This window comes from Schistocerca serialis, chromosome 6, assembly GCF_023864345.2.
Source record: "Schistocerca serialis cubense isolate TAMUIC-IGC-003099 chromosome 6, iqSchSeri2.2, whole genome shotgun sequence".
Taxonomy (NCBI): domain Eukaryota; kingdom Metazoa; phylum Arthropoda; class Insecta; order Orthoptera; family Acrididae; genus Schistocerca; species Schistocerca serialis.
Window position 1 is genome coordinate 198,271,265 of NC_064643.1, and position 144,179 is coordinate 198,415,443.

Here is a 144,179-nt window from a genome sequence, read left to right on the forward strand (position 1 = left end):
TTTGCACTCGTTTTTGGTTTCAATAAAACCCCACATCACAGTTTTAAACATGGCTGTCTCTCAGCAACCGTATATAAGTTTCAGCATAGGATTCACACGGCCAACCGGTTGCAAAAAAATGGTTCAAATGGCTCTGAGCACTATGGGACTTAATATCTGAGGTCATCATTCCCCTAGAACTTAGAACTACTTGAACCTAACGAACCTAAAGACATCACAAACATCCATGCCCGAGGCAGGATTCGAACCTGCGACCGTAGCGGTCGCGCGGTTCCAAACTGAAGCGCCTAGAACCGCTTGGCCACATCGGCCAGCCAACTGGTTCAAAATGTTCAAATGTGTGGGCAACCTTACGGGACTTAACTGCTAAGGTCATCAGTCCCTAAGCTTACACGCTACTTAACCTAAATTATCCTAAGGATAGGACTCGAACCTCCGCCGGGACCAGCCGCACAGGGCCAACCGGTTGCAAATAACTTTGGTACATTGACCTAGGTTTCGACACCTCTAAGAATGTTTTAATCAGAGTGAAATTTTAAGAAACCCTATAAAATAATACGTAGAAAACTAAGTTTGAAAAAAATATTAACCGAGATGACAATTGTCATCAAGTTAATTACGTAAAGTTACATTGCGAGAAAACAATGGTCAAAGTTTCCAGCAGACATGCTCAAGTCAAAAATTAAAATTAAACACTTTCCGGCATTTAGCACGTATGCCTTGCTAGGAACATCATCAGATTGGTCGGCCCAGTGGCTTACATTGCTGCCACGAAAACAAGTTGCGTCGCCTGTAGGGTGCGGACAGTGACATGTGCCAATTTGAGACATTATAACAGAAATAATTGAATTAAAATACAGTTAATTATAAAAACAAAATACAAAGGAAGAGTGCTTAATGCATTTTTGAAATTACAAAAAAGTCAAGCAAATTAAGCATAATAGAGCGATCAGTTAGGCTATATAGAAATTACCATTACGTAAAGCACAAGATATTATAGAATATGTACACAAAGAACTGGACAATCCAAAAATATCTGCATTAAGCTAACTTTAGCAGTAGACATCTATGAAATTCGAAGAAAAAGATGTTCCGGAACTAGAGGCAGAAAAACGTAGTAGGAAATAAACGAATCAAAATTCCGCGAGACACTGAAAAAATTATTGTTACGTTATTGTAACTGTTCATTGAGGGTGAGGCCATCGTCCTTAGAAATATGCTTGACAATCTCCAGCTCTTCGAGTACGTCGAGCCCGTGACCTTTCTTTTCCCCACGCAAAATGGAAATTTCTTCAACACTTTTCGGTTTGTGACCGAAAGTTAACAGATGATCAGGAGAAGTGGAATTATGTACGTTAGTGCCTCGTTTTCCCGATAAATGTTCCTTGTACTGACACTGAAAGATCTTCCAGTTTGTCGTATATAATAAACGGGACACGTATCACAAGTGATTTTATAAACTTCTGAACTGTGTGTAAGAGCAACTGTGGACTTGGACTGTGAATAGCATTTCTTTGCAAGTTACTGTTACTGGAAAAGGTAACTTTGCATCTATATTTTTTAACTAGAAGACGACGAATTCTATAGGAAATAGGGCTTAAAAATAGAACAGAAAAATCTTTTCTCTACTTATTATTGCCAGAAACAAAAATGGTTCAAATGGCTCTGAGCACTATGGGACTTAACATCTACGGTCATCAGTCCCCTAGAACTTAGAACTACTTAAACCTAACTAACCTAAGGACATCACACAACACCCAGCCATCACGAGGTAGAGAAAATCCCTGACCCCGCCGGGAATCGAACCCGGGAACCCGGGCGTGGGAAGCGAGAACGGTACCGCACGACCACGAGCTGCGGGCTTGCGAGAAACAGCACATATGCCTAAAGTGGTCAGTTTAGCATCAGTATTAACTGCGAAGGTCTTTTCAACTAACAAGGAATCATAGCCGTTATTAACTGCAATAGTTTTTATTAAATTCAACTCTTCATTAAGCTTGTCAGGTGACAAAGGTATAGAATTTTATGGGACTGAGGGCACTAGCGGGCACATCTGACGTGTATTAGTGGCTCTTCGAAAAATACCGTAGGAAAGCCTGTCGTCAACAGCAATACTAAGGTCCAAGTAATGGAGCTGACGATCGTTATTTTCTAGTTCACAGTGAACCTGATTTTTTTCATGAAGACTGTTAAAAATTTCAAACAAATGTCAGTTTCTTCCAGGGAACAGCTATATACGATCAAAATGTTGTCTAAGTACCGAGAATACGACAAAATACCGAGATCAGCAGCCGAAAAATCACTGAAGAATATTTCTTCCGGCAAATTACTGAAAAAATCTGCTAAGATGCCTGCCAGTGGATTATCCATTGCCAGGCCGTCAGGCTGTGGATTATCCATTGCCAGGCCGTCAGGCTGATGGCATAGCTTGCCATTGCAAACAAAATATTTAACACTATTCTTGGCAAACGAATTAGGTCAGTCACTTGCTCATCACCAATATCTTTATTAAAAGTACCTAGATTTCAGGCACTACCTCTCTACCGACATTATTCCGTGAATTAGTTCATTATCAAATGTTAACGGAGTTTTGGGTCACCGTGTAATATAGGAATCTTTTAAAACAAAGTGTAGTTTACTTTGCTATGACGTCTTTTATCTGATCATTTCAACTGTCTTCGGTGGACTTCTGTTTATTTAGTTGCATCTTACTGACTCCAGCCGTCTGGAAGCTGTCCACGCAAATTTCGCAACTTACGCTGCACAGTTTTATTTATGATCCATGAATTCCCTCGTTCTAAGACAGTGTCGGTGTTTCCGTTACCCTGCCACGTCCGAATCCGTGAGTCACGCAATTGCAGCAACGCAATACGGACGCACAGCAACAGTTCCGGCAATTGTACAACGGCGGCGGCTGCTGGAGCCTGGAGGGGGCTGTGACGTCACGCACCACTGACAGCTCGCGCCGCGTCACAGGTGGTGGCGGGGGCAGTAGCTTTGGCAACACGGGCGTGTGATGCGAAGGCTGCCAGGACGCGCCTAGCGCGAGCGTGAAGAAGATCCTCCAGTCGCAGGCAGTGCCGTCTCGTGCCCCATTAAAGGTAAGAGTTCACTCTACTCGTCCGACAGATCCATTGGCTTAAACGCATTAATCTATCTGTTCCACTTTCAGCAACTGACATTATGTTACAATATTCATATGAGGAATTACGGGAGCATCGTCACTGTATACGTTTGTTGGAATCTCCGCCCAATTTCATTCTGGCTGCACACGACAATTAACTGAACCTTAGGAAAACTTCAAGTGAAAATAAAAAGGAAAAGCGACCACTAGCGACCTCGTTCATATTGTACTTCGTAGCTGTGAGTGTCCTTCGAATGATGAAGTGTGAAGAATTGTAAGCTCCCGGTCCTGCAGTTGCTTAATCTGCAACACATGTGCTGCATTTGTCAAAAGTTGCGTCACGTGCCCGTTCCGCGTAGTCCGGTCGAGAAAAACGTGAGAAGCGGCGCAGCCAGTGAAAACAACGTCTAGTGTAAACTGTTTTATCGCCAGCGACTTCGACGCGCGTGCGGAAGAGCTTCGCACAGGGTTTCGCAGACGAGCGATGCGCATCTCGATTCCTTGCACGCGTGAGATTATGAAATAGGTGTCAAGTACTGCAGTCCTTGGCCGTATACGTGCCGTGAGAAAGTTGGGGCATGACTGTCGTCGCATGACCGTGTACTGCCCACCAACGGTGTCTTGAAGCCGTAAGCACGATCGTGAGAGAGATAATACCGGTAAACATTCTCAACTTCATGGAAATAACTTTTTGTGCGATTGTAAGCGGAAGACGCAGACGGCTTCAATGCATCCTATACAAAGGCGACCCGCTAGTACAGTACGAGATACTGCCGTAGGAACAGGTTTCCGGCAAACCGTAGGATTCTTCGCATTCTCAGTATAAAGGTCATTGAACTGCGCGCATCATATGGTCGCCAGCTCCACGTTCAAGTGCAAGGTCAATGTCATGCGGAGACAACAACCTGAGACAATTTTCTTTTAAGCGCGTTCGCACGAAGACGGCCTCTGGTACTGCAAGAAAACTGCTTGGTGAACAGAAGATAGCGAACATTGATTGATGTAAAAACGAATTAAAGTGTATTTAGAAGGTGTCAACCAAGCACAAAGCGCAATTATATCTTTACTAGAAAACTGGCCTTTGCAGTATACAGTGTGATACTTATTTAGCGATTTCTCACTTATAGCATCTAGAGTAATTGTTTGGCAACATTATCATCAGAGATGTACAAATTATGATCTTTTTTCTTGCCTTCCTTTACTCAGTAATGTAATGGTAGTGAGCATGATCAGAGATATACAACATATTTTAAAAAAGTTTTTGGTGACAGATGCAAGAGTGCACCCAGAATATGAGCCCTGGTTCAGTATGCTTTGACAAGTAAGTGGTGTATTACATCGCCGATGTTCAGGAATCACTTGGTGTCTTGTTAATTTGGAAGTCCTGCCAACCCACAACATTACAGCATTGTGTGAGTAAACAATCATTTTGACAGTATCCAAAATGCATCTGAAGGAGTATACCATACTCACTTCATAATAGCTACACAATCAAAACTGTGCATTAGTGGAGAATTCAAAATAAAGGACTACTTCAGTCCAATTAAGAACAACCAGTGGACAGAGTGTAGTCATTAGAAATTTAACTTTTCTAATATGTAGCCAGCTGATATGGTGTCACAAATTAGAAAAGCAACATTAATGCTTAGAATGAAGTTGCAGGTGCAAGTATTCATGTGATAACTTTCTGGGCTGTATTAGTATTTTGTATACAAGGCTTACTCTTCAGCATTCAGTAATGCAGTTGATAACAACAGATACCAAAATAATGGCTAGCACTTTATGTCCACGAATATTTACACTCATGTTCAGAAAAAAAACAGAGCACCTTGAATGACTAGAGACAGGACATTCATATTGACAGGACATGTATATTAGTATGTTCTGCAGAAATGGCTAGCATATCAGTCAGCAAGGTACAGTATGTGTCCTGTTGTCTAGTAGGCACTGGGTGCACCACAGGCCCTGATAACTTGTTCCATGCATGGTGGTATCAACGTGCATAAGATGTGAATGGCATCCTGTGGTCTAGCCATCCAAACTGCACTCACCTGGTTCATGTATGGTGGTTGGAACTGGGTCACAGCAGTGCCACCATTATTTCACCATATCCCACACATTTTCAACTGGGGATAAGTCTGATCAGGTGGGCCATGGCAAAAGGCTGAAACGCAGAAAGCATGTATTGGTGTAACAAGAAGTGGCCGTGCATTGTGTTACTGAAAAATGGTATTTGGGTTGTTGTGCAGAAATAGTGTGGCTACGGGTTGCAGGATGTCATTCGCATAGGTACCACTGGTCAGTGCCCTGGACATGCACCAGCTGTGATTTGCGGCTGTACCCAATAGCACTCACACCATAAGGCCTTGAGTTGGTGCTGTATGTCTTGTGTGAATGCTGTCACTGTGATGCCGCTCTTCCTGTCAACATGTGAACCAAAATGCAGCCATCATTTTGAAACAATCAAAACTTGGATTCATCTGAAAACACTATCTGATGCCATTCCTGTCCCCAGTGACATTTACTGTGCACATTCGTCAAAGGTATGCAGAAAAGTGGATGATGCACATGTAACCCATGCCATAATAAACGGCAATGGACTGACAGATCTGTCCTACAGTGCCATTCAGATGAGGTGCAGCCTGATGCATATCATTGTGTTTTACGGCCCACTGTGAACCATTCTGTACACACCTGTTGCACTGCCGAACTGCTTTGTCCCACACAAACAGCAATTTCCTTTATGGATGCGTCACATTCTCTCATGCCAATAATATGCTCTCTCTCAAACCCACTGATTTGATGGTATGGTTTGCTTACATGTCTGTGAGGCATCCTGCACGTCTTCTCAAGTCACGCTGATCCATTACCTTAGGTTTATAGCGACAGAGAGAGCTGGAAGTAGGCGGTGTTGTGCTGCATTATTGAAGTTGATCATGAACCCATTGGCTGACATGATTCCAATGCTAATTATTTCTGCAGAACATACTAATTTACATGTCCTGTGAATATGAATGTCCTATCTCTAATTGTACAATGTGTTCATTTTATTTTTGAACATGAGTATATTTCAATTTAACACAAGCCATAATTTGTTGTTGGTATACTTTACAGATGTAGTGGGCAGTGCATGCTTCTGGTTTGGTGGAGGCTCTGGTCTTGGTCTACATCCTTGGAGGCTTCCTTTCATTATGGGAGTTATGGAACATGACATTTATTTGTCACACCACTAGTATGATCATGTGGCTCATGGGTACATCCTCTAGAAATTTATCCAGTTTAGTTTTCAATGAGTTAAACCTACTGAAACCTACTGTTCTCTGCATTCTCAATCTTCTTCTGCTCTGCTATAACAATTGTCATGCATTTCTATATCCTCCTTACGATGCCTCTCCCACTAAAAGAATAAGAACAGTGGAACACACATTTAAATTAAATGGAAAATTATATGAAAACTGTACTTGGCTCCACTGTTTGGATATTGCTGGCTGTATTAACGTGCTCTGTATTATATCAAAGCAAAATTCAATTGAGAATTCAATCCTGGTTGGCCTTTCTTTCTAACCTTCCCCACTCTGTCCCTCACCCCGACACTTGAGTAAGGAATAACAGTTCCAAAAGCTGGGATAGTGTCATGTTATATAATATAAATCTTGTAAATGGTTGGCTTATCATATTTTTGGGTCCATTTTAGGACATATTGCCATGTTAATTTGGGTCCAACTCAAGACATAAGAAATTAGTTAAAACAAATTATGGAAACATTAACTTTATACATTTATTTCTATGTTTCAGATAAAAAAATCTACTCACAAAGCAGCGGCAGAACACACACATAAAAGGAGGTTATAAATAGGCAACCTTCTTTTCTGTGTGTGTTCTGCCACTGCTTGGTGAGTAGATTTTTTTATCTATCCAATTTCATTATATTGTCCAAAATTGATTGTTTTTGCTATGTTTGTATTTTTCACTAGACATGACTTTTTCAGAACTGTATTTGTGTATAGCATTGTGGTATGAAAATGTAATATCTCTAGCAGCACAAGTCAAATGACTGTTATTTCCATCTTTAGTTTTAAAAAATCTCTGTTAGGAAGCTGTAGCATTAACAGCATTCCTGTGTTTAGCTGTTTTCACATTCTCTTTAATACCACCCTTTCCTTTATGTGCAACAGAAAAAAAGGTAGGAGGTGAGGTACTGGCAGAAGTAAATCTGTGAGTACGGAGCATGAGCCGTGCTTGGGTAGTTCAGATGATACAGCACTTGCCCGCGAAAAGCAAAGGTCCCGAGTTCGAGTCTCAGTCCGGCACACAGTTTTAATCTGCCAGGAAGTTTCAGAAAATTCTCCTGTACACAGAGTGCGATAAACATGTTCCTTGCTACTGTGATTGCACAATTTCCAAAATTTATATTCCCACTGAAGATAACATTACGTATATACTTTCTTTTAGCCACTACTAAACAATGAGATAAAAAAAAAATCAGTAAAGTTAAAGTGATCAAAAACGTGTAGATGAGTTACTACACACATGAAAACAAAGTAAACATGTTGCCTCTGTTATGATGCCAAATGACTAAGTGGAAAGTTGTGGCAGAACTGGTAGCCATGCCTACCCATTGGAGAGGGTAGGCATAGCCATAATACAATGTTTAACACTGCTATGTTGAAAATAGAGGTCTAAGGTTTAAAAAAAAGTGTCTGTGCCAGTCATAAAATTCTCAAACTCCAGACATTTTTGCAACTTTGGACATTACACCAGACAGCACTTGAAAAACTGTGACTGTCCAGGCTAATGCTGGGTGTACGGTAAGCCTAGTCATTGGCCACTGCCTGTGCTTTTGAAAGAGACATATTAAATGTAATTTAAGTCAATCTTGCACCTTTCCTAGGCCCTTTCATTAGCATTACGCAGTAATTTAACAGTTTAATATAATTTCAGTTTTAATTTTCTTATCATACATTTACCTTTCAGATCACAAAATGGCAAATTTTAGCACTGTATTTGTAACTGGAGGTGCTGGTTACATCGGAAGTCACTGTATTGTAGAACTACTTGAGGCTGGATACAGTGTCATTGCCATTGATAATTTTGCAAATTCCGTGAATGGAGAACATGGAGAAGCACCTAGTCTGAAGAGAGTAGAGCAAATAACAGGGAAACCAGTGACATTCTATCAGTGTGATCTTTTGGACAAGTCAAAACTAGAAGAGATATTTAGTAAAGTAAGTATCACTGGATTTTTTTTTACAAAAATTAAGTCAGCATGTATAACTTTTGTTCCTTGTGGTTTAAAAATTGTTGATTTAAGTGATTTATGAGATGGATAAGGAGCTTTACCTAACAACTTATTACTGTCTGTAGCTATGATACAGAATTTACTTGTTCACGTTTATTGCTAAGTCAACTACTGGTCTGTTTTATCACAAACTGCAACACACTGTAAATTTGTGTTACTTTGAGTGTTACTGTGTAAGATTAATGATTCTGGTACAATTATAAGCTGCAACTGATAGTCATGACTAACAGAAAGTGACGATGTAGAAAATTTATTGTTATTCATAAAATCTTGAACTTTTTTTACACTGTGTTTACACTGGTTGCTTCTGCCAAAGTAAACATCTCAGTTGTTATCTAATGGCAGAGCAAAGCTTCCAAATTATATTCTGATAATAAGTGTTAAGACAAATCTGTAATTGACTGTGAAATACATGGCAGAGGTCAGTTCCCACAGTAACAGAACCTCATTTATAACTTGAAAATTTTCAAGAGATTGACAGTTATTAAGTGAATCTGGTTTTATTAGTGTTCTTATACTACAGTGAAATTCAGCAGATTACATCCGTGAAGATTCCTTAGATCATTTGAAAATATTGATAGCTTCATGCTGTTAGTAAAATCTCATTGGGTTTCCAGCAATGTTACATAATCAAAGTTCATGACTTTTCACCTTAGTACTCCCCAGTCATTGTCAAGTAATAGGCCTGTGACTGACTGCTATGCGATTCATGGCACCATCATTATAGATCCACACTACTGGTCGTCATGCCACTGGTGCCAAATCTACCACATGTGGCAATATTTTAGCCCTGCATACTCTTTTACTTTACTCAGTTGCAGGTCACTACTATTACTGATGGTATTCTCTGTTTATTTATTTATTTTTTCCTGTTTCAATTTCTATAGCATCTTTTATGGTGGTATCCTGTAAACAGTTGATCTGCATGACAACTTAGGCATAATCAAATATAATTAACTATTTATTTTCTACAGCATGGAATATTTCTTGAGATATTGTAGGTTGAAAACATCTATTGTATTCAACAACTGCTATACAGTGTAACTACTTCATACAGTTTCTGGGTTAAAGTCAAGAACAGGGTCAGCAGCAGTCATGGTGGTGTTCGTCTATACGTTACCAACATATTGGCAATGTGTCTGTTTTGTGTAGCAAGTGGGATGATACTTTCACATAACCAGTGAGAGGTGAGAAAATGAATTTCTAGTGCCAAAATATAAACCATTTCTCATCATCTCTGTCGTCATAAGTATTTGACTGTTTTTTCCAAATATGTCACGAATTACAAAGTTCAGGTTAGGATGGAACCTAATAGCACAGCTTAAACTGCTGTGAGTAAAATGAGCAGCAGTTAAAATCATAATCTCCGTTGTTTCAAATATTTGACTTTTTTTTTCTTTTTTCGAGTACGTCACAAATTACAAGATTGTGGTTAAAATGAGATGTGACATTTGGGTCATGAGCTGGTGAAGCCAACTAATGTAAAAGCTAAAATACCCGGTTGAGGTGACGGTGACACTCTGATCTGTAGCGTAACCCGAGGCCTAGGTTAGGCTGGAATACAGCAATTTTACATATGAAAAAACTTAATCATCTTAGTTAGCACAATATTTTGCTGTTTCTTTAGAATGTGTTACAGGTTTGAAGGTAATGATATACTGACATGAAAATGTGACTATATTCCTTTGAAACAAGTCATCTGTTCACTGCTCTCTCATTGGCTGCACAGGCCCAGCACGTGACACACATTATACCTCACAGCAAGTGCTGACAACATTGTTGCATGAAACATTTAAGTATGTCACTAGCCCTAATGTAGACTTTTACTGTGTCTGTACTTGAATCATATATACACTGTGCACTGATACTTGTCATTCTAGTGCACATACTGATTTGTGTCTGGCAATTTTTAAACTTTTTGTTCAGGAGAAACTGTTTTACTTTTTTATTTGAGTCAGTTAAAGTGTCTAACTTTACTTCAATAACTGGGGATATGCATTTGGAAACAATTTTCTGGTGGTAGCAATATCTGTAGAAAATTCTCAGTATGTTGGATGTGTAACATTATATCCAAAAAACATTTAGTACATTTTAATCAGCCTATCTGTACAAATTGAGTCGCAAATATAGGCATAAAACTAGATAACTAAAATTTTTGTTATTTACAACTACATTTCCAATCTTGTCTTTTTTACTCTTCTCTGCATGTGGTTAAAATTTATTGCTAATATAAAACGTGGAAGACCAAAATTTCTTTTAACTGTAACAGTAAAAGTTTAATGTTGGTTTATTCTTTTCCAGGTCAGACTAGTAGTAGATGCATAGAAAGCCGAAATTTATGAAGTTGCTGAATAATTTTCATGTATGAAGCCTTAAATTTTATCTTTGCAGCACAAGATTGACTGTGTTATTCATTTTGCATCAATGAAAGCAGTTGGAGAATCGATGCAAGTTCCACTGCTGTATTACAAAAATAACATTGTCGGGACTATCAATCTACTTGAGGTAAGCACTCTTTAATTTTTGAAAAGTAGCTCCCTGTAAATATTAATGATTTGAAACATGATACACATTTTCAAATTATGGCTCCTATCTTTGACTTATGACTTACCTAAAGAACATTACTAACACTCTGGTCTGATGTTTGGATGTCTGACCTCCCCATTCAGCCTTCTAAAGGAAGGTTGTCCTCAATCCTGAAATAAAATCCAGCACTTTATCAGGGAACCTAATGTCTGCTCTGAACCATGGTGCAACTTGAGATTTTACACACATACAGAATTGTTTGAAGAGGTTAAAGAAGTGATAAGGGACAGAAAGTCCTAGGGCTCATTGATCAAACACTGTATTTATAGCCAAACATCTGCCTGGTAAGCCACGAGGCCATTTTTGTTTCTCTTATCATTCTATGTTTCTGTTAAAGGCACTGGTTAAACACTCTGTCCTTTCCCGACCCCCTTCCCCCCATGCCCTGCTCTTCTGCAACCTGTGATACTAAAAATGGTCAGTATAACACAGCTATTGCATCACAAGTCTACAGTTGACTGATTCTGCACTTGGGACTGTAGCATTTTTATTGTTTTTCTGGAAAGAACTAACTATTATGACACAAGAAATCACACATTTTTTTCCAAATCCTGTACTGCTTTCCTCAGTGCTGAAATTAACCCTTAAATTTTTTATTCACATTAAGCCAACCAACTAACAGGGATACTTTTATATTAAACAACTTCACTGTTCTGATTCCTTTATTTTGCGCCGCAATGAGATCTGCACTACCATACTTTGATGACAAGCTCTATCTCTAGCCTCTGTGTCAAAAGCTAGTGAGCTGCCTGTCAATGCACAACAGTGGCTCCTTACTGGGCAACATGTCTTTAAAGTCGGGCAAAGTCTCTCCAGTGCCTACAATTGTTGCTCGCCCTACTGTGGAGCAGCTACTTCTGAACTGCCAGAGAGCCCCAGGTATCAAGGTAAAACAGCTGAAGGTAGAGAATCACACGAACACAGTAGATATGAAGGATCTGCTGCAGCATTAGAGTGAGCAGTCATCTTGGCTGACTAAAAGTTCCAGGACAAATTTTTAAATTACCGTATTTACTCAAATCTAAGCCGCACTTTTTTTCCGGTTTTTGTTATCCAGAAAACCGCATGCGGCTTAGAATCGAGTGCAAAGTAAGAGGGCCAACTCTACGTTCTGAATTTTTTCCTACCTGTGACAAGAGATGGTTGCTAATAGGAACTTTTATGAATTGTGAATCACATGCAGTATTCTCTGCACCATAAGAATAATACGAATATAAACATTTTGCCATGTATTCTTTCGTGTGTGCTGCTATCTCATTTAAATCCTGTCTGCCTAATAAACTACGGAACTAGAGTGAGACAACAGCAAAAGCGGAAGAATATACATGCCATGTCATGTTTATATTCGTATTATTGTTATGCCGAACAGTGATACAGTCAGAAATGAAGCGTGACAACTGACTAGATTTTTAAATCTAAGATGACTCTAATTTCTGTGCAGAATGTAACGTGCCAAAGAGGCGTCTGCAAAAATTTTCAAACGGAGAAAAATTTTTGCTAAACTCTTGTTCAGAACATCTTATATCATACGCAGTCTATTATTTGATTCTTGTTGATCATTATCAAAGAAAGCAGCAGTGTAAGTAACAACAAATAGCAGTCTCTTGCCATTGTTTTGCTAATGAGACAATTCATATCTTTTTTTATTGAAAGCGGCGGTAGCGCGCTCAAAAGCAAGACATGCCACGAGCGGCGACAGGTCATAAACACTCATTATCAGAATGCGACAAACAATGCATGACACAGTACCATAATGCATTTTCAGCTTAGAGTGACGTAAACACCCATAACAAAGAGAACGGCACTTATCAGATCAAAGAAAAATAAGCAATCAATTCAAACCAGACGAAGCACGTGAAAAAGGAAGGGTACATCTATAAAAACAGATGGAGCACCTGATGCATAGCAATGGCTACCTGGTAAAGCTTAAGTTCTAAGCTTACGACTTGAACCTAACTACTGTAACTGTACCTGGCAAAGCTTAACTGCTAAGCTTAAGACTCGAACCAAACTACTGTAGCTGTATAGTCATTCATTTTCAAACTAAATTGTGTTTCATATTACAATGGACCAACTTTGTTTCGATTTGGAGGTGCGGCCTAAAACTTTTCTCTCCCTTTGAATTTCGAGTCTCAAATTTCAGGTGCGTCTTAGATTCGGGAAAATATTTTTTCCTTGATTTAGAGTCTTATTTTTCAGGTGCGGCTTAGATTCGAGTGCGGCTTAGATTCGAGTAAATACGGTACTTTCATACAAGAAACTAAACTGTATGTTAAGAGTACTATAACAGCTAATGGCACAATGATTAACACACTAAACACACTTCTAAGCATGGGAACATAATTGGAATTGGCTGTTCAGTCATCTTCCCAGACCATGTATTGTGTGTGTGTGTGTGTGTGTGTGTGTGTGTGTGTGTGTGTGTGTGTGAAATTTGTTCAAAAGTTACCAATGTTCTCAGTCTTGTTTCTATTTTTTGAGAACTTGGCACCTCTACTGTTAAGTGAGTTGTTACCTTTACTCTTCAAGTTAATTAAATTCCAACAGGACGTTGCATTACCATTTTTACAAATGTTCAAAAGAACACACGGAAGTTGAGACTCTGATGTCAAAATATCAGTTGGCTGATGAAAAATAACAATAAATAGTTGTTATGGTATGATGATGGATAAAGAAATAATTGCAGTACACCTGTGTAGAGTCTCTCACAGAAGGCAGGCAATGGGGTGGAGGTACAGTACAGGGAGGTAACAGTTACACTATAAGAACAACTATGACATACTCAAATTCTACGTCAGCCTAGCTGTCTCATGTGTACCTGGCGTGAGTCATATACCATTTTTTCTTTTTTTTTTTCCTTTTTTTTTTCTTATTACTCGTCTCCTGATTATCCAGACAATTTACTGTATCACTTCTAGTTCCACACAGTCCATGATGGAGTATTATAGCTCCAGGTGCACCTGCAGGGGGTGGGAGGTGGGGAGAGGAGGATAGGAGGGGCAGTGGGGGGCAACTGCTCCTAGTGAGGACCCATTTAGCTCATGAATATGAAAAAGTACCGAAATTTTTTATGACCTAAAGTGACCTGAAAATTGAAAAAATTATGTAAAAACAATATAAAGCATATGTAAAGTGAGTTGTAAAATGCACTAGAGTAATGTAAAACTTTAAAGGAGATTGGAACTGAAATTACAAAGAGATTGATTAATTTAAAATCACTATATTTTTCTGTAAGAAATCTCATTCAGTATGTAACCATCTTAGAGCTACTGTAGGGTATGACATCAGCATGCAGAGATTCTCGAAAGTCAGGTAACATCTTTGTTGGATAATACGTGCTTGCAGTTACAAAAGTTTGTAACATTTGCTCATACAAATGGAACATGCACTTTCCTGTTTTCGTTTAGTTTGACAAACAAATCTAAAAAATAAATGTTAAACACAAATATCTAAGAAAGAAAGTAAAATCTTAAAAAGAAATAATTGGAAACTTAAATACAGTACAGTACCTATATGACAAAAATCTAAAAACAAATTTATACTTCTGTAGCTAGGATCTTTTGGATTTTAGTGCTTGTGAACAATCCATAGTGCATAAGGAAAGAAAGATTGCATGTCAACAAACTCCGGGCATTACTAATAAGCTATAATAACATGAAATGAAGTTGCTGTTTGACTGAGTGAGGAAATTCTACATGTGCACGTGCTCCTGTTAAGGAGGATATTCATGGTGAGAGCTCTACCTTGTAAATATTGCCTTCCCAGGTAATTATAAAGTCATCCTCCCAGTTCCCATGTCACTTGGTGCACATGTCTTCATAAACCTCAACTGTCTTTTGGTGTAGCAATAGTTGCGTGACAAAACATACTCGTAAAAGCTTACTCTTTCAGAATTCAAATAATGATTAACAACTGTCAGGTGCTAATTTAAAGTAGCATAGCATGTTATTTCTTTTTATTTGCTGAAGGGGTGTTCATTTGCACTGCGTGGCGACCGAGCAATAGTTGTTGGTAGAAGCAAGAAGTCATTTTATGCGACGTAAGGTTGAGTGGCTTTCCTTGAGTAATGGTTATAAAATAGCCTTAATTTAAACCATTTCATATTCACTTCTGCAAATATGCAACACACTTGGGCAAGAATGCCTATATAATGAGATATCTGCTGCCTACCATCTACAAACACCCATCACAGAAATATTCTGTTCTGAGGACCTTAGTGATTTGCATAGAAACTGTTCCAGATGCTGACAACCTGCTGAAAGAGATGAGCCACATACGAAAAATACTTACAGAAAATGGGTACAACAACCAACAGATTTTGCAAGCTCTCTCTCTATTGATACAAAAGCAGAAGTCCCCCAAGGAGGACACAAAGAAGCGTGCTTTTTTGTCCTACTCTGGCTGTCACTGGAAAGATTAGCTGACCCCTAAAAAGGCATAACACTGATGTGGTCTTCGTGCCTCTGGCAAAAATTAGACAACTCATGAGGTCCGTGAAAGGCATGTAGGTCTTAGAATGGTTGGAGTAGAGTATATAAAATACTGTCAGTGTGGATGGTTCTCTGGCGGACACGGTGTGAGCGCTGTGTAGACAATGAGCAATATTTCTGTGTATGGTATCAAGAGAAATCGGCAGTAGCAGATCATGCTCTATAAAATGGACACCAAATTGCACTTGACGATACACCCATTATTAAATGTGCTATAGTTTTGGGATAGTACAATAATTTATTGAATACGTGGAAAATTGACAAATATTCTACTTTCAAGGACGATGTAAATGACATAAAGAGAATATGTCCATTGACTAGCTGTCAGTATGTCTTTGGCTGGTTTATTCAAAAGCAGTTACAGGCATACTTTGTAGGTTGTGGCACATTCACAAGACGTCCAATCACCAGTTTCAAAAAGTTTCACATATCTGCCAAAAATGCATATGATTTCTGAATGGCTTAAAGATGCAGTTGAAACATAAACTAATTTTGTTAATGTTATGACAAAAAAACTAAGAGTGTAGGACTACTTGTATGTGAGAATCTTGTGAAATTAGTACAAAGTAATTGCATTAAATTGAAATTAATGGCTCTTTTGAGTTGCTTTGTGCATTACATGGTTTGTCCTCAACAGGAAAAACAAGTTAAAACGATGTTTTTGATGATTTACAGAAGCTTATAGTACAGCCAGGTGACAAGACAGTATGAATGCACCTGTATTTCTCATAGACCCATAAATGATTTTGATTCTGAAACAAACTATACAGTTTTATGTTGCACATGATTTTACAGGTTGTGAGATAGGGGGAAAGAGATATAGTTTCTATGTAAATGAATTTGAAAACTAATGTTGAAGATTGTGGCAGTGGTTCAAAATATCAAAGGTTGGGAAATGTATACACATGAAATTTTTACTGGCAGGAAAAAGAATTGCTTGAGGGACTAGGGCTTACTATAGGACCAACAGAAAATAACATAAATGGCAGAAAATATAAAATCTGGAAATGTAAAAACATATTTTGCTGTAATTATGCTTATGGCTTTTTTATGGTTATAAAACTGACCAGGTACTAAAAGTGCACTTTAGAAACCAAAAGGACAAAATGATCAGATAACAATGCCCTCAAACTTTCTTAAGCAGATTTATGCAGAAAATGTTTACTGTATTTACTCAAATATAAGCTGCACTTTTTTCCGGTTTTTGTAATCCAAAAAACTGCCTGCGGCTTAGAATCGAGTGCAAAGTAAGTGGAAGTTCTGAAAAATGTTGGTAGGTGCCCCCACAACTAACTTCTGCCATCGAATATATATGTAGTGCTACACAGGCATGCTTTACAGGCACAAAGATAAATACTGGCGCCAAAACCTCTGCATCAGTATATCAATTAAAAGAAAAGGTAAAAGAATGTAAACATTATGCCATGTATTCTTTTGTGTTTGCTATCTCATTTAAATCCTGTCTGCCTAATAAACTATGAAACTAGAATGAGACAACAGCAAACGCGGAAGAAAATACATATCATGTCATGATTATATTCGTATTATTCTTATGCTGAATACTGATAGTCAGAAATGAAGCAGGGCAACTGGCTAAATTTTTAACTCCAAGTTGACTCTTAATTTCTGAGCAGAATGTAATGTACTAAAGAGGTGTCTGCAAAGATTTTCAAACAGAGAAAAATTTTTGCTAAACTCTGGTTCAGAAAATCTTCTATAATACACAGTCTATTATTTGGTTCTTGTTGATAATTATCAAAGAAAGCAGCAGTGTAAGTAACAACAAATAAGTCCCTTGCCATTGTTTCGCTTATGAGACAATTCCTCCCTTTTTTTATTGTAAGCCACGGTAGTGCGCACAAAAGCAAGCCATGCTGTGAGCGGCGACAGGTCATAAACTCTCATCATCAGAATACCACAAACAATGCATGACACAGTACAATAATGCATTTTCAGCTTTGAGTGATGTAAACACCTATAACAAAGAGAACGGCACTTATCAGATCAAAGCAAAATAAGCAATCGATTCAAGCAAGACGAAGCACGTGAAAAAGGAAGGGTACCCATATAAATATGGACAGAGTGCCTGACACATAGCAATGGCTATTTGGTAAAGCTTAACTGTTAAGCTTAAGACTCAAACCAAACTACAGTAGCTGTATCTTCATCCATTCGACCTAAATTGTCTCGTGTTGCAATGGACCAACTTTGTTTCAATTTGGAGGTGCGGTCTAAAACTTTACTCTCCCCTTTAATTTAGAGTCTCAAATTTCAGGTGTGGCTTAGATTCGGGAAAAATTTTTTTCCCTTGATTTAGTGTCTCATTTTTCAGGTGCGGCTTAGATTCGAGTGCGACTTAGATTCGAGTAAATACGGTAGCCCCTACTGACATGAAAACCTGAGACCACCCTGTATAGCTTGTTAAGGTTTCTGTCAACAACAAGGATGTAAGAACATTTGGTAGATAGGAAGACTAGGGTTTAATGTCCTGTTGATGAGAAGATCATTACAAACAGAGCACAAGCTCTGGCTGTTCTAGAAACTGGCTGTTTTTTTAAAAAGAACCATCTCCACATTAGCCTTATGCAGTTTCAAGAAAGCACAGTAAACCTGAATCTGGATGGTAACAAGGGAACTTAATTCTTGTCCTTAAGATTGTAAGCTCAGTGTTTTAATTACTGTGCCATCTCAGTTGGTGGAAACCATTAGCAGCTGCTGTCTGTTTCATTGTGTCCCTTTTTTTCCATATTTTCTTTATTCAAAGATATCCACATAACTACAGGAATAAAAAATTTTCTTGAACCAAGTTTAACTTCCAAGTGACCTTCATAGATGTTAGCCCCAGTTCCAGACAAACAGGTCCTACACCTAGGTCATTATTCTCATGGAAAAGTTTTAATCATTGCGATAAAACAGCTGACTACAGCTGTGGTATAATAGCCCAGTCAGTAAGGACCAAAAAGGGTAGTAGAATATGGAAAAATAATTTGTGTAGTTGCACATTTTTGTAATGTGGTAGGAGGGACTGCCATGAACGACATACTACAAATTCTGACTGGAGAAAGATGAGTGTTGCGGTTGGTTTGAAGACAACTTTTGTATGTTGTCTTTAATAACTCAAAACATGCAGCCTCCAGCAAAAACATATACCAGTACAAAATTAAATTACATCACATTTCCTACAAAAAGGTCCAACTTTTTGTCTAGGATTAATACTTTCCACAAAGAGAGTGAGAGAGTACTGAAATCTCATGCGACATGCATACGTGTTAAGTTAGGTACCGTTTTGGCCACTTTCAGGTAGTTTCCCTAAGTGACAGCCCACAAATGTCCTACATCAAATTGTTCATCTTGACTTACTCCACACCATTGTGGTATGTAGTAAACAGTTATCATTTACACATTGTACTTCCAATATTGATTTGAAAAGAAAATCTCACATTTCAGAAGCCCAATAAACATTTACACACTACTGAATGAGTTGTTACTTCTTATTCATTGATATAGCATCGAATTCAGATGCTGATGACGGTGATTATATGAGTCGCATGAGTAATGGTCTCCAGCCACCAATTATGCAGAGTAGATCGCAAAGCGACGCCACCCTATAGCTCAGCGGCTGTTCCTGACCGCTGGCCAGTTGCACGGAGTAGATTATAAAGCAATTCTGGAGACACCCTGCTCTATGTGCTCTTGGCTTCCTCTCTAATTTAGCTTGTAGCACACTTTATATATATATATATATATATATAATATAAAAAACAAAAGCGCTGGCAGGTCGATAGACACACAAACATACACACAAAATTCTAGCTTTCGCAACCAATGGTTGCCTCGTCAGGAAAGAGGGAAGGAGAAGGAAAGACAAAAGGATATGGGTTTTAAGGGAGAGGGTAAGGAGTCATTCCAATCCCGGGAGCGGAAAGACTTACCTTAGGGGGAAAAAAGGACAGGTATACACTCGCACACACACACATATCCATCCACACATACACAGACACAAGCAGACATTTCAATGTCTGCTTGTGTCTGTGTATGTGTGGATGGATATGTGTGTGTGTGCGAGTGTATACCTGTCCTTTTTTCCCCCTAAGGTAAGTCTTTCCGCTCCCGGGATTGGAATGACTCCTTACCCTCTCCCTTAAAACCCATATCCTTTTGTCTTTCCTTCTCCTTCCCTCTTTCCTGACGAGGCAACCATTGGTTGCGAAAGCTAGAATTTTGTGTGTATGTTTGTGTTTGTTTGTGTGTCTATCGACCTGCCAGCGCTTTTGTTTGGTAAGTTTCATCATCTTTCTTTTTAGATATATTTTTCCCACGTGGAATGTTTCCCTCTATTATATATATATATATATATATATATATATATATATATATATATATATATATATATATATATATATATATATATATATAAAAAACAAAGATGATGAGACTTACCAAACAAAAGCACTGGCAGGTCGATAGACACACAAACATACACACAAAATTCAAGCTCTCGCAACAAACGGTTGCTTCATCAGGAAAGAGGGAAGGAGAGGGAAAGACGAAAGGATGTGGGTTTTAAGGGAGAGGGTAAGGACTCATTCCAATCCCGGTAGTGGAAAGACTCACCTTAGGGGGAAAAAAGGACAGGTTGGTGTCGGTGGATAGTATCCAGATAACCCGGACGGTGTAACACTGTGCCAAGAAGTGCTGGCCATGCACCAAGGCATGTTTAGCCACAGGGTGATCCTCATTACCAACAAACACTGTCTGCCTGTGTCCATTCATGCGAATGGACAGTTTGTTGCTGGTCATTCCCACATAGAATGCATCACAGTGTAGGCAGGTCAGTTGGTAAATCACGTGGGTGCTTTCACATGTGGCTCTGCCTTTGATCGTGTACACCTTCCGGGTTACAGGACTGGAGTAGGTGGTGGTGGGAGGGTGCATGGCACAGGTCTTACGCCAGGGGCGGTTACAAGGATAGGAGCCATAAGGTAGGGAAGGTGGTTTGGGGATTTCATAGGGATGAACTAAGAGGTTACGAAGGTTAGGTGGACGGCAGAAAGACACTCTTGGTGGAGTGGGGAGGATTTCATGAAGGATGGATCTCATTTCAGGGCAGGATTTGAGGAAGTCGTATCCCTACTGGAGAGCCACATTCAGAGTCTGGTCCAGTCCCGGAAAGTATCCTGTCACAAGTGGGGCACTTTTGTGGTTCTTCTGTGGGGGATTCTGGGTTTGAGGGGATGAGGAAGTGGCTCTGGTTATTTGCTTCTGTACCAGGTCGGGAGGGTAGTTGTGGGATGCTAAAGCTGTTTGCAGGTTGTTGGTGTAATGGTTCAGGGATTCCGGACTGGAGCAGATTCGTTTGCCACGAAGACCTAGGCTGTAGGGAAGGGACCATTTGATGTGGAATGGGTGGCAGCTGTTATAATGGAGGTACTGTTGCTTGTTGGTGGGTTTGATGTGGACGGACGTGTGAAGCTGGCCATTGGACAGGTGGAGGTCAACGTCAAGGAAAGTGGCATGGGATTTGGAGTAGGACCAGGTGAATCTGATGGAACCAAAGGAGTTGAGGTTGGAGAGGAAATTCTGGAGTTCTTCTTCACTGTGGGTCCAGATCATGAAGATGTCATCAATAAATCTGTACCAAACTTTGGGTTGTCAGGCCTGGGTAACCAAGAAGGCCTCCTCTAAGCGACCCATGAATAGGTTGGCGTACGAGGGGGCCATCCTGGTACCCATGGCTGTTCCCTTTAATTGTTGGTATGTCTGGCCTTCAAAAGTGAAGAAGTTGTGGGTCAGGATGAAGCTGGCTAAGGTGATGAGGAAAGAGGTTTTAGGTAGGGTGGCAGGTGATCGGCGTGAAAGGAAATGCTCCATTGCAGTGAGGCCCTGGACGTATGGAATATTTGTGTATAAGGAAGTGGCATCAATGGTTACAAGGATGGTTTCTGGGGGTAGCACATTGGGTAAGGATTCCAGGCGTTCGAGAAAGTGGTTGGTGTCTTTGTTGAAGGATGGGAGACTGCATGTAATGGGTTGAAGGTGTTTATCTACGTAGGCAGAGATACATTCTGTGGGGGCTTGGTAACCAGCTACAATGGGGCGGCCGAGATGATTGGGTTCGTGGCTTTTAGGAAGAAGGTAGAAGGTAGGGGTGCGGGGTGTCGGTGGGGTCAGGAGGTTGATGGAGTCAGGTGAAAGGTTTTGCAGGGGGCCTAAGGTTCTGAGGATTCCTTGAAGCTCCGCCTGGACATCAGGAATGGGGTTACCTTGGCAAACTTTGTATGTGGTGTTGTCTGAAAGCTGATGCAGTCCCTGAGCCACAAACTCCCGACGATCAACTACCATGGTCGTAGAACCCTTGTCCAACGGAAGAATGACGATGGATGGGTCAGCCTTCAGATCACGGATAGCCTGGGCTTCAGCAGTGGTGATGTTGGGAGTGTGTGTGTGCGAGTGCATACCCGTCCTTTTTTCCCCCTAAGGTAAGTCTTTCCGCTCCCGGGATTGGAATGACTCCTTACCCTCTCCCTTAAAACCCACATCCTTTCGTCTTTCCCTCTCCCTCCCTCTTTCCTGATGAGGCAACAGTTTGTTGCGAAAGCTTGAATTTTGTGTGTATGTTTGTGTTTGTTTGTGTGTCTGTCGACCTGCCAGCACTTTCATTTGGTAAGTCACATCATCTTTGTTTTTAGATATATTTTTCCTACGTGGAATGTTTCCCTCTCCCTCCCCAACGCTTTAGTTTGGTAAGTTACAGTATCTTTGTTTTTAGATATATTTTTCCCACGTGGAATTTTTCCCTGTGTTGTATTTATATATATATATATATATAATCTCCTTCTGCACTGAAAGCTTTCTAAATTTAGCATTTTATTCTTAAAACAATATCTGTCTGTTATTTCCGATTCTTTAATGATGTTTCTTTCTAAGTCTTTGCTTATTTCTGTAATCATGTTATTGATTGCTGTAATCCATGATGATGTTCATTTCTTCTTCCAGAAATACAGGAACATTTATTTCGCAAACCTGTTTTCATTCGATTGTAGATCTCCTCATTTTCTAGCCATGTGTAGTTTGTATTGCCGCAATTATTTTTCTAACTTTCTGTATTCATGTACCTCTATTCAGTCCATCTTATATTTTATTGTTAGGCATTTACACCCATTTAAACATTCCAATAGCACCACAGAGGTATAGTGTTTTAGTTTTACTTTTATAGTTTCGCATCTCTTCTTGTTAATATTCTTTGTGAAACCATGTGCTCTCTCCATTTTGTTCACAGCTCGTGGTCTAGTGGCTCCGTATCATGGGGTACCGGGTTCAATTCTCAGCTGGGTTGGGAATTTTTTCCGCCCAGGGACTTAGTGTTTGTGTTGTCCTCATCATTTCATCATCATCATCATCATCATCATCATCATCATCTGTGACAGTGGCTAGATAGGACTGTGCAATAATTTGGACTTTGTACAGGCACTGATTACCACCCCACTAACCAAACATAATCATCTCCCCATTTTGTTAACTCAATTTTTCTTGTCCATTCTGTTATATAATTCCCCAAGATATCTGAATTTACTTACTCATTCTATTTTATCTATTTGTGTTTCTGTGAATTTTGGTGCATTTTTTATGCTTGTCATGAATTTTGTTTTCTCAGCTGAATCTTTGACACCAGCTGTATTTGCTGTTTCTTCCAGAAGATTTATTTGAATAAGTGCATCTATCAGATTTTACGAAAGTATTGCAAAATCGTTTGCAAAATCCATGCAGCATACCTTAATTCCATTTTTTTTCCTTCCTACACTTTTTGGTTAAATTTTGTGATTCTTTAGCTCCAAATTCCAAATCCTTATACTTTTCTCTAAAATGCAGTTAAAAAGTAAAGGTGACAAACCATCCCTTTGTCTAACATCGGTTTTTATTTCAAATGGCTGAGACAGTTCTTTTATAATTTTAACTTTAGATATAGTCTTTGTTAGAGTTTCATGAATTATGTTTGTAACTTTGCTTTAACACCAAATTCTCTAATGATTTTATCTGCTGTTTCTCTGTCTACCAAATCAAATGCTTTTTTGGAATCAATAAATGATACTATTTTAGGTTTGCTGGTTAACATTCTGTGGCAAATTATTGATTTTAACTTAAAAATCTGCTCTGTGCAGGGTCTTCCTTTTCGAAAAACTCCCTGATGTTTTCCCAGTTGTTTGTCTAAGGCTTCTATAACTCTGTCAAGGAAAATTTTTGATATATTTTGTATGCAACTGGCAGAAGTGGCACTCCTTTGTAATTGTTGACTTTTGATTGTCTCCCTTTTTATGTAGCCTGTGGATTAATGATATTTTTCACCTTTCTGCAATATTTTCAGTTTTCCAAATGTTCTCAAAAAGCAGTTGTAAATCTTTAATTCTGACTATTTCAGTAATTCTGCTGTAATCGATTCTTCAGTACTTGCTTTGTTGTTGCTGAGCGATTTAATGGCTTCATGAATATCTTGCTCTATTGGTGGGAAATCATACTCAAGATTTTATGATATTGGTGAAAATTCCAATTTAATTGTTGGAACCAGACAGTTTAAGGACCTGTGAAAAAATTTGCTAATATTTTGCAAATTTTCTTTGTTATTTAATCATTTTTTGCCATTTTCATCATCTTTGAAACAAATACTTTGTAGTTGATACCCTTTAATTACATGTTTAAAAGTTGATAAAAATTTCTAGTGCTAGTATTTTTGGCAAAGTTTTCTTGCATTGCCATAAGCTGAAGTTTTTCAAAGGTTCTTTTGATTTTTCAGACTCTTTTTAATGTTTTTTTGTTTGTCATCAGAATTCTTCTAAGTGTTTTTTTAACATCTCCATTTCCTCCATTTTTGAGCTCTTTGTACTAGAGCTTCTTCACACTCTTCGATCCAACATGTTTCCGTGGACAGTTTTCTCTGCTGTTGTAGTAAATCATACCTGGAGTTCATGTAAATCACCTTGTTTTGTCTCATTTTCTTCTCTAAATTTTTCTATATTTTCTTGTAATATTAGGTGTAGTGGAGTTGTATCTGATTATGTTCTTGGTTTTAGTCTTTTGTTTGGATGAAAGAAATTGCATTTTAATGCAAGAGATTTAATGATCTAGTCAAATTCCCCATTTCTGATTACTTTAACATTCATAATTTCCATGATATCCCTTTTATATATGGCTATGTGATCTAGCTGAAATTCTCTTAGGTTTGGATTTGGAGATACAGAAGTTTTGGCTTTTCTTGGTAGATTGCGAAAATGTATCATCATCAGTTTCAGGTGGAACATTTTACTCATATTTATTAGTCTTTCACCATTTCTACTTTTTCTTAAGTGTGCTGGATATTCACCTACAATATTAAATTTGTTTTCCTTCCAAACTTGCACACTGATGCGATCATAAAGCATTTTAACATTGTTTTTAGGTATGTTGGAGATTTGATTCTAAATGATCCCAAAACTGATTTACTTTTGCCAGATTTCTTCTGTTATCATTTATAGGCGCTTGGTAATTTATAGGAGTACATCTTTTGTTCTTGCACTTTACTGCTAACATGCACACTTCCTGACTTCAATGTAAATTTTGTGACACTACAATTTTTTTGCTTACGTAAAATGCTATTCCAAACATTGGCATGTCTTCCATTACTCTTATGGTTGATTTTCCCCTTATAAATTCTGAAATATTCTGTGTCAATTACATTCTCACGTAAGAATCTTGTTTCCTGCACTGCTAAAATTTGTATATGGTTCTTCTGTAGAAATAATTAAAGTTCCTCCTGTTTCCCAATTTTCAGAAGAGAATTTACATTTCATTCCAAAATAATACTACTTCTTGAACTTAAACTTAGAAGCGTTTTGAGTATAGTCCATCTCTTCATCACTACAGACGATGGTACCCTCCAGAACCCTAGGTCCCAATGCATTACAATATGTAATGGTGGATTTCTCACCAGAGTTATCACCAAGGGTAGTGCACCCATTGTGCAAAGTTTAGATTTCGTGATTTGAAGGTGTTAATTGCAGAGGGTAAGAAATCGAGGGTCATCCTTGAGTTCCCAGAATAAGATCAGGTTGTTAACCTGGAATGTTACTGATTCAGCCACTACTAACGTGTGGGACAGATGCTGTCTGGGTACTGTCACAAACATGTGGAACAGTCATGCCTTCTGTCCACTTCATTTATTTACCCGATCAGATTAATAAGTTTAGGACACCTCTTACATTGGACCAGGATTTTAAACATAATTTCAAAACTTATTACATCAGTTACTTTAAAAAATCATAACATTTTTAATATGTCTTCTTCTCTTGTCTGCTTGTATTAGATACTTGCGTGTTACACCCTATTGATTGGAATTATTCACCTTTCCACCTTTTCCTCAGTCTTTCTAAAGACATTATGGCCACTGAGTAATAATTCATCATTGATTCAGGTATTCTGTCACATTGAATTCTTGTGACATAGCCCCTACATTCGTTGATCTGCTCATTTAAGTTTTTCACTCCCTGTTCTTCTGTAAGCATTCACCCTCCTGTCAGATTGTGTGTGTACCCAGATACTCTTCTTAGGTATCACGTCTCCAATGCTTTGTTTATTTCTTTTTGTTACAGTCCACAATTCACCTCCAAATGTCATAATTGGTTCTGACATCGTTTTATAGAACTTAGGTAGTTTCCCTTCTCACTTAGGTAGTTTCCCTTCTCACTTAGGTAGTTTCCCTTCTCACTTAGGTAGTTTCCCTTCTCACTTAGGTAGTTTCCCTTCTCACTTAGGTAGTTTCCCTTCTCACTTAGGTAGTTTCCCTTCTCACTTAGGTAGTTTCCCTTCTCACTTAGGTAGTTTCCCTTCTCACTTAGGTAGTTTCCCTTCTCACTTAGGTAGTTTCCCTTCTCACTTAGGTAGTTTCCCTTCTCACTTAGGTAGTTTCCCTTCTCACTTAGGTAGTTTCCCTTCTCACTTAGGTAGTTTCCCTTCTCACTTAGGTAGTTTCCCTTCTCACTTAGGTAGTTTCCCTTCTCACTTAGGTAGTTTCCCTTCTCACTTAGGTAGTTTCCCTTCTCACTTAGGTAGTTTCCCTTCTCACTTAGGTAGTTTCCCTTCTCACTTAGGTAGTTTCCCTTCTCACTTAGGTAGTTTCCCTTCTCACTTAGGTAGTTTACCTTCTCACTTAGGTAGTTTACCTTCTCACTTAGGTAGTTTACCTTCTCACTTAGGTAGTTTACCTTCTCACTTAGGTAGTTTACCTTCTCACTTAGGTAGTTTACCTTCTCACTTAGGTAGTTTACCTTCTCACTTAGGTAGTTTACCTTCTCACTTAGGTAGTTTACCTTCTCACTTAGGTAGTTTACCTTCTCACTTAGGTAGTTTACCTTCTCACTTAGGTAGTTTACCTTCTCACTTAGGTAGTTTACCTTCTCACTTAGGTAGTTTACCTTCTCACTTAGGTAGTTTACCTTCTCACTTAGGTAGTTTACCTTCTCACTTAGGTAGTTTACCTTCTCACTTAGGTAGTTTACCTTCTCACTTAGGTAGTTTCCCTTCTCACTTAGGTTCTGAAGTTTCTATACATTGTTCTGTTAATGTAATTAAATCTTTCTGCTTTCTTTTGTATTTCCATTTCTAATACGAGTGAGACACTGAACAAGTTTACTCTTTCTATTTTCTGATCATTTATTATTGTTTTTCTGGGAACTAGCTCCTGGCCCCTGAAAGCCATAACTTCTGTTTTCTTTAAAGATACAGACAGATTGTTTCCCTTAGAAATTGTGCATAAAGCATTAACAGCTGTCTGGAGTGTGGTCTCAGTTCCACGGACATCATGACCCATGACATGCAGCTGTTTTTGAACTAGATAAAACAGCTGTCTGGTGAGTGGCTTCAGCTAAAAAAAAAGTCGTGACTTGGAACTTGCAACTAATGTTGAACTACACAAATATTTAGCTGAGGAATATTTGCCTAGAAACAGCAATTCCTTAAAATGGTGGGAAAGCAGAGAATTGCTGTACTCAATGAAAATTAATGGATTTCAGCTATGTCAATGCCCTGTGAGTATATCTTTTCAAAAGCAGCACAAATAAGCACTGACAAAAGAAACTCCCTTTAAGTAAAACAGACCAAATTTTATTTGTAAGCCACAATTATTTTATCTTTGTTTGCAAGATGTCAGTGATTCTTCACAACATGAAAACACGCATATATTGTTAATGAAAATGCTGTGTGTTGAAATCCATCACACATGTGTAGAAGAATGTGAAGAATGTCATGACAAACAAACAAACAAAAAGGCCACTGAATATGCTTTAGAACAAAGCAAAATGTGTTTTGTGTTAATCAGACTTTACTGCAGTCACAAAAGACAGCACTTTACCTGTGTAACTTGCATATATCATAATATTGTTTAATTTTTCCTTCTTGGATACATATAATGTCATGTTTATAGTAAATGACAACTGTAGATACTTAAATTAATTTAAATTATATTATATTTCATAAGTTGTACCTCATATGCAATAAAAGTACGAAAACAGAACATGACTCAGTCTTAATTTTAAAATTTTCCCTCTCAATAAAAAATATTTAGGATTTTGTTGTAATATTTTTAATTTTTGCAGTGGATGAAATGGAGAACATTTAAATCTCAAAACTACTAGGGAAATAACACAAGCATATTACTTCCCTTTCTATGATCTTTCAGAATAGGACTACATGAGATGAACTTAGAGGTATGATAACTGAATTAAAGAGGCAAGGTGATTTCCTTTTACTGAGTTTCACGATTGAGTAGTGAGTCACGGAAAAGATTGAGTTCATTCTGCTGGGTGAGCAGTTGTGGGACAATCTCTGAATGTTTTGCCCATCTCTAATCCACACAAGTATTACTTGTATTACAGTCTGCTATTTCACTGTTGTTATCGCACTGAATGAGGTGACACAGTGGTTGAAACTCAATGTATATCCAAGAAGACAAGATGTTCAAATCACTGTCTGGCCACCCAGATTTAGGTTTTTGATTGTGTCTTTAAATCACTTATGACAAGGTCAGAATAGTTCTTTTGAAAAGGACACTACAAGTTTCTTACTCCAGTCTCAGCTTGTGCTTAACATCAAGTGGATGTTAAACCCTAAAAAGTTCCTACCTTGCAATTGTCTCTGTTATAAGTCAAAAGTTTTGAGCTTCATTAGCCTTATGGGTTTAATAGACAGATTGATTTTGTTGTTTTTAATGTATTATAAATGCTGAGAGGGTGAGTGAAATACACTTTGTAAAAAGGTTGTCACAGTAAGCAACTAAAACAAAAGTTAACAAACATTTTATGTTATAGGTTATGAAACAAAATAACTGTTACCAACTTGTATTCTCAAGTTCATGCACTGTGTATGGTAATCCAGAGTATTTACCAATAACAGAAGAGCACCCAACAGGTGAAGTCACAAATGTTTATGGACGGACAAAATATTTCATAGAGGAAATGCTGAAGGATATAAGTGCAGCAGAAAAGGTAATAATGACTGAAATACTCCATAGTTTATATAACAATAATCGCAAACCAGAAGCTGTTTAGAAACATGTCATTAGCAGGAGTGAAGACTAAATACTAAGAACAAAATGCAATGAATCTTGAAATATTAAACTAAAAAGCAATGTAAAATGAATTTATCATTAACTGTAAATGAGTCACCATGCATAATTAAGATTACTTTTCAAATTAATCAAGTCTTCTTTAAAAACTGGGCTGTGAGAGGTTAGACACACTCCTTCATTTTCATGAGACTTGTATTTTCTAGAAATACCACTTGCCCCACTGTATATTTCTTACTGTGTTCATGAACATTCGTTTTTGTATTTTATATTGAACTATTACAAAAATTTGAACAACAAAATATATGATTATGTAATTTTGCAGAACTGGAATATAATATCACTACGATATTTCAATCCTGTTGGTGCACATCCATCAGGATTAATTGGAGAAGATCCTACAAAAGCATTTACCAATTTGATGCCATATATGGCACAAGTTGCCATTGGCAACAAAGAGAGCCTTACCATTTTTGGTGGTGATTATGACACGGTGGATGGAACAGGTATAATGATTGGCAAGAATTTAATTTTTGCACATAAGTCAGTTTTCACATCACTTGTATTTGCAGTATGATGGTTTTTAGTCCAGGATTCTAAGATGTTCCAAACATTTTTAACATAAGACAACCCAGAGACTGGAGTGCCTTGCTGGAAGACAAATTTGTTTTCATCTACATCTATACTTTGCAAACCAAGATATGCTGTGTGGTGGAGAGTACTGTCTCTGATTCAAACCTAGTTTCTTTTGCACTCATACACATTCGCCTTCAGTGTATCAATACATGATGTTGAATGTTACTCTTACAGTAAACTTCTGGTTTTTGACTGTAGCCAAACTAATTATGACCCCAAATCAGCACTGACTCAACTTCATATTTGATAAGTGTTGCAATTATTGCGCACATTTGGGCTGCAGGTCTGGCCAAATATAAAGGAAATCAAGAAACAAATTATCTTTAGGAAGTAAAAAGTACTGTTTTCATTTAGAGAGGAATAAACCATATTTTTAATTCTATTTCTTGTGGTGACAATACGTCATTAGGTACTTTACAAGATCCTTGAGAGTATGGCTATTTTTCTCAGAACTCTCAATTGAATCAAATTCTCATCTCTACTTACAGTATAATTTCCACATGGTAGATGTCTGTGTTATAAATATTTGTACAGAACTTTTACTTAAACGAATATTCGTAAGATTACAACACATGCACTCAATACTTTGACCTTGCTAATATGTATTTGCTGTTGGAGGATTTGAAGCACTGCTTTTTCTTGTATGCAATGAACACTGTCTTGTTTCAAACTTTAACATCTTCAGAAATATTGCCATTCAAAATTGTTTTCAGAAACAATACAATACTCTACAAATGGAAGTGTGTAAATCCTTCAAGAAATCTGGCTGTAAAGTTTCATAGTCTGTTGTTTAGTGCATACAATTACTGAGAAAATAAGTTAGTTGAAGAAATATTTCAACAATAAGGTTGAAGACTGAAAAAAGTATGCAGTCAATAAGTAAAATAAAATAACATTCAGTTCCAAATGTGTATAAGTATTGCCTGTAATTTCTTTTATGTCAGCATTTAAAATATAATTACTCTGTATTTTAAAATTTTGAAAATAATTAATAAAAATTCCTACATAAGTCTTCAATGAAGAATCGTGGAGAATGCCACAGTTGGTTCTTGTCAAGTTAGTAATGTTCATTAAGTCATAGCTAATGGCTCAGTTACCGTGAATCTCTGCCAGTCAGTCGTGTAGTCACCACCAGTTGTGAATTTGTAGTCAGAAAAGTCACAGTAGGTTCCCATTTGTACAACTTGGTAAAAACAGCTATGAGTCTAAGTAAGTTATTGACCTAATTTTTTGAAGATTAATGGACAATGTGTGATTGTTAAAACAATGTATGTCAACTGTACTCAAATTAATTTTATATATAGAGAGACAGAGATCTCTCTCCCCCTTCTGTCACTTCAGCAACCATCTGCACTGTTTTCTTAATTTTCCTACTGAAAGTGAAAGTTGAACTTCCAGTATAAAATCAACTTATTTGGTACCTCACATCATCTTAGTCATCAATTAATATCATATTAGTTTTAATGTTAATTTTAACACTTCTGACTTCGTAATAAAAATAAATAAGTACAATAAATTTGTGCATTATTCCCTATTTCTCATCACAACGATCACTTCCAGAATTAGAATTGAAAATAAACCTTTGTTTCAGGGGTACGAGATTACATACATGTAATGGACTTGGCATCTGGGCATGTTGCAGCCCTGGACAAACTGAACAAGGAACATCTAAGGTTAAAAGTAAGATTACCATCAAAATGCCCAATAATGCTTACATTGCTGAGAACTTAACAAATTGGCATAGGATACAAATGAATGTTCAAAACCAGGTTACCTTTTCATTGTTTTTCTTTCAGTAGTAAAGGGTACAGCTACTTATTATTGAAATGAGGAATTAGTAATTTAGTATTTTACCACAAAAGAAATTTTTTATTAAATTGGTAATAATAATAATGTTTTCACATCATTTCTGGTTTTCCACAATGATAATTATCAGACTTCCACCTTAAATATAACATGTCCAGTGCAAAAAATGTTTCTCCCTGATAGGTTGATGTAAACTTGAGGTATTAAATGCTTATGTTCTACATTATGCACATCACTCACTAATAATGTATTTGTCATTACAAAGTGGACCAGGAGACTTTTCAGTCAACTTTCCAAGCTGTGATAAACAAAATTCTTCAGCATAATTCTTTATTTGTTTACAACCCAGTTCACTTCATCATTATGTGCAGGCATAAAATTATCACTTGCTAACATTTTTTATAACCTACATTTTACTGAAACAATGAACACAAAAGAAAACACAGCACTGCCAATCTCATCTTCTCTTCCTTATCCACAAATTTTTCTCATTGACATCCTCCTTTTGTTTTCTCTCATCAGTCCCTCAATCACGGTAGTGAAAAAGTGTGAATAGTAGAGCAGATGGCAAACCATGTGGTTTCTCTTACTGACATTGTTCTGAGTAGGCTTCTTGTGTCTCCTGCTTGCATGAACTGGATGAAAGAGGGAAGTGGGGACACATCACTGGCCAATAATTTGAACAGAAGTAACATTCAATTTTTCTTAACAACAGTATCATTTTGAAAAGTGTACCTGTTCCTCTCTCTGTACAGGCTGAAACAAGAAGTTCCTTATCCTTAGCTTTGTCCTCTTGTCATTATTTTCATCCCTCCTGTTTCTAACTGAGAAGTATTGTTGGCCCTGAAATAACTTATAGTGTTTTTAAGTATGGCATATTTTATCAGTGTTTATTGATATCTGAGCTTCCATGTAATAATAGATTGGCCTTGGTTTTAACAGTTAGGTGGCAAAAATACTGTAAAATAACAAACTCACAATAAAAAACTAAAAAGTAATGCAGTCATCAATCCAAAGATTGTTTTGCACAACACAAGGTTCTACTAGGCATGGTTCTGTTGAAGGGGTGGTATGCTGTTGCCTTCCCTTCGCCTTTGAACTGACTGACCCAGCCAGTTAATGGGGACTTTCACTTTAATACGGATTCTGAGCCATGGCATAACCCAGCATTTTTTACATTAACAGATACGCCAGAGCTGATAAAAGTGGTACATGACAGATAAAAATCCCAGCAGTAACCAGGGGTCAAACCAAGGCATTTGAATTTGTAGTCTGGCACTTTACCAACGAGCCTCGCTGAGCATTAACTATGTTAAAGTGTGAAATTTCACAGGCTGATGGAAGAACTACCAGTTCAGAATGTAGTACAGTGAAATGTGAATGGTGTTGGTTCTTTTTACCAAGATTTTTCCAGAGTTAATCTTTTCCCTCCTACCTAATGTTAAATGCAACAATTACATTTGTCATCTTAACACTGTAGTAGGTGACTGATAGCACACTGCTATGTCCCCATCCTTAATACAAAACTCAAAACAGCATCAGCCTTTGCTGAAACTACACACAACAGCTTTCAGCCAAAATCACATCTCCAAATATTTATAACTGCTTCAGCTAATTTGCAGCTCCTTCAGGTTCCCATCATGTTATGTTATGGTGTGAGATAGTGCCACTTTTTATCCATTTAACTACTACTATTAATTTACTTACGACATTGCCTCAGGACTGTTTTCCTTGTACATGTCACCCAAACACATGAGCTGGTAGAGTACATTACTACTATGATTAATACTAACTTTTTATATAGGTTTATAATCTTGGTTTGGGTACGGGATTATCCGTGAAAGAACTTGTACACGAATTTGAGGAAGTGACAGGTGTACACATTCCATATGCTTTGGGTCCAAGGAGAGTTGGAGATGTGGACAGCCTGGTCTGTGATGGAAGTCTGGCAGTAACAGAGCTGCAGTGGCAGCCCAAATATGATGTTAAAATGATGTGTAAGTATTATGCCATAATGTATTTTTTATTTCAGACTTACAACTTGGGCACAGGGCAAGGGGTTTCAGTGCTCCAGCTGCTCAAAACATTTGAAGCAGTCACTTCAACAGTAGTGCCATATGAGATCCGAGAACGACGTACTGGTGACATTGTTTCCATGTACGCCAATGCAAACCTGGCAGAAAAAGAGCTTGGTTGGAAAACAAAATACAATTTGGAACAGATGTGTAAGTTAAAGGACACAAATATGCTCTACAAAAATGAAGGTGGTAATGGTGTACTAATGTTCAGTCTTTCAGTTAGAATTCTGAAATTTCATTCTGCATTTGCCATATTTTCTGCATGTATGTTACTTGGGAGTAGGGTATATTTTAATGAGTTCTACTATTAGGTACAGTGCCACTCCTGAAATAGAGTAGTAGCTCCTTTTAGAATTTTTAAAAATACTGGGAAACAAATCAAGACTGTAGAAATATGTTAGCAGCCGAATAGGTAAATTTCACCTCTGAGGTTTTTAGTGAATATACAAAATTAAATTAAATGGTTTTGAATTTGGGCTAGGGATAGTTTCCAGGTGTGTAATGATTAGGAATGCTCCTCTGATTGTAAGACTGATTATGTATAGTTCTCTATGTAATGATTTTTATTTGTTTCAAACAGTTGTTAACTCCAGATAAAGTGTTATACTCAGATGTATTCCGTCAATAGTTGCACAGGGGTAAAGGACTTAAAGGCAAATTAAAACATACCACACTGACGGTAAAAAAAATGATGACTCAAGTGCACAATAATTTGCAAAGCCCATTCACAATCAATTATATGATTTACAATGCACATAAGAGTGGTATTAATGATGAATTTATGACTTCTGGCAAAATACGTCTACCAAATGCAAAGCAGTTCTGCCTTAAAATTGATATGCTGTGACTTACTGTGAGGTGAGGTGCAGGCATCAACCTTAGATAGTACTAGTGACTTGCCGTAGCTTCGCACAAGGAGCACTAAATATCTATGAATGGATGACTTGTCTGGTGCAGAGGAAATAAATTACATACACAAACCTCCCTTGTGAATCAGTCTATCTATTAGTGAAAACTGTACCAAAATTCCTACACTAGTTCCTGACATGGCCATTAGGGAAAAACTGAAGCAACACAAAATAAAAATAGTGTGTAAGTGTCAACACCAGCAAAGCTAGTTTGAAGATTGTGCTTAAGAGAGATATACATTATTGGAAAGGTAGGATCTGGTTGTACTGAGGCTGCTAAACAATTCCAGGGTAATTTAAAAGACTGAAGGTGAAGGATTAGCTGGACGGTTCCTGTGTGGCCAGAAAAGAGTTCGTATGGAGACAAATTGCAGGCTAGATGTTTATGCAAAATGATATGAATTGCTGACTGGTTTACGGATGTTTTAAGACAAAATAACGCAGTTACTTTTGTACTAAAATTCTAGGAACTACATTAACCATTACTGCTATACTTCAGGTGCTAACAAAATATTCTGATAGTACGTAATTTGGAAAAATAAATGAACGGTGAAGATTTTAATACTTCTTGTGTATCAACTGTAACACAATTAATACGAGTACTGCATTTGCTCTAAATGATTATGAAATACATTTTATCGAAGACTACATCGTTTCCTGCAATCTTAAAGCTTTGATGGTACCTTTCTATATATTCACTTTCAAATAGTATGCATGAAATTGTATTTACATCAAACCACGGAATAATGGTACAAAATGCAATAGCATAAAATAAAGATAGGTAAAATACAAAGAGAGAAATCAAAAGCTCACCTCGTGGGAAAGAGCTGTCAAGAGCATGTGCGATTACCTTAAAAGAAGTGGACTGGAACAGGGTGCAGTTTCTAGAGCAAGAATAAAAAATGGTCACAATTATGTCCCTCAATCACTGGGATCCTAAGTGACATTCTGTATATCTGAGACAGGAAGGAAAAAATCTGTAGATTTCCTTTCTTTAAAAACCAATGTTCTCAATACCCTCAGCCCAAGAGATAGAGTTCACTGCCTTTGTGCAAGTGATTACATACTTAAAACCAGCACCCATACTGGTCATTGGGACAATTCACCTGACTGTGTGAGTGAAAGATTTTATTTAGCAAGAATTGACAGTGTGATGAAGTTATTAAAACCTGTAGAATGCAAGTGCTGGTGTAATTTTCTTTTTTATCACTCATCCATCTGAATGTCAGTAACCTAATAACATGTAAATATGGTACATGCATATCGTGCAGATTTGACAGTAGGTTGCACTCATTTATTAAAATGGATCATGCATCCTACGCAGACAGAAAATGCAAGATAACAAGTACACTGGTGTAATGGTGAATGTTTAATCATTGTAGTAATAGAAACTTAATGATACTGATTTCATTTTAGAGAATACTCGTAGTGATTGAATGCTTGTTTTCTAACATATGGTTAAGTGTTTCAAATAATTATTATGCATGCCTGTACAATTCCAATGACTTCTTTTTTAGTTAGTAAAATAATACTCAATGTACAACAGAAACATTGGTAAGTGCAGAATTAACTTTTAATTTTCATGAGTTCTTTCTAATTTGTATTGTTCTATCACCCAATTAACAAAAAAATAATCTGATAACGTTGCATGATACTGACAGAATAACAATAACTTTGAGAGGCATCATGATAGATTTTACATATCTTTAATAAAGAATGTCTATATTGTTTTACTGTCCTCATTTACACTTCAAAGAAACAATACAGTGTATTAATAGCCTATGATCACATGAAATTCTAAAGTGCCCTATCACTGCCTGTATAATTCCCTTGATGTTTGGTAAAATATAGCAACTTCATCTTTAGTTCCATTTATTGAGAAATATACCATGCCTGCATTCTTAAATCTCTAACAGCATCTCTCTACACACTCATTTTTAAACAATAACCATTAAATGTTTCACTAAATCAATGCACAAGGGTACAAAATGCAATCCTAGTATAATAAAAATAGTAAAATAGAAATTTACAAACTTGTACCACATCCATAATTCCATATTGAGAGAAAAATGAATCTGAAGCTCCCACAATTGTGGGATTTTACAACCTATAAAGAGAATGAGCTGTAAGGAGAATGTGTGAATAGTTTTAAAAGAAATAGACAGAAGACAATACACATCCTAGACCAGGAATGAGATAGGATGTAAAAGGTGCTACCCAAAAGTTCCTGGAATACACCAATAAATAAAATTAAAATTTACCTGCTTCTTATTTATCACCTTTATCTTAAAAAGTAGAGGTGTATACACAGCTCCCAGCAGTTTTCCCATGAACTGAAAGCTCCTTGGAATGTATTTTTTGTAAGTCTTCTAAGTACCACTAGCGATTCTGTTTGAATCTCCTCAACTGTGTGAAACCTTGTTTTTTAATCAGAGTTTCATTCTGGGGAATAAAAAAGTCACATGTATGGTAAATATTGCAAATAAAGAGCAACTGTCATTTTATTTTTTCCCAAAAACTCCTGCATAATCTCATTGTCATGAGGGAGGAACAAATTGCCCAAGCACCACTTTTGTTGGACAAAATCCCCCGACATCTCTTGCAAGACAGCCCTACGGCACTGCATGCAGCCTGGATGGTCAACCTATGATCTACCAGCACTGTATTCCAGTCAACATTGTCAAAAGCTTTCTCCAAGTCTACAAATACTAGAAATGTAGGTTTGCCTTTCCTTAATCTATCTTCTAAGATAATTTGTACGGTCAGTATTTCTGCAGCTGGTGGAAGAGAGAACCATCTGATTTTACTTTTGCCTGATAGTATCTTGCATTCTACTTCAATGAACTCACAGAATGATTTTAGGTTTTCAATGCATTAGCACCTGGAACAGCAAGTGAAATTTCAACCAAGCTTCTAACATCTTTTATGCTCACTTTCCCACTGTGAAACTGGATAAAACTTTCCTGCCATTTTTCACTGAAAATAATGTTTGATTTCATATTTCAGTTTAGAAGTTTACCTTCACATTACTTACTTACACAACAGTTCTCATCAAACAATTCTCCCTCATCTGCAGTGAAGTTAAAGACACTAAATTTGACAAAACTATACAATTCCTGAACACTAATCCAGCTAATGGTTTTATTTTGGGCAATCTGCTACATTGGCTGAAGAGGTTCCAGACATGGTTTACATAATTAACAAATGTATCCAGCATAGGTATCACAGAAAGCTGTAATGCTACTGGTAAACTGATCAGATGTCATTACTCTCACTTTCCAACTCATTTAACACCTGTAGTATTGCAGGTGCTAAAAATCTTTTGGATTTTCTGGCTGCTAGTTTGTTGAAGGAAATATTTATTTTGTCAGCAACTACAGTTACAGTTACTTCCTTCTATGCACAGAATACAGTTGGAGAAACTACTTAGCTGGGCCGAAAGGAATTGATGGGTGATGAACAGCAGATTTTTGAAAAAATTCTTCTGGGTGATAGGACACTTGTCAAGTTCCAGGAAGTAGGATTTTAATGCTTGAAAAACATCAATGACTCTTTCTGCAGCTACTGGAAGAAATAACAATCTGATCTTACTTTTACTTGATAGTACCTTGTATCCTACTTCAACGAATTCACAGAATGATTTTAGTTTTTCAATGCATGCATTAAAATGTGGAAATGTTGATAGATTTTACCAATTATGAACTGTATATTGATGGGTCAGCTTTCTGTGCCAGTTTGGACAGTATTGTGCACAATAGCACAAGATATCCTTTAACTATTAAATTATTTTTACTGTTTTCCTGCAACTTAGAATAAAGATGGTTTTTAAATTTCCTTGTCTTTCCCCCATAACTGGTATTTGTGTTGTTAGCTGAAATTGCTACAATCTTTTTCTAAAGATCAAACTTTTGTAATAGCTTTAAGACATACGAAGTCAAATGCTCTGCACTTTCAACACCAAAGTTCACCATCTCCTACACTTCCACTATGACGCCTTTACCTGGATGGTAAAATCCAACCATTAAAGAAACCAACTTCATGTCTGTGTGGCTGGAAGAATTTACCATCACTTAAATTGACTGGGCTTCTTTCAGTTCCTTCATTATTTGTTCTGTAGCAAACGGTGCAGTCACATCCATGATAAATGATCTGATTTTTGCCTGAGGGCATAAGAACGTATCGTTAAACAAGGATTTAATTACGTCAGTGATGCAATCCATGTACATAAAACACTGGTTGTGCATAACTGTGTGATATTCAGATGTGCCTTCTTGCACTAAAATTTGCTTATCCTTTTTTACCTTTAAGAGTAAAGCAGCAGTGCAACTTCATTTGTTTGCCTTCATGTGAGGTACTATGTCAGTGTGTTCTCCGTGTCCCATGCTAGAGTTGGTTCATGCCTAGCCTATGCCTTTCCCACCTCTCCCTTGTGCATTCCTATCCTGCACATCTACTGCCTCCCTCTGAGCCACTAGCTGCCCATCCCCAAACCACCCTCCTGCTTCTTGCCTCTTTCTCCCCTTATGCACCCCACCCGACACAACCCCTCACTCTGGTTCACCTGCCAAATTGCAATATTGGCATTGTGTGATCGGCCAGCACAGGAGGGAGTGCGCACGCAAAGAGGGAGGGGGGGGGGGGGGAGAGGGGGCACGGCACATGCAAACAAACCACAGTTCTTCCAAAACCTCGCTTTCTTTTTTGTGTGCTTGTTGTTGACTCCATGTTTCTGCTATTTGGTGAAAGAACTCCTTTACTCTTAGAATGTTTATGATTATATTCATTTAAAAAATTCCTGGCATTTCTTCCATAAAAAATCATGCAAGTTCCTTCATCCCGCACAGATTTTCTGAGACCGAATTTTCAGTTTCTCACAACCATAGTGTTTCATGATGTTTAAGTGTTTACAGTTGTTTTCATAGTCTTAAGATACACTGTGTACCTTGAAATTAAGCACTTTGGTCTACTTTTGGGGCATCAAAGTGTGGATCACATCTTACCAGAACACAGTGTAATATCTGGGGCAATTCATAATTTGAGATTTTAAGGCACATGGTGTAATGGTAGCTGTCCACCATTTGTCAAAAATATTTAGAACAGCTATAACCTCAAGTGGAAATGTCTTGTACACACTCTATTTCCAACTGTTTGTTGGCAAGTACATGACGGGGACTAAGTAACAACCTAACTGGAGGAAGAAATTTGAACTGATGACTTAATGGGGATGCAGTTCATAAAAAAGTCTTTTAAGTGCTTATAATGAAAAAGGTGTTGCTGAAAATAGACTGTTGCAGATAAGATATACTGGTCCACAGTTTCTGATCCCAGAAACAAGTGGAAATCTTTAGCATTAACAACAAAAATAAAAACTGCAGATTGATGTCAGTTGTAATTTTTAATTATGACTTGTAGCATATGAATTGATTTAGAAATGTGTATTTTGTAGTCAAAACTAAACTCTGGAGAAGTAACCACTAATTCAACTTTCAGGCAGAGATTTTTGGCGTTGGCAGACAATGAACCCCAATGGATATCGCAGTGAGACAGCTACTGCAGCAAAATTGAACGGAACTACTCTGGCAGTGAATGGAAAACAACTGAATGGGCATTAGTCTCCTCAATGACCATGGACACTGTGATAGTCATATTTTCATGAGAATCCTGTGAGGCACAAATAATAGTGCATTGTACATGGTATGGCAGTTCCAATGATGTCAATATACACCTTTTCAATGCACATGGCAACTAAACCCTGGAAATGTTACACACTAAAACATTTTTAATGTGTAACGTAACTGTAGCCTCTCTTACATCACAATTGCCAGTATTATTCAATTAGTGCTTTACTTTTATCATTGCCATTATTAATGTGAAAACGAACAGATTGGAACTGTATTATATTTTTAAGTCTCAGAAGAAAACCACAGTATGTAAAAATGTATATTGGATTGTTAATTGGTACAGCATTTATGCACCATCTCGAATGCTCAGTAACTATTGATTCATAATACATATTCATTTCATTTCAATTTCTTTGGACCAATTAATGTGATTTGGTACTGTTTTAATTTCAAAATACAATTACAAGGTGCTGTGGGATACAAACTCGTGTATTTTGAACTAGAAATGATACCTGGATGTAATCACATTATTATTCAACAAGTTTTATCATGAACAGTTACATGGTAACTTTGGATGTAATCACAAGAAAGGAATAATAAAGTGGAATTAAGTCTTATTTGATCTTTGTTGCATGATTTTTACATACAGTGCATAGCAGTACATCATTTCACTGCAAAGGCACTGATAATGTATTCTATAAATAAAACTGCAGAGGTGTTATGCTTTATATTTTATTTATTAATACATTACATAGAGTGAACTTTAGCAAACATTTTAGTACACTGAATTAACAGAATCACATTACACAAACTGAACAGCATATATTTGTCCATTATTAATCTTTTATAGCAAAATAAAGGAAATGTGCTGAGGTTGTAGCAGCAAGGAAAAATCTTTGATAAGCAGTGAACAAGAAAAACTTCTTTTGCTCCAGGCTGAACCCTCAAATACATCTGCAAACCAAAAGAGAAATTTCAATTTTGAGGTTTCACAAAAACCTCAAGCTGAAACTTACATTTTCTCCTGTCCGAGAGATTACATGGGACTGATACAATGATAAAGTCTGCAATTTCAGGACTTCATTTCCCCAGCTAGTCCATCCAGGTAGCAAGTATCTTGCAAAGAGCTCAAGACACTTGGCATTATTTGGCAGATATGCTGACAGTATTTCTGAAATAACAGTACAAATGAGAGGAATGTTTTTGATTATTTGAAAGCACATAATAGTCCTTTGTATACATAAATCCAAAACCAGTGTGAATTTATTGAGCGAGGCCATTTTCCTACATACACTACTTTTGTTTTGGAATAATCATAAAAATAAAGTTTTTATTTTGAAATAGTGTTCACCAGATAATGACTTACCAAATGAAAGCGTTGGTATATTGATAGACACACTAACACACACACAAAATTCAAGCTTTCGCAACCCACGGTTGCTTCATCAGGAAAGAGGGAAGGATGTGGGTTTGGGCCAAACTCTTTGCCTTTACAAATGTCTGCTTGTGTCTGTGTATGTGCAGATGGATATGGGTGGGTGTGTGAGAGTGTATACCTGTCCTTTCCTCCCCCTAAGGTAAGTCTTTCCGCTCCCGGGATTGGAATGACTGCTTACCCTCTCCCTTAAAACCCACATCCTTTCGTCTTTCCCTCTCCTTCCCTCTTTACTGATGAAGCAACTGTTGGTTGCGAAAGCTTGAATTTTGTGTGTATGTTTGTGTTTGTTTGTTTGTGTGTGTGTATCGACCTGCCAGCGCTTTCGTTTGGTAAGTCACATCATCTTTGTTTTTAGATACATTTTTCCCACGTGGAATGTTTCCCTCTATTATATCCATATCATATATATATATGACACACACACACACACACACACACACACACACTCACTCACTCCACGTGGGAAAAATATATCTAAAAACAAAGATGATGTGACTTACCAAACGAAAGTGCTGGCAGGTCGATAGACACCCAAACATACACACAAAATTCTAGCTTTCGCAACCAATGGTTGCTTCATCAGGAAAGAGGGAAGGAGAGGGAAAGACGAAAGGATGTGGGTTTTAAGGGAGAGGGTAAGAAGTCATTCCAATCCCGGGAGCAGAAAGACTTACCTTAAGGGGAAAAAAGGACAGGTATACACTCTCGCACGCGCACGCGCACACACACACACACACACACACACACACACACACACATATATCGATCTGCACATACAGACACAAGCAGACATTTGTAAAGGCAAAGAGTTTGGGCAGAGATGTCAGTCGAGGCGGAAGTACGGAGGCAAAGATGTTGTTGAAAGACAGGTGAGGCATGAGCAGCGGCAAATTGAAATTAGCGGAGATTGAGGCCTGGCGGATAACGAGGAGAGAGCATATACTGAAGGGCAAGTTCCCATCTCCGGAGTTCTGACAGGTGGCTGTAACTCTTCTTTCCATCAGTCCCTATACCAGTTCCAAACTTTCCATTGCCCTCACCCACCTAATCCTTCACCTACACATCAACTCAGCCAATGAACACACCCGTCAACTCCTATACTTAATGAAAGCCCTCAATCTTTCCTCTCCCACATCCACACCGGCTGTTCAGAGCATCCTCCTACAGGCCAACTGCAAATTAGAACAGCATGCCACCCTCCACCTCAAAAAACTATCCAAGCTCCTGGTTTCCCACCTCCGGAAAGGCAACTCACTCACCCTTCACAACCTTTCCAGCAAACCTCAACCTCCTCTAATTGCACACAAACCGTCTCTCCCATCTATTCAATCTCCCACTTCCAGCTCCACTCCCTCCAAAACCTCAAAATTCCAATCAACACAATAATTCAGTAGTTAACCTTTCCTCCAAACCTCTCTCCCAATCCGAAACCTCTGTCCTATCCAAAGGCCCCACTCCAAGATTCAACCAAACAGCCCTTGTCAAAGAATTACTGTCCTACACTCGTACACTCTGCTGCAAATATCACTTTGCCACGAAGAAAAATGATCCTAATCCTACTCCTAATGATCCAACTTCCCAAGACACTATCCAAATTGAACCCTGCCTGGAACAGTTCCGTCCTCTGTCACAGCGGGACCCACCTCCTCTTCCTCAAAATCACCCTCTCCAAACCTTCCAGGAATTTCTGACTTCCAGCCTTGCCTCTCAATCCTTCTTAAAAAACCTTAATCCTACTCTCAACATCACCACTGCTGAAGCCCAGGCTATCCGTGATCTGAAGGCTGACCCATCCATCGTCATTCTTCCGGTGGACAAGGGTTCCACGACCATGGTACTAGATCGTCAGGAGTATGTGGCTGAGGGACTGCGTCAGCTTTCAGACAACACCACATACAAAGTTTGCCAAGGTAATCCCATTCCTGATGTCCAGGCAGAGCTTCAAGGAATCCTCAGAACCTTAGGTCCCCTACAAAACCTTTCACATGACTCCATCAACCTCCTGACCCCACCGACAGCCTGCACCCCTACCTTCTACCTTCTTCCTAAAATTCACAAACCCAATCATCCCGGCCACCCCATTGTAGCTGGTTACCAAGCCCCCACAGAACGTATCTCTGCCTACATAGATAAACACCTTCAACCCATTACATACAGTCTCCCATCCTTCATCAAAGACAACAACCACTTTCTCGAACGCCTGGAATCCTTACCCAATCTGTTACCCCCGGAAACCATCCTTGTAACCATTGATGCCACTTCCTTATACACAAACACTCCGCACGTCCAGGGCCTCGCTGCAATGGAGCATTTCCTTTCATGCCGATCACCTGCCACCCTACCTAAAACCTCTTTCCTCATTACCTTAGCCAGCTTCATCCTGACCCACAACTTCTTTACTTTTGAAGGCCAGACATACCAACAATTAAAGGGAACAGCCATGGGTACCAGGATGGCCCCCTTGTACGCCAACCTATTCATGGGTCGCTTAGAGGAAGCCTTCTTGGTTACCCAGGCCTGCCAACCCAAAGTTTGGTACATATTTATTGATGACATCTTCATGATCTGGACTCACAGTGAAGAACAACTACAGAATTTCCTCTCCAACCTCAACTCCTTTGGTTCCATCAGATTCACCTGGTCCTACTCCAAATCCCATGCCACTTTCCTTGACGTTGACCTCCACCTGTCCAATGGCCAGCTTCACACGTCCGTCCTCATCAAACCCACCAACAAGCAACACTACCTCCATTATGACAGCTGCCACCCATTCCACATCAAACGGTCCCTTCCCTGCAGCCTAGGTCTTCGTGGCAAACGAATCTGCTCCAGCCCGGAATCCCTGAACCATTACACCAACAACCTGAAAACAGCTTTCGCATCCCGCAACTACCCTCCCGACCTGGTACAGAAGCAAATAACCAGAGCCACTTCCTCATCCCCTCAAACCCAGAACCTCCCACAGAAGAACCACAAAAGTGCCCCACTTGTGACAAGATACTTTCTGGGACTGGATCAGACTCTGAATGTGGCTCTCCAGCAGGGATACGACTTCCTCAAATCCTGCCCTGAAATGAGATCCATCCTTCATGAAATCCTCCCCACTCCACCAAGAGTGTCTTTCCGCCGTCCACTTACCCTTCGTAACCTCTTAGTTCATCCCTATGAAATCCCCAAACCACCTTCCCTACCTTATGGCTCCTATCCTTGTAACCGCCCCTGGCGTAAGACCTGTGCCATGCACCCTCCCACCACCACCTACTCCAGTCCTGTAACCCGGAAGGTGTACACGATCAAAGGCAGAGCCACATGTGAAAGCACCCACGTGATTTACCAACTGACCTGCCTACACTGTGATGCATTCTATGTGGGAATGACCAGCAACAAACTGTCCATTCGCATGAATGGACACAGGCAGACAGTGTTTGTTGGTAATGAGGATCACCCTGTGGCTAAACATGCCTTGGTGCATGGCCAGCACATCTTGGCACAGTGTTACATCGTCCGGGTTATCTGGATACTTCTCACTAACACCAACCTATCAGAACTCCGGAGTTGGGAACTTGCCCTTCAATATATCCTCTCTTCCCGTTACCCACCAGGCCTCAATCTCCGCTAATTTCAAGTTGCCGCCACTCATACCTCACCTGTCATTCAACATCATCTTAGCCTCTGCACTTCCGCCTCGACTGACATCTCTGCCCAAAATCTTTGCCTTTGAATATGTCTGCTTGTGGATATATGTGTGTGTGTGTGTGTGTGTGTGTGTGTGTGTGTGTGTGTGTGTGTATATATATACCCGCCCTTTTTTCCCCCCAAGGTAAGTCTTTCCGCTCCCGGGATTGGAATGACTCCTTACCCTCTCCCTTAAAACCCACATCCGTTCGTCTTTCCCTCTCCTTCCCTCTTTCTTGACGAAGCAACCGTTGGTTGCGAAAGCTTGAATTTTGTGTGTATGTTTGTGTTTGTTTGTGTGTATCGACCTGCCAGCACTTTCATTTGGTAAGTCACATCATCTTTGTTTTTAGATATATTTTTCCTATGTGGAATGTTTCCCTCAAATGCTTTACCTTGATTAGCCTCAGAATCAGTCAACATTTGAAAGCTGTTGACACATCATCAGTCTTTTACAAAGTATGCACTCTGCTATAAAGGTACTTTTAGTTGGATAAATAAGTGATCAGGAATCTGCATCAGGTATTTTTCTATGGTTCAATCTAAAATCAAAATGCTTTAGTAGACCATTTGTCGTAGGGTTTACGTTATTACCATTTCTAGAGGAGCAATTTTCTAGTATTTTTTCTAAAACAAAAATTTTGCACTATCGTTACATGGTAAACAATAATGTCACTCTAGTACCAAAGAATGGAAGCCATCATGCTATTTTACCACCACAAGAATGAGCACTAAAATAATGTGCAAATAAAAATACAGAAAGACAAATCCTTGCTAACACAGAAATTTCACTGAGTGAAAGCAACTTGTAAAATACATTTCAGGCATGTAGTTTTGCTTTCTCTTGAGTACTTCTCAGCAAGGGTGCGAGGGCCTTCATTGCAGCTAATGAAACTAGCTGCTTATGTTGGCAGTGCAACAAAGGTCTGATCCGTTCATCCTGTTCCACAGATCCTATAAAGAAAAACCTCCAGGGATATGGAACACGTCAAGATATATGTTAACACGAGACAAAAATATCATAGAAACTAATATGTATACAGTATTAACAACAAAATGCATCTATGCTGCTTAATACTAATCCCACTAATCTATATAAATTTAATGGAGTAAATTAGTAAGAAAGCTGCGGCCCCCTCAGCTTGATTACATAGCTGCTGTTTATCTGCTATTAGTAGCTTAATATCTACTTGACTACAATGCTATTTTTAAGTTTATAAATGCTGAGTCTTACATACAGTACATTATTATTTAATAAACAACTTTATAAAAACATTGCTACTTTCCATGTAGCCAACCAAAAGTTTAAATAATACAAAATTCCATTCAATTGAGTGCGGAAACAGTGACATATTTGGCAGAACATTGATGGAAGAGTTTCAAGAAAGGTGCTGCTTGGACTTCTCTCTTTACCAGAACAGTTTACAAATACCTTTTTGATAAATGAAGTACCTGAAATTAAGAATCTGGTATCATGTAAATTAACTAGCGCGCACACACGCGCACGACTGCAATCTCTGACAACTTTAAGAGGGTGTAGTCTCTAGTATCCTTTTTCTGATGACTGTCATGTGGGAAAAATATTCTACTCCAGTAATATTTCTCTATCAGATGTGGTGGTCCAAAGCAAACATTTTGTAATGGTTGAACTGTGTAAGCATTCACTTGAGCACGAACAACTGCTATAATTCCGCACTGCATTGATAATGACCTGACACAGGTCGAAATCTGATCTGCGTTGTGACTATAAATGTCATATTAAAGCAACTTAATTCTACGACTGATTGCTGTTCTATCTAACCCAATGTAACCACAGTCGTTATGTGCACCCACCCCATGGAGGGCAACCTGAAACATCTTTCTCTTCCGATCATTATTTCCAGAATCTCAGAATACTTCCAATTACTTTTCACTCACGTATGCTACAGTAAAAATAAAAACAGCAGTGATGTGGTTTAAATGCGAGATTTCTTTGTTTGACATTAAAAGTGGTGCATGCTAAAAATTGTAAATAATCATCCCTCGTGCGAAGTCTAACCATCTGAGTACCAGCTGTGAAAAATCCATGCAGACTTTTAGATGAGTAAAAGTTGCCTGCTTTTGCATTTCATGTGCTTACAACAATTAGCACATACAAAGGCATCCCAGCACTGAGTCAGGCTGGGACCAGCCATCAGTCAGTTTCTGTTCACCATTGGATGTAAGGCTCATCTGTACCTGTACAAGCCACTATGACAATATATTTTATCTATGAGAAAGCATGCTTTACCACAAAATTTCATTGATTAAATCTTCCTGGGGGTGATAACCAATGAATAGTGTTTTTGAAGCAGCATTTGAACAAGTTTCCTGCTCATCATCTTCAGGCAAAGTTCCAGGAGCCTGTAGAAAGTCTTCTTTTATAGATTCTTGACAACACTCCTCTTTTCCTGAGAGAACATCACCAGGAAGACCAAACGAATCATTTGGAAGTGTGGACTTCCAATTCATAATGTCCACTGCCCGCATCATTCTCAACCAGCAAGACCAGCAGTCTTGGCAAATATACGGTAACCCAGAAACTCTAGCAGATCTTAGGTGGGACTCCTTCTCCCAGTTGGTGCACCTATCATTTACTCTTATCATTGCCACCTTCTTCATCACAGAGGCTTGGAATCCAATGTCAAGGTACATCACGATGAAATGAGAAAACAGTGAAGTATATAGGGACCAAACATTTACAATATATAGAATTCAAAAGTCTTTGACTGAAATAAAAGTTTGATTTCTACAAAGAATATATTATCTTCATCTGTTCAAAGCAAAACTGTGTCCTTCACTGATTTTGTTTGCTGCTATAGACTTGTCTGGCTGGCTCAAAGGAATGATTCTTACATGCTCCACACAGTACTGCAAAGAATAGTTTCATTCAGTTGTTGCACTTATGGCTACATACATCTGATATTGTAAACACCTAGAGTCTATAATCCTGAAGGTCTTTGAGGGTTTCAGTAAGTCATTAAATTTTTTTTTATATTGGGTGAAATACAGTCTGTGTATTGTATCTGCTCAGAGCTATCTTAGCAGTGGATGCCCCTGCATGCAGTATGATTGCCAAACATGTATTGCCTGGAGAGTGTGTTTTATTACTATCTCTGAGTAACAAATTGTTCCCCATTACTGGTGGGGTTACTAAATTCCCTGATGCTGCCCAAGGAGATGAGTAGTGTACCTCAAAATCTATGATTCATTACTTTCTTTAGACTCCAAGAACTTCTCCTGAAGTCTAAGAGTAGGAAACTTGCCAAAATATTACTTCAGGACACCACCACTTGGGTCATAACCCAATAATATTCCATCAAGAATATATTCTATAGCCTTCACTGGTAAATTTCTCAATCAATAAATATTTATAAATCACATCCTAAACTTTTTTGTGATAAAAGCCATTGTCCACTTTTCAGTTCAAGAGTCACATTACATATGATATACAAAATTACACATTAAAGGTGAAAAGTGAGAGAAATACACTTTATTCGGATGGATGAGATTACTAAAAATCAGTTGGAAAAGAATCAAAGGCAGTAGACTGGACTACATTTGGTAATCCAATGAAATGAGTCTTAAGATTTTTGGAACAGCAAGTTTCTTTGTTGAGAGTCTAAAGCAACCCCCAAGAAAACAAAGTGAAGAGACTAGCAATGGCATTAAATGTACAGTAATTTTAAAAAAATGGTTCAAATGGCTCTGAGCACTATGGGACTTAACATCTATGGTCATTAGTCCCCTAGAACTTAGAACTACTTAAACCTAACTAACCTAAGGACAGCACACAACACTACAGTAATTTAGAATGCTGTGTATGAGGCATGTGAAATTAGTGTCACAAATCAAAAGCATCAGTGAACATGAAAATTAAGGGTTTAGTTGTTATTGTTATTGCAGTCTTCAGTCTGCAAACTGGTCTGATGCTGCTCTCCACATTACTCTGTCCAGTGTTAGGCTCTTCATCTCCGAATAACTACTGCAACCTACATCCATTTGAATCTGCCTAAGTATCCTGTCCCCCGATCACATCTTTTAGTCAAGTTGTACAACAAATTTCTTTTTTCCTCGTATTGATTCAGTTATCAATTTTGCTGGCTAAATAACAAAACTTGTATACTACCATTAATATCTTATTTTCTAATCAATTACTTTGGCATCCCCTGATTTTATTTAAATAAATTTCTGCACCACTGTTTTAATTTTATTGATGTTCATTTTACAGCCCCTTTTCAAGACACTACCCATTCCATTCAACTGTTCTGCAAAGTACTTCGATGACTCTGACAGAATTACAATATCACTGGCACAACTCAAAGTTTTAATTCTTCTCTTTGAACATTAGTTCCCCACCAAAATTTGTCCTCCATTTCTTTTCCTGCTAGCTCAGTTTACAGACTGAATAACACTGGGAACAAGCTACAACCCTGCCCTGCTCCTTTCTCAACCACCATTCCATGTCCTTTGACTCTTATAACAGCAGACTGGTTTCTGTACAGGTTCAAAAGAACATTTCGCACCCTGTGTTTCATGCCTGTTATCTTCAGAGTTTCAAATGGCATTACAGTCAACACTATCAAAAGCTTTCTAAATCTACACACATATAAACATACGTCTGCATTTATTCAATCTGTCTTCTAAGATACGTCAAAAAGTCAGGTCAATATTGCCTTGTAACTTCCTTCATTTCTCTGAAACTGATCTTCCCCGAGGTCAGCTTTTACCAGTTTCTCCAGTCTTCTGTAAATAATTTGTATCAGTATTTTGTACACATACCTTATTAAAATGATGGTAGGCAATATTCACATCCAGAATGAGATTTCCACTCTGCAACGGAGTGTGCACTGATATGAAACTTCCTGGCAGATTAAAACTGTGTGCCAGACTGAGACTCGAACTCAGGACCTTTGCCTTTTGTGGGCAAGTGCTCTACCATTTGAGCTACGCAAGCACAACTCATGCCCCATCCTCACAGTCTTACTTCTGCCAGTACCTCATCACAGGAGAGCTTCTGTAAGGTCTGGAAAATAGGAGACGAGGTACTGGCAGAAGTAAGGCTATGAGGACAGGGCATGAGTCGTGCTTGGGTAGCTCAGATGGTAGAGCACTTGCCCGCGAAAGGCAAAGGTCCTGAGTTCGAGTCTTGGTCTGGCACACAGTTTTAATCTTTAATATTCACATCTGTCAGCCCTGCCTTCTTTGGAATTGGGATTATTACAGTTTTCTTGAAGCTTAAGGATATTTCAGCTGCCTCAAACATCTTACACACCAGGTGGAAAAGTTTTGTCATGGGTGCCTCTCCCAATGATCTCAATTATTCTGAGGAAATGTCATCTATTCCATGTCTTTCAGGGCTCTGTCAAATTCTTCTCATAGCATCATATCTCCCATATCATCATCATCTACTTCATTTTCTCTTACTAGAGCACTGTGTTCAAGTTTGTTTCCATTTATAGCCCTTCTATATACTCCTTCCACCTTTCAGCTTTTTCTTTTTTGCTTAGTACTGGTTTGCCATCTGAGCTTTTGAAATTCATAAAGTTGCTTCTCTTTTTGCCAAAGATTTCTGTAATTTTCCTATAGCTGGTACATATCATTCCCCTAGTTATGCATATTTCTATGTCCTTGCATTTCTTGTATATCATTCCTGCCTTACAATCCTATTTTTAGATGTCTGTAGTCCATTTTGCCTGCTTAATTTCCTGCATTTTATGCCTTCTCCTTTTGTCAAATGGATTTAATGTCTCATGCTCTATCCAAGGATTTTTACTGGACTTTGTCTTTTTGCCTACTTGATCCTCTGTTGCCTTCACTCTTTCAACTTTCAAATGTACTTATTTGCCTTCTATGTCTTTGTGCCTACTTGACCCTCTGTTGCCTTCACTATTTCAACTTTAAAATGTACTTATTTGCCTTCTATTGTATTCCCTTCCTCTGTTTCAATCAATTGTTGACTAATTCTCATTCCCAAACTCTCAACTACCTCTGGTTCTTTCAATTTTTACATGGATCGTCATCTCAATTTCCTCATTTTGCAATCTGTTCAGATTACGTTGCAGTTCACAAGCAATACATTAAGCCCAGATGTACTTTGTTGGTGCTGCACATCTACATCTACATGGATTCTCTGCAAATCACATTCAAGTGCCTGCCTGTGGGTTCATTGAACCACCTTCACAATTCTCTATTATTCCAATGTCGTATAGCGGGCAGAAAGAATGAACACCTATTTCTTTCCGTACAAGCTCTGATTTCCGGTATTTTATCGAGGTGATCGTTCCTCCCTATGTAGGTCAGTGTCACCAAAATATTTTCGCATTCGGGGGAGAAAGTTGGTGATTGGAATTTCGCGAGAAGATTCCGTGGCAATGAAAAACGCCTTTCTTTTAATGATTTTCAGCCCAAATCCTGTATCATTTCTGTGACACTCTCTACCATATTTCGCGATAATACAAAACATGCTGCCTTTCATTTGAACTTTTTCAATGTACTCCATCAGTCCTATCTGGTAAGGATCCCACACCACACAGCAGTATTCTAAAAGAGGATGGACAAGCGTAGTGTACGCAGTCTCCTTAGTAGGTATGTTACATTTTCTAAGTGTCCTGCCAATAAAACGCCGTCTTTGGTTAGCCTTCCCCACAACATTTTTCTGTGTGTTCCTTCCAATTTCAGTTATTTGTAATTGTAATACCTAGGTATTTAGCTGAATTTACGGCTTTTAGATTAGACTTGTTTATCGTGTAACCGAAGTTTAACGAGTTCCTTTTAGCACTCATGTGGATGATGTCACACTTTTCGTTATTTAGGGTCAACTGCCACTTTTCGCACCATTCAGGTATCTTTTCTAAATTGTTTAGCAATTTGTTTTGACCTTCTGAAGACTTTATTTGTCGATAAACGACAGCATCATCTGCAAACAACCGAAGACAGCTGCTCAGATTGTCTCCAAAATCATTTACATAGGTAAGAAACAGCAAAGGGCCTATAACATTACCTTGGGGAACGCCAGAAGTCACTTCTGTTTTACTCGATGACTTTCCATCAATTACTATGAACTGTGACCTCTCTGACAGAAAATCACAAATCCAGTCACATAACTGAGAGAATATTCCATAAGCACGCAATTTCACTAAGAGCCGCTTGTGTGGTACAGCATCAAAAGCCTTCCAGATATCCAGAAATACGGAATCGATCTGAAATCCCTTGTCAATAGCACTCGACACTTCATGTGAATAGAGAGCTAGTTGTGTTTCACAGGAACGATATTTTCTAAACCCATGTTGACTGTGCGTCAATAGACAGTTTTCTTCAAGGTAATTTTAGCAATTTTCACTGAGATAAACTCACACTGCACTGTCCTTGTTCGGCACATGAGTGTAGTGTGTGTACAGAAACAGCTAATTAAAAAATCCATGCAATTTGCACATTTATTTATATATAAAAGCAACTCGGAAATTACCATTTGTGTGAGACAGCATGTACAAGATTCGTGTGTTGATTTCAAGTTCTAGATTTGCACATTTTACTGTTCACATCACTCTTGCACAATCTTTCATTTATTGTATCAATACCTGTTTTTATTGTAATACATTGTGAAATTCTGAACATTCAGGAGGGACACGATAAACTCGTACTGTTATCATCAATTGCAGGCTTAAACTTGATTGTGATTGTTTAAAATTTTGTTCAAAACAACTAATCACTAATTTCATTACGTGAGAAATAGTTTATCTTTGAGAACTTTCAGATGTTTACAAATCTTACCAGTACAAGTGTTTAGACACATAACCTATTTTGTAGAAAATCAGCATTTGTGATTCACAGTTGTTGCCAAAGACTACATCACCTCTGAATTTCGTTGTATATCAGTGCAAATAAATGAATATAATAGAGGGAAACATTCCACTTGGGAAAACATATATAAAAAACAAAGATGCTGTAACTTACCAAACGAGAGCGCTGGTATATAAAAGATGCTGTAACTTACCAAATGAGAAAGTGCTGATATGTTGATAGACACGTCTTTTATTGTGTCTATCAACATAACAGTGCTTTCTCGTTTGGTAAGTTACAGCATCAGTGCAAATAAATGTGTGTTTTTGAGAATTTTTGGAAGCTAACATTGTCCTTTGCATAATCGACGAGTAGTATGTAGTAGATCAGTGTTTGTGAATTAGTTACTGCAACAGATATTCTAACTATCATATTGCGTTACATATAGTTTTCCCTGCCCTATATATTATCTACATTTATCATAAATTATCTCTGTTTTTGAGTTTGCTAATAACTAGGCCTATAATTAACCACAAAACGTTTTAGGAAACTAGTAATTTTTACCACAAGTTTTTGCGTTGCCTTAATAGAAATCTCGTTTTGGTATTTACTTCAATTCTTATAGGGAATTAGCAACTTCAGGGTGTATACGTGGACAAGAAAAAAAATTTCCCGGGTTTTTCCCTGTTAAAAATATACTTTTCCTCTAGATCTACATTCTGCAAACCACCGTCATGTACATGACAGAGGGTACGTCCCATTGTACCACTTATTAGGGTTTCTTTCTGTTCCATTTAGATATGGAGTGTGAGAAGAATGTTTGACAGAATGCCTGTGTGTGTGCAGTAATTATTTTAATCTTATCCTCATGATCCCTATGTGAGCGACACATAGGGGGTTGTAATATATTCCTACAGTAATCATTTAAAGTCAGTTCTCGAAACTTCATTAACAGACTTTCTCGGGATAGTTTATGTCTGTCTTCAAGAGTCTTTCAATTCAGTTCCTTCAGTATCTCTGCGACACCCTCTACAGATTAAGCAAACCTGTGACCATTCGTGGCGCCCTTCTCTCTGTATACGTTCAGTATTTCACATTAGTCCTATCTGGTAGGGGTCCCGTGCACTTGAGCAAAATTCTATAACCGGTTGCAAGAGTAATTTGTAAGCAATCTCCCTTGTAGATTGAGTGCACTTACACAGTATTATTGGATAAACGAAGTCTACCACCTGCCTTACCCAAGACTGAACCTATGTGATCATTCCATTTCGTATCCCTACAAGGTGTTACACTCAGGGATTTGTGAGAGTTGGCCTATTCTGATAGTGACTCACTGATACTATAGTCACAGGATATTATGGGTGTTTTTTTTTTTTTTTTGTGCACAATTTTACATTCCTGAACATTCAAAACAAGTTGCCAATCTATGTATCACTTTGAAATATCACAATCTGACTGCATATTTATGCAGCTTCTGTCAGAGAGTACTTCATTGCAGATAACTCCATCATCTGCAAAAAGCCTGATTTTACTATTAATATTCTCTGCCAGTTCATTAATATACAACATGAACAGCATGGATCCCAACATACTTCCCTGGGGTACATCCAAAGTTACTTCTACATCTGACGACGTCTCTCCATCCAAATAACATGCTGTGTCCTCCCTACCAAAAGGTCCTCAATCCAGTGACAAATTTCACTTGATACTCCATATGATTGTACTTTTGACAATAAGCGTGGGTGTGGTACTGAGTGAAATGCTTTTCGGAAATCAAGAAATACTGCATCTACCTGATTGCATCGATCTAAGGATTTCAGTAAGTCATCCAAGGAAAGTGTGACTTGTGTTGTCACATGATTGCTGCTTTCGAAATCCATGGTGGTTGGCATTGTTGTAGTCATTCTGTTCAAGATACATTATGTTTGAGCTCAGGATATGTTCTAAGACTCTACAACAAATTGATGTCAAGGATATTGGAAGGTAGTTTTGTGGATCATTTCTACTACCCTTTTAATAGACAGGTGTGATCTGTGCTTTTTTCTAAGAACTGGGTACAAATTTTGTTCAAGTGATCTACAATACATTACAGTTAGAAGAACGGCTAATTCATTCACAAATTCATTATAGAATCTGTTAGGGATTCCACCAGGCTTGGAGCTTTGTTCAACTTTAAAGATTTCAGCTGTTTCTCAACACCATTGACACCAATACTTATTTCATTCATCTTTTCAGTGGTACAAGGATTGAATTGGGGCAGCTGTCTTGGCTTTTCCTTTGTAAAGGAACATTTGAAAATGGAGTTAAGCACTTCAGCTTTTGATTTGCTACCCTCAATGTCATTTCCTGTCTCATTTGCTAGGGACTGGACACAAACTTTGGTGCACCTAACAGCTTTTACATATGACCAGAATTTCTTTGGGATTTGTGAAATATAATTTGACAATATTATGCTGCAGCAGTCATTGAAGACATCACACATCTCTCCATCTATACCCCTACACTTTGTCTTACATGTATTATGCAGTTTCATTAGAAGTTTCTTTACAGTGACTGTATACCATGGAGGTTCTCTCCTATTACGAACTGTTCTACTGGGCACATGTCTATCCAATGCATAGTCAACTAGTCTTTTAAACTTGAGCCATAGTTCCTCTTTATACTCCTGACTTGTGCTGAAAGCATCAAGTCCCTTATGGAGGTACGACCCTACTGACTTTTTTATTTAGTTTACTGAACACAGACACACCATGAGTGGGGTTCCTAACTATCTGTTTCATAGTCATGAGGCCATACAACTTTTAATTATCAAACAAATTATCTGACTAGCTAAATAATTAACCAAACAAACATCCTACTTACTAATGAGTGAACTCATTGACTCACAGAGTAAACAAAGTAAAAGACTAACTGAGGAAAAGACTAACCCAGTCACTAACTAAAGATGAACGTATTCCCATTTAAGATTTGGTGGTCCTGAAAAATAACAATTGGTTTCATTTTATTGTTGATTATTTGCAAATATTTGCAAGTAAATGAATTTGTTTGATAATTAAAAGTTGTGTGGCCTCATGAACACAAAACAAACAAAACTTATCCGAATCTGCAGAAAAAATTATAATTTGGGTCAAAATCTTTAAAACTCTAATTTCTCTCTCAAACCCCACCCTATGGGGAGAGAAGGAGAGTTTTAGTTTTAGCGAATCAAAATTTACGAAGTAAATAAGTATTTTTCACATATCCGCGCACAATTTTCTACCAAAAATGAGAACATGGATTTTCTTGAATTACAGAGCCAACTGCGAAGAATCAAAACAAATGTTTAAGACAAAATGTACATAGTTTTTTTATGTAAAATCTGATTCTGCAATAAAAAATGTGGGTTCCCATTTGAAATATTAAAGTTGCCTCCCGCTCCACACCCAAGGGGGCTGGCGTGCCAGGCTAATTTTAGCACTAGCAGATGTCCCCCTTGAAAATAATCAACTTTGGATTCTACACATTTTTTGTGTGAAGCTTATTTTTCGAGTTATTCTTGTTTGACAACTTAAAATTTACACGCTGTATAAGTACTACAATCCTCTACGTATCGGTTATGTAGGGATCATGAGGATAAGATTAGAATAATTACTATAATAATTACGTAGGCTATAATTACTGCATGCCCAGAGGCATTCAGTCAATCATTTTTCACATTCTCTATACGTAAATGGATCAGGAAGAAACCCTAATAACTGGTACAATGGGATGCGTCTCACGGTGGTTTGCAGAGTGTAGATGAAAATGTAGATCTAGGCAAAAAGTGTATTTTTAACAGGGAAAAATTTAGGCATTTTTATCCTGAAGTTGCTAATTCCCTATGAGAACTGAACGTCATTGAAGCAAATACTGGAATGAGGTTTCTATTAAGGCAACGCAAAAACCTGCGGTAAAAATTACTAGTTTCCTAAAACGTTTTGAGGGTAATTATAGTTATTGTATGGGAATTAGTGGTCACAGCCAACACTGAGCAATCCAGTGAAATGCCAGCAAAGTGGTAAAATCAACAGGCAGTTATTAACATGAAATAACATGTAAGTAATAACAGGAGTGTGGAGTTCATTCAAATACTCCTTCCAGTATAACTCTCTTTACAACGTAGCCTACAGCTTTAGCGAATCTTGTCCCACGCCAACTCGGTAATGGATTAATATTGATAGAAACAAACAGTGGTTGGATCAGCAATATCATGAGAAAATTCCTTTACTACACAGGACTACACGCGACCAGTAGCAGGATGTGGCTAAGCAACAGCTTGCATTATCTGACACATTCTGTTTGTGTGGAAACTGGTCAAGGCACACTTAGCATGATGAAGGCACACAGCTGAGCAAAATTTCCATGTTTTGGAGTGTCATGTATACGTGGTTGATGGCAGAGCCATGCACCACACCACATTTACCCGCCCGAACCCAGCTGCAGATGACTGCTCCTTCCTCTTTCCTGCACCACAGGCAGTCGAGCTCAACTGTACTGGCAACTGAGTGCACAAGCCACGATGCGCCGTCGACACCTACGGCTCATCGGATACCCGGCCAAGCCCGGGTGTCAACAAGGCTCTGTGCAACAGGGACTGCCACACGCATGCAGAATTGCTTTCTGAATTGTCTGCACTCCTTTGAGAATCGCAAAGGTGTGATGTGCTAGGATCCTTACAAGAAAAAATAACACGTAATGTAAAATGATTGATGTGACACAAAAAAGAACTTACTGTAACACAGAAGTAATTTAATTCAAAGCAAATGGTTTAATAGCCCTTATCCTTTCATAATGCTGTACATTTCACCTGTACCACATCACTTGGGCTGATGAAGCTTTTGCACAATGGATAGGTCTCGTATGCAATATTAAAGTATTTCACACCTTTCTGTTAATCAGAGTTGTCATTATGGAACCGACTGGCTCAACCCTTCCTTGGAATTCATTAAGCAGTATGCATTTGCTTTGCATGTGAGATAACTCTGAAATCAGGAACCACAGAAAATAAAAACAGTTTTAAATTATTTTTGCTGTGAAGTTTGTGTCTGGATTTATTTTTTATACACATGTAAGAAGAAAAAGCTTTTTCACACTGATATGTAGACGAGACAGATAATAAACTTGTTACCACTTTATCCGATAGCATTGGAAACTCTGCCTTTAAGCGTAGTGAGAAACTTATCAGTGATTAATATTTGTTTCGAGTAACTGCTTCTTCCAATTTACACTTCATGTGGATTCCAAAATTATTGTCTTTTACAAGAGACTGCGAATCCAGTTGTTATTACTAGACAGAGCAGGGAAATAGTGTTTGAAATTTTTCCAAATCCCTTCCAATGTTCCTTAATTTTATTCATGACATTTCCGTCCGAAGTAAGATGAATTTCTACTACGAAATCTTGAAGGATATTGAAGAATTCAATTTGACTGGAATTTAGACAGATTTCCCAAACTGTAAGGATTTTACTGAATGATTCATATGGTCTTGCAGATTACACAGGTTTGTGTTTGGTCTGTGAAGCAATAAATTGCAACTGTTGATTTTTTAACAAAATTTCTGTTAAATAAGGTACAGTCGGAAGCCAGACTTTGCCTAGGGAAAGATAAATGTCATAAAATACAAGACAAGTTCTGTTGCGATATAACCGTCTTACATCCATGTTGGTCAATAAAAACTTTTAAATACTTAGATTAGTACTACAAAAATTCACTAACTAGTAGGATGACCGTTAACAAAATTAACTATTTCCAGTGTATTGTAACGTACAGAGGTTTTTCACATGCACCTAACAATAAGTTGATATAATAATTATAAGCAACAATGGAGGTTTGAGTAATCATTTTGTTGCTGACGTTACAACCATCAATTATTTTAATATAAGACCGGAGGTGAAGTACTGTGTCCGTAAATACTGTTCTAAAAAAAAATACTGCTTGCAAACGGGCCACAAAGATTCTGTTTTGTGCCCACAACAGTGTGATGCTTGGTGAGCAGGCGACTTCACAAGCAGCCGAGCCCCATGGGCGCCTGGGTGGATGCGGTTCCTGGCAGGGCACAGTGAGACCTGGCAGGCCCCACTATGGATCGACTGGTTGACCGGGCAGGGCAAGTCGAGGCTCACCCAGCAGTCAAGACTACGGTCCCGGGCAGGCCACGCATGCTCTGTGCACACCTCTGGTTGACAGCGCATTCATATTCATATGACATAAAAGATACCAGCCCCCATCCAATTTTCATCCGACCTCTGACCTTATACACTTCCCAAGCAACAGGGTACACAGCAGAGACTGCATTTGTCTCCCTATGACATAGCCATTCACGAAGTGAAATTGTTGCATTTCTTAACAATACTTAGCTGTAACACATTTTCCATTACTAAGAAAAGCTGTGGTATATTAATAGCTGATTTCAATTATTTAAGTTTTGCATTATAGCAGTTGTATTATTTTAAAATTAAAAACTACGCAATGACTTTTCTGAGTCCACAGAATCAGCAACACAGTGAGTTCATTTCTTGCTATGTTCTAATTACTCACGGCCACAGTGTGGTGTGTGGTACTACTGAAAAAGCAGTGCATTGCAAGCACTTACTACACACTGACAAGGAGCAAGCTAAAGCACTTAAGAATAAGAAATTTCTCTGTTGCTTTAGATTTGAGCAGCAGTACATTTTTTGCTTTACTGTGGTGAAAGCAGTAAACCTATTAGCTATGACAAATATATACTATCAAAAACACAGTATACAGCAAAGAGAAAACAACTTGCTAGAAAGTGTAACTTTCGTCCAGAACAAGTCTATTCATTTACGATAGCAAATATAAAATATCTTATTCGCACAGAGTTGGTTGAGGGCTGCATGTATAATACACATTGTACTTCTAAGATGTGGAGAAAATATGGTCCTGTTGATGTATGTGATACTTCAATTTGGACCATTATAGCTAACTATTCGACTAATATCAATTCTGAGTCCTAGTGCGTAAATTATCAACTGTGTAATTTACATGTAGTCGCCCAGAGGCAAGTGATCACTGAACTATGCCATGAGAGTAAGCACTTGGAAATGTTACATCGTCAAAATCAACTGATAGTGTGAACTGTGATTGTAATACAGGCAAGGAGGAAAAGAAATTATCCTATTAACTGAATCAAATCTTGCGGTGAATGAAACTGTGTCCCAACCTGCATTGCTGCCATCCATCTGCACATTTCTTTCATCTGAGCTCTCCTATTACAGCTCATCTGTTCTTCAATTGTTACTAATCTTTCTTGTTACCATATTAAATGAGGTTAAACAGTTTACACTCTTTTTTTTTTTGTAAGGAGCAGTCATGTTAACACACACGGCTAACCAGGTACGTGAATCAGTGTAGCTGTCTGACCAGTTAGCCTCAGCGGTTGTTCCTTGTGGCTCATTTAGGAGTTCTGTGCCACTTCTAGAAGTTTACGAAATTCTCACACATTATGAAGACTTTATACATCTGTAACAATCACAATCTCCTATGAAATGGCCATGCTAGTCATCTACCACATAACTTCATCTATGAACACCACATTTTAAGTGCACAACAGAACTTGAAGTTAAGATTAATAGACTCTAGAATTGTTTTCTCACCAAGAACCAAGCGAGCACCACATGATATCAATATTGTACCTGCTGCAACTCAGCTGGCAGCATAAAAATGATTCTTGCTCTATAGCAGGCATAGCATTGTAATCAAACATTGTCATAGCAGGTGAATCATGATAAGATGCCTGTGTCACCAGCAAAACAGACGTCACAGTGGCCAACCAGAAACAAGGATAAAATGTCTTTTATAAGGTAAATAGAAATGGCAGCAGCAAGGAAACGACGGCAATGCTATACCTGAAATTTGTTTAGCATTAAACCGATTTCATTACTTAACTACATACAAACTTAGATGTTAGTAAAGCTGAGTTCAAATAACACTACCTTGCCAATCTGTAATTCATTCAGTACTAAATGCAATTTACAGTTTATTCTTTTCTTGACAGTACAGTTGAGAAGAATTGCACCATTACTTTACCGACAAGAACCAGCCAGGTCTAAGGGACATTTCTGATCCTCTGAGTTGCAGAACATCCATAAGTCTTGTATTTGGGATTTTTACTGCATTGTCACTGATAATTTCAGCATCTGGTCTGTCTCATAAAGCTGTAATGTGAAGTGAAATTGGGTGGTAAATACAAGGTTTTTTTAAAAAAAAGGTCTGTAAGTGTATTTCTGTTGCACTGGAACTGTGTTTTGCCAATGATGAGAAGTGCAATATCCGAGAAGATATTGACAAGATTATATCTAGTAATGACTCGTCACCAATGTTCGTTTGTTCAAGCAACACTATGGACAAAATCTGTCAAATTTGATTTCCAGACACAATGTTTCACGGGATGGTTTATCACACCAACCACTAACAAAACAGTAATTTTGAAAATTAATTGTTGGATGATTAAAGTCTACACTGATGATTACAGTATGACAAGGGAACTTATGTACAGGTGAACTGAGGTTTTCTCTAAAGTTTTCAGTTACACCAGGAGATGAGTCTGATGGGGAATAGAAGGATCCCATTGTCCTTTTGTGTCCACCCCTGATACTGAGTCTTGCCCTAACAGTCTCACATGCAGCTTCGGTTTCTATCTCGGTCGATTTGAGTTTCTTGTCTACTGTGACTGTTACTACCACCTCCATTTCCTATTTGCCCATCCTTTCAATATGCACTTAAAATTTTCCTCAGAAATCTCACTACTGTCGATTTCAGGTTTCAACCAGCGTTCTGTACCTAGTATCATGTGAGCTTCACTGCTTTTCTGGAGTGCTTCAAACTCTGGCACTTTGTTGTGAATGTTTCGGAAGGATTTTAATATTCACACCTGTTGGAAGTATTTCTTTCAGTCTGACACTGATACTGCTGGGTTTCCTAAATCTACCATAACCAAGATTGGATGGAGAGCCGTCTAATCTAAAAAACCAGTGTGTGCGCCCCACACACACACACAGTTTGCTACCTGAGTAACAGCCTCTGACACTTGGCGCACATCTCCCCCATATAGGAGGACCCTACAGATCTCAACTCTATGGTGCAAGTCCAGGACGTCACAGTCTAACTTGTCACATAACCTTGAAAGTCTATGGTTCCACTCGACTCAGAACCAAAGGTCCACAGTCAGTTCTGGGGGCAATGCTGACAATTGTAAGCTTCGCTGAAAGTTCATGCACAAGGCTGGTCTTCTCAACCTTCCCTCACAGTCACTGGAATGTCACAAATATGACCTTGGAGCCCAGACAACAGGCAAAATTTGTTTCAATGTGCACCACAATCTGTAGTTCTTGCACCCTGTTCCCTCAATGGCTCCTGGAATAGCCTCTTCAACATGTTGAATGAACACCCCAGGCATACAAAATGAGTGCACCTGGTGTACCTTTCCTGTACCATCGCTGCATGTTTGAACTGCCGGTGATTAATAGACTCCTACCCATTTGCATTTGCCTCCTCCTGACACTGGACAGAACAGGTTTCCCCTAAACAGATGAAGTGAGTCCCACTGGCTCAGTTTCAGGTTCAGTGAAAGACAGCACCACAACCTTGTTGGTCAGGGAGGTTGGTACAACACCCTGGTACCTGTCCACACTGTACTGGATGTCTAAATCTGCCATTGAAACATCACTCACAGTCAAGTGGATGAGTAATGACAGATCACGTACTTACTGCAGAGGAGAGAGGATACACAGGAGAGGACAGTACTTAGGGTACCTCTGGTACCGTTATGACAGGTACACGACTCTCAGGAGCTCTTCTAACACACCGATTCGCAGCAGCTGCCTATTGTTTCACAGATTTCAAGCTGCTTACAAACACCAGCCAACTTATCCCATGTTCGAGAAAGCATTCACAGTGGGGCTGTATTTTAGCTTGTGAAATGTATTACAGGGCAGTGAACATATAACTTTAAATTAAGCCCACTGATTGTCTTTTAACCTGATGAGCCGTAAACTTCAGGGTGTATATGCCCTGGGACAAATGGGAAAAATCCAGGAACTTTTTTCATCCAGGAAAAATCAGGGGAAAACCTGGAAATTTTTTATAATTCTACAAATTTTTCATTGTTTTAGTTTTCAGTTACATTACTGTAATTTAAATTGATAAGAACTGATACTCTGACAAAGAATTTTACTTTAGTCCACTAGTGCAGAAATAAAACAAAAAGAGAATAACACCAAAATAAAACTTTAGTTGCAAAGAAAATGGGCCATTTACAACAACAAAACACAGGGCACACACAAGCATCTGCTGACAGCAAAATGTGTCAAAGACTATACAATTCTTCATAACAACAAACTGCTTTCGGTACATCTTTCTTGTGGGCCTCATTTCGATGTGTGTGACATCGCCACTGTTTACACTTGTAACAGGTTGTGGGAAAATATTGCAAATGGTGATTTGAGAAGTGTTACCTGCAAAGTAAATTTCCTCTTATGCAAAACGAATTACATTACGTGTGACAATGTGTGATGAATTTCTTAAATCATGAAGTGTTAGACTCTCATTTGAAACTTAACACCGAGGACCAGCCACTTACAAAAATTTCAGGCCCACAACACCAGCCATTTATCCCACTATTTAAAATTTTTCTGGCACATGTATGTTTTATGTCTTAAAGGGTGACATACACTAAAAAACAAGTTACAAGATTAGCTTTTATATTTATTTTAGTTCTTTCAGAGATTACATATTATGCAGTAACAATGGCAAAAAGTATAATTATCCTTCAAAAAACATGTGAAGTGCTTTCTTGAGCAGTTGCACGTGTAATTGACTTTTCTATCAAAAAGGCAAAGTGCTAGACAGTGCGGGCAATGCCATTCCCAGCAGGAACCACGTGAATCATCAAGTTATTCGAATTCAAATTGATTATATTTGTATATATGAACTTAAAAAAAGACATTCTTGTGCTTTGCAACAGATACATATTAAAATTGTAAACTGTGGAGTTTACTTGCTGCAAAGGATAAAAGCTATTTGCTGATACTATCTTAATGACACAAAAAATTACTCTAACTATAGATGCTACTGGCTCCCAACTAACAACACATGAAGAAATGAAGGGTGCACATTTAACACAAGTATTAACGTGTCCATACGGATAGAATATTGCACCCACCTCATCGCAGAAACAAATTTTTATACAGACGAGGCCCGCTTGAGGTTTTAAATTTCCATGCACAGCTTCATGTATGTCTTGACAATATTTTCTAACTTTTATTCTGTGTTATGATCAGAAATTGTAATGACTTCACTGATTATTACAATCCTGTCACTGTCATCACCATCATCAACTACAGTGGGAAATTCCACAGGTGATGACGACGCAGGTGGCGGTGACTCCACACAGTGGAATTCCACAGACCAGCAATAATGGAAAGGATGGTGGTGGTGGTGGCGACGGTGGTGGGAGCCCTGCAACCATGTTTCTCGCAGCTGGTGGTAAGGCAGTTGTCCATCCAGCAACATTATAACAATAACGCAAAAAATTACTTCACTAGATAACACACACACACACACACACACACACACACACACACACACACACACACACACACACACACACACACACACATATTTTATTTATTTTTTTAAGCACGGCAGCTTTGATTCCATGTTTCTAGATCTCCAGAAAGCTTCTGACACCATTCCTCACAAGAGACTTCCAATCAGTTTGCGTGCCTGCAGAGTATCACTTCAGTTGTGCGAGTGGATTCACGATTTTCTTCCAGGAAGCCCACAGCATGTAAAAACTGACGAAAAATCATTGAGTAAAATAGAAGTGATATCTGGCATAAGCAAGGAAGTGTTATAGGCTCTTTGCTGTACCTGATCTATATACAAGATTTAGGAAACAATCTGAGCAGCCCTCTTAGATAGTTTGCAGATGATGCTGCCATTTACCACCTAATAAAGTCATTGGAATATTAAAACCAATTTCAAAATGATATGGATAAGATATCTGTATGGTGTGAAAAAGTGGTAATTATCTCTGATTAATGGAAAGTGTGTGGACATCCCCATGAATATGAACAAAAAAGTTCAGCTGCATCATAAATCACACAACTTTAAATAAGGGTGCCACAATTTGATTAGATATTTAGTAATTACATCTACAAACAACTTAAACTGGAATGATCACATAGATAATGTTGTGGGGAAGGCAAACCAAGGACTGTATTTTATTTACAGAACACTTAGGAGATGTAACAGGTCTACTAAAAGAGACTACCCACACTACACTTGTTCATCCTTTGCTAGATTACTGCTGTGTGGCAAGGGATCCTTACAACATAGGATTGACAGAGGACATTGAAAAATGTTCAAAGCAGGTGATTCCTTTCGTATTGTCATGAAATCGGGGTGAGAGTGTCATGGTTACAGTGAGTGAGTTGGGGTGGCAATCATCAAAACAAATGATTGTTTCTTCATTGCAATGAGATCTTTTCAGAACATTTTAATGACCAACCTTCTCCTCGAATGAGAAAAAAATTTACTGTCATCAACCTACACAGCAAGGAATGATCATTGTAATAAATAAATCAGAGCTCACACAGAAAGATTTAAGTGTTCATTTTTTCCATGTGCTCTTAGAGGATGTAATGGTAGAGAAATAATCTGAAGGTTGTTCGAAGAATCCTCTCGCAGGCACTTAAATGTGAACTGTAGAGTAGTCATGTAGATGAATGGGACATGAGGAGACCTCCTGACATAGCATTCTACCACATCAAGGCAACACACACACACACACACACACACACACACACACACACACACACACAGAGAGAGAGAGAGAGAGAGAGAGAGAGAGAGAGATTCAGCCTACACTGCTTACCCATTTGGTCTAGATGTGAGCGTTTGCCTCCTGCCCCAGAGCCCTCTCCACAGGCACTCATCTCACGTCGCTTCATCATTACTGAGATACAGTTCAATTCAACTCACATAAATAATACACAGACATGCAGCTCCAACAGACAAATGAAAACACCTACATCCAAGCAAGCTTGACAGTATTGGTCAGGACAAAGAGAAGTCACAGCACATGTGGCATGGACATCATAGCGTACAGCCTTTGTGGCACAGGTTCTGCAAAGGCAAGCAGTAGGAACTCCCATTACAAGGACATTGTACTGCTGTCGCCAAGACAGCAACTACGCATTATGGACAACGCTTTTCTGTTGCATGATCTGCAAATGTAAGATTTCTAACTTTACATGCTCTTGTTTCATCTTATGCTTGCCTTCACAAGTTCAGCATTTTGTAGTGATTACACGCATTGTGACTCCTGACACTTCTCTCACACAGAGATATGAAGCTGGTGGTCAGCAACATGTGTGTGAGCCTGGGTGATAGCTGGACAGTCTGTCCTGACTCATCATTTCTCTCAGCCTTCACTGATACCGAGAGGATCCATACTGACTCGACATTTCTCAGGTTGTGTCAGCAGACTGCAACATGCACAGTTTTGGTTTGCTGAGGCATTGATTCTCTGATTACGCTGCAGCTGCATGTGGTGTGGGGGTGTGCATTTTAATCTCCGTTCAGGACAGCTGCAGGAAAAATGGGAACAAGTGACAGCTCCTGGTCGCAACAGGAACAGTGAAACATGAGCAGAACAAAGCGCCATGTAGCGATTTCTGTGGAAGTAGTGGCTTATCTGATGGAAGCTTGATGGTGGGTAAGATTCCCTAAGTTAATACTCAACAGATCCCAGACATCATCATTCTGTGCTCCCCAACTATTTCTCTGCCAACTGCTTCAAAAAGGAAACCAACCAAATGTCCACTGCAGTCATCCCAGGCGAAACACAAAAGTAACAAGAAAGTGTTTAAAAATCAAATTTGACAAATTTTGTTCATAGTGCGGCTTGAGCAAACAAACAGTGGTGACAAATCATTAACAGTCCCTTAGAACTGGCTGATTCTTGTCAGTAAAGTAACGCTGCAATTCTCCTCAACTGTAGCGTCATGAAAAGAATAACTGTAAATTTCACTTAGTACTCAATGAATTACAGATTAGCATGGCAATGTTATTTGAACTCTGCTTTACTAACATCTAAGTTTTATGTAGTTAAGTAATGAAATTCACGGTTTACTGCTAAACAAATTTTGGATATAGCTTTGCCCTTGTTTCCTTGCTGCTGCCACTTCTATTTACCTTAAAAGACATTTCATCCTTGTTTCTGGTTGGCCACTGTGACGTGTGTTTTGCTGGTGACACAGGCCTGTACCACAAATGCACTGAATGCATTTGGAAGAGAAGCAGGGGAATAAAAGGAAACGTATCTGGATGAAGCCATGGGTTTTACAACAAGATGATAAAAGCAATCAACAAAATTTGTTATGTGACCTGCAAGTGGAGGGCATCAAGTCGTACATAAATTACTTAAGAACAGATGAGAATACATTTCAGTGTGCGCTCAGTAAAGTGTCTCCCCATATCACAAAACACAATACTCACTCAAGAACTGTGTCTGATTTCTTGCTACAGGAGAGAGTTACTCTAGCTTACAGAATAGCATTTGGATACCACTGTCCACGTTAACTAAAATAATCCCAGAAACATGTGAAGTAATTTATAAAGCACTAAAGAACCAATATCTCATGATATATAAATGTTCAAGACACTTTATGTGCATTAAGAACTATTTTATTGCAGAACAAAGTAATAAATACATTTTGTGTCCCAACAACTACAAAATTAATAAATGTATGAAGCTGATGATGTGCTTTACAACATGAGGCATCCTGAGTACAAAAACAGATTAAGAAGACTGAAGAGCTCAGAAGATTTATATATGTTATAGCATCCTCCTCCTCCTCCTATATACAAGCTAGCTGGAAAGTTGCCTGGATGTATCCAGAGGGGGATGGCTGTGTCTATGACTGTGGAATTGTCAACTGCAGCTTATCCCACCTGTCCATCAGAAAATGATTTAATCCATGCATAGTGTTCGCTGCAAATACTTTACCACCCACATTTTCCATCTTCTGCAGCTCAGCAGCGATATGGTTGGCAAGGGCACTGTACTGTACCAATCTTTCTGGGCAGGCTGGTTGGTTGGTTTCAAAGGGATGGGGAAGGGGCCAAACTGCTTGGTCATTGGTCCCTTGTTCCCATTAAAACAATTCTACAAGTGAAAGAAGAAAATAAAGGAGACATGCAGCACGATACTAAGAAAAAGGAAAAACCACAAGAACAACAAAAGGATAACAAACACTACAATAGACAGAATAGTACTAGAAAACCACAGAGATGCAAGAAACAGGTTGAAGGGATTACAACAAGAGAGCAGATGACGTGGCTGGCTGATCACGAGAATAAAAAGGATAAGCCAGACACACTGTGACACATTAAAACCTCCTGCCTAAAAGCACTAGGCTAGAGAACACAGAGGTGCTAAAACTTAGATAGAACAATAAAACCCACTCTCCCATATAAAACATAAATCAGCCAATGAGGTGTTGTCTGCTAAAATTTATGCCAACGAGTCCGGTAACCGAAGAGTTTGTCGCAGGGCAGAGAAAGCAGGACAGCACAATAGAATGTGGACCACTGACAACCAGGCACTGCACTGACACTGAGGGGGGCCCTCATGGAGCAGGAGATAGCCGTGGGTCAACCAAGTGTGACCAATTCGGAGACAGCATAGAACCACAGACTCCCAGCAAGAGGTCCGCGTAGAGGACTTCCACACATTCACTGTCTCCTTAATGGCACACAGTTTGTTGTGCATACCAAGGTTATGCCATTCCGTCTCCCAAAGCCGAAAAGCCTTGTAGTGTAATACTGAATGCAGGTACTCGCATTCGGGAGGACGACGGTTCAATCCCGTCTCCGGCCATCCTGATTTAGGTTTTCCGTGATTTCCCTAAATCGCTTCAGGCAAATGCCAGGATGGTTCCTTTGAAAGGGCACGGCCGATTTCCTTCCCCATCCTTCCTTCACCCGAGCTTGCGCTCCGTCTCTAATGACCTCGTTGTCGATGGGACGTTAAACACTAATCTCCTCCTCCTCCTGAATGCAGGTCAGTTTCAGAGATGCTAATCTCCAGAAACGGTTTCCAGGTAGCCTGTTTGGCCAGCCTGTTGTCAAGTTTGTTACCTGGAATTTCGACACGTACTGGGGTCCACACAAACACCACGGAACAACTGGATCATTCCAGGGCATAGATGAACTCCTGGATGGTCGCTACCAAAGGATGGCGAGGGTAGCACTGGTCAATAGCTTGTAAGCTGCTCAGGAAGTCAGTACAGAGAAGAAATGACTCGCCAGATCATGGGCAGATGTACTCAAGCGCACAACATATGGCCACAAGATCTGTGGTGAATACACTGCAGCCATCGGACAAGGAATGCTGTTCAATATGGCCTCTGTGGATGTAGGCGAAGCCAACATGACCACCAGTCATCAAGCTGTCAGTGTAAACCACTTCAGAGTCCGGAACACGTCAAGAATTGAGAGGAAGTGACAACGGAGACCCGTGGGAGTAACTGAGTCCTTAGGGCCATGCGAAAGGTCCAGACGAAGCTGCGGCCTAGTTATACACCATGGAGGTGTATGCGGATGGACCTGGGGGGGAGGTGGTAAAGGAAAGGACTCTAGTTCACACAGGAGGTATCGAGTATGAACTGTGATCGTAAGCTCTGACCTAGGGCGCAGATGCGGGAGATGAACCACCGTGGGTGGAAAAAGGAGACGGTAATTCGGATGCTCAGGAGAACTATGATGCGTGCAACATAACTGGTGAGGAGTTATGCACATCTGATCTGCAATGGAGGGACTCCAGCTTCCACCAGTATGCTGGTCACTGGACTCATCCTAAAAGCTCCCATCGCTAGTCAAATGCCACAGTGGTGCACTGGGTTGAGTAAATGCAATGCTGAGGGTGTCACCCAATCATAAACCAGACTCCCATAGTCAAGGCGGGATTGAACAAGGCACTGTAGAGCTGCTGCAGCGTAGGGCGATCTGCAGCCCAATCGGTGTTACTCAGGCAGCGGAGGGCACTGAGGTGCCGCCAACACTTCTGCTTAAGCTGATGAAGGTGAGGAAGCCAAGTCAATCGGGCATTGAAAACCAGCCCTAGGAATTGATATGTCTCCACTACAGTGAGTGGATCGTCATTAAGGTAAAGTTCTGGTTCCGGATGAATGGTACAACACCAACATAAGTACATGACACACGACTTCGCGGCTGAAAACTCGAAGCCGTGGGCTAGAGCCCATGACTGGGCCTTGTGGATGCCTATCTGTAGGTGCCACTCAGCAACACCAGTACTGGAGAAGTAGTACGAAATGCAGAAGTCGTCTGCATACAGAGAAGGTGAGACAGACAGCCCTACAGTGCTGCTAAACCATCAATGTCCAATAGAAATAGAGATACACTCAATATAGAGCCCTGCGGGACCCCATTCTCCTGGATATGGGGGGAACTGTCGGAGGCACCAACTTGGACAGGGAAAGTACGGAGCGACAGAAAATATTGGATAAAAATTGGGAGTGGGCCCCGGAGACCCCACTCATATAGGTGGTAAGGATATAATGCTGCCAGGTCATGTTGTAAGCTTTTTGTAAATCAAAAAATATTCAACCAGATGTTGGCATCCGGAAAAGGCTGTTCGGATGGCAGACTTGAGGGACATGAGATTATCAGTGGTAGAGTGACCCTGGCAGAAACCACTCTGGCATGGAGCCAGTAGGCCACGTGACTACAGGACCCAACACAGCCGCCAACTCACCATAGGTCCTAGCAGCTTACAAAGTACATTGGTGAGGCTGATGGGCTAATAGCTATCCACATCAAGCAGGTTTTTACCAGGTTTAAGCACAGGAACGACGGTGCTCTCCCGCCACTGTGATGGAAAGATGCCATTGTACCAGATCCGGTTGAAGATGGTGAGGAGATGTCGCTTGTAGTGGGACGAGAGATGTTTAATCATCTGAGTGTGGATACAATCTGGTCCAGGGGCTGTGTTGGGGTAATGTTTAAGGGTGCTGAGGAGCTCCCTCTCAGTAAATGGAGCATTACAGGGTTCACTGTGGCATGTAGTGAACAAGATGTCCTTCCCTTCCATCTGCCATTTGACCATGTGAAAGGCTGGGGGGGCCTAATTCTCCAACGCAAGGGCTCGAGCATAGTGCTGCAATCGCGTTTGAGTCGGTAGATAACACACCCTGTATGTTAATGCCAGGGACACCTGTTGGAGTCTGGTACCCAAAAACACATTTGATCTTCATCCAAACTTGGGAAGGTGACGTATGGCACCCAATGGTCAAGACATACCTCTCCTCCCACTCCTGTTTCCATTTTTTTATAAGTTGGCAAACGCAGGCATGGAGTTGTTTAAAAGCTATTAGGTGCTCCAGGAAAGGGTGCTGCTTATGTCAGTGCAGAGCCTGCCTATACTCCTTAACGGCCTCAGCAATTTCTGGTGACCACCAAGGTACTGTCTTTGGCCAGAGGCACCCTAAGGAACAAGGGATCGCATTTTCTGCCACAGGAACGATCGTCCTGGTGACTCGCCCAACCATAACATCAATGTTACCATATGAGGAAGATTCAATGGTAACAGCAGAGGTGAAAGCTTCCCAGTCCAGCTTGTTTAAAGCCCATCTGGGTAGGCATCTGTGGGGATGACGTCAGGGGAGTGACAGGAAGATGGGAAAGTGGTCACAACCACACAAGTCATCGTGGGCTCTCCAGTGGTAGGGAGGGCTTCACTGATTCAGACTCAAGGACTGAGGACGACCGTGAAGCCCTATGACCAGCTACCTGTGGGTGCTTCAGCCACTGGTGGGTGTCTGCTTTGCCACTGGTAGGAACCTGGGAACGGAGTGACTCAAGGGACCTCTTCCTAGTGAGAGAAGGCGAAGAAGACTGATGCTTCTCCGGCTGAGAAGTGGGGACTGATGGCCCCAGTGGTTGGGGTGGCAGTGTTTCCGAGGTAGGAAGTGCAGGAGCAACAGGTAGGGAAGTGCCCCTACCATCAAGGGGGCAGGTGTAGTGTTACGGTTCTGAGAGCCAACTGGAACTGGCGGAACTGATGGGGCTAGAACTGTTGCTGTAGCGGCGGCGTGAGAGGATGTCATACGCACAGGTTGTAGGCGTTCAAATTTCCTCTTAGCCTCAGTGAAGGTCAGTCAGTCCAGCATCTTGTATTCCATGATTTTCATTTCTTTCTGTAAAATCCTGCAGTCTGGCAAGCAAGGGAAATGGTGCTCGCTGCAGTTGAACAGATGGGCAGTGAGGCACATGGAGTAATGGGATGTGAAGGACATCCACAATCATGACAGGTGATGCTGGAAGTACAGCGTGAAGACATATGCCCGAACTTCCAGCACTTGAAGCACCGCATTGGGGGAGGGATATACCATCACCTTCACCTTCTCGGGTTATGAGTCACGCTTGAACACCAAGATGAAGGCACCAGTGGCAACCTGATTATCCTTTGGACCCCTATGCAAGTGCTGGATGAAATGAACACCTCGTCGCTCTAAGTTAGCGCGCAGCTTGTCATCAGACTGCAAAAGAAGATCCCTGTGAAATACCCTGGACCAGATTTAAGCTCTTATGGGCGTGATGGAAACAAAAACATGCTCCAGCTTGTCATAGGTGAGTGGTGCCCTAAACTGGGCAGAGAAGGCTGTTTTGCTCAAGATCGGATTTTGGACAATCCCTCCACCTCCCCAAACTTGTCCTCTAAATGCTCCACAAAAAACTGAGACTTCATTGACTTAGATTTTACCCACTTAGAGACTGCTGGCGGCAGACCGCCAGCGAGAGATGACGTACTACACTTCATGGGGTGTCATCCGCCCTGATGACACCCACTCTGACCAGGGGGCCATCCCCACAGTCGCCACCCAGCTGCAGCACAAAGGCCACCTGGCACGATGTCCATTGCCAGGACTCCCAATGCCCCAGGGTGACAGGCATCTACTCCTTGGCATGCGTGGGGAGTTAACGGCACAGGCATCAGCAGAGCGATCCCTGTGTAGTCTGGGGGCTACAACCAACAGGGTACATGGCGGCCCCACCACAACAGACTGGCTACCATGCTGGATATGAGGTACTAAGATTTTCCTTGGTCATCGTCGGCGCAGAAAATGAAATTGCATAGTGGGTGGAGGAAAACGCAACCAGGAAGGTGTCTTCGCCCAAGAGATGGAGGATGAGCGGGACTACAATGCCTCGACAAGAAAGTGGGCTAAAGATCTCAATGCACGATGGATACAATGCACCATGTAAGGCGCCCTTCCCCAATTGGCTTGCTCTTTGGAAAAATGGAGGTCAAACCCTAAAGGGGACCATCACATAAAGGCCGAAACGTGTGGGACTCCTTTTAGTCGCCTCCTACGACAGTCAGGAATACCTCTGGCCTGTTCTTACCCCCGGACCCGCAGGCGGACCGGGCAGGCTGGGACTGGTTTTTGCTCATATCAGTTACAGGCTTCAACATTTTGGTGGCCTCCAAAAGAATGTCTGTTGTCACTTTTCTTCTCTTTGTGGGAGGCCGTTCATGCTGCTGGGGCTGTGGCTCACTGCAGGTGACATCAGTCTCTTCTTGTGATGAATACTGTGCCTCTACTTCATGCTATGAATATAGAAATGGAAACCATTAGTTACACATTATCTTACACATACATAAATTTTATTTACGGGTACCCACAATCAAAGAAGAGTGGGAGCAAATTGCATATGATTTAGAGGAAAAGTGGAACTGTTATAACACTACAGGAACAATGGGTGGAAAGCAAATGTCCACGAGCTAGTGGCTCTCACTTTTTCAATTATAAATCCTTTAACAGTATAATTTTATTTGCCATGGTAGATGCTACCTACAAATTCTTGTATGTTGATGTAGGAACTAATGGGCATTTTGGCGATGCTGGAGTGTTTTCAAAAAGCAAACTACAGGAATGTCTCATTGACCATCTATTCTGAACATTCCTGAAGGCCAAAAGCTAAGGAACACAAACATTAAAACTCCAATGGTTGTGCTGGCAGATGATGCTTTTCCTCTGAGTTACAACATCATGAAGCTGTATCCCTTGTAGGGAATCACTAAGGACGAAAAAGTTCCCAATTACAGGTTGTCTCGAAGAAGAAGACTTGTGAAAATCAGGTTTGGCATTCTTGCCAGTAGTTTCAGGATTTTTCTTAATGCCATTAATCTACCTCCAGAAACAGTTACTACAATTGCACTAGCTGCCTGTATAATGCATAACTTGTTAACCAAGAGGAGAAAACACATGTACACTCGTCAGGAAACAGTGTCTACAGCAGTAGGAAACTGCACTTATCTAGAGTCACAGAGCACTGAGGACCCACATAAAATGGAACCAACAGTTTGCCAAGCTGCTGTTGCACATCCAGTACATGGGAGAGCAGTTAGAAAAGACTTTAAAACATTTTAAAATGGTGCTGGGATAGTGCCTTGACAAGACAATCACATTTCATAATGTAAAATGTAAACAAATGCACCTACCTCAAAAATTTCTTCAAATGTGGGTTTCCATGTTCACTGCCACTTTCCATGTCCTCTAAATTAGAGACACTTTCATCTACCACTGTGGCCTGGTCCACGAACTTCAGCAAGTAGGACCAGTACACTTGTGGACTATAAACGGCCTGTGCACTGGCTCCACGTTTGCTTTTAAGCATCTGCAATAATAATAATGTAAACTACTTGATGTTACGTAAACATTATGTGTGCTTCAAGTATCTTTAGTGAACAAAATTATGTAAAACATTTGTGTGTCATGTAAAAATTACTTGCATTAATAAAATTAAATACATGTGTTGATACGTACTTTTGCCTTCTCGTGAGATTAACTTGGGCAGAGGCCATTAACTTTCTTTTCTATGGAGCCTGGTACACCCTGGTCATATCTCACGACTAATGATCTCTGCAATTTTTTTGCATGTCTCCAGTCTTCTTAATCCATTTTTGTACTCGGGAAACCTCATGTTGTAAAGCACCTCATCAGCTTCATACATTTCTGTTAATATTTTAGTTGATGGCACAAACCAACTAAATTCTGCAGCCATGTTTACAAACACACTACTGGTGACTGACAGCTGCACTGATGCTAGTGCTCCAAGTGGTAACATTTCACATTGCAGTAAACAGAAGACAAGCGACTTTTATGATCAAATTTATGGCAAAGCTCTAGATTTGATCATATTTACTTGTTGACAGACAAAATTTGACGAAGTTTCCTATTACACCATCAAATTTCTTTGACACATCAACTTTGACAAAGAAATATTACAGTGTCATACCAGCCTTAGCCACGTGTGTTAGCCTGACTGCTGCTGCACAAAAAAGCACATTAGTGAAAAATAAAAGTCTCTGTTCCCGTAACTAGCCATGGATGTTTGGTGTTCTTAGCCGATTGTCTACCAGCTACTCTATTCGGACCGACCGTGTGAGGTGATGTATTGCTTCATATTTCATCACCCTACTGTTAGACCTTCCACATTTTACATGCTAGTAGACATTTAAAATGTGGGCTGACAGAGAAAAATGGTATGGTAGAGAGCAGCAAATACAAACTGGACAAAGAATTTATTACATCTTAATTGGTATTCACTATGCTGAAGTTTTGACTTAGTTTAAAGATGTACTCATAGTGTAAACTGCTTAACCTCATTTAATATGGTAAAAAGAAAGATTAGTAACGATTGAAGAACAGATGAGCTGCAATAGGAGAGCTCAGATGAAAGAGATGTGCAGATCGATGGCAGATACGCAGACTGGGACACAGTTTCATTCACCCCAAGATTTCATTCAGTTAAAATTCCTTTTCCTCCTTGCCTGCATTACAATCACAGTTCACACTATTAGTTGATTTTGATGATACAAAATTTCCAAGTGCTTACTCATGTGGCATAGCTCAGTGATTACTTCCCTCTGGAAGTCTACACCTAAATTACACAACTGATAATTTATACACTAGAAGTCAGAACTGATGTAAGTTTTATAGATAGCCATAATGGTCCAAATTAAACTATCACAGACATCAACACGTCCACATTTTACTGGCATCTTAAAGTACAGTGTGAATTACATCTGGCACCATCAGCTGACTCCAAGCAAATACAATATTTTATATTTGCTATCGTAAATGGATGCACTTGTTCTGGACGAATGGACATGATAATTACACTTTCTAGCAAATTGTTTTGTCTTTGCTGTGCACTGCGTTTTTGCTATTAAACACCATATACATTTGTTGTAGCTAGTAGATTTACAGCTTTCAGCACAGTGAAGCAAACAACATACTGCAGCTTAAATCTCAATCAACAGAACAATTTATTATTATTGAGTGCTTTAGCTTATCCCTTGGTCAGTATGTAGTAAGTGCCTGCACTGTGGCTGTGAGTAATTAAGACATAGCAAGTACTCAACTTGCGTTGCTAATTCTTTGGACTCGGAAAAGTCACTGCTAGAAATAGTGCTAGTTCTAGGTTGGAGCTGTGAGCAAACAACAGTCATTTTTGAATTTTAAAATAGGCCTAATACAGTAATTGCTGTAATCCATAGCTTAAATAATTGAAACCAGCTGTTAATATACCACAGCTTGTATGGCAATGGAAAATGTGTTAATAAAGCTATGTACTCTTAAGGAGTGCAGCAATTTCACTTTGTGAATGGCTGTGACAATGCGGGACAAATGCAGTTTGCACTGTGTATTCTGTTGCTGGGAAAATGTGTAAGGTCAGATGAAAATTGGGTGGGGCCTGGTATGTTTTGCTTCATAAGAGTATGAATGCACTGTCAACCACATATACACAATAGTCCAAAACATATGGATTTTGCTCAGCTGTGTGCCTTAATCATGCTAAGTGTGGCTTGACTGGTGCCACACAAACAGAATGTGTCAGATAATGCAAGCTATCGCTCAGCCATGCCCTGCTACTGGTCGCATGTGGTCCTGTGCAGTAATGTGTGATATTGTTGATCCAACCACTGTTTGTTTCTATCAATATTAATCCATTACCGAGTTGGCATGGGACAAGATTCACTAAAGCTGTGGACTACACTGTAAAGAGTATTACTCTGAAAGGAATATTTGAATACACTCTACACAACTGTCATTACTTACATGTTTGAATTGCTCAATGTTGACTGTGACCACTAATTCCCATGACTCAGTACTAAATATGTAAAATGTTTCACTAAGTTTAAAACTTCAATAAACAACATTGAAGACTTATGAAGTGAGGTAAGATAACATCTCAGGACAGTGTCAACTTCATTATGAAGATTTCACGGGAATGACTGTGACCATTTGCCTTATAGTGGCAATATTTTTAATTTGTCCTTGTTTCCCTCTTGCGAACCTACCCTACCTTGTGAATAAGGGAAGGATAGCCCTTATGTACCCCCTTTTTAACCATCCAGCATGGTCACTGTTATAAAAAGTACAAAAGCAGCTGTTTTTGTGCCTTATCAATGCCTTAACCTTCAGCCATTGCACTGCGCCGCCTGCTTTTATTTAAAAATGCCCATGTTGTAAATTTGACAACATGCACCTGCTCATGTGACAACTTTAGAGGCACCTTCTTGAAGGTTAAATCAACTGTTGCTTACAAAGAGCAAGAATAATAGATTTCTCTTACTCTCAGAGAAGCAATAACAGTATTGTCAACTTCTGGTAGCACCTCACAAATGGAATACTTGTCTTCACTACCATAACTACTACTTTTCTGCGCAACTGTGTTCAAAGGTTTTTGTAAACAATTTCTACATGTTAACGCAATTGAGTGTGATTCTCAATAATCATATTAATGTTTCTGCATCCTTTTACATTTGCATAGTTACAAATGAGTCGCCTAGATGCAAAACTGTCCATGTCCTCCATAACCGGTATTGAGAAAAAGTGGAAAAACTGTTTCCACTGGGTAAATACACACTGCCCAACACTGTATGTTGTATACATAAGTATGGATTAGTACAAAATCATTTGGGCTATTGAAAAAAAATCATGAACTCAATGCATGTAAGATATAAGCAAAATAAAAATGGACTTGGACAGTTTTGCATCTGACTTTGCAGATGGCCACTTTTGCATGCAACTGAAATGGACATGGACAATTTTGAACCTGACTAGTTGTACATGAGGAGAGGATATGGGGTGAACATAAAACAGTGTATTCAGTTTTAATTTCTTTTAATATTTCTGAAGGTACATGGTGTAACAACTGACAAACTGCAATCCACTTAATACATCATATCTGGAACAGTGTCTTCATCTTCTCCTGTTAGGCATTCTGATTCAACTGATGCCCCTGACCCGCTGGAACCTAGTAATGTCATGTACCACGACAAGGATTCACGTTCCCTCCAAGACTCACTATAGTGTTTCTCGAGGAATTTTGAAACATCCTCCAGTTTCTTTTCATTAATAGGAACAACCGTGTTCGTGATGCAGCTCGAGTTTGTGTGTCCTAAGTGTTTCCCACGTTTGCATACGGACACTGCTAGGTTGATTTCAGAATTATAATTACGCTCCCCTTGGACTTTTATAGCATTCTGAGAATGTGTATAACTTTCAGAATAAACAGCTGTAAGATACCACAGAAGTACAATGTTTACATGCTTATGGTAGCCATCTTGCATTACAGTCACATGACCCCAGCTTTCAATGTGATTTGTCAAAACAGACAAGGCAAGTTTTGCACCCAACTTACTGATGGACATGGACAGTTTTGAATCTAACCACACTTTTCGTGAGCTATTTTCCATTGGACATGGAGAGCTTTGAGCATAAATAGCATTTCAAGCATGTGTAAAATGTCATGCTCTACAATCCAGAGTTGCCAACTCAATTTTTTTTTTAAGTGGACATGGACAGTTTTGCATCCAAGCGACTCAAATAATCCTTCTCTCCATTAAATTGTATGATGCCAGTAGTCCTACTGGACTGGGATATGAACCTGGGTCTCCTGCTTACAAGTATGCATGCCATCCGGACACCGTGGTCACCGCAACTGCACAGATTACCCTAGCTCACCTTCCATCAGACCCAAATTTTCAACTTACACCACACACTACCGATTTAGTGCCCCTGCTCATTAGCCTCATTATTCGTGGAATCTCATCAATTCCTGTAAGAGTTTGAGCTCAGTGTGCATCTGCACTAAAGGGATCATTGGCCGTCATTGTCTTAATTATATAAGTGGTGTCTGTTCTTTTGGACATGCCCTTTCGTGGGGGGGAGGAGAGGGGAAGGGAGGGGGGACCAGCCCTCACCGTCCTCAATGCCATGACTAAAGAGTTGAGCTTGGCATCAGTGACAATGTCAGTGACGGCAGTCAAATACATGGGAAGTTCCCGATACACCTGGACCGGTGTGTGAAAGTGAGTGGGATGAGGATACCCCCACCACCCATGGACCCCGGGACGATGGTGAACAGAATCAGCAACAGGGTGGCAGGTGCTATGTGGACCTGTGAGTACATGATGAAGAAGGCTGAGACAGGAAGCAACGACAGTGGTCTAGAGAGGAGAGGCTCTGGCAATGGAGATCTTGCTTCTGGTGGCAGCAGCACCTGCTCAGCACAGTGAGAGGTGCTGGCACCAGCTGCAAGAAGCAAACCCGCCACTAGTGCTGATGAAGCCCCAACCACTGGAGTAGATTGGCGTGACCAGGCCTGTGCAATCTCTGGAGTGGCCAGGGGCACCAAAGAATGAGATGTTGGCCCCCACAGCCCAAGGAGAGGGTCCTGTACTCATCCTCAGGTGCAACTGTTTCCTGTGCTGCAAACTATGAAGGCGTGGCAACTATGCTGGCTCTGTATGATGGCCAGAATCGAGTGAGGGCACTGTCCAAACGCCCTGGCCCAGACTGATGTATCGGCTGCAAATGTCAACAAAACTGGCACCAAGAGGTTAAGTAGTGTCCATGGCTAATAGCTGTGCAGAATCTTGGTGGTGGGATCCTTTGCCCCAATTGGCACAGTTCTGTTAAAAGCTTACAAAAATGTAAGGGTTTCCTAGGCTGGGAAATCTTATATGTACTTGCACATCTGCAATGTAAACATCTGTACAAGGCATTTTGCCTCACTAATTGATTGTGAATGGAAGGTAAATGGCATGACATGGCAAGTGTCATTATGTGTACAAAAGTCCTTGAAAAGTTATGCCACAAACTGAGTACCCTTGCTCACAGCCAGGATGAAAAGCAAGCCTTCTACGGAGAATATCTTCAAGAGGGCCTTGACAGTCACATCTGTTGTCACAGATGGATGATGAACAACATAAGAAAAATAAGGAGAAGCATCAATTGCCAATAAAACGAAAGAGTCTACAAACGGACATCAAAATCACTGTGCTCTCTTTCCCATGGCTGTGTAGGGGCCAGCTATGGTGAGAGTACAGTGCATGCTGCTGCCCATTGACCCGGATACTTGTGGCAGTCCATGACTTGGTGTCCCACCTCCTGATCGATGCCTGACCAAAACTCGTGGTGGCATGCCAACAGTTTTGTGTGAGAGATTCCCCAGTGAACCTCATATAAGCTGAGAACCACCCATTGCAGAGCCACTGGAAACACGATGTGGAAGTAAACCCTTCTGTCGATGGGAGGATAACACCGTCTCAGAGGGAAAGGCAATGGCGCAATGCATAAAAATTCTGAAGTAGGTCCGATGCCTGGCCCAACTGACGGTCAGATCATCCATGTTCTATCATGTGCATGGCCTGCTGGAGCACTGGATCTGCTGCCACGGCAAAGGCAATATATGAAATGGTGATGGGGAAGCCATCTGTCATGTGCCTCATCTTCATATCCAGTTGAAAACAAACCAATTCCTCCTGGTTGAATGAGTGGTCAGGGCACATGGGGAAATGGCAAAGAGGATCCGTGTTCACATGTTGTGATATGGGGTGAAAATGGAGCTCATAATTGTACCAGGACACAAACAGAGCCCAATGCTGAAGATGATGAGCGGCTTTGTCCGGACAGGACAGGGATTGGGTAAACAGGAACACCAAGAGCTTATGGTCAGTAATTAAATGAAATTTTGTACTACACAATAGAACATTGAATTTTTTAAAGCTTACACAATAGGAAGAGCTCCTTTTTCCACCCGAGACTAATGTTGCTGATTCACATTGAGTGTTTTTGACACAAAGGCACTAGGCTGTCAGAGCCATCTGAATGACAATAGGCCAGGACCAACTCCACCCTGTAATGGGATGCTTCTGTGGTCAGGACCAGATGCTTGCTGGGTTGGAATGTTGCAAGACACAGCGTGGAGCAAAGACTATCCTTAAGCTGCACAAAAGCATGCTCACGGGCTGCAGAACAACGAAAGGAGCACTTTTCCAAAGCAACAGAAGCAAGGGGTGGGCAATTGGAGCCACACTGGGAATAATCTTGTGATACAACACCAATTTGTCAAGGAATGCCTGACGTTCTTATAGATTAGACAGACAGCATGAAGCCAGAAGGGTGTCGACACGTTGTTCTATGAAACACGCCTGCTGTGTAGTTTCATGACCCAAACAAACAATGGAGGCCTGAAAAAAGTGAGACTTATCATGATTACATAATAGCCCACGGCCTACAGAAAAGCAAACAAAGAATGGAAGCTGCATATGCAATCCTCCATGTTAGCATCTGTCAAGAAGATATCATCAAGATAGTTAATACAATGAGGAACAACCATCATAACCTGTTCTCAGAAATGCTGTAAGATGGCAGGTGAACTCCAATCCTAAGCATTAGTAATTGATACTGACAGATGCTGAAACATGTATTAATCACAAGCAACTGTTTTCAAGACTCATGCATCACGGTAGGGTTTGACCAAGTCGATTTTCAAAAAGAATAGACCCCGGGCAACTTTGTGAGCACCTCCTTCCGGTGAGGCATGGGATACGTGTCTATTACTGCCTTGAATTCGAAACACAGTAGAAGCAGACTGGACGGCTTCTTTACGGTCACTAAGTGATCTTGAGGTAATTGGTGTAATCACTCTCAGTGACATTAAGTGATCCAGCCCCGCCTCAACCTGCTCTCATAAAGCTACTGGCACCGCCATTGCCCAAAAAAGCAAGGGCATGCAGAGTGTTTAAGGGTGACGTGGGCCATGAAATTGTTTTTACAACCTAAACCTGGGGCAAACATCCGAAAACTCAGAACACAAAGAATCCAATTCGTGATAAGGCACTTGGTCTGACACAATAAAAAAAATTGCAAACAAATTTTCAGTACTCACATAGTTAACCGTCAATTATGTGATGGAATGGACAATCGACTTTAAGCTGTGCTGGCTGCAAATTTCCCAAGAATAGGAGCTTATTAATGGATGCCTGACGCCTGCAAATATTGGGGTCTGTAGCCTTGTGTACATCTATGAGTTAAGTCAGGACACCGCAGCCCCCATGTCGACTTGCAGGAATAATGGCTTATCCATCATTCACCCTTCAATGAAAAGTCTGCTCTGGCCTGCAGACAACAGCAAATATGATGATAAAACAGTATGAATATCGATATCCACTGATTCCTGCAATGACTCCTGAGTGGGGGTAGAGATCGACTTACCACTTTTATTTCATTTATTTTTTTAAATTAATACAATTTCGTGAGTTCAGATCACAGATGTGTGCCATCTGCAGACTGCCCCCTCCCACCTTCAGAGCTTTTGTTTCATTAAATGTGACTGCCTCACACCCACCCTCACTAAGTTTATTACTCAGGTGTTATCAAATTTTAAGCCAAATGTCATTTATATAGGGTGTGCAGTACAGCAGTGCTAGTATAAATGGAATTAACTACTCATATTTTGAAGCACTGTGTTTCTCTGAGGACATCTAGTGATTGATGAGAGAGCCAACGATAGCATTGTGCAATGTATTTCAATTTTAAGACACATTCTTTTTCTTTTCAAACATATTAAATTATCCATGCATCTTGTACATATGAAAAAGCCAAAGTAATTAACTAATCTTACCTGTCAGAGGAGGTTTGTGTGAATGAATAGCACTTGGGACGCTAATAACTATTTTTCCATCTTCTGGTAATGGAAAACTTCTTGGTGTACACAGTTGATGTGCAAAGAGTATTTGCTCAAATGGCTGCTTATTAGGAGGTTCAGAGAAATTGCAAACTGGTATACCACTCCGAGTGACCTAACAGAAAATAAATTATAGGTTTCACTACTTTCACATGAAAGTTTCTTCCATAGAAGATGATGGCAAATGTCTGGCAAAAACAACATAACATACTTGTAAACACAGCAATTTATATGTATGCATCGAGCACCTAGACTTGAAACCCCACAATCTACCAGATGTGAAGTATTATGGAGAAACCGTACCTTCAGCCAGTACCATTTGCTGACACACTCAATTCCCCAAGAAGGAAATATTTTATTTTTCATTGTATTTATGTGTGTTTCAGAATTTGTGCACCATACTGCAACAAGTGCACCAGGAGCTATTAAGGATGCAACTGGCAATTTTAACAGGTCCTCATCATACATCATACTGTAACTGAAGACAACAAAGGAAGTAAAAGTATCATACAGGGACCAAACTAACAGAATTATCTCATCTGTGGAATCATAATTTCTTATTCTCATTATCCATAACTTACCTTGATTCACGAGACTTTTGTTTCTTCCTTCGTATATATTTATTCCACCAAGGTGGGTCCAAGAGCAGCAGATCGAACTTCCCAAGGACATCCAATTTCTGGTTCAAGTTGCTTATATCATTATTAAAGAACATACACCTTGGTGGGAAAACATACTTTTTCTCTCCATGTGACACTATTATGGGAAACTCCTGATTGTTGGCTCCATGAAATGTCTTATTTTGTTCATCAGAGTTTTCTTTGTAAAATATAACTGATAGGTTTCTAGCATCTTCGTTTCTTCTTAAGGTATCTGATGATGATGGCTCACAATTGAACACACCCTGTTTCTTTGCATTGTTAAGTAAAACTGATGATTTGTTTGCCACAAGATTAACCTGAAAACGTGAATTGATAGAAATCAAAAGTGCCCTGCATGTCAAATATTGTATCTTAAAGTTTATTTACACTTCAAGTTACAGGCTGCATGAAATGCACTTGAGGAAACTATCATATAAAGGGTACACAAGAGTTGGGAGATGGCAATTAAAATTAAATTTAACAATGTGGAATTAGTCAATGAACATCCATGCACAAATTTATGATGCACCCTGCAACTTCATATTCTGTATATTACTTATTCTGTGTGATATTTAAGAGTTACTTTATAGCTCATACTATCTCAAATTCCACTCTCCCCTCCACCTCAAAATAATTCCTCTGAATTATTGCCCAATTCCATTTGTGTATTGAAACAGGGTAAATGGCTAAGTGCCTTGGTACACTCCCTAATCTCACATGTCTTATTCTCATGATACCTGCATGAAGTACGTGAGGGAGGCAGCAGGCTTACTGAACTGTCTTCCTTGAACAACAGTTCTCTAAATGTAACCTATACTGATATGAAAGAACAATCTCATCTTACTTGCACAAATACCCATTTCAGTTCCCTATCAGTTCTGTTACTCTTTCATGTGGAAAATACTGAGAAGTTGTGATCCTGGCACTGTGTCTCTCTAAATTTGTTCAATGTCTGTTGCAATGTCTACACTGTAAAAGCTCCAAATTCTGGAGCAGTGGAATTAAAATGCTGCAGTTTCCTAGTAACAACTCAACAAATCCAAGTCTTTCATTTGTCTTCCATACAACTGACTGAAAGTGTTTATCTTATTTCATATCATATCACTTCTCAATATTGCCTATAAATAATTAATCGATCTTATGGGCTCTCAAAATTTTATCATTAACCTCGTAATTCAATGCTATCAAGTTCTCTTTCTCTGTTATGAGCATTATCTTTCATTTATGCACATTCAAAGAGACTTACCACTCACTGCATCAAGTGGAAATTCTGTAAAAGTTGCACTGCATTTCCCATGATGGTCCAATGACCCAACTTCACTGCAGACAACAACACTGTCAGGCAATAATCTGATGATGTTACTGACCACATCTGATAAACCATTTAAATGTGATACTGGAAAGTCCTTGGAGGAATAATTTAAGGACAAAAGGTAATTCACTGAATAACTGAGATGCTGAGTTGTCAACAGACACATCAAGAAAACTGAGACTGTTGCTCACTCATTCATTCATCATGTTCTGCATGTCCCATTGAGGAAGAGAACATTAGTGGATGTGGTACACGTCACAATATACAGTATCAAAAAAACAAAGGCAATCATAGAAAATTAACTCCCTATACCATATTGTGCCTCAGCTCCACCTCTCCCAGCAGAAGAATTCTATGACAGACTTAGCACGAGACCTCATAGCAGGCTGATGCAAGAAATCACAGTACAGCAGTCGGTAAGATGTTTTTGCGAAAGATGCTGAGACCACAGAAACCAGTCCTAAAAGGTGAAAATGCCACATCGACATCTGTTGTGACTTATGGGAGACAGGCCCTACCATTTCAGAAACAACAGTGGACTGAGTGCGTATAAATACTACTCGTCCTAGACAGGCATCATCAGTCACTGCCAGCAGCCACCTACAAGGGGAAGTCTACAACCAGAAATGGGTCAACAAGCTGCTTCTGACTGATGCTGTCTGCACCAGCTGTGGGTTTGCTGTGTGCGCTAAGTCTGAGTGCTGCTGACCTGGTACCTTCCAAACAGCAGGCTGCCTGCTGGTTGACTTCCATCCACCACTGGCCACCTACTCTGGGTGTCTATGGCTTGTGCAGGGACCACATGCTGTCTGTCACCACCTCTGTGGGAAAACTCTGTAGTCGTTCGTTGCCTCTTTAAGGACAAACCTTGCTGCCATCTGCTGTTAACTGTCCAGGGACATGTCACCACTGTGTCGGCACTGCAGTCCACAGTTTGCTTCAACACACTCTGATGTGTCCCACAATGAACTGTGTATTTGTACCAGTCAGTGCTGCTGCTTACTCCAACTGCCACATACCACCCTGCATCAGGACTTGAGTCTGTACGACATTACTGAAGCGCCCACTGCCGTGGGTGATGTTGCACTTTGGCTGTGTCAAGCGGCTGCCTGCTAATCCAACCGACCAAGCAGCCTAATCTTGGGCTCACTGCCACCACCTAGCACCGTCATCAACATATTGTGGCAAAGAAGAAACTACTATATGTAAATGCTATTTATATGATGGCATGTCGAGCATCCACCAGGTACCTACCCGCCACGCCCTTGGAACCTTGCCTAGGGTGGTGAACAGCAGGCCTTCCTGACCACTAGAAGCCCAGCTCTATCACCCACCACAGAAGTCATTCACCCCGACCTCTACAGCTTTAATAACAATAAAATACATTTTGGTTAAAAATTGAGTAAATTAAAAAAATATTGCTACTTTGAAAAACGTTGCTCTCTCTTCAGTTATATTACGAAGCTGCTTTTTATCTGCTTTTAGTAGCTCAATATTTACTTTGTTACGATGATAATTCTCAAAGAAAAATGTACCTTCATTTGAAAATACAGAGACCTATTTACAGTAGATAACTACTTGTCATGAAGCTTTACAGTGACCCCTGCTACTTGTCATGCATCTAACAGAACTTTTCAGTCCCTGAGTCTCAGTATTCTTGATAATTTGTAGAAAGAATAGCTAATGGGGTATGTTTTTCATTTCTTTTAAATGGCAGGGAGTCCCTATTTCTTCCCTTGTGTTAGGCAAGAGCTTGTTGAATATCTCCCCACCAGTCTCCATTCTAAGCCCTACACAGGGAGACAGAGTTTACATCAGAATTATTTTTGGGTGTTGATTAGTTAACTGTGTGAAACACAGTTATGCTGAAACTTATTTTTGTTCATATGTGTGGAGCAAATATATTGTAAAGTGAGTGTAAAAATGATAGTTGCTTCTGAGATCATAAAACAATGGACAGAGCTTCTTCATTAGTTTAGCTTTCTGTTGACCCCATTTCAATTTGTTATATAACTCAACGCCAATGAATTTTACAGTTTTTCATTTGTTGTATGGCCATCAATGTCTACTTATGGTGTTAATACACTATGTGATCAAAAGTATCCGGACACCCACAAAAACATACATTTTTGATATTAGGTGCATTGTGCTGCACCTAATGACACGAACTCCATATCAGCGACCTCAACAGTCATTACACATGAGAGAGCAGAATAGGGCGCTCCGCAGAAGTCATGGACTTCGAACATGGTCAGGTGATTGGGTGTCACTTGTGTCATATGTCTGTATGTGAGATTTCCACACTACTAAACATCCCTAGGTCCACTGTTTCTGATGCGACAGTGAAGTGGAAATGTGAAGGGACACATACGGCACAAGAGCGAACAGGCCGACCTCATCTGCCAACTGACAGAGATCGCCAACAGTTGAAGAGGGTCATAATGTGTAATAGGCAGACATCTATCCAGACCACCATACAGAAATTCCGTACTGCTTCAGGATCTACTACAAGTACTATGACAGTTAGGCGAGACATGAGAAAACTTGGATTTCATGGTCGAGCGGCTGCTCATAAGCCACACACCACACCGGTAAATGTCAAATGACACCGTGCTTGGTCTAAGGAATGTAAACACTGGGCGACTGAACAGTGGAAAAACATTGTGTGGAGTGACGTATCACGGTACACAATGTGGTGATCTGACGGCAGGGTGTGGGTATGGCAAATGCCTGGTGAACGTCATCTGCCAGTATGTCTAGTGCCAACAGTAAAATTCGGAGGCGATGGTGTTATGGTGTGGTCGTGTTTTTCATGGAGGGGGCTTGCACCCCTTGTTTTGCGTGGCACTATCACAACACAGGCCTGCATTGATGTTTTAAGCACCTTCTTACTTCCCACTGTTGAAGAGCAATCCAGGCATGGCGATTGCATCTTTCAAAACAATTGAGCACCTGTTCATAAAGCACGGCCTGGGGCGGAGTGGTTACACGACAATAACATCCCTGTAATAGACTGGCCTGCACAGAGTCCTGACCTGCATTCTATAGAACACGTTTGGGATGTTTTGGAATGCCGACTTCATGCCAGGCCTCACTGACCGACATCAATGCCTCTCCTCAGTGTAGCACTCCATGAAGAATGGGCTGCCATTCCCCAAGAAACCTTCCAGCACCTGATTAAACATATGCCTGTGAGAGTGGAAGCTGTCATCAAATTGAATTCCAGCATTACCGATAAAGGGTGACACAAAATTGTAAGTCATTTTCAGTCAACTGTTTGGATACTTTTGATCACATAGTGTATGTCCTTATTGCTAGTTTGGAATGGCGTCATGTGAACCTTTTGAGATTAAGACTTAAACTATTGGCTGTCAGCTATGGTTGAGTTTGGGCCCTTGATTAGCATGATTATGTTTGCAGCAGCAGAAATTAGACTTTGAACTACCCTTTAAAGTTATTGAAAAATCATTTATGGAGATAAGACACAAGAATGAGCCCAGTTCTAATCCTTTTGGAACTCCTCATATTATGTTCCCCCACTCTGAGGTTAGTTTGATGCCTGCAACGAGGTCTGTTAATGAGACCCCTCTGCCTTCTGTCAAGCAGATCTGAAACCATCCATGTAAGACCGATGCCATTAATGCCAGAACATTTTAGTTTGTAGAATACAATTTTGTGATCACAGAATAACTCAACAGGATAATCATTTGTGAGATGTTGTATTGCCTTCTCTGTGGATAATTTTTTACGAAAGCCAAACTAAGAGGCAGTTAATAAATTCTGCTCAGTTAAAGGAGTTAGTATCTGTCTTTCTGAAACACTCTTGAATAGAATGGAAGAAGTGATACAGATCTGTACTTCTAAGGCTGTTTGCTTGTCTCCAGCTTTGTAGGTCAGGGCGATACTACAACAGAACTAAATCTGGCGGGAAATACGCCCTAGTTCACTGATTGATAAGAAAGATAGCTTAGGAGAAATCTTATGATATCAGAACACGTTTTTAATATTCTGCCAGAAACATCATGGCCAGCAGAATTTAGTGATTTGATGAATTTTGTAATTCTCCTCAGGGACTGTACTTTTGAAACTAATGTCTTTTGGTGATGTAGCATCTGCGCAAGTAAATCTAATGCATACGTATTTGGATTTAATTACTGGGTGCAATGTTTGCTGCCACTTAATGAAGTAATCATTGAATTTTGTGGACAATGATTTGAAAGTGTCACCATTCTTCCCAGAGCTACTTGCTGGGGACTAATTTCATTGGTTCCCTACTTTTGTTTGTTTATGGTACAACAATGTTTCAAACAATTTTTGCCTCATGCTTTAGGCACTTTATTTTTCTGGGCACAACACATGAATTTTCATTTGTTAACATCAGACTGGAGGATTTTACAGAACTCATGGTAATGGAGTTTCAAATCTTGACTAAGCTTGTTCTCTGAATGAGGTATAGATCTCTCTTCCCAGCACAAGATTTTTTAATCCCAGGAGTTATCAACCTCTTATCCTTATCCTTGCTTCTGTTTAATTTTAACCATAGTTTTGATTGCTTGCATTTTAGGTAAACACAAGAAACAAAATATTGTAGGAATATGTTAAAGAAAAAGTTAGGCTAAATTTTTCTGCCAGCACTGTCTACTGTTTCTCCTCTGTGTTCTTCGCATATTTTTACTGTAATCATTATGACTGAGTCATTGTTCATGATCCTGTGACACGATATTTCTTTGATTTGTACCTCACTGGTCAGTATATTGTATTGTTAACATTTGACCATCATAGTTGGATGTCAGGCCTGGTGGTTTAGCTTGCCTGGAAATGAGAGGTTGCGGGATTGAACCATGGTTGGGCCACAGGAATTTTCAGTCTGCCTTTAAACTAGCCTTCATCTCTCAATGTGAGGAGTTGCAAGGAATGACACACCATTCGGATTCCACATTAAACTATAGGTCACCCTCCCTTGATTGGAAGGAAGATTAGCATTTAACATCTTGTTGATAATAAGGTCATTAGAGATGGAGCAGAAGTGTGGATTAAGGAAGGGTTGGAAATGAAATTGGCTGTGCTCTTTCAAAGGAGCCATCCCAGCATTTGTCCTAAATGATTAAGGGAAATCTAGACACCTGGATACGGATTTGAACCACCATCATGCCAAATGTAAGTCCAGTGTGCTAAACATTGCACAACCTTGCTTGGTCTGTCAATTGGGTAACTAGGGTAGGTTAGGGTCATGCAAGTCACCAAAATGGTGTCCAATCGAAAGAACAGCACCAGGCCCTTGAGCGACACACAATTATTATTATTTTTATTGTGGTTGGATAAACCCTTGAATATTGGTTTTACAAATAAGTTATAGCAGGTTGTTGAGTCTAAAAACAACTTACCAATATCTATTGCATTGAGTCTATCAATTCTTGAAGGGAATTCTGCTGTGGAAATAACCCAAAGTTGGGCATCAGCAACTTTAGGTGCTCTCAGTCAGCCTTTTTGACAGAAAATCATCATTAAAGTCTCTGCAAACAATGATTCTCGAGTTAGGTTTGCCAAACCGCATTAAATTTTCAGAATGAGATTTTCACTCTGCAGCGGAGTGTGCGCTGATATGAAACTTCCTGGCAGATTAAAACTGTGTGCCCGACCGAGACTCGAACTCGGGACCTTTGCCTTTCGCGGGCAAGTGCTCTACCATCTGAGCTACCGAAGCACGACTCACGCCCGGTACTCACAGCTTTACTTCTGCCAGTACCTCGTCTCCTACCTTCCAAACTTTACAGAAGCTCTCCTGCGAAACTTGCAGAACTAGCACTCCTGAAAGAAAGGATATTGCGGAGACATGGCTTAGCCACAGCCTGGGGGACGTTTCCAGAATGAGATTTTCACTCTGCAGCTTCGGTAGCTCAGATGGTAGAGCACTTGCCCGCGAAAGGCAAAGGTCCCGAGTTCGAGTCTCGGTCGGGCACACAGTTTTAATCTGCCAGGAAGTTTCATATCAGCGCACACTCCGCTGCAGAGTGAAAATCTCATTCTGGAAACGTCCCCCAGGCTGTGGCTAAGCCATGTCTCCGCAATATCCTTCCTTTCAGGAGTGCTAGTTCTGCAAGTTTCGCAGGAGAGCTTCTGTAAAGTTTGGAAGGTAGGAGACGAGGTACTGGCAGAAGTAAAGCTGTGAGTACCGGGCGTGAGTCGTGCTTCGGTAGCTCAGATGGTAGAGCACTTGCCCGCGAAAGGCAAAGGTCCCGAGTTCGAGTCTCGGTCGGGCACACAGTTTTAATCTGCCAGGAAGTTTCATATCAGCGCACACTCCGCTGCAGAGTGAAAATCTCATTCTGGAAACGTCCCCCAGGCTGTGGCTAAGCCATGTCTCCGCAATATCCTTTCTTTCAGGAGTGCTAGTTCTGCAAGTTTCGCAGGAGAGCTTCTGTAAAGTTTGGAAGGTAGGAGACGAGGTACTGGCAGAAGTAAAGCTGTGAGTACCGGGCATGAGTCGTGTTTCGGTAGCTCAGATGGTAGAGCACTTGCCCGCGAAAGGCAAAGGTCCCGAGTTCGAGTCTCGGTCGGGCACACAGTTTTAATCTGCCAGGAAGTTTCGCATTAAATTTTTTTTTAGATTGAGGGTACATTGATTATCAGTCAACAATGAGATCCAGTGTTTAATGTCTTTCAGAAATCTGCGTCAACTATCTGCAAGACATGGTATGTATTTAAAGTGAACTGTGATTTTCCTCAACTCAGGCTAATTATTTCACATAAGTTTATTTTCTTGAGGCTTACAATATACTCTAGGTTCCTACCACAGATAGATATTAACGATCTTGGTTTGTAATTCTGTGCATCTGTTCGTTCACCATTTTTGTAAACCATAATTAATTGCACCATTTTCCCATTCATTCTGTCACACTGACAGATTCCATTAGGGCCTAGACCCTTGTTCTCTTTGAGTTCACCTTAATGGTCTTTACAGTACAGTGGATGCTTTTCTCCATGTTCTCATTTGTTGTTGTTTAAGTGATCAACCGTTGGTATGGTAGAATCTTCAGATGTGAATATATATTTAAGTGTGGAATGTAATAGTTTGGTTTCCTGTCAGTTCACTGCATTTTCTTCACAGCATTGATACACAAAAGATTTACTGAATAGTCTGATCCATTCAATGACTTTGCATCAGATCAGAACTTTTTAGAATTTTCTAGTAGCTCTTTTTGTCAGCATATGACAATTGAAATTGCCGCTAGCTACTTGCCTAGCCTTTATTGCGGGTGCAATAATTGCCATTCAGTTTTCTCAACAAGGTTTGTTACAGTGTCTTTCACAGCAAGGTTGTAGCAATCTATCTATGCAACAAATAGGCCTATTCTTCTTTCTGGAATAGGCGTATAGACCTACACCAAAGATAACTAAAATTTTAATGAGACCAAGAGAAACATGTGCTAACAAAAATTAAACTTTTACAATGCCAGTTTTTTCCCCCCTTGAAACAGCATGACAAGTGGTGAGTATGTAAAAGGAAGGTCGGGGGTATATGGTTACATGAAAGGCAAGCGAAAGACAGATCACAATGAGAAGGAAACGAAAATTAAACTCCAGACATTTCCTCCTGGCTTTGTTGCTTGGTGGGGCATATTTGAAACAAAATACACATTGCTTCCATTTCCATTATTATTATCAACAGAAGCGTCTGATTGCACCTGTCTGCTTTGACCTGTGATGTATTGGTCGTGTTGTGTGTGACGTCATTATGACGTGGTATTTTTTGAGTTGGTTGTGTTTGTAGATGTCATGTTGTATTTCATAGTGCCTTCTGGTGGTGGATGCGGACGTGCTGATTTTAACGTGTGGTATTGGGTTCTTTGGAGTTCTGGTTGTCATCTTGGTAATGTGTAGTTGGTGTGTGTGTGTGTGTGTGTGTGTGTGTGTGTGTGTGTGTGTGTGTGTGGGGGGGGGGGGGGTGTCATGTACACGTGTGCGTGCGCGTGGTGGCCAATCTATGTGCTGCTACTGCTGGAAGCTTTTGTTGAAAATTAATTTTTGTTTTGGATATATTCTATAGTAATTGTGATGTTTCGTCTGCTGTATATTTATGGTAGGTAATGCAATTCTTTTTTTATATTATTTGCCTTAGGATAGTGCAGTGTTTTTTTATTGTTGTACATTTAGCTTGTCCCCACTCTAAAGCACGAATTTTCTGCCATTGTCCCATTAGATTCATTTTATTTTTGGTGTGAGACGTTATTGTGTCATTATTATTTTTGTTTATATTTCTTGGCTTGTTTACATACTATATTCTGTACACTGGAACTAACCATTTCCGCCATATCGAGGACAACATGTGTCAAGGCAGATGGTTGGAATCTGACACTTCTGTAATGCCATGATACAGATCTAGGACTGTAGAATTTTACAAACACAATACTTGGTTCATCTGTAAGTTTTTCTGTCAGGCTTACAATACTTACATTCTACTACTGTCTCTGTAATACGTTACTTAGTAAACAGGTTAATGGTCAATACTGCAATGTATGTTTTGAAGAGTGATATCACTTAATTGCAACAAAATACAGTCCGCACAATTTGACACACTCTCTTACAGAACTAAAGTTTTATTGTCACAAAATGATATATTAAACAGGAATGGAGGACCTTTTTAAGTTTTTGAACCGTAGGTGAAACAAAACTTTTTTTGGAAGTAACATGTTTACAATCTAGTGCAGAAACTGCGTGTTGCTGCTTCACACGCTTAATATCCCTTACAAAAACATAAAAGATTGTTTACTTGTTTTATTTTCACTTAACTGTCTTCTGCAACATTACATCTTAGGACAACAGTGCATTCTCCCCCTTCTGATGCCTTTTATCTTGCCAGTGCTAGGTCAGGACTAGTACGGTACAGCTCCAATTTCATGGAGAACGGCACCTTGTCCGTATACAGGCTATTACTACATTAGGGTCATCATACACAAAGGCATTTTAAAGCTATTGATAGCCATCTCCCTCCCACGGAAGAAATCTATGTACCCCTTTTGTCTAGTATAACTGTATGGTCAAAATGTAGAATTGTTTTTCAAACTGTTTGTCCATTGCATAACTGAGTTGTAACTTGGGAACCACCTTGGCATTTATCTAAATGGAGATGGAAAACCACCTAAAAACCAAGTCCTGGTTGGCTGGAATACTGGCCACATCTTTAAGCCACAAGGCACATTAAATCCGTGGTTAGCGTGTCTTCCCATGTCCTGGAAGTGGGCACACTTATATGTTTGGTTATACGAGTGTATAATGGTACAATAAAATAAAAATAATAAAAAATAATTCTTAGGGCAGAAGTAGCCAATGAGAATTCATTTATTCCTTCACACTCTGTGTTTTGCAAATCCCATTGTCAAGGACAGCCTGCAATAGCGGAAAATGAGTGAAGTATTCAGCAGAAGACATGGTGTCCATCAACTTCCAGCACAGCACTGTACATGTATCTCAGAATTTTAACTGTGATATCCCTCTATCATGGGATTCGTAGTCCATAATTCCAACACCCTCACATGTACTCTCTAACTATTGTACAGACACTGATTTCACCTCAGCACAACTGAAAAATTTGAGTATTAGACAGAGACTTACAAAGCTAAGTTGATAAGGTGTCTTGTGCAAAGCTGAGTGTTTGGCTTTATGTAGCAGCCTATTACTTTTACGTAGGACTACATAATACCACAAATTTTGCCTCCACGTGGTGCAAAAACTGTTTTTTTGTTTGTGATGTGAAATAGTGGCATCTAAAACATTGTTAAAAACAAGTCTGAAAAATGTAGTGTAACTACAGTACAATTTTTAATAATATAATAGCCATAAGGAAAGTCAAAATAATGATATGGGTTATTGATGTCGAATTATCTGCGTAGTAACTGAAAAAAATCTGCATACAAATATTATTTATATTAGCTTCCTCAGTCACTTAAAATTTCACAAAGAAACTCACTACTTGCTCTGCACTGTTATTCGTACTTTCGGCGCCGTTTCTGTTAGTTCTTCTTTTCTTCTTGGGTGAAAACCACAAATTACCGGAATTATCTGAGCCCAACGAATTATCTGAGTCGATAGGTGCTTTATTTATAAATGGAGTTTCAATCTTAAACAGTGCTGGGTCGAACTCTAACCTACACGTAACGTTATTGTCATAGACTTCACCATAAATACTTTTCACGAACATGTCGTGAGATAAAACCCAACCGATGTTGTCTTGAAACACAACACTCATTTTAACCTATTTTTATAAATATGTGTGACAACAACCATTCCAATTACGACATGAAAATAAACACACTAAAAATAATTGTTTACTATTCATAACATTCAAAACTACCGGCATACGCCATCACAGATAGGCCAAAGTGCATACGCCAAAGTGTACACGTCAAAGTCACGAGCCCCTGTCTGCGCAAAATTCTGTACATGTAAATGTGGTGTATTCACACGGCACCATTCAGTTGCTCGCCCGCCATCCGCCGGTCTAGAAAAGAAATTCACCGTCAAATTTCTCGCAACATCAACGTTTATTTCATTTATCCAGAAATTCGTAATAGAGAAAATTCTATTATGGCCTGTGTTTGTAATTTGTGTCGAAAAAAAAAAAAATGCAAACGGAGAGACCTATCAAAGTGGTCAAGACAGTGGATGCTTAAGCAGTTTTCGCACATAAATTTACTTCGCGAGATGCAGGGTGAACCCGTCGACTGGCGTAATTATTTGCGATTGGGTTTGGAAACAATTATATTCTGACACTCATAAACCCTCGTGTGTTTCGGAAAAAAATACTAGTACGAGGAGAACAATATGTCTACACTAGCGGCTGCCTTTAAGATTCCTGGCCACAAAAAGACGCTACAAGGATACAGAATTTCGCACTGCAATTGCGAAACAAGCGTAGCGTGACATAATATCGTACACATGCAAAACTATTTACGCTGTCCTGATGGAGAACTTCAACACATTCTGAGAAATTATATGGGCTAAGCTACAGATCAATCTATCACCACATCCAGTTTTTTCTGCTTTCATATTAGTTTGTTTCTCCAATTAACAAGAAAACTGTGAATAAATGCACGAAAAGGTGACTTGAAAGCAGCCATTACCCTAGGTCACTGACCAAAGCCGACGAAACAAATCGAACATTCCTCTGGACACAGTTTGTTTCTGAGTCGTGATTTTTAATTCCCTAAGTCTACCATCAACATGTTACAAATTTATACACCAGAAAATAAAACTCCATTCTGATTCATAATCTATCTGAAAAGCTTTACTTCTAGTGTTGTGATACTTAATTCTACGGTTCACCTCGAATTAACTCTTGTTATGCACCACATGTTACGTGTATTAGGATTTCGTCACTTTGCTTAAATGCGTGCGGTAAACTGTTGGCAAAGAATTTATTTCTTTTCTTACCATACCCCCCACATTTTATCTATTGAAGAATTGTAAACAGCTGCCTTCTTATCTTAATCGCTGTATTACGTGCTCTCAATTTTTCACAAACACATGTGATCCCTGTACATTTCAATTCAGCAATGCACTCTGTAGAGCATTGAGCGTGTATCTGTAGTTTTAAAATTGACTATGCATACACAGATGAGAAACACTAGACTGAACAAACAACTGACATCACAAAATACATTTAATGGCGATACTCTGTCTAAACGCTACAATTTGTCTACGCAGATATGATTGATGTCAACAGACTTGAGCAATTCCCAGTTCTGTGCACTTCTCATATTTGCAAATATCTCCTGCTCACACCAAAACGGTCTGTCTGCGCAGATTAGGTACGCATAGAAATTTGTGCAGACAGTTGAACGTTGTATCCATGCCTTGAGTTTCCATTCAAAGTCAGTTCATATTTGGCATCACGTCACATCGAAACGTTACACAATGAATTTAAAATGGCGCCATTTACACGGGTTGTCAACGGAAGGTCACGTTACTTCATGTCACTTCATCCTCACGTTTGGTCAAGAAGGTTTTTACGGTGTTTTTGTCTGCTAAGATCGGAAGTCAACTTATTTTCTTCGCACTCACTCATGTTATAGTCTTGGATTGTGGGCTTTTATGTCTTCTTAATCCTTTTTTTTTTTTTTTTTTTTTTTTTTTTTTTAGTGTTTTGCTATGTTGGAGGGAAGCGTGGAGGGTAAAATCGTAGAGAGAGACCAAGAGATGAATACACTAAGCAGATTCAGAAGGATGTGGGTTGTAGTAGTTATTCGGAGATGAAGATAGAGTAGCATGGAGATCTGCATCAAACCAGTCTCTGGACTGAAAAACACAGCAGCTGCATGTTTTCGTGGTAAATTGCAGGTTGATATTTTTTCCATGTAGTTTTCTTTCATTAGCAAGGTCAAATATCTCGAAGTGAAAAATTATTTGCATTTTATAATACCAGAACCGAGCTGACACCTGCATTATATAGGGTGACTTTTTCCACCATGTATAAACTCTAAGGATTGATTGATGAGAGGACATGCAACAAAAAAGGTCTAATGATCTTAAGTCTGGAAATGCATGGTTCCCAGGCTAGAAACCATTTATTCAATCATACATTGTTAAAGAGGCTGTGGTCTGATATGCACTCTACCATGCAGCCACAGTTACAGACTGTGTTGAATATTATTTCCATGTGCCTCAGTGCACATGTGTATGCACCGTAGCATGTTCTATCTCACACTTTCACATCGGCCAGGCTGCATCTGAACAGTGTCGAAGGCAGCAGTGTCTCCGCATTTGGAATGGGTTGTGTATGCATGGTACTTTTGAGATGCCCCATAACCAGAAATTACAGGGGTTGAAATCCAACAAAAGAGTAGGCCATGCAGCTGCCCCCTCATCCGATCCATCCACCAGAGAAGACGCGACAGAGATGAGTCCAGACGTTAATGGCGAAGTGGGCTGGAGCACCATCAGGACAGCCAAATAACCCTTTGAATCATCAGTGTGACTTCTTCCAGCAGGGGAGATAAAGGCACTTGTAAGAAACACCCATAGTTCCAGCCAGTTAGGCGACGTGGAAGGAAGACTGCTCTCAAAATATGATCGCCAATTATCCCGGCCCACTCATTCTGGCAGCATCGATGCTGATGATTCACTGTCACCGTATCGTGGGGGTTCTGCATACTATCCCACAGATGACTGTTATGAAAGTTGAAGATACCACTCTGCATAAAGGCGGCATCATCTGTGAATAGAATGGGTGACACAAACTCCAAAATTGTTGTTACCTGTTAAAGAAACCAATGACAAAACTGCTCCCATGGGAAAAGTCTATCGCTAGTAACCCTGCATATGCTGTACATGATACTGGTAGTAGCAATTGTCACGGAGAATGTTCCACACTGTCGTCTGGCTTACCCTGTACTGGTGGGCCAACTGTCTGGTACTGACATGGCGGTCATCTTCCACAGTGTTTATCACATTTTTGTCCAAGCCTGGTGTCTGAATATTTTGGGTACGTTCTTAATGATGTCCTACTTTCCTGTCTCAGACAAGCTGTAAAACACTGCTGCAAACATTGAATGCTGTGGTTATTATGGACAGGGATAGATCTCCTGATACAACCTTGGTGCCCATGGTCCATTGCCATTTACCTTTACATAAGGAAACACCATGTGGTCAAGCTCTCGATTCAAAGGAACCATTGCGTACAATATTGCATCACATCCACTACAAGGTGAGTCAGCAAGAGAAGTGAATCTGACATAACACTACCAAGTACTATGGCAGGGGAGGGGAGTATGGCAAGACGTATGATGAACAGTATCACCCTGTAGCACGTAACCATGAGTACTGTAATTGTGGCTGCATGGTGAAGTGCATATCAGACTACGGTCTCTGTAAAAAAGTATGATTCAATAAATGGTCTTTAGCAAGGAAACAATGCATTTCCAGACATAAGTTTATTGGCCGTTTTTTGTTCTGTATCCTCTCATCGATCAATCCCTAGAGATTGTACACAGTGGAAAAAACCACCCTGTATGTAAATAAGAATATAAAATGTTGAAGTAATTTTCATGAAATAAATATTTCAAGTGAAAATGCTTTCTCTAATGAAGGAGAAAAATACAGTTGCTTATGACTTTATTGGTTATGTAAATAAATGGATAAGGTAAACAAGCTCTACTTATATTTTTATAAATATGGTTTGATGTGTTTGCATGTATATATTTCAGCTGGTAAATAAATGTTGTTGTTTTGAAATGTTGTTTCACTTCTCAGCACTTTACTGCACTATACTGATCAAGAAATGTGTTGCAAAGTTTGCTTTGACTTTTAATAAACGTCCTCGTTGTTAATTCCTCAATTCTGAAACAATAGGGACATGATTATGTGGACATCAGTTAAACGGATTGTCCGTGAGAAGAAACATCTTTGTTGCCAGTCCATGCATGCACTGACATGTCGCACTGGAACTAGATGCCTGCACACTGCACTGTCCCTCCCCAGTGTGTTTCATTATTATTTGATTAGATTAGATTTGATTAGATTAATACTAGTTCCATGGATCATGAATACGATATTTCGTAATGATGTGGAACGAGTCGAATTTTCCAATACATGACATAATTAGGTTAATTTAACAACATACTTAAGTTAATATAGCAACTTTATTTTTTTGTGTTTTTTTGTTTTTCTTTATTTTTTTTATTTTTTTATTTTTTTTAAATATTTTTGTTTTTTTTCTTAATTTATATCTAAAAATTCCTCTATGGAGTAGAAGGAGTTGTCATTCAGAAATTCTTTTAATTTCTTCTTAAATACTTGTTGGTTATCTGTCAGACTTTTGATACTATTTGGTAAGTGACCAAAGACTTTAGTGCCAGTATAATTCACCCCTTTCTGTGCCAAAGTTACATTTAATCTTGAATAGTGAAGATCGTCCTTTCTCCTAGTATTGTAGTTATGCACACTGCTATTACTTTTGAATTGGGTTTGGTTGTTAATAACAAATTTCATAAGAGAGTATATATACTGAGAAGCTACTGTGAATATCCATAGATCCTTAAATAAATGTCTGCAGGATGATCTTGGGTGGACTCCAGCTATTATTCTGATTACACGCTTTTGTGCAATAAATACTTTATTCCTCAGTGATGAATTACCCCAAAATATGATGCCATATGAAAGCAATGAGTGAAAATAGGCGTAGTAAGCTAATTTACTAAGATGTTTATCTCCAAAATTTGCAATGACCCTTATTGCATAAGTCGCTGAACTCAAACGTTTCAGCAGATCATCAATGTGTTTCTTCCAATTTAATCTCTCATCAATGGACATACCTAAAAATTTGGAATATTCTACCTTAGCTATATGCTTCTGATTAAGGTCTATATTTATTAATGGCGTCATACCATTCACTGTACGGAACTGTATGTACTGTGTCTTATCAAAATTCAGTGAGAGTCCGTTTACAAGGAACCACTTAGTAATTTTCTGAAAGACAGTATTGACAATTTCATCAGTTAATTCTTGTTTCTCAGGTGTGATTACTATACTTGTATCATCAGCGATGAGAACTAACTTTGCCTCTTCATGAATATAGAATGGCAAGTCATTAATATATAATAAGAACAACAAAGGACCCAAGACTGACCCTTGTGGAACCCCATTCTTGATAGTTCCCCAGTTTGAGGAATGTGCTGATCTTTGCATGTTACGAGAACTACTTATTTCAACTTTCTGCACTCTTCCAGTTAGGTACGAACTAAACCATTTGTGCACTGTCCCACTCATGCCACAATACTTGAGCTTGTCTAGCAGAATTTCATGATTTACACAATCAAAAGCCTTTGAGAGATCACAAAAAATCCCAATGGGAGGTGTTCGGTTATTCAGATCATTCAAAATTTGGCTGGTGAAAGCATATATGGCATTTTCTGTTGAAAAACCTTTCTGGAAACCAAACTGACATTTTGTTAGTACTTCATTTTTACAGATATGTGAAGCTACTCTTGAATACATTACTTTCTCAAAAATTTTGGATAAAGCTGTTAGAAGGGAGATTGGACAGTAATTGTTGACATCAGATCTATCCCCCTTTTTATGCAAAGGTATAACAATAGCATATTTCAGTCTATCAGTGAAAATGCCCTGTTCCAGAGAGCTATTACACAGGTGGCTGAGAATCTTACTTATCTGTTGAGAATAAGCTTTTAGTATTTTGCTGGAAATGCCATCAATTCCATGTGAGTTTTTGCTTTTAAGCAAGTTTATTATTTTCCTAATTTCAGAGGGAGAAGTAGGTGAGATTTCAATTGTATCAAATTGCATAGGTATGGCCTCTTCTACTAACAGCCTAGCATCTTCTAATGAACACCTGGATCCTACTATATCCACAACATTTAGAAAATGATTATTAAAAATATTTTCAACTTCTGACTTTTTGTTCGTAAAGTTTTCATTCAATTTGATGGTAATACTGTCTTCCTCTGCTCTTGGTTGACCTGTTTCTCTTTTAATAATATTCCAAATTGTTTTAATTTTATTATCAGAGTTGCTGATTTCAGACATGATACACATACTCCTGGATTTTTTAATAACTTTTCTTAATATAACACAGTAGTTTTTATAATTTTTGATAGTTTCTGGGTCACTACTCTTTCTTGCTGTCAGATACATTTCCCTTTTCCGGTTTGAGTTAGAGAGTATGATTTTCATTATTGTATGACTTAGACTGCTGCCAATCGTTATGTTACACTACCGTGTTGCACCTGTGCTTAAAAATGTCATAGTGTATACGAGTGGTGCTATTGCTTAAAGACAAAATAAATGTTTTTGATTTATTAAAAAAAAGGAGAAACTGGTAATAAATTAGCCAGTAAGTGTGATATAGGTACTTCTATGATAGGCGATATTAAAAAGAATACCGATTCAATTTTGAAGTACACCTGCAAATGTGCTAATGAAGAATGGAGCAAACATCAAAAAGCGATGAAGTACCTGAAAAATGAGCTTTGGAAGAAGCTTTCTATTGTTTGGTTTTACAGAAACGATCAACTGTGTAACAAATATATGGTCCTTTGCTGTGTGCAAAGGCATTACAGTTAAAAAAAAGGTGGTGATGAATAATTTGTGGCAGCTGAGACCGAAGTGGAGATGTAAATATAGTCATGTGCGAATTAGAAATGCAAGATGAAAAAGTCAGCTGAAGTCGGCACAAAAATTCTTTTAAAGATGGTTTTAAAAAGAATTGGACGAAAGTGACTAAGACTTGGACTTTGTTCACAATGCTGATGAAACCAGATTAAACTGAAAATCATGACGATTAAAATCTTTAAATTTTCAGTGAGAGAGTTCAACTCGAGGATATGAAACTAGTAAAGAAGGAGTAACAGTATTCGTTTGTGCAGATGCTACCAAGATGCATAAAATTCCTTTGCACCTCATCGGAAAATTCCAAAAGACCAGACACATCAAAAATATTGGTGTTAGCAAAGAAGCACATTAATCAACATCGATATATCCATTGACTGGTATAAATTTATCCCTGAAGAAAAAAAAATCAGAACTGAATTCGTGAATATAGAAAAGGCTTACTTTTACTGGATAATGCACCACCCTTCAGCTGAGCTATTATAGACAGAAAATGAAATCTCACCCACTTCTCCCTCTGAAATTAGGAAAATAATAAACTTGCTTAAAAGCAAAAACTCACATGGAATTGATGGCATTTCCAGCAAAATACTAAAAGCTTATTCTCAACAGATAAGTAAGATTCTCAGCCACCTGTGTAATAGCTCTCTGGAACAGGGCATTTTCCCTGATAGACTGAAATATGCTATTGTTATACCTTTGCATAAAAAGGGGGATAGATCTGATGTCAACAATTACTGTCCAATCTCCCTTCTAACAGCTTTATCCAAAATTTTTGAGAAAGTAATGTATTCAAGAGTAGCTTCACATATCTGTAAAAATGAAGTACTAACAAAATGTCAGTTTGGTTTCCAGAAAGGTTTTTCAACAGAAAATGCCATATATGCTTTCACCAGTCAAATTTTGAATGATCTGAATAACCGAACACCTCCCATTGGGATTTTTTGTGATCTCTCAAAGGCTTTTGATTGTGTAAATCATGAAATTCTGCTAGACAAGCTCAAGTATTGTGGCATGAGTGGGACAGTGCACAAATGGTTTAGTTCGTACCTAACTGGAAGAGTGCAGAAAGTTGAAATAAGTAGTTCTCGTAACATGCAAAGATCAGCACATTCCTCAAACTGGGGAACTATCAAGAATGGGGTTCCACAAGGGTCAGTCTTGGGTCCTTTGTTGTTCTTATTATATATTAATGACTTGCCATTCTATATTCACGAAGAGGCAAAGTTAGTTCTCTTCGCTGATGATATAAGTATAGTAATCACACCTGAGAAACAAGAATTAACTGATGAAATTGTCAATACTGTCTTTCAGAAAATTACTAAGTGGTTCCTTGTAAACGGACTCTCACTGAATTTTGATAAGACACAGTACATACAGTTCCGTACAGTGAATGGTATGACGCCATTAATAAATATAGACCTTAATCAGAAGCATATAGCTAAGGTAGAATATTCCAAATTTTTAGGTATGTCCATTGACGAGAGATTAAATTGGAAGAAACACATTGATGATCTGCTGAAACGTTTGAGTTCAGCTACTTATGCAATAAGGGTCATTGCAAATTTTGGTGATAAACGTCTTAGTAAATTAGCTTACTACGCCTATTTTCACTCATTGCTTTCATATGGCATCATATTTTGGGGTAATTCATCACTGAGGAATAAAGTATTTATTGCACAGAAGTGTGTAATCAGAATAATAGCTGGAGTCCACCCAAGATCATCCTGCAGACATTTATTTAAGGATCTATGGATATTCACAGTAGCTTCTCAGTGTATATACTCTCTTATGAAATTTGTTATTAACAACCAAACCCAATTCAAAAGTAATAGCAGTGTGCATAACTACAATACTAGGAGAAAGGACGATCTTCACTATTCAAGATTAAACGTAACTTTGGCACAGAAAGGGGTGAATTATACTGGCACTAAAGTCTTTGGTCACTTACCAAATAGTATCAAAAGTCTGACAGATAACCAACAAGTATTTAAGAAGAAATTAAAAGAATTTCTGAATGACAACTCCTTCTACTCCATAGAGGAATTTTTAGATATAAATTAAGAAAAAAAATATTAAAAAAATAAAAAAAATAAAAAAATAAAAATAAAAAAATACAAAAACATAAAGTTGTTATATTAACTTAAGTATGTTGTTAAATTAACCTAATTATGTCATGTATTGGAAAATTTCACTCGTTCCACATCATTACGAAATATCGTATTCATGATCCATGGAACTAGTATTAATCTAATCTAATCTAATCTAACAGTAAAATTTGTGCTTTTTAATGTGACATCCTCCCTACAACCAATAGATCAAAGTGTTACTGAAACATTAAAACTATGTTACACAAAACAAATTTTACTTGTGTTGTTATCTGTTGATGAAGTTGTTTTGTAACTTTTTTCAAGCAAATAAAATTAAAGGAATGTTGTTATATGGTTGTAGACATGTGTAGCTTGACTGAAAGAAGGACCTTGAACAAAGCTTGGAACAGAATACTAAAATAAAAGTTCAATAAACGATATGGGTGATTCTGTTTTAGAGGATGTAAATAAGCTAATGACGAACATACAAATATGCCAGGAATGTTATGCAGATGATATGAAAGAGTGGCTCACTTGTCACAGTAATCATCAAGTTTTTCAGGTCGTTATTGAAAAGATATTGTAGTTAAACAAACAGATGGAAATGCAAGAAGATGAATCAGAAAAGAACGTAGATGCAGGACATGATGTTGGACTATCTCATGTGGAAACATTCAAGCCTGTAATCAGCTTTCAAATGATTTGAAAAGCAGACAGAATGTGACACTGTGAGTTTATTACAGTTGAAACGAAATCGTGATGAACCAGAAACTAAGAGAAAGAACTGTTTACTTCAAATGACAATTAGCGTACATTTTAAACAAAATTAGAAATAGTGACTGCCCTACGTGACTTTTGTTGGGTATACTATGATTAAGGTTGCAGCATTTTAGCAATTTCAAGAAAATGTATACATACATACGAAAATATGTCCCTAATCTCTTAATAAACATTGACTTTAACATAAGTTTAATTTGTTTTTATAGTTGTGAATAAACACAAAACATTATGTATTACCTAACCCTAGAAAGGTAACCATATGAAAATGTGCCTAAAAGATAACAATATGCGAGTAACATAAGTTTTCTTTCTAGAGATAATAATATGCAAATCCGTTTTCTTTATGCATTCTATTATCTGAGTTTTCGATTATCCAAATTACTTACCACAATGATTAGTCTGGTCAATAAAGTCTCCACCGTATGCCTACTATCCTCTGACTTTTTGCATAACAGTTGGTATGTCACTTTCATCGTTTGGTACTGGACTTAAACGAACTGACGTGACGTGACGAGACATTCAGTGTGAATACATCCAGATGTGATTTTGGCGTGTCGTGACATGACCATTCATTGACGTCTAGTGTGAAACAGCCTTCAAATTGCAGTTTGACTTAACAAGAAATGGAGAAAAATCAGATACCATTCGATATTTTCATCACGTAATGTCACGTCACGTCACCATCAAGATTTCTTGAGAAAAAAGTTTGGCAGTTACGTTGGTGCGAGGAATTATCTCGTCGTCTGTTACTGTTGGAAGATAACTTATTTTCCCCGCACTCACTCACGTTAGAGTAGAGGATTTTGTGCTTTTGTTTCTTCTTAATCTTGATTTACTATTATGATTGTTATTATTTTGCTTTTTTTCGTGGCTAATCACAAATGTTCCATGACAACTTAGATATTTTTTCGATTCAGTATTCTTTCTTAAATAAGGCTAGATATTGGAAAGTATAAATGATTTAAGTTTTATAATAACAGAACAGAGTTGATGCCTACACTGTGTTTTAATAAGAACGTAAACTGATGAAGCAATTTTCATTAAATAACCTTTTTTTAATTGAAAAAGCCAGCTGTATTGAAGGTGAAAAGCACACTTGTTTAAGCGGTTATTTGCTATATAGGAAAAAAAACCATAGTGAATAAGGTAAACAGGCTCTATTTATGGCCTTAGGCATATTGTTCGATATTTTTGTCTGTATATATTTTCGCTAGCGAGTAAATTTCAATGTTTTGAAACGTTGTTCCATTTATTAGCAGTTTTACCAAGCCAGACTGATCAAGAATATCCATAATAAATTTCGGTTTGGCCAGTAATAAACATTATCGTTGTTTGCACCTCATTTCTGATAGTATACTCTGCCTTTTCGTATCGTGGATGGTATCTCGTAACCTCACTTTCACCGTAGGCACTGGGCTAAACAAACTGATGTGGCGTGATGTGACATCCAATGTAAATACACCCTAATGGGGACTTGACACAACGTGACGTGATGTCCCTTTACTCTGACTCCTTGTGTGAATCGGCCTATAAACTTAGAAGTCTTCAGTGGATAACGCAAAATGTCCAACGAAATAAACCAATTAGCAAAGTTTTTTTTAATGTCGGCTTTGACGAAAATGTCAGACACACCTGCAAGCCAGTCCACAGCAGCAAATTCCTGATATGTTTCAAATGGATTACAGTCATTGTTCATTTCTCATATTCTTTACAAAATGAAATGACGAATCATAGACTTTTACATAACGATACATGCACATCCAAAATTACTCCAAAAAACTATAATGGCCAACATGAAAATTACTGCAACTTCATGCTATCCAAACATTCATGAAGAAGTGGTATATACATAAATGTTGAACGGGGCAATTAAAATACCTTTCAACCAAGAAAACAGGCAACAGAAACAAACATAAGATCCATCAGTGAACTGTGTATAGAGAGAACAAACCATTACATTGTGGGGTGACAACTGCAGCTGAAGCAAACCCCAAGGTTGCACAGTTTCAAAGTCTGGTGTCCAACAGAATACGGAACCACCCCACACGATCATCCAAATTAATTCAAAACAAGGATACTGTCACACAATGGAAAACGTCTTATTTAAATGAATATTAATAGGGGTAGTCCAATTCAGTGGTACCACACCACTGACATAGACACATTAATGGAAGGAGAGATCTTTTAGCTATGAATGTTAGGAAATGGACACTATAAAATAGATTTATTAATTTTTAAGATGAAATTTTATCCACTGACCTGTTGAAAAGAACCATTAACAACTGAACTATGGAAACAATTTCAGAGTATAACCTTGTCACATATGGGTGAGGAGGATAAAACACAGTTAACAATTTGCAGACATGGCCAGTGACTGCACAAGTTGTTAATTAGACATAGAAAGCACATGTAAAGATTGGAATGATCACCATAAAATTGCCAAAAATGCGCATGCAGAAGAACAAAGTGGGTGAGTGACTTTAACATTGTGTACTCGGCTCCTGGAGGAAGAAAATTAACTCCGCACCTAAATGACATTGGCAGGTGTGACGATGGCTCATCTTACCAAAGTGCACAGAGCGTGATTAATGTCACTGGTGGCAGCAGCAACTGGAGGATATGGTTTCCACCCTCTGTTTGTACTTCACGTTTATGTACAGTCATCCTTTCAGTACCAGCAAGGGTCATCAATAGATCATCAATCCTGTCCGAACCTGAACTGTTTACTCTACAAAAGCCTAAAGTGAAGTGTTTCCCTTTAAAAAGTCTAAAACGAAGTCATTACTGTATGAAATCGTATGACAAAGTGTGTTCTCCAAGAGCTGTCTGGAAATCGGCTGTCTTGCTGCCAGAACTGGAAATTGACGCCCAATGAGTGCAGAAATTCCGAGCTCTGACAAATGGAAAACACATCACAGCATTAAACAATCTCTTACTCAATAGGTCTGACGTGGACAGCCAGAGCCAGGAGACTTCTTCCAACCCAGTTGACAAATAATAAACTCTGCACGTGGGCCCAGCGTGAAAGTGTGGGCTCTCCCGAAAATAAGAGAATGACGCAATGAGGAGGCAGTATTCTGGATGTTTAAAGTGGGCGTTACTCTGAGATATTGTAACGAACATTCACGCGCCCTCAGGGATGCCACACCTACCTAGAAATCTCTTATCTGGTGAAAAGGATTTTGCAGAGAAATTCAGTGTTTCCTTCGACAGAGGAACATACGTTCTGTAACCATTCTAGGTAGCGAGCTATGGAAAGAGAAGGCAGCAAATTCCTCTTAAAAGGATCCTTATGTCACACATTCAATTTCTGGGCTTTCAGGTCTTCGAGACATCGTCCAAACACATAAGAATGGTAGAAAAACAAACAGTAAAGCGAAAACAGGCACAGGAAATGGTAATCCAGATTTGCAGTTATAAAGGAGTGTAACTGAACGACTACCTTATCAAAGGCATTTGCATATCATCCTCTGAAAAATGCTAATCAACAGTTTCAGCGAAAAACGGCCGTGTTACAATATGAACAAATCTGTAATGATCTATAAGCTGTGTTTGTAATTTCAAGTAAGATCCTAAGCAATCAATACTCTGGTAAAGGTGGTCTTCATTTAAATAAATTGTGATTGAAAATTCTTAGTAAAATGTTTGCTGAAACATGCAAAATTCTAAATAGCTTGGTAAACATATAGGGAAGGATGGGGATGCAAACATTGTTTTGCAACAGAAATGGAAAGGCTGAAATGCTATCTAAGAAAGAGCATGCTTGAGATTATAAATGTCCCTATGTAATGCACTGGAATGTAAATGGTCAGTGCTGACTTTTCAAGCAAAAGTCATAAAGTTGATGAATTAAAATTATTCCTTCTAAATGTTAAAATATCAAAGCGACTCGTTTCAATGAAGATCGAGTTACAGATGATAATAATGAAATTCTTAAAAAAAAAAATTTTTGAGGTAGCCAGCAGCTTTTGTAGATGAGAGAAATACCGCTGAGGTTCCTGCATAATTATTTTATCTGGTATCAAAGTTGCTGTGTAGAGTTAAGAGACATAAATTCAGAGTAGTTTCTACTTACAGAGTACTAGATAAATCTATAATGACTCTTTTCTTGGTCGAATTTCAGTGGCTGCTTGAAAATCACAATAAAGAAGAAAGATTGTAATAGCTGCTGACTTCAGTATTAATATCATAGTTAAATGCAGTGATACATCCAAATTCAATTAGACAATAAAAACTTTGGTTTAAAAGTAAACTTCATGGAAGCCACTAGAGTAAATGCAAAGTCAGTGGTCAGTATTGATAACGTTTTAACATATAATGTGTTTGAAGATGTTAATAACTTTTGCTTAGATTTGGGAGTCTCTGAACACTTTGCATTATTTATTGAGCTACCAAAAAGTAACAGAGAAAATTCATGTCACTAAAACCATAATAAAAGCCATTTGTAAATGAACTTCAATGAGAAATTTCAGCTATGTTTAGTAAGGGGTCAAGAGCGGTTGAGTGACATTTCGACGGCTGTATTTCAAGCAGTAGTAGCTTTGACAGATTTTAATAGCTTTCTTGAAATGTGTTATTTAACTTTTCCACTTGGAACCATATGAAAGGAAGATCTAATAAACTCAAATGGATAACTGAAGGTATAAATATTTCTGTGTCAGGAGGAGGCTACTCCACAATGAACTGAAAAATAATAAAAATATGTACACTGAGTATATTAGTAATTATAAAGTTATATTTAAAAAAGAGTTGTGAAGGCAGTCAAATGAATGGAGACAATGATTTCATTTTGTAACATAATAGTAAGATAAAGGCAGTATGATCATTGTCAAATCATGATTAGGTGTTAGAGTTAGTAGTAATGAAATATGTAGGATTAAAGCAGAGTATAGTTTTATTATAAACAAGCTTAAATATCAGTGTGTTTAAATGAGTGCTTCTTAAACATGGCGAAGTCAGATGTTGATGTATCAGAGTATCTGAGTAAAGAAAGTCCCTTTGGACTCTACAAATGAGTTGAATATCTCACAGACTGGAAAAAAGTCAGAGTAAAGTATGTGGAGAGTGTCATGTTATCATTAAAAATGATCATTCTGCTGGGTGGGATGGATACTCACTAAAGTGATTAAAGCAGTGCATTGTATAATAGCACCTACACTACCTTAAATAATATATCCAATCTTTTGAACAGCGGCACTTTTCTGATGTGTTGAAATATGCCAAACTCAGACTCTGTTCAAGAAAGGCTCAAGAGAAGACAAGGGAAGCTGTTGCCCTATTTCTATTCTTCCAGTTCTGTCGAAAGTGTAAGAGAAAGTAGCGGCAAACAAGATCCAAAATTTTATTCTAAAAAATAATATTGTTATAAGTAACCAATTTAGATTCTAACAAGGAAAAATCACTTGGAATGCAGTAAATAACTTTATTGAGAATATGTGCAAAGCATAGGATCGGTAAACTTACAGATATCTTCTGTGATCTTGAAACACCTCTACATCTACTACAAATGCATCTATACTCCTCAAGCCAACTTTTGGCACGTGGTAGATGGTACTTTGTGTACCCCTGTCACTCCTCCCCTTGCCTGTTCCAGTCACGAATAGCTTGCCGAAAGAACGACTGCTGGGAAGCCTCAGTGCAGGCTCGAATCTCTCCAATTTTATCTTAACGGCCTTTTCGTGAGATATATATAGGAGACTTATCTAGAAATGTATGCTTTCTGAACTTAACAGTAATACAATGTGATGGAGAATTCTCTTGCAGCATCTGCCAGTGCAGTTGGTTGATCATCTCCATGATGCTTTTGTGCTTACTAAATGAACCTGTAACGAAATGTTCTGCTCTTCTTTGTACCTTCTCTCTTTCCTGTATCAATCCAATATCGTATGGATCCCATACTGACGAGCAATACCCATGTATTGGTCAAACGAGTATTTTGTAAGGTACTTCCTTTGTTGACGGACAACATTTCCTGAAGATTCTTCTAATGAATCTCAGTGTGGCATTTGACTTACTAGCAATTACTTGTATGTAATCATTCCATTTCAGATCGCTCTATACACACACTCCAAAATATTTTATAGAAGTAACTGCTTCCAGTGATTGTTCTTCAATTTTGTAGTCATACAATAAAGGGCCTTTCTGTCTATGTATTCGTAGTACATTACATTTGGTTCTTTTGAGAGTCAATAGCGACTCCCCACACCAAGTGTTGATCCTCTGTAGGTCTTCCACCATTCTGCTACAATTTTCTAGCGTTGCAACTACTCTGTATATAGCAGCATCATCTATAGAAAGTTTCATGGAACGCCCGACGTTATCTACTTGGTCTTTTATATATGTTGGGAAAAATATTGGCCCTGTAACACTCTCCTTAGATATACACGAAGTTAATTTTATGTCCATAGACTTCTCTCTATTCAAAATGATATGCTGTGTTCTGTTTACCAGAAACTCTTCAGTCCAGTGACACACAGTTATTCTGATATTCCACAATCTCGTGTTGTTCATTATGTTGCAGAGCGGAACTATATCAGATGCTTTTCGGAAGTTAAGGAACACAGCATTTACCCGGGCACCTGTATTTGTTTATTACTGGGTCTCATGGACGAACAGAGTGAGCTGGATTTCACATGATCATATGTGTGTGTGTGTGTGTGTGTGTGTGTGTGTGGTTTGAGGTTTTCGGGTGCTAAACAGCGTGGTCATCAGCGCCCAAATGATCATATGATCACTGTTTTTGGGTGCCATGTTGGTTGCTACATAGGCGATTTTTGGCCTCCAGAAATGTTTCAATACCCATAAAACTGTACAACTGCCCGACGTTAGAGATGCAGGTCTATAGTTTTGTGCATCTGTTCGATGACCCATCTTGAAAACGGGATTGACCTGTGCTCTTTTTCCAATCATCAGGAACTGTTCCCTCCTCCAGCCATCTAAAGCTCACCGCTGCTAGAAAAGGGGCAAGTTCATTCACATACTCAATGTAGAACCATATTGGCATCCTGCAAGCTCCAGTGACCTTCCCTGTGTTGAGCTATTTCAGTAGCTTTTCTATTCCATGATCATTTATTTGGATATCAGCCATTATATTGTTCATACAACGATTTAAATGAGGCACTACAGTGCGATCTTCTACTACGAAACAGTTCTGAAAAAAATGTGTTTAGTGTTTCGGCCTCTTCTGTGTCATCCTCCGTTTCAGTGTCATTATGGTCAGAACTTCTTAGGATTTTCTGTCAAGTTGGTAGAAAGAATTTTGTTTTCGAATTCGTTGAACGCTCCATGCATGGCATCAGTCCATTGCTGGCCTCTTACGTCTCAACTTTATTACATCTGATTTAGTTTATCAGAATCTATGTCATTTCTTTTACTGATTAATGGATATCTGATGCTGATATCAAGGGTAATATCAGTAACTGCCAGGTACAGGCAACAGATGCCTGTCTAAAATTACTCTGTATGGGTAGTTATAGCTTGTCCTGTGACCTTTGCAACCCTCTGGCACCCTGATGATTGGAAATTCACTTTCAAAAGATAGGCTATGAGAAGGTGGGGGGTGAGTGTCCGGTCCTGTAGCCACAAGTAGGCAGTTTATAATCTTCGTATTGTTATGGCGCAGCCCAGAAGGACGGCCGCCACAAGTTTTTTTCAAACTGTGGCTGACGTAGAGCAGGGTCCTAGTCTCCAGTTAAAAAGCCTGCATAATGAGCCGTTAGTTCGGGCTGTGCTGAATAAATTGGCATTTTACAAGCAGGGTTATTCACTCACAGCAACGTTTCAAAGAGTTAAGTTTTCTCTGACCGGCACTTTCCAAGAAGAAAAGGAAGAGAGGGCCATTTGTAAGATAGTAGTGATCTCTGTTTTTCTCGCGGGAAGTTTTGTGGTTGTGCTTTGTCTGAAATTTTTCCTGTCCCCTGTGGGGGCGGAATTACGTCAGCCACTGGTCACTCCATCTGGAGTCAGAGCAATCTTTTCCTAGAAAAGCAGAAAAGTGATACGTTGGCTGATCTCAAAAAATATGAGTGTGTGAATTAGGTTGGATGCTTCTCAGAATTGTATATGTCGGAAGACAGCTCATAGGCTGGAGTATTAAATATATCCTAGGAGGGGAATTTAACAGTTTCGCAAAAATGATCTTATTGAACAACATTTGGTGGAGCCTTCTGATTGGCAAAGTCAGTTTTTTGCAGACTTTATGGGGAGCAGACAGGAGATAGGAAATTGTAGATCTCTTCTTCGGCAGGCTTCTCTAGGGACTTCACTTCAGGACGCACTACAGACTTCGGATTGGGGCAGAAAACACGCTGGGATGAACTTCAACTTCTGGTGTGGAGCTGTGGTGGAAGAGACGTTGCAGCATTTAACAACTGTTGTGTACATGTGACCAGCTGAGCATCCTGACGCAGAGTTCGACCCTCCAACTCATGAATAATGGTCAGAACTAGCAGCACAGGTGATCTGGGAATAAGAAGAGTTAGATGTATGTAGGCTCATGGTTTTGGCTTGATTAGGTTCTGTGATTTTAAGATTCTGGTAGGCAGCTGGAGAGTCAACGATGACTGGTCAATTTATGCTACCTGCATCTGGTTTCCTTAATCGTTATCGCCAAGTGCTAATGTAGTTGCATTAATTACAAATAAAAAAAAAGTCAAAACATCCTGCCACTTCCAATCCAGTAACCTTGTTTCCTAGCTAGACCAGCTCTAAGATCAAGTTCCTTTCACCTTACAAGAGGGGATTTCAAAAACCACGCTATTCATATAATTATTAAATTGCACAACAGATTCACATTAATATCTGAATTCATGGGAAGTTATCTGCCTCTCAGTCAGTCCACCCAATACAGATCATTGCAACAGCCAAACGGTTTGTTAAGCTTGGTTGGTGTCTTTCAATCTTATAAAATCCTTTGACTCAATAAGCCATGACTTGCTTATCTACTAACTAGATAAATATGAGATTAAGGGCAATGCTCTGAAGTGGATTAACCATACCTGCAGAACAGAAAACAAAGGAACCATCGCTTCAAATGCAGTGAATTGTTATTCTAAATGAAGTACAGAATTACAAGATGTGACCCAAGGCTCCATTTTATGGCCACCATGTTACTGTCCTACATAAATGACTTACCTATAAATATAAATTTCCCATTAGTTCCATTACAGATGATGCTTTTGTTTTAATTGAAGATGACGAAGTAGAAAGAATTCTGAACGCTATCATGAGTAAACTGAGTAACCCAAAAAACTGATTTCAGTTAAGTGAGTTGAAACTGAACATTGCAGAAACTCATGTGGTACATTTCAAAATGATACATTCTAAATACTTGGAACATGAGATATAACAAATCACTCAACTAATGGAAGAAGTTCACATGATCAAATTCCTTGGACTAAATATGTGTAAGAGCTGGATTACACATATTTAGATCCTGCCAAATAAATTAAACAGTTTTGCATTTGGGATGCAAATACTGACAAATTATACTGAGACAAATACATGAAAAATAGCATATCATAGCAATTTTGAATCTGTCGTTAGGTAGGATATGATTTAATAATTACAGTATCTCGAATATTGCAACTGCAGAAAAAATATTGGATACAGGTACATTGCACAAAAAAAGAATCTTGTCACCCTCTATTTCAGAAACTATAAATTCTAACTGTTCCCACCACAAACATTTATGAAATTGTAATCTTCCTACACTACAGGCAAGATTTACTTGAAGAGAATCATTTTGAACACATTTCAGAAACTGCAAGTACTAACTGTTCCCTTCATATACATTTTTTGAAACTGTAATCTTCCTACACTATAGACAAAAGTTTATAGAAGGAGTTCACATGATCAAATTCCTTGGACTAAATAGGCACACAAACTGTAATTCACCTTCTCCATTGTTTTTCAATCTTACTGATTATTTCACTAGCCGGTACTCACTTTCCCCCTTTTTTTGTTGTGGATTAAATCGTATGGTGTAACAGTAGTGTCATAAATAGGCAAGTTGTTTCCTACCTGTTGGAAAACAGTTACACATATTTGATCTAATTTGTTTGGTTACTTGCTGAATAGATTATCATGAATCTGTTAAGTTCTCTAAACACTCTTTCGACAGGACTAGATTGCGGGCTGTACATCGAAACCAGAATTTGTCAGGTCTACTGTTCTCTTAAAAATTGTGTCCAGGTGTGCTAAGTAAAATCTGTTGCAGTATAAGATAATATGGCTTGAGGTTTTGCAACAGACGTAAAGTAATCACTCAACATGCATTTAATTATAGGCTTGGCTGTGGTAGATTTGGTTGCATATAGTTTCACATACTTGGGGAAAACATCATATACATCCATAATGTATTTAAACCCTCCTCGAGCAGAGGACAGGAGTCCTATAGCATCAACACAGACAAACTCTATTGGATTCTTAGGTATGACGGGATGCAATTCCGTTTCACTATTCTGGTTTGAAGGCTTAGCCTTCTGGCAAATAATACAAGTTTTTAGAATCTGCTGAGTGTGTTGAGGCATATTTGGGAAGTAACAATACATGTTTAGTTTCTGACAACACTTATTGGCACCATAGGGTACCAAAGTGAAATGTGTGTGCCAAATTAAATTCTCTTGACATGCCTTAGGGGTGCAAACACACCACACATCACTGTCGACGTTCCTCCTGAAAAACGTCATGTTAAAGTTGGTAATGCTGCCGAACAATGGTAGGTGGGTCTTTTTTATGCTGGAAGCTTACTTTTTTCCATTGCTGATCTTCTCCTTGTAACTTAGCCAAATTATTGTACATATCCAAAAAATACCTCCGAAATGTAGAGTCCTTTACAAGCATGATCTGAAATTCAGTGTCCTCTTCAACTAATTCTTTAAAATCGGGTAAACCTTGGGGCAATCGGGATAAAGCATCCGCAATTATGTTATCTCTGCCGTTGATATGTATATTTTCTAAATTATATGATTGCAAACACAGTGTCCATCGCTCTAGGCCATTATGTAGAAATTTCAAGTGAGTAGAAAACTCAAAGCCTGATGATTGCTGTATACTTTTATGTGTTTGTCATACAGATAGTGAAATTTTTTAAACGTCCACATGATTGAGAGAGCCTCTAACTCCGTTATTGAATATCTTCGTTTGCATTCTGAAAGTGTCCTGCTAGCAAAACTGATTACTTTGGTGTCATTGGTGTTCCCCTCTTCGGCCAGCTGAAAGAGGAGGCACCTAAACCTGAAAATGATGCATCGGTAGCGATGCAAAAGTCACGGCTCATATCAGGGTGGCCTAGGATCTTACAATTTATCAGAGCATGTTTTATTTCATTGAAATCATTTTGGAACTGCGGTGTCCAAATCCAATGTTTGTCTTTTCTCAACAATCCTAACAAAGCAATTCTGTGCAGGTTAGGGACAAAACGACAAAAGAAAGAACACAAACCCATAAATGCCTTAAGCTGCCATTTTGTACACGGAACAGGCAAATTCTTGGTTGCCATAAACTTTTCAGGGTCTGGTTTTATCCCCACAGGTGAGATTATATGACCTAAAAATTTAACGTTTTTTCTCACAAACTTAGATTTCTTGAGGTGGCCATCACTCCAGCTGCCAAAAATCTTTGTAGCATCCTTTCAAGTAGGTTTAAATGTCCCTCCTAGATAGCAGTGGCGATTAAAATATCGTCAATGTAGTCAGTGAGCTTCTCTAATAGATCGGGACCTAGAACTGTGCCAAACACAGCTGTAAAAACCCCAGCACTGACATTTAACACGAAAGGCAAGGTGCAGTCATGGTAGGGTCTACGGGCAAAAATAAAAGCTGTGTACTTTCTAGTTTCAGGAGACAATGCTATTTGCCAGTAGGTCCTCCGGAGATCTTTGCGAAACACTGTACACCATGGAACTGTTGGATTTGTTGTTCCAAATTTTCTGGCCAGGTAGTAACAGGAACAATAATCTTATTAATCTACTGGGCGTCGAGAACGAGCCTCACACTGTTGTCAGCGTTCTTCACTGTGAGTAGCGTGCTGCAGTATGGTGAGAGCTAGGTTTCTATGATGTTCCCGGGTAACATTCATTTTGTTTCTTGGGCTACTGCTTCACGTCATCCATGTGGTACTGATAGGTTTTAATAAAACTAGGTCTTTTCTAGAACACATGTGCATGATTAAGCAAATGATTTCTGAGCTATTCCTTTTGTTGAGAAGATACCTCCATGCATTCCTCAATTTTGCCCTCAGTTTCTTCACGGTCGAAACTTTAACACCACTGCTCTACTGACTTATGGCAATGAAACGGATTAATTTTTGGATCTGAAAGTGTATCGTCTGACAAGGTTTGCCACTCCACCTTTCACCTTAATCAGATTGATAACAGTTTGGACCATTAGCAGACAGCCGACATTTTCCTAACTCTAAATCTATCTTAGCAAAGTTGTCTCTCAGAAACTCCATACCAAAAATTCATCTTTTTGTTAACCGCTCTAAATCCAGGAAAATATATGGAAAATAATCTCATCTATCTGCACTTCAATCCTAGTTTGTATCTTTATAAGCTTGGACTTGCCACCAATGGCGCCTAGAATTCTGCAGTTCTGCACAGGGTGTGCTGGTAAATACTTGTTACTATCAGTTCACTTAAAGAATGCTTTCGATATAATGTTGATTTTGGCGCCAGTGTCGAGAAAGATACTGGTAGGAACTCTTCCTTCTGTTGACCGTGCGCTTGCCTATACGATACCGACTTCCTCGTACAAACAGAGAGAATTTTCTTCTGTCAACACGTCACGTATGTCGTTCCCACCTTGATATCGCAGCAAATTACTGCCCTGAGTGCATGGATCGCCCCCACAACTTTCCATGGCCAATATTGGGGAGCTTCATGTGGCTGCTTCTAGTTTAACGCCACGTTGCTGTCTGTTTGTGCCTCTTTTGTTACCTCAATAATATTTATGGCTGGTGCGTTTCTCCTGCATTGTGCATCACGGTCGTTGTTTGATACAGAATTTACAGGTGTAGTATTGTTCTGTGCCTGGAACTGGAACAGTTGACTTGCTACTGGATATTGCCATTGCACGTTCCTAGGATCCATCACGTTACTAGTATTGCCAAATTGAGGATGGAACTGGTTGTATCCACTACCCCATTGGCTTCTATTTTCTTGCCTGTTCTAATTCCGGCTGCCATTTCCAGAGTATCCAGTATAGTTCCCATCGCTATTTTTTTCTTTTTCTCTTAAAACTTTGGTTGCAATTCTGATTATAGCCGCCGGAATTGGAATTGTTCCCCGAATTCGGATTTTGCATCTGCTGCTGGGCGGCAGGATCGAAAAAATAAGGATGCGAGTCAGCCGCGCGCTCGGTGTTGTTGGCGCTGTACTGCGGCTGCCGCAGAGGGTGCTGATTTCTTCCACCGTTCCGATAACCGTTCAGATTATTTACGTTCTGTCTTGCGTCTTTGTTAATTAGATCTATCGAGTCTGGCATAGATAAGAAATATTATAGGTTACTTTCTGGTACCTGGACTAACTTCTCTCTTATGTGGATAGGTAATTTTGCTTTCAAAATTCGTAACACATCAATGTGAGATATGGGTTCCTCCCAAAAGCGTTTTTTTATAGAGATGCTTCTAGCAATACTTTCTCAATGATGTGAATTTGGTGTTATATTGTTCTGGAATAAACACCGATTTTCGTAGACGTTCTTGTACACATTGTGACCAATATTTGGACAGGAATGGTTGTTTGAAATGTTGTAATGTATCACAAGTTTCTGCCATTTCCGTCGCCCAAAGCGCGCCTTCTCCTTGTTTACAGCCAGTCACATATCGGATTTTCTGTTGGTCTGAACACGCTTTGGGCAAAACGTTTCTAAATGATTTAATGAAAACGACAGGATGAACGGATTTACGTTCAGGTATAAACAGGTGAAATTGTCTATGTTTTATTAAGCTCTCCTCAATTAAAACTGTCGACAGAGTCCGGAGCGGACTTCTGAGAAAATGAAGACCAATAAGACCCTACCCAAACGGTCTTTTCTAAGGCCATTTGTGACGACATCGACAAACATTGAAGGAATATCGAGAGACAAAGAAGTTTTATTATCTGACTTGTGTAACGAATATCAATGTGACTTCCTCCTGATTCAAGAAACTCATTGGGACAGCATAAGACCCACACCCAAAATAGATGGAATGAAGATGATCTTGGAGAGACCACATGAACGATACGGTAGTGCCATCTTCGCCAGGCCAGGAATTGGAGTCACTTCTGCATCACTGACTGACAGGCAAGACATTGAGATATTAACTGTTCGAACTCAGCAGTATAACATTACCTCTGTGTACAAACCCCCAGAATCAGATTTTGTCTTCACCGAGTGTGGCAATTTCAGTTACCAAGACTTTAATTTTGTATTGGGCGATTTAAACTGTCAGAGCACTACACGGGCCAAAAAGAAACTGACAACAGCGGAGTAGAGCTAGAGATCTGGGCTGAGGTACACGATCTACTACTCATACATGACCCGAAACTGCCAAGTTCCTTTAATAGTGGCAGATGGAAGAAAGGGTACAATCCCGATAACATCTTTGTTAGCAAGAAATTCGCTGGCCAATGTGGAAAACTGATTGGGGAGCCAATTCCCCATACGCAGCATCGGCCCATAATTTGCACGGCCAGTGCAGTTGTTAAGCCTGAACAAGTTCCTTTCAAAAGAAGGTTCAATTTTAAAAAGGCCAATTGGAAGAAATTTAGAGAGCTCATTGATGTAGAAATAGCAAAAATCGCCCCACAACTTGAGATGTACGACTCTGTTGTCAAACTCGTTCAGAAGGCGTCTAGGAAAACAATACCGGGAGGATGCAGAACACAGTATATTACGGGACTGTCTGAGGACGCAAAGCCACTATTGGAAAGATACCAGAAGCTCTTTGATAACGACCCATTTGATGATGAGACACTTCTAGCAGGCGATGAACTCATGTCAGTCGTAGCTGAGAACCGCAAAGCCAATGGCTTGAAATCTGTTAAAGAACCTTAACGGTGACGCCACAAAGTCAAATGATAAATTTACTAACGTCGCGACAGACCAAGTCGCCACTATACTCCCTATGAATGGCAAAACCCACGGCAGAAAGTACCAGGAACCATTAGAACGTGATCTGGCAGAGGAAAATCATCACCTCAAGGCACCATTTACAATGTCAGAACTTACTGCAGCCATTTCCAGCTTGAAGATTAACACAGCTCCTGGTATCGATGAATTTAGAGTCGTGCAAATTAAAAACTTTGGCAGTAATACCCTACAGTGGCTGCTAGATTTGATAAATGCGTGTGCAGAAAGGCTCCATATTCCAAAGATGTGGAGGAAAGCCCGAGTGGTTGCACTTCTGAAACCAGGAAAGGACTCTGATGATCCAAAAAACTTCCGACCTGTATCTCTTTTATGTCACTGTTTTAAGATCTTGGAACACCTGACGCTAAGTCGCATAGAAATCGTCTTGGAACAACAGATCACCCCACAGCAGGCAGGTTTCCGACCAGGCAAATCGTGCTGCGGTCAAATCCTGAACCTGACCCAACATATCGAGGATGGGTTTGAGAGGAAAGAGATCATGGGAGTGGCATTGATAGACCTTTCAGCTGCATATGATACTGTAAACCATCGGCGGCTCCTTAGGAAAGTATATAATTTGACAATAGATTACCATTTAACATCACTGATAGGTACTTTCCGGCATAATAGAAGATTTTTCGTCTGTCTCCAGGGCAAGAAGAGCAGGTGCAGAAATCAGAGGAATGGCCTACCTCAGGGAAGCGTCCTCGCCCCAGCTCTGTATAATGTATATATATACAAATGACCAACCAGTGCCAAACATCACGCGCCAATTTATGTATGCCGATGACACTGCATTTGCAGCCCAAGGTAACAATTTTATGGCTGTAGAGTGGAAATTTACCAGTACCTTGGAAGCTCTCTCCCAGTATTATGAGGCAAACTACCTAAGGGCGAACCCTTACAAGACGCAGGTCTGTGCATTCCATTTAAAGAACAGGGAGGCAAATCGTGAATTAAATGTTCTATGGAGAGGTGAACGTCTCGAACATAGTAAAACGCCCAAATATCTTGGTGTCACGTTGTATCGCACATTGACCTACAAATATCATTGTAACGCCACAAGGGAAAAAGTCTCAACTAGAAACAACATCATCAGGAAAGTAACCAGGAGATCCTGAGGTGCAAACCAAAAGTTCTGAAAACTTCAGCCCTTGCGCTCAGTGTGTCAGCCGCGGAATACGCCGCTCCGGTATGGTCTGCATCAACACACGCGAGAAAAGTTGATGTCGTGGTGAATGAAATGGCTCGGATTGTTACCGGATGCTTGAGGCCAACCCCTGTGCACAAGATGTACTTAATCACGGGGATCGCACCGCCCAAAATACGACGTGACATCGCTGCCGAAGCCGAAAAAACCAAGCAAGAAAAGGACATGCGTCACCCTTTATATGGACACCAGCCTGCTGACCGATGGCTTTGTTCGAGGAAGAGTTTCCTGTCACATACCCGAGCCGTGGAAGGGTCGGCGGCAGAGAATCTTTGAAAAGGTGGGAAATCGACCTGAGAAACCCCCATAAAGATGTAAAAGAAGAACTGGCACCTGATGGAGACCTACCATACACAGCTTGGAGAACCCTAAACCGTATGAGGGTAGAAGTGCCAAAGTGCAAGACAAACCTGCAGCAATGGGGTTTCCTAAAAGAGAATGAGAACACTCTCTGTCTGTGTGGTTCTGTCCAGGATCCTCAACACCTGCTTATCTGTCCATATTTAGACCAGCCCTGCACAATGAATGACTTATGGGAGGCAAATGACAAGGCCATATTGGCTGCTGATTTCTGGAAGTCTGAAGTCTAGTTCCGGACACGGAAAGTAAGTAAGTAGAGTTGGTTCTACTGCTTCCTGGTGTCTTTCTGCATTTTGTAATCGTTGACTGCCATATACTTCGCATCTAGGCGAATACACATTACCACCGGTACCAGGATAATCGCTTCACGCACTATTGTCCTTACCTGGAGTTGCGTTATCAAATTCCTCTTCTTGTTCCGCTATGGCTCGGTGTTGTTCTCTGACAATATTAAGTTGCCTGGTAAATTTTTCCTGAACCTGATTTTTTAAACTGGGTAAATCCTGTGATAATATCTTTTGAATTTGTTCTGTGTCATTCTGTATTTGTGTGTCAGTTGTGTTTTGTTTAGCGTAGACTTGTTCCATGAAATCACTTATGGCTTTTCCAAGTTCGGTTTCCAAAGTCCAGCTTATGTGTACATCTTTTCCTTGCAAGAAATCGTCGAATTGTTGCATCTGTTTTTTCGCCATCTCGTCTGTCTATGTGGCCATCTGTTGCATATCTGTAGTAAGTGTGATCTGTTGTAATTGAAATCTTCAGTGAGTTTTTAATCTGATTAGGTACCTTCCTTAGAGTAGATTTTAAGTTTTCAATCTTTTTATCCATAGTGTTAAGATCTTGTCTTACTGCTTCGATTATTTGATCAGCTACTTCGGTTTTCAGTTGTGTAATCTGTGCTGTAAAACTATTTTGCATCTCTGTGAGACTTCTTTTTCTAGTTTACCCATCTATGTAGAAACATTGTCTATTCGTGAATACACACTGCCTATTTGAGTGTTTAGTTGCGTTGAAATATTGCTTATTTGATAGGTCATTTGTGTATTTATGTTATATTCTAAACTTCTCATTTGTGTATTCATGTTGTTTTGTATACTACTCATTTGTGCATTTATGTTGTTTTCCAAGCTTCTCATTAGTACTCAAACAATGCTTATTTGAGTGTTTGTGCTACCTATATGTGTTGAAACATTCCCTATCTACGTAATCAGCTGGGTTTGCATTGCTTTTAATAGTTGCAGAAAATTAAGTTCTGCTGGTATTGGTGCAAATGTCGAATCAGGTATATTTTCAAGTGTAGGTGAAGTATTACTGACCGATTGTTATTCAGTACCACTGGTCACCGCAGCAGTGGTATCACTGTCATGAATACTCCCTACTTCGGGGTTAACTACTGGCTGAGGCACAGTTTCATCATCGGATGTATCCTCCACAGTATTAGTTTGTGACCTGAGCTTCACCATGTCTATAAATATTCGTTGTATGTTGTACGACCAAGTTTCACTATTGCAAAAATTCCGCACCACACGTAAACAAACCACAGATGACATCGTGCTGCTCGTAAAAAATCACGGTTTTAAGATGTGTCTCTGATTGAACAATAGACAAGCTATTGACAAACTTGCATGCAACAACTAAAATCCGTCCGCCATTTTGTGAAATCTTTACGTGCAATACTAATAAAAATCTACAAAAACTACTGAAACGAAAAATTTTGGAAAAATATATGTGCTACACAGTGGGTATTGCAGAAATGACACACTAATCCCACATGTACACCCAAGCAAAGCGTAATAGTGCTGTCACTCTTACCTATGTTGTCTTCCATAGCTTGGCTCACTGGATGGTGGTTTAAAATTTTCCCAAAATTCCTTTTTCCAATAAACGTTCAGGATAAATAATTTTCAACTTGATATACTGATACTGGTAAAATTATTGGTATTCTAATATTGTATGCAGTTGGCGTAGCATGAATCAAAGAAATATAGTTGTAAATACAATTATGGAAGGGGAAAAATTACTTTAAAATATCAAACTTAATTATTTGACTGAATATTGTTTCAATAATGGACATGACACTCGGTAGCCATTGTAATGCGCTTTCTCCATTGTTTTTTAATTTTTCTGATTATTTCACAAGCCAGTGCAGAAATTTGGAAAGTAGGTTTAATTATAAAGTCACATAATAATTCTCGCTGTGAAGCAGCATTGGGACAATAGCAGTATATGCAAGTGGTAACTATGCCACAGAATGTTAATAAAATATAAGTAATATTTGACACAAGACTGGCTGCAACATCAAGAAAAGGCTCTTACATTCGAGAGTGAGTGGGCTGTTTAATAAATAATGCATTTGTGGATGATGGTAAGAAATTGTAATTATTGTAAAAGTCACTCACATATGACGAATATATAGGAGAGCTAGTCATATATATTTTATTAGATTTACTTTTCCTTGTGGCCTGGATGTAAAGAATATTGTTTATGGTGGAAATAAGAATCAGATAAAAATTATAACAAAAGGAAAAAAAGAGAAATGTTGATGGTTGCAGGTATTAGTGTTGTGGCAAATGACCAAATTAAAAAAATGAAAATGGTGCCACAAAGGAAGGAAAGGGCCACTGCTATCTGCATACATCATTTAAAGATAATAACAATATTGGCCCAGGAGAATGTGTTAGTAGGCTTCCATAAGTAATGACAAACGCAGAGATTTTATTTTGAATCAGACTGGTGATTATTCAAATAAACTTTCATAAATATATTTCCAGTTTTCACATATAAGTCTACACTATGAGGAACAAGAACATAACAGAGACTACTGCTAAAGGTAGTAATTGAACAGTGTAAAATGTAGTTGTCTCTCAGAGTCTATCAGTGTTCTTACTTAAATTTGATTGGCTGATCGATATTTTGCAAATATTTTACGTTTTGGTTTATCAAGATATATTGAAAAGGTATCGACACAGGACCTAAGCTGGGTTACATATATCGGCATCCTGCCAAATAAATTAAACAGTTGTGTGTTTACAATGCAAATGCTGGCAAATTCTACTGAGACAAGTACATGAAAAGTAGCATATCATAGCAATTTTGAATCTGTCATTAGGTAGGGTATAATCTTCTGGTGAAGTTCAAATAGCGTATCTCGAATATTGAAACCGCAGAAAAAAAATTGGATGCTGGTGTACTGCACAACAAAAAGAATATTGTCACCTCCTATTTCAGAAACTACAAATCCTAACTGTTCCCACAACAAACATTTATGAAATTGTAATCTTCCTACACCACAGACAAGAATTATTTGAAGAGAATCATTTTAAGCACATATACAACACAAGAAATTCGAATAATTTTATTCTGCCCATATACCAACTGAAATTATATGATTAGCCCTCTCAGTATAAGGGGAGGGCAATATATAATAGGCAAGAACGTATTCAATTTGAAGCTAGAGATTCTAAAAAGTAACACTACAGAGGAATCTATGTGAGAAATGCTGCTATTTGATGGAATGATTCTTAAAGGATTAAATGATAATTTGAGCAATATATAAATAAATACTGTTATTAATATCAGTTGTTCTTTACTTGTAGAGAAGTTTTACCAAAGTTTTAATGTGTCCCTTGTACCTACATCAAATGATTTTATTATGTGCATTGTAAGACAAATAAACCACAATTATCAAAAAATATAGTTAAACAGTCTGCAACTGCCAATGACTATACTTTTTCCGTGATTGACTCAGAGCCAGGCAAAGAAAGAAAGACCCACGCATAAACCACACCACAGAAGATAAAAATAAAAACAAATGTGTGTGAATATCTAGCATACTATACACTGGCAATATATCACAAAAGATCATAAATATCCTAGAAAGCACAAAGCAAAAATTTGGTACAATACATGCAGCAATATACAACAAAAATTAATACATAACATAAAGTGCAATCATGACTCATATTCAGACTTCATAATATACAAAATAACATCCCAGGAATGCTCCATATTCTACCTGGGACAAATAGGTTGAGATTTTAACACCAGGCATACAAAGTACATGAAACCCCCCCTCCACACACATGTACACACACTCACACACACACACACACACACACACACACACACACACACACACACACACACACACACACACACAACAGCATGACATCAGCAATAACCACACACATGCACAATACCGGACACACATTTGGAAAAGTAGTGCAAACTGTCAAAGTACTCTGCTCTCATAAAGGTCATAAAATGAATCTATTAAAAGAAAGAGATATCTACACACTACAAAAAAATTGAAGATAAAATATTACATGAAAAACTGGAAATTGAATCAGTGAATTTCTCCAGATTTTTGGACATTATGTACATTAGTGATTTTCTTTGCATACTGTGCACAGAATATTTCACTTGATGTTTAATATGTGTGAATTTCTGCACAAGTGGACCACAAGAAAACTGCAAGTAGAATTTTTTTCCAAATTTCGCTACTAACTCTATAAAGCTCCAACATTAATTTAAAAATGTGCTGTTTTTTTACAATAAATGGAATAGCACACAGAGAAAGCAATTGAATGCACCATACAAAATACAATTAAAAAGAAAATCATGACAGGTAGAAGAAAAGTTAATTCATAAACAAACCCATTACATCATGTATATCGTCACACAGCCACACCACAAATATCCATTCAAAATGTGTAGCTGGTTTACGGATTTTTCCAGAGTTAATATATAAAACAAATTTGTGTTGATGAATGAAAGTTCAAAGTGTTAGATGTATATGAGGATTGTATATTGTACACCTAAGAGAATGGTCAGCGAACAGGCACATAAAAATACCTCTTATATATGGTGAGTAGTGATTTGTCCTCAAGTACTTACTATATTCCATCCTAAAATTTTCGTCATTGAAAAACAAACAGTGAAGTTTCTGTAGTACTGGAGGACAGCAAATTGTCCACAGTGTTTCATTCATTATGATTGATATTGAAATCACATTTTCTAATACATCAACTTACTTCTGTAGTTCTATGTTCTATAACATCTAAGAGCTGCAGACAGTCCATAGATTTTCATTCACTGTGAACTATATTGAAATCACACAGTCTAATATGATGCTAACTTATTTTAACAAGTTGTATGAGGAGTAGCAGTTTAAAGCATAATTAAATGCATCTCTGCATCAGAAGGTATGCTGGCTCTCATAGAAAGCACATATTCACAAACTATTGCAAAATTTGAAGCAGCTACCTTTGCAATCTCAATATTCTACAGTCATGCATATCATGCACAGAAACTTGTTTCCATTAGATCCTCTTGTTCTTGTCACATGGGATACTTTGCTATAACTCTGTTCAGGAGCAGAATGTCCCTTCAGCTGTCCACATCACACACAGTTTTAACTTATGAACCACATGTAAGGCTGTTGGACAATAAGGTAGGCACTTCATATTGTTGGAGCACAAATCTAGTCACTTATTTTATGTATGATTAACAACATGAACTGGTTTACAACAAACAGCAGCATCCATACAAGAGACACACTATGAGTGAATGATCTCAGAGTCTTAAATGCATTGCCAGCAGATGTGGACAGAAAACGGGAAAACCTCAGGTATAAAATACAAAGTATAAACCTAATCAGTCACACCATATATAAATTGTGAGGCCATTTTGACTTGTGCATATATTTCTGGTTAACAACAATATTAATATTAAAAAGGTTTTAACTTAGGAAGGAATTTTGGAAGGGAAATGTAGCATATTTCAATAACAATCATAAAAAGATATTTTAGCCTGTTTCAGTACATTGATTACAATATATCCTCCATTTATGACTGATTTTCATAATGTTCACTTGAAACTCTCTCTGAGCATCTAATGGCCACTCTGTACCACTTTCCCTGTATCTTTGTGAACCTGTTTGTGACATATTGCTCATGTGACCCATTAACTGGATACTGTGAAGAACTACATGGCCTTGCAAACAATTTCCATTTTTTCATTTTTAGTGTACTAAAGATATTACAGTACTTGATGGCATTTGCGAAGGACATGCTGTCTCTTCTACCAGAACCAATAAGCAACAAAATTCTCAAAAATAAGTTTACAGAACACTTCCAATAAACCACTTTGTTTGCAGGCATGTAAAACAGAGGAGGAATGGGAAAATATAGCACAGATATTCAAAGAGAAGTGGAATGTGCCTAACACAACTGGAGCAATGGATGGAAATGTGCACTTTTTTTTCCACATGCTAGTTCTTCACGAAACTTCAATTACAAGTCTTGCAATGGCATAATATTGTTTGCTCTTGTTGATGCAAACTGCAAATTACTTTTTATCAATACTGGAATAAATGGTTGACATGGTGATGCTTATATATAATAGAGGGAAACATTCCATGTGGGGAAAATATATCTAAAAATAAAGAAGATGTGACTTACCAAACGAAAGCGCTGGCAGGTTGATAGACACACAAACAAACACAAACATACACACAAAATTCTAGCTTTCGCAACCAACGGATGCTTCAATAGGAAAGAGGGAAGGAGAGGGAAAGACGAAAGGATGTGGGTTTTAAGGGAGAGGGTAAGGAGTCATTCCAATCCCGGGAGCGGAAAGACTTACCTAAGGGAGAAAAAAGGACAGGTATACACTCGCATACACACACATTCGTGAAGAACTAGCATCTGGAAAAAAAGTGCACATTTACATCCATTGCTCCAGTTGTGGTGTATGCGAGTGTATACCTGTCCTTTTTTCCCCCTAAGGTAAGTATTTCCGCTCCCGGGATTGGAATGACTCCTTACCCTCTCTCTTAAAACCCACATCCTTTCGTCTTTCCCTCTCCTTCCCTCTTTCCTGATGAAGCAGCCGTTGGTTGCGAAAGCTAGAATTTCGTGTGTATGTTTGTGTGTCTATCAACCTGCCAGCGCTTTCGTTTGGTAAGTCACATCTTATGTATATATATATATATATATATATATATATATATATATATATATATATATATATATATATACTCTGCCCAAACAGGCCATAGAGGCCCAACAGTACCGACTGGCCGCCGTGCCATCCTCAGACCACAGGTGTCACTAGATGCGGATATGAAGGGCCATGTGGCATGTGGTCAGCACACTGCTCTCCCGGTTGCATGTTAGTTTAAGAGACTGGAGCTGCTATTTCTCTATAAAGCAGCTCTTCCAGTTTGCCTCACAAGGGGTGAATGGACCTTGCTTGCCAACAGCACTCCGCGGACCGAATGGTCACCCATCGAAGTGCTAGCCCAGCCTGACAGTGCTTAACTTTTGTGATCTGATGGCAACCGGTGTGTGGCAAGGCTGTATATATATATATATACGAGGGTTGGAACTTACATAGTGGCAACTATTTATTCACACAGCATTGTGTAGAACCAGTTGCCAGAGATGTGGAAGGTGTAGTATACTGTTAGCAGAGCCTGTTCTTTGGTGGTGCGAGAGAAGCAGTCTATTGCCTGTCAAATCTCTGGAACAGCTCTGAAGCGAATGTCATGAAGTGTTTCCTTCATCTTCAGAATCAAATCAAAGTCACAAGGACCTAAGTACAGTTAGTATGGTGGATGGTACAATACTTCCCAGTCCCATCGACCAAACAGAGTAGCCAAAGGATGCACTGTATGCGTCCGTGCATTATTGTGCAAAATAATAGGTGGGTTGTGAAGAATGTGTCGTGGCTTCTTTCGCAAAGCTGGTCACAGGTGATGCTCCAAAAACGAACAGTAATAAGACTTACGTCCTTGTGACTTTAATTTGATTCCGAAGATGAAGGAACCACTTCGTAGCATTCGCTTTGGAACTGTTCCAGAGATTCGACAGACAGTAGACAGCTCCATTCGCACCATCAACAGAACAGGCTCTGCTAACAGTATACCACGCCTTCCACATCACTGGCGATGGGCTCTACACACGGCTGGGGACTACTTTGAAGGACAGTAACAGGTGCAAACATGTAAAGATTCTGTATCAGTTCTGAATAAATAGTAAATAGTTGCCACTATTTAAGTTCCAACCCTCATATATATATATATATATATATATATATATATATATATATATATATATATACTCCTGGAAATTGAAATAAGAACACCGTGAATTCGTTGTCCCAGGAAGGGGAAACTTTATTGACACATTCCTGGGGTCAGATACATCACATGATCACACTGACAGAACCACAGGCACATAGACACAGGCAACAGAGCATGCACAATGTCGGCACTAGTACAGTGTATATCCACCTTTTGCAGCAATGCAGGCTGCTATTCTCCCATGGAGACGATCGTAGAGATGCTGGATGTAGTCCTGTGGAACGGCTTGCCATGCCATTTCCACCTGGCGCCTCAGTTGGACCAGCGTTCGTGCTGGACGTGCAGACCACGTGAGACGACGCTTCATCCAGTCCCAAACATGCTCAATGGGGGACAGATCCGGAGATCTTGCTGGCCAGGGTAGTTGACTTACACCTTCTAGAGCACGTTGGGTGGCACGGGATACATGCGGACGTGCATTGTCCTGTTGGAACAGCAAGTTCCCTTGCCGGTCTAAGAATGGTAGAACGATGGGTTCGATGACGGTTTGGATGTACCGTGCACTATTCAGTGTCCCCTCGACGATCACCAGTGGTGTACGGCCAGCGTAGGAGATCGCTCCCCACACCATGATGCCGGGTGTTGGCCCTGTGTGCCTCGGTCGTATGCAGTCCTGATTGTGGCGCTCACCTGCACGGCGCCAAACACGCATACGACCATCATTGGCACCAAGGGAGAAGCGACTCTCATCGCTGAAGACGACACGTCTCCATTCGTCCCTCCATTCACGCCTGTCGCGACACCACTGGAGGCGGGCTGCACGATGTTGAGGCGTGAGCGGAAGACGGCCTAACGGTGTGCGGGACCGTTGCCCAGCTTCATGGAGACGGTTGCGAATGGTCCTCGCCGATACCCCAGGAGCAACAGTGTCCCTAATCTGCTGGGAAGTGGCGGTGCGGTCCCCTACGGCACTGCGTAGGATCCTACGGTCTTGGCGTGCATCCGTGCGTCGCTGCGGTCCGGTCCCAGGTCGACGGGCACGTGCACCTTCCGCCGACCACTGGCGACAACATCGATGTACTGTGGAGACCTCACGCCCCACTACACCTTTATTTGTTTTAGTTGCCAGCGTATTTTCACTGTCCGATAATATTATGAAGCCTTATCCTTTAAAAAATATTCCCATGAATCAAAAAAGTCTTGGATTACAGGCTGTCTCATGCTATAAGATTGGTAAAAGCACCTTTGGAATTTTGGCAAGCCAGTTTCAAGTGATCCTGACAAGCATCAATTTATATCCATAAAAGCAACGTCTATATCACTAGCAGTCTGCATACTGCATAATCCATTAAAATACAAACTGCACTTGGCTGACCAATAAAATAAAAATTCAAAACTTTCTGCAATGTCGCAGGAAAAGTTCCTTAGCAAAACAAATAAGCTAAGTGTACAAAATGCGGAAATTACTTAGGTAGTAAACGTCTTCTGTGAGTGGCTGAAAATCATCTTCCAAGCGTGCATCACCTACAACGTTATTTGTCCTCGTCAATGTTTTTAATTTCTTCAAGAAAACGTAAGAGTGGGGACCAGTAAACACTGGGTTTGTACATATCTAGAGTCACTGTCTCCAGTCTCCATACTTCTAGCGATCTATAAACAAATGTGAATGGAATAAATAAGGATAATATCCAAGAACGCTTGCAAGTTTTGCCTCACCTCGGTTCCGAGAGTTCCGGAACCTGTACAGAAAATTTGGAATAGAGAACAACATAAACATCATTTCTGTCCTTTTTATTGCTCGTGAAAACGACACATTGCATGTTGTACCACCATACAGCGAGACCTTCAGAGGTGGTGGTCCAGATAGGTGTACACACCGGTACCTCTAATACCCAGTTGTATGTCCTCCTGCACTGATGCATGCCTGTATTCGTCGTGTCATACTATCCACAAGTTCATCAAGGCACTGTTGGTCCAGATCGCCCTACTCCTCAATGGCGATTTGGTGTAGATCTCTTAGAGTGGTTGGTGGGTCAAGGCGTCCATAAACACCCCTTTTCAATCTATCCCAGGCATGTTCAGTAGGGTTCATGTCTGGTGAACATGCTGGCCACTCTAGTCGAGCGATGTCGTTATCCTAAAGGAAGTCATTCACAAGATGTGCACGATTGGGCAGCGAATTGTCGTGTATGCAGACGAATGCCTCGTCAATATGCTGCTGGTATGGTTGCACTGTCGATCGGAGGATGGCATTCACGTGTTGTACAGCCGTTATGGTGCCTTTCATGACCACCAGCGGCCTACGTCGGCCTTACATAACGCAACTCTCAAAAAATTAGGGAACCTCCACCTTGCTGCACTCACTGGACAGTGTGTCTAAGGCGTTCAGGCTGACTCGGTTGCCTCCAAACACGTATTTGATGATTGTCTGGTTGAAGGCATATGCGACACTCTTCGGTGAACAGAACATGATGCCATCTGTACCGTGCTGCATGGTGTTGTGGTTGCAAAGATGGACCTCGCCAAGGACATCGGGAGTGAAGTTTGGCATCATGCAGCCTATTGTGCACAGTTTGAGTCGTAATACGACGTCCTGTGGCTGCATGAAATCATTATTCAACATTGTGGCGTTGGTGTCAGGGTTCCTCTGAGCTATAATCGAGACGTCTGGACACTTCCCTTGTTGAGAGCCCTTCCTGGCAGAAAGTAACAATGCGGACGAGATCGAACCGCGGTATTGACCGTCTATGCATGGTTGAACTACACACAACACATACCGTGTACCTCCTTCCTGGTGGGATGACTGGAACTGATCGGCTGTCGGACCCCCTCCGTCTAATAGTCGCATGGTTGTTTACATCTTTGAGCGGACTTAGTGACATCTCTGAACAGTCCAAGGGACTGTGTCTGTGATACACTATCCACAGCCAACGTCAATCTTCAGGAGTTCTGGGTATTGGGGTGATGCAAAACTTTTTTGGTATGTGTATTTCGGACGCGCGACTGCCGCGGAGCAAGATATCGGTTCATTTTACAGTGGTGACGTAAAGAATCTCGCTTTGAACGACAGCACTGACACATAATAAGTGGTAAAGAATATTTATTTTCAGCCTTCTCTTTCCTAACTGTCTTTGCCCATCTCTATAACGTCATCCTCTCTACCGGCTTCTACCCTGACCTGTGGAAGACTTCCCGCATCCTTTTATTCCTCAAACACAACAAACCCCCTTCCGTCGCCTCTTCCTATTGTCCCATCTGCCTCACCTCCATCTTCAGTAAGGTCTTCGAATCCATCCTGTCCCATTGTATCCATCAGTGCCTTAATCAACATCACCTCCTCCTCCTTACACAGTGTGGTTATCGACCCTCCATCTCCACCAAAGACCAACTCCTTAACCTCATTAGCCGGCCGAAGTGGCCGTGCGGTTAAAGGCGCTGCAGTCTGGAACCGCAAGACCGCTACGGTCGCAGGTTCGAATCCTGCCTCGGGCATGGATGTTTGTGATGTCCTTAGGTTAGTTAGGTTTAACTAGTTCTAAGTTCTAGGGGACTAATGACCTCAGCAGTTGAGTCCCATAGTGCTCAGAGCCATTTTGAACCTTAACCTCATTCACCTTCTCTCCCTTCAGCTTAACTACCGTCGCTCCGCCATTTTTGTTTCCCTCTACCTCCAAAATGCTTATGACCGTGTATGGCATCTCGGTCTCCTCTTTAAAATCCAAACCTACACCCTGCCTATCCATTTTGTCCATCTGGTCGCTTCCTTCCTCTCGCACCATCCTTCCTATGTCACCCTCCACAACAAGAACTCCCATATCTTTTATCCCACTGCTGGCGTCCCCCAGGGCCCCGTCCTCTGCCCTCTCCTTTATCTCTTGTACACGGCTGATATGCCCAAGCCATCCCAATCTGTCCATCTTCTCCAATATGCTGATGACAATGCTTCCTGGCTCTCTATCCTACCCTTCAACGGTTCCAATGCTCCCTCCAAACCCACCTTGACCAGTTCACCACTTGGTGTAACAAGTGGCTCCTTCCTCTCAACCCCACAAAAACCTAGGCAATCACCAAAGGCCGCACCACCTGTTCCTTCTATCTCCGTGATTTCTACCTCACCCTTTATGGTCATCCCATCCAGCTCACCTCCACCCTGAGATACCTTGGCCTCACCTTCAACTGTCACCTGGACCCCTCACCTCCTGACCATCCAGCAGAAAGCCCATTCTCGCCTCTGCCTCCTGAAAATCCTGCCTGACTGGACATGGGGACTGCATCCTTCCACCATCCTCCACACCTACAAATCCCTCACCCATCCTCTTGCATTGCCTGGATCTCTGCACCCACCCACTTTTACAAGGCCCTCCAAATCCTCGAATGCCATGTGCTTCACCTTGCCTTCCGTATCTACCTGCCTTCCCCCATACAGCTCTTGTACAACCTCATCCCCTTCCTCCACCTCCTCCTTTTCCTCCAACATCTCTGCGTCCTTTACACTGTCTGCAGGCTTCATACCCCCACCCCTGGTTTCCTCCTTCCTCTGTCCCCCACCCATTGCTGCGCCTCTATCGCTGTATCCCTCCCTCTCTCTCCACCTCCACACACTCTGTCTCCTTCATCAGGGCAAGTTTCAGCACATCCCCCTCCCAGGTGTTGAACTTCGCTGTGACATATACCCTTCCTTCCAACTGTAACCTGGCCTTATTCCCCTCCTCCCCAGGGCCCCCCCTTTTCCTCTCCCCTCCTTCCCCCAGAGCGGATTTTCCTCCTCCCCCCCTGAGTCCCTGTACCCCATCCTCACCTCTTTCTATCCCACGTCCTTCCCTCCCCGACCCTCTTTGGGACGCTCCCCGCCCGTCTCCCCCCTCTCTTCCACTCCCTCCCTTCGTCCCTTCTCCATCATCTCCTTGGACTTGGCAGAGCCTTCGTCTTGCTCATCGTCATCAGTGTGCTACATGTGTTGTGTTTGGTGCTGTTCTCCTGTGCATCGCGAGGTGTGATTTTAATTGTGTGCTGCACTTGTACATAGTGTTACTGTCAGTGACTGTTATGTGCTACGCCGTATGTCGATACTTTTGTGCTCTGGTCGTACTTCTCCTGCACTCCTGAAAAGGCGGACATACTGGTGCAGCCGGCCGAAGTGGCCGTGCGGTTAAAGGCGCTGCAGTCTGGAACCGCAAGACCGCTACGGTCGCAGGTTCGAATCCTGCCTCGGGCATGGATATTTGTGATGTCCTTAGGTTAGTTAGGTTTAACTAGTTCTAAGTTCTAGGGGACTAATGACCTCAGTAGTTGAGTCCCATAGTGCTCAGAGCCATTTGAACCATTTGAACATACTGGTGCAAAACGACGTCCCGATAAGCTGACCTCTTACAGTTCGTCTGTCAAAGACATGCAGGGGTGTACGTGCACCAATCATAATCCCACTGCACACCACCAAACCACGACCACCATACAGGTCCATTTCAAGGACATTAAGGGGTTGGTATCTGATTCCTGGATCACACCAGATGAAAACCGGGCGAGAATCACTGTTCAGACTATACCTGGACTCGTCCGTGAACATAACCTGGGACCACTGTTCCAATGACCATACACTGTGTTCTTGAAACCAGGCACTACGGGCTCTCCTGTTACCAGGGGTCAGTGGAATGCACCTTGCAGGTCTCCTGGCGAATAAACCATGTCTGTTCAGTCGTCTGTAGACTGTGTGTCTGGAGACAACTGTTCCAGTGGCTGCAGTAAGGTCCCGAGCAAGGCTACCTCCAGTACTCCGTGGCCGTCTGCGGGCACTGGTGGTAAGATATTGGTCTTGTTGTGGTGTGCTACGACCTGCTGTGTCTGACCAGCCTCCAGGCGCCCTAGTATTCTACCCCTCATAACGTCATCAATATGTGTTCTTTGAGCCATTTTCAACACACAGTCACCATTAGCATGTCTGAAAACGTCTGCACACTTACTCGCTGCACCGTACTCTGACATGCACCAACACACCTCTGCGTATGGGGACTGTTGCCAGTGCCACTGTGCGATGACTGCAGGTCAAATGCACCGTATGGTCATACCCCAAGGTGATTTAAACCCGCAAACGGCCCACCAGAGCGTTGTTTCACCATGTATCAGCATTATCCTTAATTTATGAGCATGAGTGTAGAAATACAGAATAATATGAGATCCCCTGTCGAAAGCACTCGTATTTCGTGAGACTAGTTGTGTTACATGAGAACAATGTTTTATTAAGCCATACTGACTATTTATCAATAAATAGTTTTCTTAGAGATAATTAATATCTTTCTTTGGGGTTGCGGTCGTATGATTGCTAAGTAGGAAGGTATATCAGGAAACTCTGAGTGGAATATAAGTGGTATACAATCTGTGTCGGGAGACCTGCCTTTATTCAGTATTTGGAACTGCTTTGCTACTCTAAGGATATCTACTTCTAAGTTTCTCATGTAGACAGCAGATCTTGATTCGAGTTCTGGAATGTTTAGTTCACTTTCTTTGGTGAAGGAGTTTAGGAAAACCGTGTTTATTAACTGGACTTAGTGGCACTGCCATCGGTAACGTTACCATTGCTACACGCAGTGAAGGTATTGATTATTTCACGTAGCTGGTATACTTAACATACCTGTAGAGACTCTGAAGATTTTCTGCCAGATTTCAAGACAGAGCTTCGTTGTGGAAATCATTAAAACTATCTCGCATTGAAATTAGCACTAAATTTGCAGCGGCTGTAAAACACCGCCTCTGGGTGACTTTGCGTTCTTTTAAATTTGGCATGCTTTTTTCGTTGCTTCTGCAACAGTTCTGGTCTGTTTTGTGTACCATGAGGGATCAGTTCCGTCTTTTAATAATTTATTTGGTGTAAATCTTTCAAATGCTGCCTATACTATGGTTAGTTCGGAAGAATTGGCGATGGTCTCTTACTAAGGCTGCCAATACTGTTTCTTTGAATCTAAGCCACATCTGACCTATTTTACATAATTAGTTCCGAAGGAGTGGAGACCATCTCTCAGGAACGCTGCTCTTTTAAACAGACATAATAAATGTTTAAAGCCGGACGTAGGCATGAAACGTCGTCCGAAATTGTTCTAGATGCGTTTTCAGAATATTATATTGAACAATTAGTTCAGGAGCCCACTCGAAGTGTAAACGGTTGCGAAAACATACTTGAGCTCTTAGCAACAAATAATCCTGAGCAAATAGGGATCACACGGATTAGTAACCACAAGATGGTTGTAGCGAGACTGAATACTGTAACAACCAAACCCACCAAAATAAATATGTAAGCGTAGACCAGATGTGGTTTACATCCAAAGAAACAATATCGACGGCTTTTGAGAGGCATATACCAAATTACCTAATAATAAGAAATGGTACTGATCCTCCATGGTATACTAACAGGTCAGAACACTATTGTAGAAGAAAGAAAGACAGCGTGCCAAACTTAAAAGAACGGAAAAACCTTCAAGACTGGTAAAGTTTTACAGAAGCTTGAAATGTAGCGCGAACTTCAATGCGAGATGCTTTTATTACTTTCCACAACGAAACTATCTCTCGAAATCTGGCAAAAATCCAAAGAGATTCTAGTCATACGAATTTACACCATCAGTAAGACACGATAACAATGGCGATGTTACTTCTAAAGTAAACTAGCGGAAAGACATAGTCAATACCTACACTGCGCGATAACAGTGGTGATGGTACTTTGTGACAGTGCCACTTAAACAGAGTTACTAAATACGGTTTTCCGAAATTCCTTCACCAAAGAAGACGACGTAAATATTTCAGAATTCCAACTAAGAACAAATGCCAACGTTAGTAACTTAGAAATAGATATCCTCGCTGTAGCCAAGCAGCTTAAATCACTTAATAAAGGCAAGGTTTCCGATACCGACTGTATTCTAGTCAGGTTCCTCTCAGAGTATGCTGATACAATAGCTCCATCTTTAGCAGTCTTGTACAACCGATCTCTTGTTGAAAGATCCATACCTAAAGACTGGACTGTTGTACAAGTCACACCACTCTCAAGAAAGGAAATAGGAGTAATCCGCTAAATTTGAGATCCATGTAACCAAAGTCAATTTGCAGTAGTGTTATATGCTGAGTTCGAACATTATGAGATATCTCGAAGAAAATGATTTATTGGCAAACAGCCAACACGGATTCAGAAAATATCGTTCTTGTGAAACACAAATAGCTCTTTATTCTCACGAAGTAATGAGTGCTATTGACAGTGGATGTCATATTCATTCCATATTTCTAGATTTCCAGAAGGCACTATACCTCACAAGCGATCTCTAATCAAACTCTGTGTGTATGGACTATCAAGTCAATTGTGCGACAGAATTCGTGATTTATGTCAGAAATGTCACAGTTCCTTGTAATTGATGGAAAGTCATCGAGTTACAGAGAAGTAACATCTGGCGTTCCCGAAGGAAGTGTTATAGGCCTTTTACTGTTTCAGATCTACATAAACGATTTAGGAGACAATTTGAGTGGCACTATTAGATTGTTTTCAGATGATTCTGTCATGTACCGTCTTACAAAGTCATAAGATCATCAAAACAAATTGCAAAATCATTTAGAGAAGATAACTGTATTTTACGAAAAATTGCAATTTAGACTAAATAATGAAAAATGTGAAGCTATTCACATGAGTACCGAAGGGAATCCGCTAAATCTCGGTTACACGATAAATCTCGCGAATCTAGAGGATGTAAATTCAACTAAATACTTAGGGATTATAGCTACAAATAACTTAAGATGGAACTATCAAGTAAATAATGTTGTGGGTAAAGCAAACCAAAGACTATGATTTATTGGCAGAACACTGGGAAAATGCAAGAGATCTGCTAAAGAGACTCCCTACATGACACTTGTACATCCTCTTCTGGAGTATTGCTGTGCGGTGGAGCATTCGCATCAGACAAGATCGAAGGAGGACATTGAAAAAGTCCAAAAAAGGATAGCTCGTCTTGTACTATCGCGAAATAGGGGAGAGAGCGCCACTGATATGATATGTGAGTTGGGGTGCCAGCCATTAAAATAAAGGCGTCTTATTATGAAATTTCAGACATCAGATTTCTTCTTGTGAAAATATTTTGTGGCGACCACCTGCACAGGGACGAATGATCGTCATATTAAAATAAGAGAAATCAGACCTTACCCAGAAAGATTTAAGTGTTCGTTTCTTTCCTGTGTACTGTTCGGGAGTGGAACGGTAGAGAAATAGCTTGAAGGTGTGTCCCTCTGCCAGGCACTTTATTGTGAATTGTAGAATTTATATGTAGATGTAGATGAGATCTCTTTCGATTCAAAGTGACATACATCAGTCGTACCAACATGTGCCACCACCTGCAGTTGGCTGCACCCTGTGCACCTCGTGACATCTGAAAGGACCCAATTCATACCTGGGATGATTCCTGGTATGCACATAGAGTGCACACTAGACTTCTTCCTCTCCTTGGCAGATATATTCCTAAGAGACTCCACTACACGCCCTATATTGTGAATGACCAATCTTGCAGGTTAATGGGCTTGCTCTGAAACAGTACACGTTATCGCGTCTGGTTCAGGATCTTTATGGACCGCAGATAGCAACTGAAACCTATTTGTCAAACGAACCATGGAGGCCTTTCGGCCAGCATTTCGAAAAAGTCACACCTTGGAATGACTCCCACTCGATCATGGGTGAGAGGCCAACCTCAACACGGGCAGTAACCGAGGCGGCAACAGCAGTGGACCCACCGGGGGACATGTGGGATGTGTTGAACATCCTCTGGGTCGCCACGTCCAGCTCCCAACAGTGATGCCCGTTGGCAACAGCCTCAATCTGGTGACTGCATCGTCTGGAGCTGTTAGCGAAGGATCACCAACTCAGCCTGCATATTGTCCGTATGAAGATGGTTATTTTGGTTGGTTGATTTCGGGTTGGGGAGCAAACAGCGAGGCCATTGATCCCATCGGATTAGGGAAGGAGGGGGAAGGAAGTCGACCGTGCTCTTTAAAAGCAACCATTCCGGCATTTGCCTGAAGCGATTTAGGGAAATCACGGGAAACCTAAATCATGATGGCGGGTTTGAACCGTCGTTCTCCCGAATGCGAGAGTCCACTGTGCTAACCACTGCGCCACCTCGCTCGATACTGAAGAAGATGGAAGTTACACCACGCAGTAATGAAAATGCGGAAATGTGCCTAGTAAGCTCATAAACACGCAAAAAATTTACGAATTAAACTACTAAGGTCACAACTGAATGAAAATAGGTCGCTTCTATGAGAACCAAATAAAAATAATTCACAAATGAACGCAGCACTGTTGTAGGGCTTCTGGAACAAGAGCTGCCGTCTAACTGAGCTCTCTGACACTGGCTGTTCGAACCAAAACAAACAAACTCCTGCGGCGCTACAGATAGTGGAACTGTACACTACATAGTTATTATTATAACCGCAGTCTGGTTTCTATATATGTTGCAAACAACCTTTTGATCGATGTTTTTTTTCCCTGCTACCTTCAGGATTTCAATGGGGGTATTCCAGTCAGCATTGTCAAAAGCTTCCTCTACGTCTACAAATGCCATAAACGCAGGTTTGCCTATCTTCTAACATGAACAGTAACGTCAGTATATCCCTGTGAGTTTCTACATTTCTCTGGAACCCAAGCTGATATTCTCCAATATCGACCTCTATCAATTTTTCCATTCTTCTGTAAAAAATACTTGTCAACATTTTGGAACAACGATGTATTAAACTGATGACTCAGTACTACTCACACCTGTCAGCAACTGCCTTCGTTGGAACTGAAATTATTACATTCTTACGGCTGCCCAAGGGTATTTCGCCTGTCTCGTATATCTTGCACAGCAAGTTGTACAATCTTTCCACGGCTATCTTCCCAAGGGTCTCAATAATTCAGAGGGAATTTTGTCTATTCCAGAGGCCTTGTTCCCTTTCAGTGCTTTGTCAAATTCTTCTCGCAGTATCATCTCTCCCAATTTATCTTCAACTACTTTTTCTTCTCTTTCTACAATATTGTCCTGAAGTTTGTTTCTCTTATATTGATCCTCAACGTATTTCAGCGATCCCTAACAGGGGCATAATTCACTCTCAAGTTTAAAATGTAAGGGGTGAAAACAAATGAATTTCCAACAGCTTTACAACCGATGTCAGAAGTTTGTTGTAGGTACTTGTTCCCTTTCAGTGCTTTGTCAAATTCTTCTCGCAGTATCATCTCTCCCAATTTATCTTCAACTACTTTTTCTTCTCTTTCTACAATATTGTCCTGAAGTTTGTTTCTCTTATATTGATCCTCAACGTATTTCAGCGATCCCTAACAGGGGCATAATTCACTCTCAAGTTTAAAATGTAAGGGGTGAAAACAAATGAATTTCCAACAGCTTTACAACCGATGTCAGAAGTTTGTTGTAGGTAATGATCACTACTTTTAAGGCCAGTAAAGGTACTTTACTTTTAACCTTTGCCTTATTTCTTTTCTCAGACCATTCACCGAAATTTTCAGACGTACCTTGCAGGAAGTTCTCGCTAAAGACCAGAAACTGCTTCATTTTCACATCGCAATAATAACCGAATCAACTGGCAGCACAACACAACAATAACTATGTAACGCTACTTCACTGCTTAGGGTTTTCACTGTATTCTTCTTCTTTTTTAGATATCGGCCATCTATGGATCACACGAAGTAACTTCCTCATGATTTTGTCTTCTTTCCTCATTTTAGGTTTTTCCAACATTTTTTTCATTCTTTCACAGTGTTCTTTACTTCTTTCATCTGTCCACACCGTGATGCGCCTTCTGACCATCTCCTTAAAACTCTCGCAAAGTTGACCTATCTAGAATTTCTGATTTTGTAACGTTAATTTTTGCTAAGTCTTTTTTGACTTTCCCGAACCAACTGATTTTCGTTTTTTGTCGAAGTGGTGAAATAATTTTAGTCAGGCTTTCCGGGTTCATTCGAACAAGTGAAAAAGTCTCATTTTCCTGAGAACATCAGACAGTTTTTCACTTTGGGTGCAGATTTCTTCATTGTTTCTTCTTATCGACGTACTAACTTTTATTGGACCTAGTATTTTCCATAGTACCTTCCTATCCTTTTCCCCCAACTCTTCAGTTTCTCCCTTTTTGATGAGGAAGTACTATCCTGCTGCCTAAAGGTAATCTGGTTTCAGTATTATTGTTATTAATGGCAGTGGTCAGACGGTTTGTCTTGTAATTCCTGTCAGTTCAGAAGTGAGGAGTCCAACACTCAAGTGATTTACAAACGCTAGGCCTAAGTACAGTGTACACATTTTAATTTGGTTGATTTTAATTGGTGGTGCCAGAGAGGGGAGTAGTGAAGAGGAAGAATGTTTGGTGACAAGTACCAATTGTCTCATTAATTGGATCGTGGCTTAACGAAACGCCTGCGAACATTAGATATCAATTATCTTTTGGTATTCAAAAAACGTAGGCTTTCAAATAAGATTCTTTTTCATTCTCAAGTTAGGCGCTAGTATTGGTGACGTTGAGTGAAAAGGGGAGGGGGAGGGTACAGTGGGAGAGGGGGATTACTAGCTAATATCTGATTGCACTCAGGGGTAATGGTCATAGAAATGTTAGGAATCTCTGATGCAGGGTGGGAAGAAACAGTCTGAAAAGTTTGTAAGGTTGTTGCAGGATAGATTGTGTTGAGAAATAAATGAATGAAAAAAAAATTCGGTAAGTTGCGCCGTTAGCATTGAAGTTAACCAATCAAGCCGTTGTGCGTGCAAATTCAAGCAGTTCTCCAGGGACGGAATCGCAAAACGTGTGCTTCGTTTGGTTTTCTAAAATCGAACAATAGAGCGATACAAAATTTGAACAAGGGGCGGTAGAAAGGACTGAATCCGAGCCAAAGGCTGGGTGGTCTCGCACGCTATCGTCTGTGCTATGAGAACAACTAATTACTCTATCTGGCAGGCCGCTTGAATTTGCGCGCAACTGCCTGGTTGGTTAACTTCAATGCTAATTAATTCGGTAACGGCGCAATGTAACGAACTTTTTTTCTTAGCAATTATTTTTCATCTCAACCTACCCTGTAACGCATTTACAAGCTTTTCAGACAGTTTCAGATAGTTCTGACTTCCCTGTATAAACGATCTAACGGATAATCTGCTACTGTTTGATGATGATACTGCAGTTTACGGGAAATTTTCGTCGTTTGGTCGCTGTAGAAAGATACAGGGTGAGTTGGATAGGATGTGTAGTTGGTGTGACGAATGAAGGCTATGGATTCCGAGAGGTACCGATAGAATGGTTCAAATGGCTCTGAGCTCATCAGTCCGCTAGAACTTAGAACTACTTAAACCTAACTAACCGAAGGACATCACACACATCCATGCCCGAGGCAGGATTCGAACCTGCGACCGTAGCAGTGGCGCGGTTCCGGACTGAAGCGCCTAGATCCGCTTGGCCACCGCGGCCGGCTAACAGATAGGCATTTCTGCATCTTACAGGAGGTATAACACGATGTCCTCACAAACAGTCAACATCATATGCGATTTTTGAATGAGAAATATGCTGCCATATATACTGAGAATGAAAATTGCATTTCTCCTACCTACCGAGTGAGGTGGCGCAGTGGTTAGCACACTGGACTCGCTTTCGGGAGGACGACGGTTCAATACCCCGTCCGGCCATCCTGATTTAGGTTTTCCGTCATTTACCTAAATCGCTCCAGGCAAATGCCGGGATGGTTCCTTTGAAAAGGCACGGCAGATTTCCTTCCCTGTCCTTCCCTAATCCGATGAGACCGATGACCCCGCAGTTTGATCTCCTCCCCCAACAACCCCCTACCTATCTCGTGCGACTGCACTGAAAATGCTAATCGTTTGCATACAGTAACATTTAGTACAGTCTGACGTTAAAGCTGCTGCAGTTTTAGCGCTCAGCAGTGTGTAAGACTTTCGACAACTGGCTGAGTACTACAGTATCGTCTCCTATTGACGCGAAAGCAGCAAGGAAAACATCAGGCCGACCTTCAAAAGAATTTGAAGAATTATTAGACAGAGCAAAACGATGGAAAACAGAGGCTTTTGTGTGAATTACAGACCCGCTGAGCCATCATTCACTGGGACTATAGGTCTGCGAGCTTCAGGGAAATTAGGCGTTTTAAAGTTAGCAAAATTCGTTTCACCTTTCAGTATATCCAATGCAACTTAATGTTGTATAGCAAGGGTTTCAATTCAACATTTTTAGACAAACTTGATAGCAATGAAGGCGTGGCAATACGTTGTGCAGGCAGTTCTCCAAAGCTTTTGAGCATTTGAAAA

The 144,179-nt window shown here is 39.7% G+C and overlaps 2 protein-coding genes across 5 annotated transcripts; one reads left to right on the top strand and one right to left on the bottom strand.

The window, feature by feature from the left end:
- Positions 1-2,950: 2,950 nt before the first annotated feature.
- Positions 2,951-40,753, top strand: LOC126483616 (UDP-glucose 4-epimerase-like). Of its 3 annotated transcripts, XM_050106660.1 has the most exons (9): positions 3,016-3,101; positions 4,396-4,536; positions 8,099-8,349; positions 10,815-10,928; positions 28,831-29,007; positions 29,413-29,593; positions 31,315-31,403; positions 33,562-33,754; positions 40,006-40,753. In XM_050106660.1, the coding sequence occupies exons 3-9, from the start codon at positions 8,107-8,109 to the stop codon at positions 40,125-40,127; spliced, it is 1,119 nt and encodes a 372-aa protein (XP_049962617.1). In that variant the 5' UTR covers positions 3,016-3,101; positions 4,396-4,536; positions 8,099-8,106; the 3' UTR covers positions 40,128-40,753. The 3 variants fall into 3 exon arrangements, with proteins under 3 accessions (XP_049962618.1, XP_049962615.1, XP_049962617.1); XM_050106661.1 differs by lacking the exons at positions 4,396-4,536; positions 33,562-33,754 and adding an exon at positions 33,334-33,526 and having other exon boundaries at positions 2,951-3,101; XM_050106658.1 differs by lacking the exon at positions 4,396-4,536 and having other exon boundaries at positions 2,951-3,101.
- A 162-nt stretch (positions 40,754-40,915) lies between these two features.
- Positions 40,916-95,495, bottom strand: LOC126483617 (N(6)-adenine-specific methyltransferase METTL4). 2 transcript variants are annotated; one of them, XR_007587746.1, is made up of 6 exons: positions 95,084-95,495; positions 83,745-84,121; positions 83,467-83,641; positions 83,101-83,278; positions 74,621-74,796; positions 73,596-73,726 (listed from the first exon to the last, which is right to left on the bottom strand). XR_007587746.1 is itself a non-coding variant. In XM_050106662.1 (5 exons), exons 1-5 carry the CDS (start codon positions 95,360-95,362, stop codon positions 41,126-41,128), a joined length of 1,191 nt encoding a protein of 396 aa, XP_049962619.1. In that variant the 5' UTR covers positions 95,363-95,494; the 3' UTR covers positions 40,916-41,125. The 2 variants fall into 2 exon arrangements, 1 of the variants encoding a protein (XP_049962619.1); XM_050106662.1 differs by lacking the exons at positions 73,596-73,726; positions 74,621-74,796 and adding an exon at positions 40,916-41,307 and having other exon boundaries at positions 95,084-95,494.
- Between the last annotated feature and the right edge of the window lie 48,684 nt (positions 95,496-144,179).

Coding starts and splice junctions, on each gene's coding strand:
- LOC126483616 (XM_050106661.1), top strand. CDS start 8,107: ATGGCAAATTTTAGCACTGTATTTGTAACTGGAGGTGCTGGTTACATC. Junction 8,350..10,814: donor TAGAAGAGATATTTAGTAAA/GTAAGTATCACT, acceptor TTATCTTTGCAG/CACAAGATTGACTGTGTTAT. Junction 31,404..33,333: donor AGGAACATCTAAGGTTAAAA/GTAAGATTACCA, acceptor CTTTTTATATAG/GTTTATAATCTTGGTTTGGG.
- LOC126483617 (XM_050106662.1), bottom strand. CDS start 95,362: ATGAGTGTTGTGTTTCAAGACAACATCGGTTGGGTTTTATCTCACGAC. Junction 84,122..95,083: donor ATAACAGTGCAGAGCAAGTA/GTGAGTTTCTTT, acceptor TCACGTTTTCAG/GTTAATCTTGTGGCAAACAA. Junction 83,279..83,466: donor GCAAATGGTACTGGCTGAAG/GTACGGTTTCTC, acceptor ATTTTCTGTTAG/GTCACTCGGAGTGGTATACC.